This window comes from Enoplosus armatus, chromosome 12, assembly GCF_043641665.1.
Source record: "Enoplosus armatus isolate fEnoArm2 chromosome 12, fEnoArm2.hap1, whole genome shotgun sequence".
Lineage (NCBI taxonomy): Eukaryota > Metazoa > Chordata > Actinopteri > Centrarchiformes > Enoplosidae > Enoplosus > Enoplosus armatus.
In genome coordinates this window covers 18,350,267-18,491,665 of record NC_092191.1, presented here as the reverse complement: position 1 = coordinate 18,491,665, position 141,399 = coordinate 18,350,267, and the positions used below count along the sequence as shown (strand labels likewise).

The 141,399-nt window shown below is 42.4% G+C and overlaps 10 protein-coding genes and 1 long non-coding RNA gene across 21 annotated transcripts; 6 read left to right on the top strand and 5 right to left on the bottom strand.

Moving 5' to 3' along the window:
* Positions 1-3,426: 3,426 nt before the first annotated feature.
* On the top strand, positions 3,427-10,997 carry LOC139293841 (protein SPMIP7). The gene is made up of 9 exons (XM_070915444.1): positions 3,427-3,853; positions 5,128-5,225; positions 6,624-6,706; positions 7,122-7,260; positions 8,310-8,377; positions 8,469-8,510; positions 8,639-8,746; positions 8,927-9,031; positions 10,859-10,997. Exons 1-9 carry the CDS (start codon positions 3,427-3,429, stop codon positions 10,995-10,997), a joined length of 1,209 nt encoding a protein of 402 aa, XP_070771545.1.
* Positions 10,998-15,496: 4,499 nt separating this feature from the next.
* On the top strand, positions 15,497-31,696 carry ikzf1 (IKAROS family zinc finger 1 (Ikaros)). 8 transcript variants are annotated; one of them, XM_070915511.1, is made up of 9 exons: positions 15,691-15,791; positions 20,363-20,416; positions 20,586-20,699; positions 23,895-23,903; positions 26,401-26,670; positions 28,213-28,380; positions 29,511-29,636; positions 30,188-30,322; positions 30,865-31,696. In XM_070915511.1, exons 2-9 carry the CDS (start codon positions 20,377-20,379, stop codon positions 31,566-31,568), a joined length of 1,566 nt encoding a protein of 521 aa, XP_070771612.1. In that variant the 5' UTR covers positions 15,691-15,791; positions 20,363-20,376; the 3' UTR covers positions 31,569-31,696. The 8 variants fall into 8 exon arrangements, with proteins under 8 accessions (XP_070771616.1, XP_070771612.1, XP_070771609.1 ...); XM_070915514.1 differs by lacking the exon at positions 23,895-23,903 and adding an exon at positions 25,034-25,042 and having other exon boundaries at positions 15,715-15,791; XM_070915508.1 differs by lacking the exon at positions 23,895-23,903 and having other exon boundaries at positions 30,191-30,322.
* A 5,680-nt stretch (positions 31,697-37,376) lies between these two features.
* On the bottom strand, positions 37,377-39,317 carry fignl1 (fidgetin-like 1). The gene has a single exon (XM_070916397.1). It carries the CDS (start codon positions 39,315-39,317, stop codon positions 37,377-37,379), a length of 1,941 nt encoding a protein of 646 aa, XP_070772498.1.
* Positions 39,318-41,558: 2,241 nt separating this feature from the next.
* On the top strand, positions 41,559-45,248 carry ttl (tubulin tyrosine ligase). Its single transcript, XM_070916576.1, has 7 exons — positions 41,559-41,773; positions 41,994-42,072; positions 42,199-42,431; positions 42,613-42,748; positions 42,848-43,117; positions 44,030-44,173; positions 44,691-45,248. Exons 1-7 carry the CDS (start codon positions 41,605-41,607, stop codon positions 44,887-44,889), a joined length of 1,230 nt encoding a protein of 409 aa, XP_070772677.1. The 5' UTR covers positions 41,559-41,604; the 3' UTR covers positions 44,890-45,248.
* A 29,329-nt stretch (positions 45,249-74,577) lies between these two features.
* On the top strand, positions 74,578-75,994 carry LOC139294709 (cytochrome c oxidase subunit 5B, mitochondrial-like). The gene is made up of 4 exons (XM_070916642.1): positions 74,578-74,738; positions 75,422-75,492; positions 75,565-75,664; positions 75,747-75,994. Exons 1-4 carry the CDS (start codon positions 74,633-74,635, stop codon positions 75,857-75,859), a joined length of 390 nt encoding a protein of 129 aa, XP_070772743.1. The 5' UTR covers positions 74,578-74,632; the 3' UTR covers positions 75,860-75,994.
* Positions 75,976-87,378, bottom strand: herc4 (HECT and RLD domain containing E3 ubiquitin protein ligase 4). Its single transcript, XM_070916641.1, has 24 exons — positions 87,295-87,378; positions 85,942-86,212; positions 85,685-85,844; positions 85,363-85,439; positions 85,040-85,261; positions 84,865-84,960; positions 83,994-84,120; positions 83,685-83,839; positions 83,197-83,273; positions 82,531-82,655; positions 82,329-82,388; positions 81,904-82,015; positions 80,955-81,144; positions 80,673-80,845; positions 80,433-80,552; positions 80,233-80,331; positions 79,889-80,056; positions 79,081-79,224; positions 78,557-78,723; positions 78,274-78,340; positions 78,074-78,156; positions 77,412-77,595; positions 77,139-77,241; positions 75,976-77,026 (listed from the first exon to the last, which is right to left on the bottom strand). Exons 2-24 carry the CDS (start codon positions 86,165-86,167, stop codon positions 76,818-76,820), a joined length of 3,144 nt encoding a protein of 1,047 aa, XP_070772742.1. The 5' UTR covers positions 86,168-86,212; positions 87,295-87,378; the 3' UTR covers positions 75,976-76,817.
* A 2,064-nt stretch (positions 87,379-89,442) lies between these two features.
* Positions 89,443-92,690, top strand: LOC139294198 (uncharacterized). Its single transcript, XR_011598399.1, has 4 exons — positions 89,443-89,555; positions 89,688-89,741; positions 89,814-89,867; positions 89,949-92,690. It is a non-coding gene; the product is annotated as an uncharacterized lncRNA (long non-coding RNA).
* LOC139294197 (androgen-dependent TFPI-regulating protein) lies at positions 91,067-92,656 on the bottom strand. The gene is made up of 5 exons (XM_070916029.1): positions 92,474-92,656; positions 92,236-92,361; positions 92,043-92,144; positions 91,819-91,934; positions 91,067-91,273 (listed from the first exon to the last, which is right to left on the bottom strand). The coding sequence occupies exons 1-5, from the start codon at positions 92,624-92,626 to the stop codon at positions 91,108-91,110; spliced, it is 663 nt and encodes a 220-aa protein (XP_070772130.1). The 5' UTR covers positions 92,627-92,656; the 3' UTR covers positions 91,067-91,107.
* Positions 92,691-93,915: 1,225 nt separating the features above from the next.
* On the bottom strand, positions 93,916-103,150 carry fam83ha (family with sequence similarity 83 member Ha). The gene is made up of 6 exons (XM_070916418.1): positions 103,131-103,150; positions 101,583-102,034; positions 101,318-101,482; positions 99,594-99,718; positions 95,199-99,435; positions 93,916-95,103 (listed from the first exon to the last, which is right to left on the bottom strand). Exons 2-6 carry the CDS (start codon positions 102,024-102,026, stop codon positions 95,092-95,094), a joined length of 4,983 nt encoding a protein of 1,660 aa, XP_070772519.1. The 5' UTR covers positions 102,027-102,034; positions 103,131-103,150; the 3' UTR covers positions 93,916-95,091.
* Positions 103,151-111,410: 8,260 nt separating this feature from the next.
* On the top strand, positions 111,411-116,870 carry mlh1 (mutL homolog 1, colon cancer, nonpolyposis type 2 (E. coli)). 2 transcript variants are annotated; one of them, XM_070915565.1, is made up of 19 exons: positions 111,411-111,595; positions 111,856-111,946; positions 112,133-112,231; positions 112,325-112,398; positions 112,510-112,582; positions 112,669-112,760; positions 112,864-112,906; positions 113,136-113,224; positions 113,340-113,452; positions 113,556-113,649; positions 113,732-113,885; positions 114,079-114,399; positions 115,331-115,469; positions 115,636-115,744; positions 115,835-115,898; positions 115,977-116,141; positions 116,257-116,349; positions 116,434-116,544; positions 116,642-116,870. In XM_070915565.1, the coding sequence occupies exons 1-19, from the start codon at positions 111,489-111,491 to the stop codon at positions 116,795-116,797; spliced, it is 2,187 nt and encodes a 728-aa protein (XP_070771666.1). In that variant the 5' UTR covers positions 111,411-111,488; the 3' UTR covers positions 116,798-116,870. The 2 variants fall into 2 exon arrangements, with proteins under 2 accessions (XP_070771666.1, XP_070771665.1); XM_070915564.1 differs by having other exon boundaries at positions 114,079-114,407; positions 115,327-115,469.
* A 607-nt stretch (positions 116,871-117,477) lies between these two features.
* On the bottom strand, positions 117,478-135,819 carry lrrfip2 (leucine rich repeat (in FLII) interacting protein 2). 3 transcript variants are annotated; one of them, XM_070915566.1, is made up of 15 exons: positions 135,663-135,819; positions 134,280-134,440; positions 129,982-130,068; positions 124,296-124,337; positions 123,599-123,730; positions 123,068-123,139; positions 121,876-122,046; positions 121,657-121,749; positions 121,170-121,262; positions 120,443-120,544; positions 119,120-119,252; positions 118,808-118,978; positions 118,629-118,708; positions 118,390-118,494; positions 117,478-118,300 (listed from the first exon to the last, which is right to left on the bottom strand). In XM_070915566.1, the coding sequence occupies exons 2-15, from the start codon at positions 134,367-134,369 to the stop codon at positions 118,190-118,192; spliced, it is 1,482 nt and encodes a 493-aa protein (XP_070771667.1). In that variant the 5' UTR covers positions 134,370-134,440; positions 135,663-135,819; the 3' UTR covers positions 117,478-118,189. The 3 variants fall into 3 exon arrangements, with proteins under 3 accessions (XP_070771667.1, XP_070771669.1, XP_070771670.1); XM_070915568.1 differs by lacking the exons at positions 120,443-120,544; positions 121,170-121,262; XM_070915569.1 differs by lacking the exons at positions 120,443-120,544; positions 121,170-121,262; positions 123,068-123,139.
* Between the last annotated feature and the right edge of the window lie 5,580 nt (positions 135,820-141,399).

Genomic DNA, 141,399 nt, shown 5'->3' with positions numbered 1-141,399 from the left:
GCATCTTGATTATTTTTTAACAGTACTTGTGTTCATTTGCATTTATCTTAGGATCGTTATGTCTCCCTTTCATACTTAATAGGCATCCATTTCTGTAAGCTCATGGGAGTGCTTCCTTGTAAACAAATAAATTACTGTAATGATGTGAGACCTGAATATATGACTCAAAGTACCGTAAGAGCTCTTTCTCCCACCAGTTGTTTCCTGTGCGGCCCCTGTCTTCTTTGCAAGGAGGACAGGCACTGTTATCCCAATTTAGGATTTACAGCTGCTTGTATATCTGCTGTAGTCAACATATTCATCACTGAAAGTGACATTGCATTATGCTGACTCTCCCCTGGGGAATGTTAACATTAAACATCATGCTCATGCAGCATCATGATAGCCCGAAGGGTGCTTTGCGGGGGAAGAGTGTGTGTGAAAACTTCCATATTAAAAGCATTATAAAGAGCAGATTTTTCACTCCCACCACCCTCATGAAAAATGTACAGCGGCATATTCATTACTTCATTGAGCTAACTGAGTGTGACAAGCGGAGAGCTGCTGCAACCGAGGGCAGGGAAGCAGCAATACAATAAAGCCTTTGGCCACTCTCTGAGGACATGGCTACCCCCGCTGCTCATGGGAGCTTCATCTCTGCACTCTGTTTGGATTTTTCCAAATGGTTGAGGGTGCCGCACGCAGCATGAGAGTTCACTTCAGCCAATTTGCCCTCTAATCTAATGCATGCATGGTCATCGGGCGGTAATCAATTCACCGCCTTTACAGTGTGATGAATATGACCCATGAGCTATGACTTAGGGCCCTTGTGCTATAAATATGCTCAGGCATTTTCAGCAGTTTACAAGACATACGGATATAATCCCAGAAGTGAATGCATTAAGCATCAGACATGGATGGGGCTCTTTGTCTGAACTGCATTGTATATCATGCATACAAAGAGACAGCTTTACATGAGTATGACTCTCCTGAGATATAGACCCACAGGTATCTGCAGGCAACTAATGCATCACAGCTTTATATAGAAATAACATGAACAATTGCAAACATTAATATCTCTCAGTCATCTGTCCCCATGTATCTGTTTTATTTCTTGAAGCGCCCATTCCCTAGCACTGTTTGGGATGAAGGATGCTGTCTGTCTATATTTTGGAGCGTCCTCTCCGCTCTTGGACGATCCGTTCCCTGCGCCCCATAGCCATATCTCCTCCCGGCCCTGCCTGTCTGATCCTGAGGTGTCATCCTGGGTCACCCTCAGCTCTGATGTCTGATTAACAAAAATAATGCCCTGCCCAGAGCAGCATCAGCCCATATTGTCTTCAGCCACAACACTACAATTGTGACTTTGCTTTGATGACCCTCTGCAGCAGCAGCAGCAGCAGCAGCAGCCACAACAATGCCTCTTAATCCAGAGCAACAGTTTCCCTCAGAAGAATGCAGCGTGTGCAAATTAATGGCTGCTGCACTGTAGCACTGGGCCTGGTACCATGGGCGAAATGTGAGATTTTAATAATTTCTGAGACTGTGGAGGAGTCTAGAGAATGGCAGACAAGCTGACTAATAACACAGGATTCAGTAACAAGGGCTGCTCCGATGGTAATGACTCCTCACTCCAGAAATATCTGATTTCCTGCAAAAAAAAATGCAGTCATCTCAGTCTGAGGTTGGTATATAAATTACTGCAACAACAGAAAAACTCCTGAAATAATTGGAATACAAAGCATTGGGGGAATATAATATGGTGTACGGAGGAAATTCTGATATGGGAATAATTAATGGACTCCAAATGCAATACATCATGTGGACCTCTGGACCTATATAACCTCATTCATCAGAAATGTATGAATATACAATCAGCACAGCTCTCATGAGATTTAAGATTGATGCAACAAATGGTATGTTTTTTATCAGGAGAACGACTTGAAGAGGAGCCCACATCAGATCTCACAAGTGTCATTTGTGCTCTCCTTTTGTGGAGGAACATTGTGTGGGAGTCGGGCATATTCACCACTCAGTTATCAGAATAACTCTAATTAGGCTATTTTTAACACATCCTTTTCAACAGCTCTTGGGTGTTTACATTTGCTAATGACAGCCTGAGTAAAAATCATCTATCAGCAAGCATCACCATCATCGCCACTGACACATTAACATGGATCCTCTCCCAAGGAAAATGCCACCTAGCCAGGGTGCTTTCACTATTTATATAAAACATGAATATGTAGCTTCAGTCTGTGTGCCTGTATATTTATGTGCCATATTTACATTTGCACATTACATTTCAGACAACCCAAGCAAACTAATTAATAGGCACTGAGGCACATAGTATTTGGTGTTTTTTTGCTCCAGTGAATATAATACAGCTCTTTCATGCCAGCGTATTCACCACATTACACCCTTTGTAAAAATACTTTTTACACCCATGTGATTCACATAATTTTCACTTATTTTACTGTCAACTTTAAAAACACAGCTTAAATTTGAAGTTTCTCTGCCAACTAACACCACTTCTGGTTGAGAAAATGCCCTGTTTAGGCTGCTTGTACAAAGAAAAATCATTTTAATATTTCTTCAGGGACTGTAAGTGTGTCGGAAGTATTCAGGATTGGGTTTATGGTCACCTTGTTGTCCTATAATGATATTTTTAATGTTATAATGTATCATCTTAATATTACAACTGGGACTTATATTTTTTGCTGTGATATTTGTGTACTGTCATTTTATTCACAAGAGGACAGGGCAGCATCCACAGGCCTGTTTCCAGTGTCACCGTTTGGCAATACAGGCTCGATTTCTCCATCTAGTGGTCACTTGGAGGAAAAGCAGGCATCCACTATCTTCTGTAGAGAAGAAAATGCATATTTTAAAGAAAATAAACAATTCTTAACCCATCACAAGAAGTAATGTAGCATTCTCTCGGGAGGGTCAGTTCACCAAACCCTGAGGCGGGGCCAGGGCTTCTCATTATTATTTGGCACCAAAACACATTTGTGTGGAGTAATTTTCCAGGGACAACAGCTGCCCCACCACAACAAAACATTTTTATTTGGTCAGCGTGATAAATTCGTAGTTGTAGGTTGCCAAGGCATTGCAGCTCAGAGGAACCATTACTGCTTGTGAATGCTCCCCTGAGGTGAATTATTGGTGTGTGGCATCCAAAATAGATACCAGGGGATGTTATTTTGTATATCTTTGTTCTCCATTCTCCACACACAAATGTTGTGCTAAGGTATGCAGAGCTATACACCTCCACAGCCAGCAGGTCATGTTGCCTCTCTGCATGTCAGTAATTTGATCCGAGCAGCAAACAAAGACAGTCTCTGGGCAACCATCGTTCACTGCATCATTATGCCTGACAGCAGATCTATGACCTGCTCTGTGAACCACACACACACACACACTCTGTGAGTTTCTCCCGTGGCAATAATGGCTGGATTTTTGGATTCCTTTAAGCCATTATCTGCAGAGCTGCATGTCATCAGACGGCTGAACTCCAGTCTGTACAGGGCTGGTGGTGGAGATGGACTGGAACCTGGACGTGCAAACTCACCTTTTGCTAGATTTCACCCCCCTGCTGAGCACGTCACCCTGGCTCCTTTACGAGACGACGTCCCCCTGCTGGATCCTTGCTGCGGCCAGCTGAGCGCCGGAGCGGAGGTGGACCTGGGGGTCGAAGGTCGACCGAATTTCATAGATTTCCATCATGTGGCCTCTGCTCTGTGGGTCCCTCCAGGTTTCAAGGAAAGGCCACAAACAACCCCAAACCCCTCTGATATCTGTGTAGACCTGAGCCAAGACAAGGCCTGGAACTCCAAGAGGATCCCTGATGCAGTCTTGAGAGCGAGACTCAGTGGTAAAATGACCAGAGATTATATTTACATTTGCTCCAAATAACACCAATGATATTAATACTAATAACTAGCGCCTATCACAATTTATATTTTTCAGACGCAGAGCAGGTCAGAGTTATGAAGCGGGACAGTGTATCTATTGTAGAGTAGTCAAGGCTAGCTTACAGGGCAGCTGCCTCAGGGACCCAAAGACTGAAACTAGACTAGAGCTGATATAATTAGTCAATTGATTGATCAGCTGTTCTACAAAAAATGTCAAATGCTCACATTTCCTACTTTCCTTTATCTTATATGTTGTATGTTGTTGACTGTTAGTTTGGACAAAACAAGCAGTGTGAATAGGCGTTGTTTCACAGTTTTTGGAGATTTTATAGACCAAACGATTAATCAAGAAAGTAACTGGCAGATTCAGAAATATTGTCTCAATCAATCACTTTGACCCCAAAGGGCAATTTGTTGTGCAGCAGTGAAACACAAAAGACAAGATAAAAGTACATGACACCGTCAAATGCCACAAACTCCACGCCACTGCTGCTGTCGCTGTGTGCACATACACCCCTACATATCTAATAATGAAAAGAATCGTTAGTTGCAGCCTTAATAGGGGCCTTAAGGTGGCTCCTGTACTTCCACCTATATATTGTTTATAGAGGCGCCTTGTGTCATATTCTGTTTCTGTTACCTTTATTGCCCTGTCCTCTGTTTGAGTCCATTTTTATCTGTTATAAATAAGATGCTGGGAGCTCCCATTTTCTGTTGCCAGTATGGTGTCAGGGTGTCAGTATAATGTATATTGGTTTTATTTGATTTCTGTTTGCCATTTGTGCTTTTATTGCAGTTTTACAGATGTGAGTCTTTGTTAAACATCCAAGAAAAGTTAGGCCTTGTGTTTATTGGAGGACAGAATAGTTTACTATTCCAGTTGATACTGTGCACACATGTTGCATACATTTCTGTTTAATCAAATTATCACAAACAAACTGAAACACAACAAACCTGGGGCAGGTACTAAACAAGAACAGGAGTTGCTATCTGCGTCTCTAGGCAAAATACTGTATTATTAAGCTTTTATTAAACATTTGCCGTCTGCTGTGTGCTCTTTACCTGATGGGTACTTAAAGGCAACATGCTTCCTACACAATTCACACAGAGACGGAGGACTGGGGGGGGGGGGGACCCCCTCGCAGGGTAATCTGGCCTTGAGTTACTACTGCATAGTTAGAGTTCACAATTAGCCTGCATCCCAGAGACTTTATTGTTGTTGTGTCATCCTAAGGTTCGACCGATCCTGTTAAAGTTCAACCACACTCACTGAGGACATCAACTAAAGCAACTCCGCACAGCACTTTCTCTGATAAACACACTGGACATCAGGTGGGTGATGAATGAATTGGTTTTCCTACTGAAGTGCTTTGCTTAACAGCATTTATTTACTTACTTACTAGTATTCATATCCCATATATTTATATGGAGCCCAACATATTTTTGTTTTCATTTTTCCTGTTTAACTCTCTGAGCACATAAGCACTCATTGATTTATGCACTCAACCCACTGCAGTGCAGACACCGCACTGGTTTGGTTGAATTAAAGCTGTCTTGGTTTCTGGACAAATGAGTTGTTATTACATATCATCAGATCACTGGTGAATTAATCACTTCAATATCATAACACAAACACATTACATATGAAAGAGTGATCCATAGACACATAACCCCCCCTCCGTTTGGGTCTCACCACACATGTTAAGGCATCACATTAGCCTGCTGTTATGTTCACCTAGAGAACATAACCATGCTTTATTATGTTGTTTCTGAGTCTGCTAATTGAAGTAATGATAATTTCCTTGGCGTACATTATGATGGTTTAGGAGAGGCTTTACAGTGCTCAGATGTAGTGAATAGTTTAAAGTGTTGTCTAGTGAATGGAGGCGTGGAGGAAAGTGATGAACACAATGCTGCTTGTTATTGCCTACAATCATCAAATTGTATGATTGACTTTTTTTAGATTCACTTAAGAGAGAGATTTCTGTCTTTACTTTTGTTTTTCCATTAATCATTTAAACAACATCCTGGCATTGTGTGTTTTTAGGCATGCTGGCACTGTGGCTCTAGGGACAGTAATGTTGGTCAGTTGGTCCACCAATTGGGTCCAGACTAAAATATTTCAACAAGTATTTGATGGATTGCCATGAAATTAAGTACAGACATTCATGGTTCCCTGAAGATGAATCCTGATGGCTTTAGTGATCACTGATGTCAGCATTTAGCTCAAAGCCCCACTGTGCCAAAGTACAGCCTCACAGAGCTGCTAGCATGGCTGTGGACTCTTGGCCTTGTTTTATTTTATGTATGATATTTGTAATTTTCTATCTTTCTGTCCTGTTATCCATTTAAAGTTACTGCAGGGATTTTAACTAAGATAAGTTTGTGCAGACTGGTGGCAGATTTGGAGTCATTACAGACCTACAAGTATCAGCGGTCATTTGTAAGATCATTAGGCATGATGCTGTTTATATTAAAAACAAATTATCTGCTTGTATGAGACGCTGGTTAAGAAATATACACATGTGAATAAACATTCAAAAAACATAATCTTTATGTTGAATAATAAAGTATTTATGTAAGCCATAAAGAAAAGACAGAAAGACAGAAAAATATCAGTACTAATTAGTGACTAAGAATGAATAACAATTTAGCATCTTGCGTCCTAATATCCTACTTTAAAAGAAAACCACTGGCAATATAATAAAACTAGGAATATGTTTTTTTAAGGATGGCTTCTCTTCTGATCTGAGACTGTGGACCGACAACTCAGCAGCAGTTCAACGCTCCAGATACACTTCTGCTACACAGAGGTCAGAACACAGTGACCTTTAATTGTCTTCTTTCAATAATAAAGCTAAACAAAGCTCACCTCCCACAGAATTCATTATGTACAGTCCACACACACTGTGTCATTTTGCTTTGAGGGTTATGGAGAGTGAATAGGTTTGATTTTGTGCTCCAGTGATGTCATCCGGGAACAGCGCGTCCTCTTGTTGTGTTAATTGCTGCTCAATGAAATCATGTCGATGGACTGTAGCCTTGCTTAAAGCCTCGGGGAAGAATTAGCTCCCCAGTTAATAAGATGTCTAATACACTTTGTGCAACGAAGAGGGCTGTTTAAGAATTCAAATTAGAGCAAATAACTTTTGGGAATCAACTTAATCAATTACACTCAAGGCGCTTGGTTCTTATGTTTAACAACCGCAATTTCCCATCTGTGTGCAGGAGTTATGAGGAAGTTGGTTGGGATACAAAGTTACCCCGGCGCTTGAAGGCACCAGACACAACCCTGGAGAAAATGGCAGACCCAGTGAGTGAGCGTCCCTCATCGAGGCGCTACAGTAGTCGCCCTCAGCTGTGGCAGGTGAGCCACGGCGAGCAAACAGTGACAAGTCAAGTCAAGACTGGTCAAGACTTTTTCTCAGCTGTGGGCTCCTGGAGGTTTACACTGCAGTAGCTGATTACCAGCTAATTACTCTGGAAAGAGGAGCAAATTTACTGCTGTGCTGAAGTAATTACTCAATGGTGGTTTTCAAGGAAGACATTTACTATCCAGAAAAATCGAATTATGTTACCTGAATGTAATTAATGCAAAAACAAAAAACAAACTGTTATTGTTTCTCAAAATGAAAACCACTCCTCCTGTTTGTTTTATATTTGGTTTTAGTGAAAGGAATAAATGTGTCGGAGGCACATTTACATTCTCTCATTCCACCATGTTCAGAAACTCCAGCTCAGTTTGTGCTGTTTGTGCTATACAACAATGTGCCCCCTGTGCCTTAAAACATTGCAGCACATTTCCCGTCAGTTTTCACCTGTTGGCACACGATGTAAAATGCAGCATAGAGACTGGAGGAGCCAGATAAGGGACACGTCTGGTGATAGTCTATATTTTTCTTACTGCTGTTAAATCCCATGAAAAGACCAAACACGGGTCCCTCATGACGATAAACATGGGTACTGCAGTTTATTTTGAGCCAATCCCACTTATACATACTGCTGCCGTCACTCACGGGCGCACACTATTTACTTATGTTGTGAGTAATGTTGCTTAAAACCGCAGTGCCCAGCATGAAACAATATATTTGTGACTATATATTAGTTTTGAAAGATTTACATCTTCAGTAGGAGCAATGGGCTTGTGGCTGAGAGCCTCAGACGGGCCGGGGAAGGGGGAAAGTGTTGAGAGACGGACTAACACATTGTTGGTTTTGTTCTGTTGTCAGACTTATTCTTTCATGTCTTCAAATCAATGTGGTAATTACAGTATGTGCTGATGATAAAACACTGCATGCAGCATTGAAACAAAACTCTGGCTGAAAGGGTTTATTTTTCTGCATTCGTCACATGTCTACCTATGTGTGTGTTTATGTAGTCGGTGCTAAAAGATCTGTTGTCATTGTCCTTTCCAAGGCTGTTGGCGCTGAGTGGAACAGACAGCAGCTTCGATCGAGGAAGGATGCCAAGAAACCCATTTCATTGTGAGTTCCCAACAACCAATGACCTCTTTATTAAGAGCAGTTACGTTATGATCACCAGCTTTAAAGCAACATCTCTTTCTCCTCTTTCCAGCTGCAGTGGCTGTCCAAGGTCAGGTCAGATCCCTTTGTACAGGTGAGTACTTCATGGTTAAGACCAGACCACAAATGTCTTAACATATACGTTAGCGTGAATTCATGACTCCGATTCCCAGGCATGTCTGCTTAGAGCTAACCTTGCTTCATGCGTGTATTTTTTTGCAGTGGTACAATCGGCTCTGAGAACATGGACAACATTGACAACATGGATGAAGACTTTCACCCACTGACCCTTAAGAGGAGCATAATGCCCCCGTATGTTCCTACAGCGCGGTAAGACGCACCTTTATCACACACAAACACATACATTCACTGTTAATTCAGCATGACATTTATTTTGCAAATTATTTTTTTAATCACACATTTGTGTTACTAAAACAGATTCTTAAACAGCTGTTACCTTTGAAATTCCTCTCACATGGTGATGTTAAGCCTCCTTGTGATTTGTGCCAGCCGGAGCACCATCCCTGGATATACAGGCAAGGCTGTCTATGCTAACCCAGCTGCTGATGCTGCAGTCTCTGTCCAAGCTGTCCACAGGCCTGCACACTCCTCTGGGTGAGTGTTTGCCACTCAGTGGGCCAATCTCTGAATGAAGTGTGTGATCAGTCATTGCAAGCAATTATGTATTAAATCTGTCATCTTCATCAACTTTCTATTCTTTCTCTGTTCTCTTAATATTCTGTTGTATACACAGAGCTTGTTTTCTCACACCACAGCTCACATTGTTTTTATACGGGTTTAAGACATAGGACAAGCGTTATCATGAATGTCCACTGGAGGGCGTTCTAATTCACTCCACTGACATTCATGCCTCAGGTTATTATTCTGACTTCACCATACAGATGTGCACATATATTACAGCTATCCCTTTCAAAATTAAATACAACCCAGAGTACTCATGAATACCTAGCCTACAGTGAGTTACACTGTGTAGAAGAATCATTTAAAATGTTTGATATGTTTTTCAGTATTTAATTTTTCAGGAATATTAAGCTTATTTACTAAATTGTGCTTTTTCCAAAGAAAAGGGAAGCCAAGTCGTCCTTTTTAGTTTAAAACCGTCATGACAGTTACTGCACAAGATGAGGCAGCTGTCTGATGTCAGTCCAGCAGGCTTTGAGTCCTACCACTTTGAATCACAGGCAACCCCCCGCACAGAGCTTTACCATTCATTCACAATTTACCTTGCAAAGAAAAACACTTTCAAGCCTAAATCAGTTCTGCTGAATTCCCATCCAACGAAAGGCACATATTACAAAACAAATTCATATCGTCACATAGAAAAATACATGGAGTCTGTTTTTTAAAGAGAAATCAAAGAGCATAAAATGAGAAAGATTAGTAAAGCCTGTGCACCAGTGTTATTGGCAAATGTCAAAAACAATTACTATAATTACATAAAAAAATAATGCTTTTTTTTGCATTTTATTTGGAATTGTATTTTGCCTTTTCTGTCGTTCTTCGCACGCAGAAAGACAGAGTGAGTGGCATCACTTTAAGCTTTAGGTATTTGCATCAGCAATATGTGTATCGTATTTTTTTGGATGAGTGGGCTGGTGACATACAAGTTAATGGTCAGTCTGTAAAGGCTACAGTAATTGGAAATGTTAAGACAGAGATTAAAAAACAATGGATGTCATTCCTGAGGACAGACAGGAAGGAGAATGGCAGTCTTGGAAAACTGGGGAAAAAAAGACATGAAGGTTAATTTGAGGGCAAAAAAAACATCCTCGCATAGGGGAGATTTCACAGCAGATTTCTGTCTTTCTCAAAAGCGGCATCAAAAGCAATGGATGATATTTAATTTCAGAAGATTTAACGGCTTAAAAAAGTGTTTTAACAGTCAGCGTAACTGTAATAATGTCAGTTTACATGAATGAAAATGATTCACTTCAACACATCTCACTGTGTGGAGCAAACATCCCTCTGCTCCGGGAGTTTTGGCTGTCTGTTAAGGAGGTGTAAACCTGTTTCCTAGTTGGGCCCCAGTTGAGTGAACTTTACCGGCTTTTGGAGCCGGCAACTCCAGATGGTTGAATCCAGAGCAGCTCGTGGTAATCGTGGTTTTTCACAACCTAGATCCATTTTCCTGGTGCCCGACACCCCCTGAGATCTGTTTCCTCTGCTGATTAGGCTGGCCTCCCATATTTTTTCCCCAAAACAGAAAAAAAGACAAGCCCTTGGATTGATTAACTGTCTGTTGCAACGGTCAGACGTCCTCTGGATTTTTGCTTGCCAAAGCTCACTCATTACACAAGTGCCTATGGGTATTTTCTAAGTAGCAGTCTGTAGCAGTCTTAGTTGGTGTTTCACTATGAAGATTACTGTCCTGACCCAAAATAATGTGTGATTTACTGACTCAAAATCATGATATTTTCACAGGACAATCAAAGAATTGGGGGGTCCTACTTTTGGCCACGCAGCCCCCCTGTCCCGAATGGTGACCACCATGACCCCCTGCAACCCCTTCCTGAGACCTGCGCTTCCTGTCTCTCACATAAACAGGCGAGGAAACATTTAGACAAAGCAGATGAGAAAGTTTTGAAGGTGTCAGCTTCCTCTTTACGCCATCCAATCTGTTTATATGAATACGTCTATAATGATGTGATGTCAGTGACTGATTCGCAGTGAGTTGGAGAATAATGAGATGCCCCATTATCATAATTTCCCTGATTTAGATGAGTGGTTTTCTAACTCTGGGTAGTGAGCTCTTGCATTGTCCTCTTAAACATTCGCTCTCTCACTGACTCACTCACTCCCTCGCTCACTGTGTGTGAGTGTGTGTGTGTTTAAGCCCACACACTCTGTGTTTCTGTCATGAAGGGCAAAGAAAAGGACCAAACAGAAAATATTTAGGAAAGTAAGGAGTTTCTGCACAAATGTTACATATTTAACAGTATAAATAATGGTACAATAGAACCATCATGAGCAACATTTTGATATTAACCCGAGCTAATTTGCTCAGGAAGTACATATTAAATACATTCTGCAGTCTACAATGCACACGCCATTTAGAGGTGTTAGTTTTCGGTAGATGTGACTGTAATGCAAATCAACATTATTAAGTGTATGCCAGCTATAGCTTTATGTTTGTGGTTTGTGCAGCTTCACGCTTAGACAGGAAATAGGGATGAGCTGGTTTTCCTGTTTCTCTTCATCTATATTTTGTTTAGATTTACATTTCGCAAGGAGATTTACTTGAACACACAGTAGATTTTGTGAGGAGTTGTGTGATCATAAATGCATCACAATTCTAATCCACATCTCAATAACTTTGTCTTATATGTATTATTGTCATTAAAGGGGCACTTCAGTGATGAAGTGTTGCACTTTCATAAAATCGGGAGACTCACAAGAGACAGATTTAAAAAAAAAAAAAAAAAAAAGAATGGTCAGAATTCAATCAGCAGAGGCCGAGATATCCTGAGTTTTAGTCTCTAGTATGGGTCAAACTCCAAAAGTGCTAGAAATCCTGCATTTCCCATAATGCAGCTGAAGAGCATCATCAGGATTATTTTATCAAACTTTGGAAAGCTGCCTTCAGAGCCACAGGAGACACGGTACACCTGTTTTCACAGACTGCACTGTACTCCTTGTGGAGAGCCGTGTTGGGCCAGTTACTTTACTAATTACTCAACATCAAAAGTCAGTTGTAGCATTACTTGTTACTTTACAAAGGTGACTTTTAGCAACTCCAAAATCCTCTAAACCTACACTTCACATATTCTGTAGTTAACATGTAGAAAACAAAAACCTACACTGTAGAAGTGGAAGTTGACACTAAGCGAGCCATCTGAGAACACACATTTAAATAAAACTCTGGAGTTACAGGGAGTCACATTTTTGTGGAGGTGAGAGGTGAGCACACAAGCTGACCCCCAAATTGTCGAAGTAATGGAGCATTCAGTACCTGTAATGTAATAACTGGATTTCAAATTGCAAACCCTTATACTGAAAAAAGCAATCACATGACTATTACATGTTATTAAGTAATGCCTTACATGAGTTATTAATCATACCGACATACACTGCAGATTCGTTAAGAGTCATCTTCGCCTCTGCATAGTGAATCCAGTGAGTGCACTCTTCCTTTTGGCTTGATATCAGCTTACAGCTAACTGTTGGTGACTGACGTCTAGTAACCACCAGTTAATGTGCAGGACAACCTTAACTTTAAGCCTAATTTCAGAAGGCCAGCATCACATATTAACCACATTATTAGATGATGAAGGGACCAGACTTGGCTACTATTAACTAAAGCATTTACAAACTAACCAGTGCTCATTGTTTCACCTGTTTAGGGCGTTGGGAGAGGTTTTATACACTTGAAGATATAGTTGGACATTATGGAAGATTATTTGTTTGCAGAGAGCCGGATGAGAAGATTGGTGCCACTCTCACACTCTCACACGTGAAAGTGGTATCAATCTTCTCCTCTGACTCGCAGCAAAAAACTGAATACATGTGTGTCCCAAAAAGTGCCTCTTTAAAATTGGTATTGTAAAGTTTGTATGTTGGCTGTTTAAAACCAATAAAACTGCGTAAAACCTTCTCATAGCAATCATAACTCTATTTGCTAAAAAAGCAACCCCCCTCCCCCTCCCCCTCCTCCTCCTCAGATTTTCCAGCCTGTGGTCTGAATCTCATCACCGGCTCCTTTTCAAAACAGGCTCACAAACATCATGATTGATTCAGCCGCTATCCTCCAGGATCTCTCAATGCCTGCCTGAGCTGGAGATTAATTTCCTTTCCCTCATCTTAATTTTTACTCATCGCCTCTCCATAAAAAGGCTAAATGTCAAGCATGCCTGACTCCTTCTAGTGACACGTCTATTCCAGCAGATAATTACCATAAGGAAATAGATGCTTTAGTGTGCAGAGGGGAATTTAATTTACTCTGACACCCTCACAGCATAATGCATTCCTAAAGAAAGAGAGTTTTTCAGTTTGCAATTGACTTTTTAGATAAATTGGACTATTTAATGTGATTATCAGTCTTGAACGTCTTTGACTTATTAAGGTGTTGAAACCAATTAAGGGTTACACGCTGCTCATGCTTCCAAATGTGAAACAGTGAATACTGCTTAAAGATCCATGAAATAAGAACCAGCCGGAGCCTATTGTTCGGCAGTCGACCGGCTACATTGCCTGATGATGTTTTGAGACTTGCCAGGTAATGATATTAATTACAGCAACACGGCTCGCTTCAGGTTGTGGATTAACCCGAAGGAGCAAAGGGTTATGTTCAGTTTGATTTGCAGCCGTGGATCACAGCCCGTACATGTATATCATCTTAAATGCTGCAGAATTAACTTACAAAACCGTGAAGCCCTCTGCAGAAATCTGCTTCAATTTGTACACATTTCCATCTGACCAATAACAATTTACACATGTTTTGTAGAAGTCAGATGCTACGATGGTGATCCCACCTCTGCAGCGACTTCTCTAAAGCCTTGGCTGAATTATTGTCCTTATGGTGTTTTGCCTCTCAGACCCGCAGTGAGTGAAGCTGCTGTGTCACTGAGACGGGACGGTGTCTCCGGGTCATGGAGGACCACTGTCATGATTGGCAAAGCAGCGCCGGCCGGGCGGCTTTGAGGAAGTCGGCGAGTGTTGCTGCAATCCGTATGATGGCCGTGAAGACACAGCAGGCCGCAGTGCTCCTATAGCCCAAAGTTCCTCCTTTTGCAACCAACTGCCTGAATGTTGTGCTTCTTAGGAGATAAGGGCAGCCTCCCATGAAAGGTGACTCAGCAATCCTGCGGCACACGCAGCCTCTCCTGAGATAAGAGCTGCTCTGCGGGGCCTGAGGACAGCGGGACACTGGGAAAAACAGTCACAGTCACAAGCAGAGACTGCAGTGGAACAGTGGAAGGTAAATCCACAGCATAACCACCACTTATTCTGGAGGACAAACTCTTGTAACTTAATCAGCTGTGAATACACATACACAGGAAAAACCTCTACTTTAATACTATAAGCTTTGAGTACATCAGCCATTTGAAATACAGTAATTGCAGCAAAGATCCACTCCACCAGCTAATAATGACATCTGATATGTGGAAATGAGAGGCGAGTTATTTTAGCCAAAAGCAGAGGTGTAACTCATTATTTATTTAGGATTTCCATCAATATTAATCCACAATTTAAATGTCTTGTAATTATTTCAGATAGGCTCCCATCACTCTGTGGCTTTAACTACACGAGCAGACCGGCAGGATAAGAAAATGAGAGCAGTTATTAAACATTTTAAAAGGGTCTGTATGTAGTGATACGTGGCTGCTGCTGTGCTGTGTGTCCGTCTATGTTGTGCTCATACTATCAGCATGGATGATGGCAGAAGGGAGGGACATGATTGCACCCTATCCAGTTCTAGGTGCCGTGGACAGGAGTGTGGTGACGGTTTGCTCATTGACATTCAATGTTGTGTGTCTCAGTTTCAAGTCACTTCCAAGCAGTTTTGAATGTAGCTGGTTGGCCTCTGCAGCAGAATATCTAAAGTTCTGATGGGTTTGGACTCACAGGGTCGGCTTGTTAGACCACTGCGCACAAAACCACAAAAGGGAAAAGCAGATTTCAGTGAATGCAATGCATATCTGCCTGATGATCTTTGGCGAGGATGCATCTCAGAACAGAAAGTAAACTGAGTCAAAGTTTGAAAAAAGAAACTCTTTGCTCAGGTCCAGACATAATCTGGATTGTGGACACTTGCTGGTGTGATGCAGTAGGACAGGAGGCTCTGACACTAAGGGGACAATCACTGGTGAGATAGAGCAAAGTCAGATGAACGAAACATTAAAGAGGGGGGGAAACTCATTATATGGAAAAGAAAACAGTTGTGTTAATTTCATGGACTGCTTCAGCGTGCCAGAACAGGTGACAGAAGGGGAGCTGTCCAATATGCAAGTAAGGAGCCCCCCCCCCCCACACACACACACACACATCAGCTTCCTCGGTGAGAATGAAATAAATAAACAATGAATGGTCCACTCTCCTCGCGCGCCTCATCCCATCTCATGCATGGCTGCCAGTAATGGTCTACTGGGTGTCAGCTTTTATTGGCACGGCACAAAGCAAGTGCCAAGGGCTCGGTGGCTCGACTCCCCGCTGCAGACTCGGCCTGTGGATAAAAGCGAGCAAAATGCCCCAGTCGAGCTCAGAGACATAGTCATGTTGGGCTGGAACGAGGAAGTGCAGTGGAGAGGGGAGGGACTCAGGGCGCAGCTCCATGGGGCCGCCGCGGCGCTGCGACCTTCTGCACATGGAGCCGGGGAGAGTTGGAAGAACTTCATACTGCAAACTCAAGGAATAGCAGGTAAAGTAACTTCCACCGCGTCTTTTTCAGCTCGACACTCATCTCAAAGCCTAGGTCAGGACCTGTAAAATGAGCTCGCTTCTTCTCGAGGTTTCTCAGGGAACATTTGCACCTGACTGGAAAAGACTCTCCTCATAGTGTCGGTGCAGGTGCGCCGCAGCATCTGATCCCGTTTGCTGCGTGTAATTCTCTGCTGGTGCAAGACATGTAACGGATTCACAAACCAGAGTAGCTTTTAAAGTTAAATACAGGAAAATGGATTACATTTTTTTTTTTTTTATACCGCGTCGTTTGTCACTAAATAGCCTGCAATTTAATGGAAATAGTGGAATGTTCCCCATTTCCCATGTGTCTTTTTCTTTTGGGAACATATGGATAAATCATTTCACAATCACTCAGATTTATATCAAAAATACTATTCTGATTTCTAACATTTCCTACTAATTATCAACGCATTTCGTTGTCATTTTTACCCCGTTTGGTGCGTTTTTACCCTTCTGTCACAGCACCTGTTGCAACAGAAGCGCGCACTCAGTGAACTTCAGATAGTCCCTCTGCGTCTGAAGTTTTATTAAATATTAAAAAGGCACATTTTCAAGAAAAAGAAAAAAACCCAAACAAAAAACCTTTTGAGTCAGACGCAAATGTGTCGGAGCTAAAACCGTAAGTGAAAACATTTCGGCGCTGCTTAAACAGGATACCAGGACTCAGAGACGGAGGCTGAAAGCGACGTTTCCTATAAATGAATAAATCGATAAATCTTTGCGTCCACCTGTCGGAACCGCCGGCTCAGTTGGTTGTTAAACGTCTGTGCGAGGGGAAGAACAAAAACACACACTGCTGAAACTTTCTGCAGTGCTGACTCTGAGGTGGAATGTTGCTCATCAACGCCCAGAAGATTCACTCTCAAACTGCTGAGCAAATAAAGTGTTTTCATCTCTCTTAACACGTTGCAAAACCTGCTGTTCCTGGTCTGCAAAAACTAATAGTTTGCGCGCCACTGGCCTTTGATCAAATTAAGAATGAATTCAGCCTTTCATAATTGTGTAACTGAAGTGGCGTTTGTGCGACGTACAGCACTTTGCGTTTGTTCCAGTGTTAAACTGTGAGAGTGCATTTTGTTTTTATGTAATCTGTATTTATTTTTATTTTTATAGTATCGACCTGGATATAAGTATACATGCATTTGAAGTTCACTTTCCATTAAAATGTTCCCCCTCTATGAGTTTGAAACATCAGGGAAGTTAATAATTCTGTAAATAGAATAAATAAACTCAAATCAGACTTAAATGCAAACATTCAACAGACACTAACTTAACACCGGTAAAAGTAGTAGAACAATAAGTTTGATTTCTGTTAGCTCTATTGAAAACTTGGAAAGGAAGCCCAGTACCTGCACAAATAGGACTTTTTTCATAGCTCGGTTGGAAAGAGAAGTGCTGAAAGTGCTGCAAATCTGTCTGCAGATACATCATCTTTCTTGTCAGTAGAAACAGAAGTAGGAGGGGGGGGGGGGGGGGGGGGGGGCAGAGGAAGGCAGACAGTTATTAAAATGATTGTACTGTCTGAATAGCAGAGTAGTGAAGTGTGTCAGATGCAAATGAAGGAAACTTCTCTTCAGCGCACCTTTGCTCTCCCCCTCACCCCCTCGATGGGCTCCCAGAACACATCCGCTAACACTATCTACCCACTTACACCCATACATTTCATGAATTACTGATGAGAATCTCCATGTGCATATGAACAAAGGTGACCATGCACCACATTGCTTGGCAGTGTAGGATAATCTCCTCTCCTAATGCTTGATAAGAAAGCGCCCACAGCTTCATTACTTCTCGTGAAACCCATGAGATTGAGAATTATGAATTCAAATATTTTCATTAATCGTCAGGAGGTCTGCTCAGTAACTTAGTAAAGTGGAAACTTTTAGTTGTGTGTGAGTCTAACTCATTTGAAATGTGATTCATATTGTTTGTGCATTCATTCAGAGTGAGGTCAGCATCAATGCGCTTTGAAACTGGGTTCATATAGTGAAGATACAGCACTGTTATTCATACAGTCGTGTCTTTAAATGCTATAACGTGTTTTATTGCAGCCATAAATCGAATTGTCATAAGCAGAAACATATAACAATGTATAACACAAACCTCCTTGGCCTTAAATCACACTTTTATCTTGTTTTTTTATGTTTAATCATTTCATTAAGGCTAATAGATTTTATCATATTATGCAATATTGTTGGATTATTATTTAAAAAATTACAGTTTATGAATTTTGATGACATGAAACGTAATTTAATTCTAACTGAAACACTCAAGAAATGTCTTTTTTTGTGACATATTTTTTCAAATTTCTATACTTGAGTGTTGCTTCATGAATTCCAGCATTTACTGCTCATTTTAAAAGTGCATTATGTATCTCATTTGTACATACACACCAGTGTCTAAGCTTCCTCCTGGGTATCCAAACTTTGCTGGTGTGGTCCTCAGTATCTGTTAACGGTTTCGTTGTTTCTCATCTCCACCCTGCTCCCTGGTGTAGCTCTTGCATCTCACTATGAGCAGACGCCTTTAACCCCCACCCCCACCCCCCAACACAGCACCGCCATCCACCAAACACACACACACACACACACACACACACACACACACACACAGGAGGAGGACCGAGAATTCTGTCAACCCACAAGCCTCTTCCTGCCTCTCCTCACTTGACGTACTCAGACCAAAACTTTTCCAGTCCCCCTGCGCTGTGTGTCAAAAGTATTTTCTGTGACTTCCATTTCACTGGCTGAAAGATTCCACCTGCCCCCAGTTCACACACACACACACACACACACACACACACATCGCCTCCTCTGGTTACAACCAGGACATGAGCAATAAGGGGTAATAATCCTGCTACTTCATCATTTCAGTTTGGTTTGATTAAAAGTTAAAAGATTAAAAGTTCTGACTGGCTGGTTGGATGGAAACATTTTACTTGCACAGCACCTGCTCTTATCAAAAACTATGTTTTTGTTTGTAGGAATTTGGCAAAGGAAAATTAAGGCACAGTATCTAACAAATTGAGGCTCAACTAAAATAAATACGGGAAAAGGTTTTAAAATAAAAACAATAATGTCCGTAACATGTAGAAAATAAGAACAGCATGAAAATAGCATCACGTTGTGCTCAAACCAAATAGCTACTTCCTGAATATTCTACGTGCACCTTAATTTCCACATGCCTACGCAAGTGGGTTGTGGCTGAATGTAGGAACTCTCTTTTTTATTTTTGTCGAAGCCCCCCCACCAACACATCCGCGTTTCCCCTAGCACCATCTGCCCAGAAAAAAAGGGCACATGAGAATATACCTCCCTCTGCCCCCGACCTCCAAGCTCCAGATGCTGAAGAACGGCGCTGCAGAGTCGACTCTCAGCAGAGTTAACACGCAACACCCCCGTGTTGTGCTGAACAAATCATCTGCACCAGTGACCTTTGCCCCCCTCCTCCCCTCACACTTGCATCCTGGACGTCTTCAGGCCGCCGAGCTCCTGACTTGACTCCGCAGAATAGTCTGCGTTGCGACAGAGCGGCCTGGTCGCTTCCCACTATTTGTTCCAAATTTGTGGAGCCATCTGTCAGTAAAACAGGAAGGCCTAGGTTCCCCTTCTCCCTTGGGCTCATTTCGCTATTTTCGGGAGCTTCACTTCTCCCTGAGTGGCTGCTTGGACTGGGCAGCGGCCCCACCAAGGGCTTCTTGAAGTGGCGGTGCTGGGGCTGAGGCTGTCGGGCCCATCTGCTGCAGGCTTGAGGGCCATCCATTATTAATGGGGCCACGATCACTGGTGACTCCTCAGATATTCAGCCCTGGCCGGAGGATCGCTTCTAAAAAATAAATAAAGAGAACTTCTCTGTCCTTCGGCCTGCTTTTCAGCCTCTCTTCTTTTCTCTGCACCTTCCTGTTGCTTTTGCTCCTCTGACTTCTTGCCCTCCCGTACCCCCCACTCCTCTGCCTCTACATCTATCTGCTTCTCTGTCTTCTCCTCTCTCCTTCCTCCCCTCTCTTCGTTTCTCATTGTGGCTTGCATGCGTCTGCGCTCAGGCCGAGGGCTCAGCGATGCATGCTCAGTAAATTAGAGAGAACATGAGCGCCGATCAGCTGGGCACGGCAAACACCCGCATCCCCGTGACCCGGGGCCAGTTAATTTTCTGCTTAATTTTGCGGCAGTCAGTTTGCATTTTTGGATGATTACGTGGCAGGAAATTAACAATAAATAACAAATGTGGTCTGAAAGCCCATTCCCAGCAGCCCCCGCGCTACCAGCGGGCCCCGTCAGCCGGAGCCAAGCCACCCTCCAAGCTCAGTCTCTCTGTCAGACTTGTAATGAAAATGTCTGTAATTCTTTGTAATGTAATGTGGGGGACAGCGGTGCGTCTGCGGCTGTGACAAGAGTGATCTCACGGAGGTGACAAAGTCACACCGAGAAGTACACCCTTTACTCCATGCTAGCTTTTTATAATGTTGTTTCTTACGCCTGCACTTGATTAAACTTACACACATCTACGTCTCCATCTCTCTCCCATTAGAGTACTTGCACCGCATGGAGACGGAGGAGGCCCAGGAAATGGCCCAGATGCCAGGTAAAAGACTACCTACTGCATGATTGAGCCGTAGAGTGCAAAAGGTAGATACAATAGGCCCACAGACAGGCTCTTACACCACTCGGAGGCAATTTTGCTTCACCTGAATGAGACACGTCGAGGGGTTGTGTGGTGAGTGATGGGTGTTTGCTGGTGTGTGTCTCCCCAGGCAGGGACAGCCCCCCTGCCAACGATGCGTCGGAGGAGGCAGAGGAGCCCATGGCCGTCCCTGAGGACCTGTCAGCCAGCTCCACCCACCAGCAGAACAACAGAGGGGACAAAGGTACGAGGCAACATCTCACCAAACGCACCCACAGCCAGTCAGAACACCCCCCACCGCCCACCACCCCCCCCACCCTTGTGTACATTCAGAATACATTCATGTAAGTGTGTGATTGCTTCGTTACGTTGAGTGTATCCCATGAAGCAGCAATCAAAATGAGTCAAAACCACTGCAGAGCCATTTCCCAACAGTAATGTAGTCATTCCCAAAGCATCCAAATCAGCATAATATATATAAAGCATAAAAATGTTTTTGTAACTTAATCCGATGCACATCCAGTGGGAGATATTTGCCATTCCAAATCCCTTGGAAAAATTAATTTAAAGCTGCAAAGAGACACATTTAGGTCATTGGCAGAAAAAAAAAAAAAATACTGTGATCCATGGCATGTCATTAATAAGCCGAATCTTAAGGAATAGCTAATGTGGCCTTGATTTGAGTTTGTAAACATCAAGCCAGGGAATATCATGGTGAAAATAAGAATAAAGCATGCAAAGGGGGATTCACATCGGAGGTGTATATTTATCTCAAGTCTCCTAACATGGGTGGTTGGTGAGAAAACAGGAAATGTTCGAAGTGATATCATTTAATCGCTAATCGGTTTTACATGACAGCAAGATGAATCAGACATAATATACGTTTTTCATAGGATGAATTATATTTAGTACTCTCTTGCTTATTATTATTGTTTATTCATGAAATGTATCACTTTTAGGCACATTAATATGTCTTTCAAGATGCACTCAGATGAGGTGAATCCACATGAGGGCCATTGTCATTTATTGAATTCATTTATTTAATCTTTACCGATCACAGAGATAGGAGATGTAGGAGATCGAGATATAAAGAATCAGACAAGTTTGAGGACATTTTTTCAGATAGTTTAAGATATGAAATGTGCGAAAAGAGTTGCAACTCAGGATCACGAAAATGTGGGCTATGTATTTTGTTTTCATCATGACAAATAATTTTACTTGATGGCAACAAGAAAAACAAACAAGCGTGACAGCTGACCATCCTATCAGTATTTTTCCACTTATCCAGATAACGGCAAAGATTAGCGGCACACAGTCAAAAATAAAATGTGAGAGGAAACTGAAATAGGATGTGTAAGAGTTTCCTAAGAAGAACTTGCCATCAGACAGTTTCAACACACTCCTGGAGATAAAGAGTTCAGGAACAGGGCCAAGCTCAGAGAGATCAGCGGATCACGACACCACATAGGTCACACACCTGCACAGACACACACACACACACACACACACACACACACACACACACACACACACACACGCTTACTCACAAAGGCTCTCTGTTTGACTTTACAACTGTTGAGCTGTCAGACACCCAGCTCAACACCGGCAGCACTCTGTACACACTTCTGAACAAGTGCTGCGATGGCAGCTAAACAATTAAAATGTGTTAAGTCGAGTTAGGGAGCGTTTGTAGACTCGTGTTTTATATGACACACATGTACACCTCATCTCAGTCGACTGACAGACGTTTAGTACAATCTGGGGGAAAAAATGGGAAATAGGTGATTTAAATGTTTGACTTTCATCGGTGGCATGTAAAGAGAGTGAAGAGGGCACAGCTGGTGGCGTGGACGGATGACTTTATGTACTCTGTGTGAGTTTCTGTTCATTCCCTACGCAGTACGATCGCTTCGCATGTGTCTATATAGGGACAGAGAGAAAGAGCCCAAAGAGAGAAAGAAGGGAAGTGCAAGTATCTGGTACATCTATGCATCGCTGCCTCTGTGATAAAAGCCCGAATGAGTTATAATTATCACCCAGGATCATGTGCTGCTCAGTTCTCTGAAGTGAAAAAAGGCAAAAAGCTAGGGGACTGTATGTGGGACACGGGACCTCACAGTATTGAAAGCTCAAAACCTCAAAACCCAGGTTGTTTCCTGTTGCAAACAAGTCTTTGCAGCCTGGGATCATCATTGTTGCTGCGCATTCACAATGCTGCGATCCACACATATGTGTGACTGCAAGCATAAGGGGGCTCTATAGGTCTGAGGGAACCCTATTTTGTCGTCCGTATTATTCAACACAGTGTGTTTTGTAAAGTGTCACAAACTAAATTCATTTTATTGTCTTTTGTGGCTTCAACTGAAAATAAGCATGGAGATATATTTGGTTAAAGTCACAAGGCGGTAAGATGACCTTCTCAACATCGCAGTGAAATGATTTCTCTTTCGCTTTCAGTGATTCAGACGGAGCCTTTGCTATTTCAGAGACATGAGACTAAAAGGGAGACTGAGGTGTCTAGTTCCCGAAAACATGGAGACAAGTTTTTTTTTAAAAAGTGTGAGGGGAAAAGCAGGCTGTTTTTGGTGTTCCTGCAAGTCGTATTGAGTGTGTTGCTGGGTTTCACACATGTGGTTCCACTATCTTGCACACAGGGTTATTTTCAGGCAGTGAGAGCAGCACAAGTCAGTAACAGGAACCTCCAGCAGGCTCCCTGTGTTTTCATGCTGCAGAACTAACACACTTGCTAAGTTGCTTCCTATATGCTATTGACCTCTGTCAAGATAGCTTGATTATGTCTTGTTTTTACGCCAAAAACATTTCTTTTACACTAATGCTATAGCTTTTTTTGTATTTGTCACTTCTCCCAGTATTCAGTAGTCATTGTTTGGTTCTCTGCCACAGTATGTGTTACCCCTTTATCTGTTATCCGAGGTCACATCAGACTATAAACATTTTATTGCGACCTGTTTTGTGATCTGAAACTTGCTTCCCAAAACGAGCGAATCAGGATGTGTGACTGTGACAAGCATGATATGAAGTAAAAGGCCTTCTTCCTACTCCCAATTCAGTCACAACTTCCCCATATCCATGAGAAGTGGGTGGTAGCCGAGCGTTAATGGTTCCCTTCTGTCTGCTTTGGCCGACTGATAACCTTGCCCGTGTATTAGATGTCTCAGGAACTGACAACTACAGAGAAACATGAAGGTTTTTTAGAGCATTGTTCCGACACATTTGAAATAAGTGAGAATATACAAAAAGCCTTATGTGCAGTATACACCTGCTTTAGGGTTACGAGTTAATCCTGGATCAGTGGCAACATTTCCATAGCCTGACTGAAACTCCCAGCTGACATTAGAAAAGTACTTAAGTCACCCAGAAAATTGTGGCAATCAGAGGTTTTGTGGCTAAGCCCATAAATTAAATTAGGATGGTTGAGGTGATGTAGGTGAGTTTTGCTTTCGAACTCTGTTATATGCAAATGGAACTAAAAAAAATCCCCCAGCTTAATTTACGTCACCATTAAAGTGCTTATGCCTGACTGAAAAACCTTGGTGATTAAGTGAGAAATTCATACTCATGTTTTACAACATGTGCATCGTAAAAGGTAAGGTAAGGTTAAGTTCATCTGACATAGTGTAGGGAGTTAGTTAGGCTACAACTGTCAAAAACTGGGAACCTCTGTCTTAAGTTATATCTGATAAAGCCCAAAAAACTCCGTAGTGAAACTAAAAGCAGAATGGCGTAATAAGAGAGTTCTTTAAGAGTTTTGTGTTAACATACAGTAGATCCCACTTACATGCATCAGTATCCTCCTTGCATTGTAATTTTGGATGCACATGTAGTATGTTTGGGAACTGATTCAGACATAATTCTGCACCATAACTCATCATCAGCTTTTGCACTTTAATACAATTTAAGCACCATTTTGTTTTGTAAACAGTGAAGCCTTTCCTTCCCTTTGCGTGCACGGCTGGTGTCTCGCTTATCTCATCTGCTCAGCAAAAAGACAAGAGAGTTAGTCCAAAAATATTCAACAGTCAAAGAGATGAGCAGATTGTTTTTCATGCAACAGCAAATAAAAAAATAAATGTTGTGCAGAGATGGCGATCAGGTTATGTGACTTAAATCGGAAAAGCGATCATAAACATCTGATGATCCTATGCTGTTAGTTCTCAAATTTCACTCCACCTCCTGTTCTCTATGGGAAACATTTTGTGCATTAGGGGACTTATGTTCCCTTGGTGGCTCTCGATGAAAACAAAACTCCTGCAAAAAACAACAAAAAACGTTTCAGTTACAGGCTGTTTTACAATTCCTTTCCCGTGCTTCCCTTTCTGTCACTTCTCCATAATTCTTGGTATTTCAGTTAGACAGGCCCTCTTTCTGAAGCTTCCCCTTTTCCATAGATTCCTATATTTCATGATTTCCACTTCTTCCTCTTCAGTTGTACAAACAGAGGTAGAGGCATGGGGAAATCAGGCAGCCACTGTGACATGCAAACCACAGGCTAGCTGTGGGACTTGCATGATCTGTCAGTTCTCTTAAATGTTTCTAAAGTTCTCTGGTGGGAAAAAGAAGGAGCTGGTAGCTCAACGCAGATGGCACTTCCCTTTTCTGATCACTTTGGGAACACCAGACAATTAAATACATATTACAAATACAACGTTCTAATTGTTCCACAAATAATAATTGGCGTTGATCAACCATGCAGCATTTACTCTCTGTACTCTGAAAAGCAGCTCAAGACCCTTCTAAATGGTGAAAAGGCCAAATGCAAGTGTGTCTCGCGTGTGCCTGTGTGTGTTCATTGCACTCTGTTGCTCTGATAGACACCGCTGTCGTCCCTAGTTTCACACTGCTTCCTGTGTCTCTGTTTCCTGTTTATCTTGCTGTCATTTGTTTCACCAAAGTGTGATGGTGTGAGATGATCTGCGTGTTTCTTCATCTCATCACTGACATCTTCAAGCAGTAGACATGCTATCCACCTGTGTTTCCTTATGAAATATATAAGAAAAATAAGCAGCAGAGTCTACAGTTTAAATGAGTGGGCTGTGGGTTGATCTTATCTGGTGTTTGTTGACTTTTCTCAGGCTGAATTCACAAAAGGGAAATAAGGGGATGATTTTGAAGTTTTGATGCAGCATCCCGGTAAACATGAAAATGTTGTGTTGTGCACTAAAGGAGGTTTGTCATTACAAAGCCATTGTTGCCCCAGTCATATTATAGTGCAGTTGCAGTGCTATTACATACATTGTCTGTCCCGACGGAAGAAAGAGAGAATGAACAGAACCATATTGACTACAGGACCATACTGAAGGAATCCAAATAAAGTTCTGTTTCATGGCTGCGAGAAACCCAGTTTGAGCTCAACAACAAAGTCTTCATAAAATGAGTATGTAACATAGTAACAAAAACAATGTAACATAATATGACGTGTCTCATTCATAGAAAAACAATGGAATTGTGCTGGTGAAATAAAAAAAAAAACAAGTTAATCAGAGCATCTTACCAAAATAAAAGGCCAAACAATAAGACAAGGAAGAATTAACAATGACAACTGGTCAGGTAAATTATAACAGTAAAGTATAAAATTAACAATTAAATTAAAGAGATTAAAAAAAGTTAATTAAATGAAATTGAAATAATGATGACAGATGTCATGTTTTTATGTTATGAATTAAGAAAAGTCATACCACTGAAAAAGAAAAAGATCAGTTAGGTAAAATGACCACACAGCTATTAGAAACATTCATTCATTCATGCAGTGAGGACAAAACCGTTTCACTTTCTTATTATGAACCAGAACAAAGGCAACTTTAAGGTTACATCACAATGTGACAATAAGCAGCTCTATCTATCATCTTCAGCATATAACATCATGAAAGAACCATGCTCGTATTCTAAACCGTGGCCCCCCCCCCCCCCCCTGCCCTCTTTTCCAGCCTGTAACATTAAAGTTGAGGCTCGCAGTGATGAGGAGAATGGGCTGGCCTGTGACATGAATGGCGTGGAGGAGGAGGAGTGCGCGGAAGACTTGCGCGTGGTCGATGCCTCGGGGGCCAAGGTGAACGGCTCACAGCCGAGCCCCGAAGCCAAGGCCTTCTCCTCGGCCGGCGGTATCCGGCTGCCCAACGGGAAGCTCAAGTGCGATATCTGTGGGATAGTTTGCATTGGCCCCAATGTGTTGATGGTGCACAAGCGAAGCCACACTGGTAAGCCACCCGCAATACTTCTTGCCCTTCCTTTGCACCCATGTTCACTGTTAGTATGAGAGGATGGATGAGGGGTAGAAAGGTGTCCGTTAGACTTTAAATGGCAAAAATTGAGGTCTCAGAGTAGCTGTCTCCTTCTATTTTTTGGCATTAACACAAGCAGTATCACAGCGTATGTACTGTAGCTTTGTGTTGTCTTTGCCCACACACAAACATTAGTGATATTAGAAAAAAACTCTCGAGCCTGCTCTTATGTTTGCAGACACCCTGATACCCTGAGTAGTTGGCTGTATGCATGTAGACCTTCCTGTCGTGCGTGAAATAGGCTTTGAGCATACCATTAGCATTCATTATTGTTTGTCTAAATGACTCTGAATTACCACATAACAACCAACAGTAACTGATCAAATTACTGTGCGATAAAGTAGCAGAGACGAACTTGGTCCGAAAAAAAAACATGCCTTCAGCTGAGAAACAGGATATCTGCAGCAATTAAATGGAATCTGTATGAAGTGACAATTATCTGGCTATTAAAAGTTTTTCAAATTTCAAAATTGATATTCTATTGTAATGAAGCCAAACCAGTGGTGGGGAACATTTTTGAAAAAGGCACTTAACTGTCAAGCTTTAGAAACTAATGAAACTCAAAATGGAAGAAAGGAACACTAGACTAATGTAAATGCAAAAGAAAGTACAATAAAAGATATAATGAAGTGGCTCCTATTTAAATAGAAAATATTCTGTGGTGAGTCTTTGCTCCTGAAATGCATTTTTAATGAATTTCCTTTTTTATATATTTTTGCTGCTTCACTGGTGACTCTTATTTTATGGGGGGCCTTTGAAAAAAAAAGCCATATTAAAAACGTTCTCACAGAATGCCACAACACTCGGAGAGGCTGGATATTGGTTTATTCCAGAAGCGCTGATCAGGAAGACTGGCTCTCAACACAAAGTGTTTCCTTCGCTTTATTCAAATGAGGCTGAATTTGCATTGTGATGTGCCGCTCTTATTTTAGAGACGAAGAAGAGGAAAAAATGAGATTTTCAGATCAAATTGACCTAGGCAATGGTGCATTACGGAACTGGCAGGCTGAGTCTGAAAGGCTCTTGTTCGATCAGAGCGCCAGAAGTCGGTGGGGCAGGGGGAGCATGGAGAGATGGAGTGTCACTCTGCTCCGAAACCCTCCCACAGCCTGCTGGATCGCTCTCTGCCCCGGAGACGCTCCATCATCCGGCTTGTTCTGGCACTCGGGATGCTTGTAGTGCAGTGACCCCGCATTCCCACAGCCGCGACGCGCTTTTTCATCCATATAAAAAAGACTTTGTGCTTTTATTGTTGTTGGTGGGGGGGATCAAACATAGTGAGATCAGGGAGAGTAGTGCAATCATTAAACATTAAAACTGCCTGGTAGGGTACATAAAAAACACGTAATATTGGGTGCCAGTAAAACATACAAGTTATTCTTTTTCCTGTTTTTTTTTCTGTGTGTGTGTCATCTGCCTCCTTACTGTAATGAGCGTCTGTTGTGTTCTTGTTCTCAGGAGAACGTCCTTTCCAGTGCAGCCAGTGCGGTGCCTCTTTCACCCAGAAGGGCAACCTGCTGCGTCACATCAAGCTCCATTCAGGGGAGAAACCCTTCAAGTGTCACCTGTGCAGCTACGCCTGTCGCAGGAGGGACGCCCTCACCGGCCATTTACGCACCCACTCGGGTGAGTATGCAAAGCTCACACACACTGAAAAGTGCTGCACTTGTGGTAATTGTAGGCCCGCTGGGTGGAAGCCTTTACAAAAGGCATGACATGTTCTGCACTGCATACAGTGAGAGCTCCGGGCTATAGAAGGGGAAGTTGACAGGGTGTAGATGTGGTGTCACTTTTTTTTGCAAATGCTTTGCAGAAGTATGTGTTAATGAAATTTTTGGGTGTAAACAGTACACTTACAAAGCCTGCTCTGAATAGTAACAGAACAGTGAAGGGATAACCAGCAAAAAGATTTTTACACGCCAGTTTCAACTTAAATCAGTTTACACAAAAACAAGGGAGCATTATGAACACCGTGATGGGTTATCCATCTGAAGCACTTTCTTTCCTACAGTGGTGGAAGAAGTAATCGGATCCTTTCAGTGTTATATTATTATAGAATATTATATTATTCTGTTTTTATCACTGGCAAATCCACGTAAGAGCATTTTGATGTTGTAGGTTGTCAATGTGGAGCCAATTTCAGAGTGGCTCATTTATGTGTCATTCTATAGTTTTTGGTCTATACCGGAGAGGAATAAGCTGAAGTAGTGGCCAGAAGTTTAGAAATACTGAGGTCATGGGGGCTAGTTCCCCACTGATCCCCTTTTTTTTTTTTTACTATTTCTATTTTTACTACTTTATTTATTTAACTGTTCATTTATATTTTCAGTAGATTATATTCAACAGCTCTGGGTCTAGTGGTGCCCAAAATGCAGAGGACATGACCTCAGTCACCTCAGTAATGGCTACAACCATGCTCATGCCATACCAAGAAATGTGAAGTTTTTGCACTGGACTTCCCAAAGATCATCTGCCAATCAAACAGTGTGGGCAGTACTTCCAGGCCTTTAACTTGGGTTTTCTGTAGATGAAGTTTTTGTAGGCTATGCTCTTTTCTTTGTCTCTGTTTTTTCATGCGAAATACCGAGTTTCAAAACTGGGAATGTACAGTCCATCCCTTTCCCAGAAAGACCAAAAAGGCCATTTAGAACAGTAGATTAACTTCAGTATAGGTTGAGTCATTATAATGTCAGCCATCACAGAGTATTACACTGCTCTGTTATGTTCACTGACACAATGTTGTTGTTTTTTTGCAGTTGGAAAACCCCACAAGTGTGCTTACTGTGGGCGGAGCTACAAGCAGCGCAGCTCTCTCGAGGAGCACAAGGAGCGGTGTCACAACTACCTCCAGTGCATGGGGCTGCAGAGCAGCATCTACACAGGTTGGTGCCTCATGAGATCGCGCACTTCACTTCCACCCAAATCTGATGACCCACTTTACCCTGAGTGCAGGACCTGCTATGCATGCAGCAGCAGTGTACCATGCCGACAATGTCGCTGTTACTAAACACTCCGACAGGTCAGGTTAAATTACTGTCATTTCCATTTCAATGTAGGCTCATGCAGAAGTCATTTAGCTATTCAAAATAACTGCAGGGCTAATTAAGTCCATTGCATCATGTTGTCAGTATAAAGTTGTGTATTTGTCCATGTAAACTCAGCAGTCATAAACTGAATGAACACACTATAAGATTCTTGAGATACTAGAAGCCTAGAAACACATCTACACTTCATCTGTGGGCATGAACAAATACTACATTTATAGACCAAGTGCTTCATATGTGTCAGAATAGTCCGCTCTGTGCTCTGTGAGAAAAATACCATCAGACCAGAAAATACCATCATGTGTTATCCAGCGCCAGTTCATCACTTTAAACAGGACAAACTCAAATTACTTTGACTCTGAAATCTACTTCTCTGTCTTGCTTTCCAGTAGTAAAGGAAGAAAGCAACCAGAATGAGCAGAGGGAAGACTTAAGCCAGATGGGATCTGACAGAGCCTTGGTGCTAGACAGACTAGCTAATAATGTAGCTAAACGTAAGAGCACTATGCCACAGAAGTTTGTGGGTAAGGGCTAAAATCTGCTTCCTTGTTGTGTAAATATAATGTCGCTACTTTTGCTACAAAATAACTGTGACTGCTACACCTATGAAAGCTGCATAGGTGCAGCTGCAATGTGTTTTGTGTTCTTTGCCACCCTGCCTCTGCAGAATGCATGAATTGTAACAGAGAAAAGAGTCTATTTCTGCAGTTTAGCCTGATCAGGAATTGTGCCTTTAATTTGTTTAATTGCTAGAAATTGTTAGAAAAGACTGTTTAACCTTGTATATTAATTTTACATTAACATGTAATAATCTTCATCGTCTTCATAACAAAAGAGGGAGAAAAATAAAATATTTAGAGGCTGAGGAAAATGCTAGTATCAGACGAGAACTACCAATATCATGAGACCAGACAAAACAGTGAGTCATTTTCAAAGTCTAGTCAAAGGCTAGAGAGGAGCAGGCTCAGTATTACAATGGTGAAATCACAGGTTGCAGGTGAAAGTTCAAGTGTGTCAGTAAAGTAAAACCTTCACGTTGCTCCTCTGTCTCTCTCTGGCCCCTCAGGTGACAAACGTCTGTCAGACCTCTCCTACGACGGAGGAGCAGGTGAGCTGATTCAGCCCCACGTCATCGACCAGGCCATCAACAGCGCCATCAGCTACCTGGGGGCAGAGTCGCTCCGGCCTCTGGTTCAGACCTCCCCGGCCTCCTCTTCTGACGTGGGCCTCGGCTCCTTGTACCCCCTCCACAAGCAGGCGAACGAGGGCCACGCGGGGACGGGCCACAGCCTGTCGGCCAAAGACAGCGCAGCTGAGAACCTGCTGCTGCTCTCCAACTCCAAGTCCGCCTCCAGCGAGAAGGACGGCTCGCCCAGCCACAGCGGCCAGGACTCCACAGACACCGAGAGCAACAACGAGGACCGTCCAGGAGGGGCGGCCCCCGGCCTCATCTACCTGACCAACCACATCACCTCGGGGGTGAGGAACGGCGTGCTGGTGAAGGAGGAGCAGCAGAGGCAGTACGAGGCCATCCGGGCCAGCATGGAGATGGCCTCCGAGGGCTTCAAGGTGGTTACGGCAGACGGGGAGCAGGTGAGGGCGTACCGGTGCGAACACTGCCGTGTTCTCTTCCTGGACCACGTCATGTACACCATTCACATGGGCTGCCATGGCTTCAGAGACCCCTTCGAGTGCAACCTCTGCGGTCACCAGAGCCAAGACCGATACGAGTTCTCCTCTCACATAACGCGAGGGGAGCACCGCTACTGAGCCCCCATCGACCAGAGAACCACACACACTTTCACACAGACAAACAGGTGTACATGTGGACAACGTGCCACACACACACTCACTCATTGGCATGCACCTGAAATAAATGCAATGAAATACAAAACAAATACACTGTTCATGTCTGAAAGTTGTGTTTTTTTATACAAAGTATGCATGTTTGTTGAACACAGATAAATGTATATTAAAAATCCATTTATTTTCATTTCAAATACCATGCTGAAAAGGAAGACTAATTCGTGTTCATGCAATGTTCTGTGACGACAGCACAGCAGAGTTCCTGTGCCACATCCTACATAGGTTTTAAATCTTGTATTTACAATGTGTCTTTTCATTTTAGAAAACCAGGCAGCAACTTTTTTTCTAGATTTAAAATAGAAGATTTCCACATTACATCAGTCATACCAATTCATCTCTGTACTGAGGCGTCTGAAAAGTCAACGAAAGATTCTGTTCTATTGTTTTCAGTGAAAGGAAAAACCCATTTTAATATCGGTATTACATACAATCCCTAAAAAAGTAACAATTGATGTAGATAACCCCACATTTCCTTCCAAGGTTTCAACTTGTTCTTGTATTTGTAACAACCTACATATTATTTATATCACATTTACACGCCTGTCTGTTTTTGTATTTATTACGGTGATCGGTGTTTGTCTGTAGAGTAGATAATAAAAGCTGCATCTCTTTCTGTCCAACTGTACTAAATGTGTTAGAGGTGACAACATGACTGCTGCTGGAAGCTATTTTTAGTTTGATCGGAAGAAAGTGTTATCCTGGCCTTTTGTTTTGTACCTGATGGCGAAGAATTGTTTCACTCACAAAATGAAAAGGAGCCATTTGAGGTTTTGAATTAGCTTTATGCTTGCAAAAATATCAATAAAGGATATTTTATATATGCACAAAGAGTGGGGAAGTGTTTTTTTTTTTCAGTGAATGAGTGTAGTAATAGTAAGAGCAGAATTTACACTTGAGGAAATTGTTTTATGAATAGAGGCTTACGTGTAGCTATCATGTTTACATCTATATAGTCATATGGATATTTTATGGCCAATGCATGTATTTTAATAGGATAGTTTTCCCTTTCTGTAACATACTAACCACTTGTCAAAGAATATGCAAATGTCCACATTAAACCGTTCGAAGTCTTCAGTAAATTAGGGCCAGGCTCTGGAAAATGATTCATGGAGTCGATGCAAACTTTCTCTGAGTTCTACTGTGTCGTTTTACCTTCGTAAGAAATATGGAGATTTCATTTCACACTCTCGAACCTTCCGAAATAATTAAGTTAAGATGTCATTCAGGATGCTGCTCACTGCTGCCTGTCAAGGAAGAGCCAAGACAGAGTGAATGACTGGCATTTGAGTACAAATTAGAAAAAACACTGAAAGAACATTTACAGTGAGAGGTGAATAAATAAACACTTTTTCTCCACATGCTGCACGCTGTGGTTACAGTTTAAAAAGCTAATTTCCTTCAAATATTGATCTTCTTCGTTTTTGTAATCTAAACCATTATTTCTTTAATTCCCAACTACAAGCATTTTTTCACATCACCTTATAATTTACAGGGATGCTGATCAGACAGAGAACACAAGGCTAACACATCACGGTGGCATTTGTCTGCTCAGAGACCCTCGTGTTAAAATTGTGACCTCAAGGGAGTACTGGTAGCATAAGCAGCCCTCTCACATTATGAGAGTGGAGACCCTCCATGCACACACACACACACACACACACACACACACACACACACACACACCAGCATGTTGACATGTGCCGTGTCCAGGACCTGAAGAGTCCCGCTGGTCCTCGGCAGCAGCAGAGAGCTGGGACAGAGAGGATCAGGCACTGGAGCAGAAGGCAGGGGCCGGGGCTCTGAGGGCCAGGCCTGTCTGGAGAGGCTCAGCCGAGGCCGGCAGAGGAGCTCGGCGGGCGTTGTGCGGCGACAACCTCGTCCAGATGGCTGCTGTGTGATTTAGCAGAAACGGGAAGCAGCTGTGGCCAGCGCTGAGCCCCCCCACGCTCGACTGGGACCCAACAGGGGAGGGAGGGCATTTGCATGAGAGGGATAATCTGGCCAACCAACTCTGGCCCCGCCAGAATCCCAAATCTCACTTCCCCTCTCAGCCAGCTGACTGAAATACTCCTCTAAGAGTCAGACTTAACCACTTCCAGTCATGTTATTAACAGGATCCAACAAGATGTTAGTGCTTTTTCACACTTTACATGACTGTGTCCCATTAATGCACTGCCATGACAGAATATTCACTGGAAAACTTACTTAGGTCACTGTTAGTGTTTCTCAACATGAGGGGGCGACTGCACAGTGAATATCACCTTTGATTGCCTCTCTCGACTTTTCTTCACATCGTTGTGTGTAATATGTAATATATTATATAATATTATCATATATTATAGTATGTTTACTTTTTTTATACTTTAGCTGTGTGCAAGTGCAAAAGTTTACGTAAATATACATTTGCTTACATATGATGTTCATACTTATAGCATTCATACAATATGTATATATTACATAGTGAAAAAATCATAATAGCTAAAATAAAAAATAAAATGACATGTATATAATAATAATTATAATAATAATAATAATAATAAAGTAAAATTAAAAGAAGTAGGTTAGTATGATGGTGCACATACATATACAGTATACATATACATGCATAAATAAACATATATACATGCACACCTGTACATACCTCTACACATACCCAAGGAAAACAATGAACTCTTTATATTCTTCAAGGCTGCGTCCTTCAATGTTGTGTAATTGTGATCCACATATTTAATCCATTTAATCCACCGTTTTAGATATTCCAAATCTGGATTTCTGATTCTATAAATTATTCTTTCCATTTCCAACATTTGACTTTCAGGTGGTAAATGAAGGTGGAGTAGGTTTTAACCAGTATAGGTATCTGTCTATTTCCAATGTGAGTTCAGATGGTGATATACCTAAAATAATACATTTTGGTTCTCGTTTAATTTGGAAATCTTTCATGATAGAAGTTATAATAAGTTGCCAGAACATTTTTATTAATGGGCAGAAAAAGATCATATGTGAGCGATTTGCATTCTTTTCGCCACAGCTTCTCCAACAGTCTGGTTCTTGTGTATATTTTGGTACTCCCTCCAACTGCTTTATACGTGTTTTCCCAGTCGTCCTCTTTTAACTGACCACCTAGTTCTAAGTTCTACTTTGACCTGATTGTATTTTGTGTTTTAATATTATCCTCTAGTATTTTATATATTTTTGGGTAGTAGTCTTGATGTCCATATTATAGTTTTTAAAATAAAAAATAAAAAAAAATAAAATAATAATAATAATAATAATAATAATAATAATAATAATAATAATAAATAATCATAAATCTTGTTAACGGGTGCTGCTCTTGGTTGCTTTCTCTTCTTTGAATATTGTGGATATATTTTCTAAGTTGTAAATATTTATAAAACGTTGACTGGGCTATTTGATATGGCTGCTAAGGAAATAACATCAGTCTTAATTAGTATTTGTGAACATGTTTACTTTTGATTCTTTAAAGTTATAAACCTTCAGTCAGGATTGGTTTGGTGACAACTGTGGTGGTAACAACAAGTGTGGTATAAAACTACTGAAAACTTTAAGTGGCCACTTTGTCCGAAATGTAACTGAGGAGCAACAGGTGTATCAATTTGCAGTGCAGCCAAACACACTCATGTTGTTTTAATAATAACACAATCTGATTTCATACTGCACACGCCTCGAGTAGTTTTCTGAAATAAAATACAGACAACACTGGATTACATGCTGCATTGTTTCCCTATGAATCCCTCGTGCGCATGAAGGCAATTTGAATCCAGTTTGGAAATGGCAGACCCCGCCACCAACACTGAACTACCATTACAACTACGATAAAGAGAAGTAAGTACAGAATGTAAATGCATTGGGTTGTTATTGCTGAAAAAAACATAAATGATATCAAAACCCAGATTTGATTTCATGAAAATCTTGAGGATTACATTTTGCAGAAAAATAATCCCACTTGACTTTTATTCGTAACGGTGTATTTTCACATTGTTCTTCCTCCGCCTCTTTCTATACCTGATCTCCAGGTTACTTCAATTCTCAGGTGATTCATTTCAACCTCAATTTCAAATGCCAGTGTTCCAAATTTAAATAACAAGCATATAGGCAGTAAAATGACATTACTTGTTTAGTGTAATAAATAAATGTACTGTGTAATGTGTGTGTTTGTGACCACACGAGCCCAGATGTGACCACTGCTGCACAGCCACAGTCAAATTGAGCTACAAGCTTACACCATATGGCACCATTTTCAGTCCATACTCTATGGATCCCGCCAGCACCAGAGGAATTCTGTGCATCTGTCCCGGTCCAGCTGTGAGGAGTCGGTGATGCCCGAGGGGGGGTTGTGTGACTACTTTTGCTGCTGGCTAATTCAACAAAGTTTCAATACAGTGGCCAACCACACGCGTCTGAAATATTTATCAGGGCCTTGACAAAAAGATGAAAAATAAATGAAAGTCTTTTTTCAAGGTCTTCCAGATTTTCAAAGATTGTTTCATTAAATTTACATGAGAATTTCATTTCATGTGTGCACAATCTATAATGGTCCTCTCAATAGCACAGCATATGTATGACCAGTGAGGCATTTGACTCAAAGAACATCAACAATGTTAAGAAACTGTTGACCAGAACTACCAGTTGGCGAAGGATTAACCAAGTTTCTGCTGTGTGGAGGAGAGCAAGTGGCCGTTTTATTTATTAATACTGATCGCTGGACACATAGTTTGAACTATATACATCTACACCAGCCATGAACCCTGTGGACAAGTGTCAGTACTAAAATTACAATCATGGAGCCCATGCTTATTGTCTAATAAAAAAGGAATGTATTGCAGTAACAGATTTTCCTGTTGAGGCCGCTGGTGTCTTAATCACAGGAACAGGAAGGGAGGTGAAGCAAATGCAAAGGTTTCAGGGGCTTTTTACACGACACCCTGGAAAGTCTCTGTCTCTTCCACAGATATGATTAGCACATCCAGTCCCAGGAACATTTCAGGACCAGACTTCAGGCAAAATGTTGTACAAATAAAGCTCTCAACAAAGTGATCACACTGCCCTCTGTGGATTAGATGGGGAGGAGGATCAAGAAGGGAAATGCCACAAAACACTGGAGATACACTTTCTATTGATTTGTTTCAGTTATCAGACATATACAAGTAGATCAGGGCAAAATTTCATTTTATTAGGAAAAAAAAATACAATCTCAGAAATGCAATTAAATGAAACAAACTAAAACAAGTTAAGTCTTGGCATACTGTATATGATATAGGTGAGACTATCTCTGGGATGAATGTTCACCCTCCAAGTATTTCAAGAAGATGCTAATTGCTATAAAAGGAATTCAAACAAAGATCCTTGTTTCACCTGGAACACAGTTGATGTACACAGCATGGGGCCTAATGCTCACACCAAACCACAAAGCAACAGTAAAATGAATATCTAAACAAAACAGCCTGCCCATTACAAACTCCAGAAAATAACTGGAACGCATAAAGCAAACTGCTGGGAACAATTTGCAGAGCAATTTCTCCAAATGGAAAAGTCATTTTTTAGGCAATAGTGTAAAATGTTCCTGCTATTTTGAAAACACAAAGAAAACATGGAAGATCTATATATTTCACCAGAGCTGTACTGTTCATCTCAACTCAGTAACTTCATATATCATTTTAACAGAGGTAGAGGATAATCAGGATGAGGAGTTTAACGTCCACATCCAAAAGTCTTATTCCACTCTTCATACAGCTCCAAGTCTTTTGATGAGACACTAGGTCGTACCGTCTTCAGGGCCTCCTGGAAGTCAATGTAGAGGATTGGTCGCACCTGATCTGCAGTGATAGTGGCGATGTCACTGAGCTGGATGCTGCGGATGGGCCCCAAAGCTGCATCTCTACATAGCTGAGTCATATCCGCCCCTGAAAAGCCCTCGGTGGCTGTTACCACGCTGTCCAGCTCTTGCTCCCTCAGCTGGTTCTTCTCTTGAGCCATGAGGTTAGTCACTATCTGCCATCGGGCGGTTGCTTCGGGCAGGGGGATGTATAACCTCTTTGCCAGGCGTCGTCGGGCAGCCTCGTCTATCTCTTGAGGCCGGTTGGTGGCGCCCACCACCAGGATGCGGTCCTCGGCTGCCGTGGCCGCCCCGTCCAGCTGGACCAAGAACTCTGTCTTTATCCTACGGGATGAGTCGTGCTCCCCGTCTGTCCGCTGGGACAACAGTGAGTCAATTTCATCGATGAAAATGACAGCAGGCTGGTGGCAGCGGGCAATGGCAAACAGGGCTCGCACCATTTTTTCTCCTTCACCCACCCACTTGGATGTGAGCGATGAAGCACTGATGCTAAAGAAGGTGGCACCTGACTGGCAAGCTATGCATTTTCCTATCAGAGTTTTTCCAGTCCCGGGGGGTCCAAACAACAGGATGCCTTTGGGTGGACCACGGAGGCCAGTAAAGATGTCAGGTCGCAGCATGGGCCAAACCACAATCTCCTTTATGGTGGTCTTGGCAAACTCCAGACCTGCTATGTCATCCCAGGCAACAGGGGGCCCGTGGTCCATGATCTCACTCATGATCAGCTCGATTATCTTTGGCTCAAAGTTTTTCAGACGCTCATCCAGGATCTGAGGTTCCTGATTGGAATTACTGGCCACCCCGCCTTCTTCCTCCTCCTGTCGTGGAATAGGTGACACAAATTTAGAAAATGCCCCTCGAGGCCTGTTGGCACCCAGAGATTTCTTCACAGTTGCTGCCAACCCAGTGGTCTGACCTCTCTGTGGCTGATGGGAATGTTTTTTCTGCTGATCAACAATAAACTGCTCACGAGCCGTTTTAAAGTTTCTTCCAGCTCGCGGGTCAGCTTGACCTCCGTGTTGCCCTCTGCCACCATCCCCTCCGTCTGGGTTATAAAAATTCTTCCGTTTACATGGGTTAGAGGTGGGGAACAAGGAGGACTGATAGTTTTGAGTGCCCCCAGCAGGACCAGGGTTTCCCTGTGGAAGAACTGAAGGAGGATGACTAAACACAGACTGTGGTCGGGCTGGAGGTCGGGAGAATGAGTTTGAATTACCTGAGATCTCCTCAGAGCCTCTTGGCCTGTCTGACGTAATATTAGTAACAGGATGACTGGAAGTTTTGTTAACCTCTGTTTTAGGCTGTGGTGGTCCTACAGGTTTGAACAATGCAGCCTCTGGCCTGACTCCGGCAAAGGGAGCAGACAGTGAGCTGCCTCTGCTCTCTTGCCCCACAGATATGTTAACATCTCCTGGTGCCACAAGGGAGCCCCCGCCCCCTGTCCCTGCCTGAATCATCTTCTGCACGCAGGGCAGCTCCAGCACACTCTCCACGGTCAGGGACGACTCCCATTTGTCACTGTAGTTCCTCTGACTGCGGGCCAGATGCAGCGCGCTCTCTGCATAGTTGTTAAGCCCTGTGCTGGGGTCATCTGAGTCCAGCACTGCGGCGTAGCGCTCCGAGTAGGTCCTGAGCAGGCTGGCCATGCCGGCCTGAGAGAGCTGGGAGCTTGCCCATGCATACTGAATGGAGAGGATGTGGGCCCGGTAGGCATCGGCCGTCTGTTCAGGTGTACAGTTGCCAGATGAAATGTCAAAGGACCTCCTCTGCCATTCGTCCAGGTGTGCGCCACTCATGCCTGGCCTGCTCCAGTCTGGTGAAGGAGAGGGGACAAAAGTTATTAAAAATACATGACCTCAGTGAAAGCCAAGGCACACATCACCCCAAAAACACATACACACACAAAAAGTTACATCTCATTACACTGCATTCTGGGATATGTATGGGCATATGATACAGGCACCCATTGGTTTAGTATTGCACTTTCATAAAGTTCAGGGACTAAAAAGGTCAGATTAAAAAAGTATGGTCTAAATTGAAGCAGCAGAGGCTGAGGTATCCTGACATTTAGTCAATAGTATGGCTCAAGCTTCAAAAGGCTGGATCCCACTCATTTTAACACCCTCCCTATCTGGTGGAGGTCCATGTCGTTGAAATACCTCAATTTTTTAAAGCAGGCGTTGTTAGTCTCCGTGCCCCAGCTGACATAACCTCTAAACATGAAGGGTTAAAGGTTAAGTCATGACAAAGCTCCTTCAGAGCCACAGGGAACCATAACGTAACACAACTGTTTCCCCGGGATGAGCAGTACTAACCATAACTAGTGCATTTGTGTAATATTGATAGAACGCCCCTTTCATTATATGCAACTAGGCTACATATCTGATCTAATGTGATGAATATGCAGCTGTACTAGAGGGAAGTTCACTGACACAGCTGCTGCAGTGTCCTTTAACTTCATCTTATTATTCATTCGACTGACAGGGAAATCCAGCACAGCCTCCATGACATGCAGTTAAACACAGACTATGGACGGGACCTAAGTTACTTGTATGAGGTGTCCACTGAAAACATCCCGCACCACAATACTGAGGATGAGGGAGGTCACTTACTATTTGTGATATCTTCTTAAGATAGTATGACAAAAATAAATAGGTGCTGCACTACAAACACAGGTTTTATAACTTGTTGAAAGCTGCTGTACTTTAACTAGCTGTGTAACTACTTGTTCCCGCCACCTGTTTCTTCTTCAACAGTACAACTTCCTGCCACGTTCCAATTCGTTCTTCGGAAAGCTAAATTTGTCTCTAAGCATCGCTTTCACCTAATGCACAAACCCAGTCAAAAGTGGACCTAGCGGTGCCCTCATTCAGTTGACAAAACGTCGACTTAAAATGAAAATATGTTGATAATAAAGAGCTAAGCTGTAGCAAATAACCTATATGAAAATATCGGAACGGGACCCATAACTTGTCACGACTAGGGAGTGCTCCATTTATCCTCCTGGTTCTCCCAGAGACTGGTCACTATCTGTTAATGTGCCATTATGCCGCTCTATCAATGTCCATGTAAAGCTTCTTGATTTCTGATTATTAATTAGAACAACGACAGGCAGTCTTACCCAGAGTGAGTTTTAAAACTTTTCTCCGGACTATGATTTCAACACTTGGGTCCTATCTGCTAACTTGTACCGAGGTCTACGACGCCATCTTGTGGACATATTGCGCTAAACAAATGTAACGAGTTAATGTCGCTTCATCGTGTTGCATTCTGGGAAATGTGGTACCAACGTTGTTGAAATTCAAGTCGGGCACTGGATTCCGACATAAATTATTTTTAAAGAAATTACACTTGTACGTAAATTACCTTCCAAGTTGTGTCCATTCGCTTTTATTATGTATAACAAACAGTTAGATGTCAACTACCCGTGATATCAGTGTCCGCGTAAACTACACTAACCACAACCGTGGAGCTTTTTGTTTATGCTGTCGACAGTGGATGACAGCGGCTGCAGAGCTTCAGAGAATAAAGCGTTCACCGCCGTTGGGAAATGGTCTGCGTTTGTGATATTGTCTAGCTAACTAGCTTGTTAGTTAACATTTCGCACTGTGTATTCTGTCTAAGGTCCTTGTGTTTGAGGAGTGTTGCCGGAAAAGTTTCCCAGATAACTGTTCACAGGGACCGCAGTCCGTCTGCTATAGCTAAACCGGAGACGGGATGTAAATTAATCCAGACGGGACCAGCCCCAGGAGCCGGTAGCAGCAGTCAGTCACACCCTTGTCTGGGTTTACTGAGGGAAGCCTGTCTGCAGAGCAACATTAATTGCTATCCTTCACATGTTATGATGTTTTATATAAATACATGGTAGCCCTAGACTTTTGAATTGGAGCTTCAGAGCAATAGTTAACTGGGAAGTGTGGACTATGACTGACTCATCATTATGGCACGGACAGAGGAGATAACCCTGATCGGTCTGTCTGCTGCAGCGCCAACCAGATAGCCTCATAACTAGCTAGACAGCTAAGTTATTTACACATTCAGTCGCTTCTATTATATACTTCCCCTCGTAGTCAACGTGGCATTATGAATTCCCCGATGTACACCTTTGTCACCCGTGACGACAACAGCACTGTTTATGCAGAAGTTTCCAAAATCCTCCTCTCAACTGGACAATGGAAGAGGCTGAAAAGAGACAATCCCAGATTCAACTTAATGCTTGGTGAACGGAACAGACTGCCCTTCGGACGTCTAGGTAAATGATGTATTTTCTTATTTCATATGATGTTTGTGTGTGTGTGCTATATCTGGTGCACACCCACTCACGATGAGAGAGCTGCTGTGACTGCAGGGCTGCTTGCTCCAGCATCCTGTGGAAAGATAGTGTCTCTCATTTAGATGTGCAGTCACGGCTCTGAGTGCACACACGTGGGTATTTTTATGCTTTTTAAAATGTCTTCACTTTGACTTTACAGGTCATGAACCAGGACTGGTGCAGCTGGTGAATTACTACAGAGGAGCAGACAAGCTTTGCCGAAAAGCCTCCTTGGTCAAGTGTGTATTCGTCTTTTTAAGTTAAAGATACATTTACTTGCCTTTGTGTTACTAATGTACTTTTCTGCAGATAAATTATTCAAGTGGGGGTTACATTAGCTGACCATTTCCCTTTTCTACCATTAGGCTAATAAAGACGAGCCCAGAGCTGTCAGACTCCTGTAACTGGTTCCCAGAATCCTACATCATCTATCCTACTAACCTCAACACCCCCGTTGCTCCAGCTACAAATGGCATTAGCCATCTGAAGAACAATCCCAAGACTGATGAGCGGGAAGTTTTCTTGGCCTCCTATCACTCTAAGAAAGAAAGTGGGGAGGGTACAGTGTGGATAGCCAAGTCTTCTGCTGGAGCTAAAGGTAAAAAATGACATACTCTTTCTGAGCTATTTTGAAAAGTTTTTCTCTGCTCAAGGCAACCACTGTCCCTTGATAAATACCCTTTTCTGTGATCTACTGTTTGCATCGTTTACAGTTTTTAACTGAGGGTGTGGTAGATTGCATCAGTGGCAGCTTAAGATATTTGTTTTTATTGCAACAGGTGCTGGTATTTTAATATCCCATGATGCTAATCAGCTGCTGGAGTACATTGATAATCAGGGACAGGTTCATGTTATTCAGAAGTACTTGGAGAAACCTCTGCTTCTGGAGCCGGGACATCGGAAGTTTGACATCAGGCAAGTGTTTTATGTTTGACACAAACCAACAGAGAATGTGCTAGTCTGTCTTGACTTTGTAACTGAGGCTCATGTGGGGGTATTCTATGCTATTGCTAGGAGCTGGGTGCTAGTGGACCATCAATACAACATCTATTTATACCGGGAGGGTGTGCTGCGGACTTCCTCAGAGCCCTACAACAGCTCCGACCTCCAGGACATGACCAGCCACCTGACCAACCACTGCATCCAGAAGGAGCACTCCCAGAACTACGGACGATACGAGGAGGGGAACGAGATGTTCTTTGATGAGTTCAGGCTGTACCTGCTGAACACTCACAATGTCACCCTGGAGACCACCATATTACCTCAGATCAAGCAGATCATAAAGTAAGTCCTTCTGGTTTTTGATTTTGAATCTCGTCTAATAGATAGCTTTCACATATCACGTTAAAAGCTGAAATACATGTTTTTTTTTAAATTCATACATCAAGCTTATGCTGTGCCCCACCCCAAACACAAAAACTAGCATATTTGTGTGGTTGGAGACATTCTCCAAATGCTGCTACTTAAAAATGCTGAGTTGTCAAGTCAAATCTGTCCTAGTTGACAGTGTAAGTAAATAACATATTCTTGTTCATGTTGGTTGGTTTTAGTCATTTTACAAACAAGACAGATGAGACACCTTTGTTGTACTTTGAGGACGTGGCAAATGTGACAGCCACTGGTTTCAGCTTGTAAATAAGTGAGATCTTTACTGCTCCATGCCATAAAATCATATTATCTTTGTGGAACTTTGATTGCATTGTTGAATAAGTATCAGTAGCGATTAGTTTTCCAGGTGCTTTGGCTTTCACATTCACCCTTTAGGCATATACAGGCAGATGGTGGTCCCCTGACTTTCCTCTAACACCACCATGAGTTTGACATTTGTGATTCATATGTCACATCTCTGTTAGATGGATTGCCATGAAAATTTCAGATGAATTACCAGTGACATTACCACCAGCCTCATATGTACTTTGCGTCGATTGCTATTTAGCAAATATTAGCTAAACTAACACGCTAAGGCCGTGAACATGGTAAACATCAACATGCTAAACAGCAACATGCTAGCATTGTCATTGTGAGTGTGCAGGCATGCCGATGTGAGCGTTTAGCTCAAGCACAGAGCTGTTGGCAGCAGAGGTCAGTGAGGGTCAGATTACTTAATGGCAGAAATGTTCCTAATGAATTGTATCACATGTGATTTGTTATCAACAGCCAGATGATTGGAAATGTTTTTGCTGTCTGCTTTCACAGAAGCTGTCTGACATGTATTGAGCCGGCAATCAGCACCAAGCACCTGTCCTACCAGAGCTTCCAGCTCTTTGGATTTGATTTCATGGTGGACGAGAACTTCAAAGTGTGGCTCATTGAGATCAACGGAGCTCCAGCCTGTGCACAGTCAGTAACATTCAGCTGATCATTCATGTTAAAAATGTTTCTCTCTTAGCAGCCCTTTCAGTTTTACCCTTGGTTTACCACTTTCTTTTCCATCTGGCAATCTTGTACTGTGTCTCCTATTCACATCTATTCCTCCAGTCTACTTTTAGACTTTTTTGGCTTCTGTTTACAATGTAGGGAAAACAAACTTTGAATCTCTTTAATCTAAAAATATCTTTGGTGAAATGCTGGAATATTTGTTGTTTTTCTTCCATGGAGGGAGAAATAGGAAAGCTTTGACAATGTTTTAAAGCTAAACATCTGAATTTAGTTCACTCATGATTTTTTTATTTTTGTAACTTCGACTCTTTTTTCAATGCAAATGTCAAATTCCATGTAAATGCGTTTCCTATGCTAGATATTAAAACGGTCACAGCTAGCTGTGGTTTCCTAGAGACTTTATTTAAACTCATTATGTCAGTAACACAAGTGTGAGGGCACGTTGACACTTCTATTCTATTATCCCTTCCCAAACCAGGAAACTATATCCAGAGCTATGTCAGGGTATCGTGGATGTGGCCGTTTCCAGTGTCTTCACCCTGAACAGCAGCGGTGACTCTTCATCTGCTTCCTCTTCACCTTATTCCTCCTCCCCATCCTCCATGTTCACCACCAACTCCTGCTCCTCTCCCAAACTGAGAGCACCTCTTCACATGGGCCCTTTCACTCGACTGTAAGCACACACAAATATTCTCCTTGTCTCCTTTGTACTAGAAGCTTCTTCATGCTCTGTCCTCACTCCTAAACTCTACCTGAGATGTAGCACATGCCAGCGAGCCGAGCCTTTACTTGTACCTTGCCTGTCGCACCTGGAGGGAATCTTTCTTTCTATGGAAGTCACTGAACTGCAAAAATGACCTCTGCTCTCCTGATTATGCATATTATGAATGTGAGGGTGGTTATGAACTGATCAGCAAATGTTGTGGGAGTTTCTGAATGAGGACAGACGCTCTTCCATCTCAGTTCCACCACCAGTTTCTCCCCAAGTAGATCAATGGAGGTCTGAAGGATGCAGAGACGCTCCAACTGAGACTGTAGTGCCTTACATTTCCAGCCATGCTCCCTTAAAAAGACTGCCAGTTAGCTTGCTCCGTTACTGTGACTTGTACTTGTTCTATAAGCCTTTGCACTGTTGCTCAATAAAGTCAATGCGGTCATGATCAGTCCACAAGAATTAGCATATATTCCAGATTCCTTGATATTTGACATCTTGTTGAATTTATGTAATTTTGAATGCTGTTTTTCTCATCAGACACATTTCTCATTTGTTTTGTTTTTTTATTGCAGCTTGCCTGCAGAGATCTGTACCCATTAGTTTCAGTGAGAAATGCCAACAGTGATCAAAGAAGCTACAGAGATGGATATGTTTAAACTTAAGACTTGTATACTAACCCAATGTGTCTGATGAGCTAAACAACATCGTCAACATTCCTGTTAACTTTACCGTGTGGACACAACATATTATTTGCATTCAGGGCAGCTGGGTGGCATAACTGAACAGGGGGGGGCGTTCTTCATCTGTTAAACCCAGGTTTAAGTCCGTCCCAACAAGTTCTGCTGCAGTGTCCCTGACCTCTGACCTCTGTATGGCAGAGAGGAAAGAGAACTCTCATAAGGGGTATCAATTAAGTATTAGCCTACATGATTCTGTTCTCAACAAAGTCTTTACAAAAGAGTCCAGCTGAAGACACTTTGATGTTTTCTTTGTCATTTGAAGAGAGCATGTTTGTGTGAAAGCATGTAGTAGTATGCATCCTCATCCGAGCCCCCACAGTACCTTTTGCCCCAGTTTGTAAAGAGCTGCCCTAATCTCTGTTTTATTTCTGATGGATGAAAAGCTAGACTGTCATTGTAAAGTGTTGTCAACAAGTGTGTGGATTATGTTTGCGAACTGTTGAAATGAAAGTAGAGTAGATTGTACAGACTGTATTATTGAAAACATTTAAAGACCCCATGAAGTGAAGCCGACACCATAAACATTTGTTTGCATAAGATAACTGAGCTGATGGAGACCAAAAACATGCAACCCTACTTCTTACTTCTTACACTGATCTTGCCAAACATATTGAGTCTAATGTGTTATTACTAAAGACAGCTCAGTTGACGGCCAGCAGCTGCAAGGAAGTCAGTATACAGACGCAGGTCTTCATCTTGTCACTGCCTCTTCTTCAGTTACTGCTGGTGTTCGGTCATGTCATGTCTCACACGCTTTCTACACTCTTGTTTTTTAGTTGCATTTCATGAACAACTGATGTTTTTTTTGTTTCATGGGGTCCTTAAATTATTTTCACTTTTCTTTTGACTAAATCTCTTTGTGAATAGATGAGACCTTAAAGGTGTAACTGTCCAGGATGATTTGTGTTAAATATATTTTATGTTACTGGTTGGACTGTTTGTTAGAAAGGAAGGTTGAGTTTTTAATTTAGTCATGAAACTTTAAATTAGCTCAAACTTTTGTGATGGCTGCACGTTGGGTAGTTGATTCAACTGTTGTGTTTCCAGGGGCTCATTTTAAACACAGAATAAGTCATTTTAGTAGGTATGTCCTTCATAATGTTACCGTCCCTGCTGTTCCTCTCTTTTAATTTCAGTTAAGGTTTTACTTTATTGTGAGTGGAATAAGTTAAGGGACACCATCTTAGCATTTATTTGTGTTTTTATTCGCCGTGTATTTGTGTTTACAAGATGACTCTGGAGAATGAAGGATATGTGAGTGGCTGAAGGTCAGATAGAAGGAAATCGTTACAGAGCAGGTTACACAGACAAAATTCCAAAACCCTTTTTCTTTTAAAGGGTTATTATAAAGATGAATCCCAGTAACTAAGAACATATAATGAATCAATTTCTGTGCTGTATTACAGCCCTGCTGTAGCCGAAATGATGTTTGAAAGTTTGGAAAGATATTCATGTAAGTAGAAAATGGATATTTATGTCATGATTGTGTTGCTGATTTGTGAAGTATCAAAAGCAAACTATCAGTATTTGTTTTTATTAAGGGAAATGTCTTTCCATCAAAGGGAAGGGTGCCTTAGAGGGAATTGCATATTGATAAAAAAGAAGCAATGGACCTCCAGTATTTAAATGCACCTTCATTTGTTTGTATCTAAGTGACTTTGCCTCATCCATTATGAGACCTCTTTTCAATTCAATGATGTCATTTCCTCTTATTCAGAGTTTCTTTGCACATCTGACTCAGTTAATCATGTTTTTCTCACGTGTGTTGATATTTTTCCTGGATTTCCTCATCTTTACCAAAGATACAATTCATGCTGTATTTTCAGTGTAGTTGCTATAATCTGGACATCATCAGCTGGCCAACATGATCCAAAAGCAAATATCATATTCAGAGGGATGTCTGTGCTGTGTTTTTGTCAGGTGATGTTTTATCCGAAATCTTGCATGAACATTTGTCTTTATCAGAAACAATATTACTAGAATAAAAAATATTGCTATTATCAAGCTTCTGTCAGGTGTCTTACATGCTCCATTTGATTGCATTTGTGCAAAATTCGGCTAAACATGACCCAGGCCAACTCTAAAGTAAGTAAGATGTAAACAAATGTATTTCACAAAATGATGGAGTGTTTCTCTGAAAGGTATAGTTCTCAATATGAAGCACCATTAAAAAGACACCTTCCTTCTCTTGTTCTTCTGATTCTGATTCTCTTCCTGACATGTTTTGTCATACTGCGCCCTCAGGTGGTGGAAGACTGCTATGAAACCATGAAGGAGTACAGCTTCCCCAAATAGGGACCATAATTGTCAAAAGGGATTTTACCAGTTGAAGTGTGTCATCAACACGGGGACAGATGAAGACAGGAAGTCCACTTTGCCCCTTTTCTCTCAGATAAATACAATTTATTTAACTAGATCTTTTTCATATTGTATAAAGCGCATGCAGTCACGGTCACATTAACCTGTTGGGGGCTCCGCTTGATGACCTCCACCTCCTGACCTCTCTGCATGTTTATACCTGCTGCCTCCAAGTTGCCATCAAGTACAGTGGAATATACATGGTAGCTTCATCATTTGTCCTCACACTCGCTCACAGCTGAGCAATGTGGAAATGTGGATAAAACACATTTTCCCACATGTGATACATTTAAATGATTGATTATTAAGGAAAAATATAATATTTCTAACACTGTTAAAACTGTGCGACCACACCAACAGATGATAAACCATTGTAAAAACTGCAAATGCAGATCTTATACCTTTTCTCCAACACTTTCTGTGTCATGAGGTCTTTAATGTTGAAAATATAGTGTTAACAGTAGAGAAACTTGCATTCAGATACAGACAAATTGATTGTTATTATTATTTTTTTAATTTTTTTTAAGTATTTGGAATAAAGGGAAGGAAAGGTTATGGTTTAGGTAAATTTGAGGGAAATTGAAAGAGTTATTGCTCAAAGGTTACATACAATGTGAGGCTTTACAGGCCCTCTGAGACATTATATGTCCAGCCCACGCTCTCTAAGAAGACAAGGCAAAACTCCCCAAAAGGGAAGAAACCTTGGAAGAGGCAATTCAAAGAGAGATCTCCTCTCCACAGATGGCTGGAATGGGAAAATAGGGGATAGGTAGAAAGAGTAGGGGGGTAGAGAGAGAAAGGGGTAGAAAGAGTAGGGGGGTAGAGAGAGAGAGGGGTAGAAAGAGTAGGGGGTAGAGAGAGAAAGGGGTAGAAAGAGTAGGGGGGTAGAGAGAGAGAGGGGTAGAAAGAGTAGGGGGTAGAGAGAGAAAGGGGTAGAAAGAGTAGGGGGGTAGAGAGAGAAAGGGGTAGAAAGAGTAGGGGGGTAAAGAGAGAGAGAGAGAGGGGTAGAAAGAGTAGGGGGGTAGAGAGAGAAAGGGGTAGAAAGAGTTGGGGGGTAGAGAGAGAGAGGGGTAGAAAGAGTTGGGGGGTAGAGAGAGAGAGGGGTAGAGAGAGTTAGGTAATCAGGGACAGGTAGACAGAGTTCGGGGGTAGAGAGAGTGAGGGGTAGACAGAGTTGGGGGGTAGAGAGAGTGAGGGGTATGGAGTCGGGTGGGTGTTAGCTTGTAGGATGAGTAGGACGGCAGGTTCTCCTCCAGTTCACTTGAATAACTGGAGGAATCTTTTCCTCAGAGAGGGTTTTTTAGGTTTTTTGTCGACCCTATTCAGCTGTTGTTCGAGGTCAACAATCCTGTCCGCCATCCCTTCCCATCTCGTGTCCAGAGCTTTCTTCTCCTGCAGGGTGTGGTGGATGTCGCTGAGGGACTGGAGGAGACAGGATCTCTCCTCCTGCCACTGCAGCTGTTGTCTGTCCAGCTCACTCTGTGTCAGGGTCAGTGCAGCCTTGAGTTTGTTGTTGTCCTCAGTCTGCTGGGCCAGGCACGCGTCTAATTCTTTCTGGATCTCCTTTTGCCCCTGAAGATCTTTCTCCATCTGAGTCAGCTTCTGGAGAGCCTCAGCTTCAGTGTTCTTCTTGTCTAAAAGCTGAAGCTCCAGGTCTGTGATCTTGCTCACCCTCTCCAGCATAGCCTCTTCATAGAGAGCATTGCTTGTTTGGAGCGTTGTCTTTAACTGCTCCACCTCAGCAGCTAAAGCCTCATTCTCTCTCCTGAGCTTTGTGGTCTGCTCTGTTCTTCTGTCTCTGAGCTGCTGAAGCTCGAGCTCAGAGACGTAAATCGTGGCCTGCCGGGGGGAAGCCTCTACACCGTCACAGGCCTTGGCTGGTGTTTCCTTTAACTGCTCCACCAGAGCTGCTAAAGCCTCGTTCTCCCCCTTGAGTCCGGTGGTCTGTTCAGTCTCTCTGTTCTCGAGCTGCTGAAGCTGGAGATCAGGGACGTGAATCGTTGCCTGCCGGGGCGAAGTCTCAACCCCATCACAGGCCTTGACCCTGGCGGCCTGCTGTGGTTTGGCAGGTGCACGCTGAGGGGTGTGGTGGCGTGGTGCTGTCCAAAGCCCTTTCTGTTTGGCAGGTCCCCGTTTAAAGACGCTGTCCTCTGCGGCACCTGAATGTCCTCTCAGAGGAGTACGGTACGGAGGTGGTGGTGTCCAAAGGTTTGTCCTGTGGACAGGGCCCCTTGTCAGTTCAACGGCAGCAGCCTGCTGTGGAGCCTCTTTGGGCGCAGGAGCGTGCTGTGGTTTATCCTCAGGTTTCCTTTGGAGGATGTGAATGTTGGGCACTGTCTCTGACTGAGTGCCCTGACGGGCTGGGGCCTTGACAGACTGCCGATGTTTAGCAGTCTGTGGAAGATATGTATGTCGAGACATAGCTATCTGGTTCTGCCTGCCGAGAGCGGAAATCCTTTCGTTCCAGGAACCAAAGTTGATTGACATCTCCTCTGTTGGCTGGATAAAGTTTTTCTTCTCCTTGTTCTTGCCTTTTTTTCTCAGTTTGTCTTTGATTTCCTCCATCGAGAAAACTTGATGCTTTCTGTTCGCTCTGTCGATCTCTGTGTGTTTGTATTTGTGAGCGCTCTGACTGAGCCTTGTAGGAGTCTTACAGACTGAAGATTCTAGAATGTGTCGGTATCACAGGAATAGAATGCAAGGTTTGTCCTTTGATGCTTTTTGTTTATTTTCAAATGTTTACCATGGCAACCACGTGCTTCAGTATGCTCTGAGAATCAATGCACAGAGACTCAAAACCTATTAGAGGTATTTCATTGAATCTTTTTATTTGCACACACATGAGATAAAATCCAGATAATAAAAAAATAAGAAGCCACAGCTTATACAACGGACATGGTGGAGCAGTGAAGAGTGAAGAGTATATAAGTGAAGTCCATTTACCTTTTACCTCCCCTCACCTAAAGGAGAAAAACAAACAATAAAAAATCTATGCTGACATAATTTCATAAAATACAATTTAAAAAATAACAAGCACACAAAACGAGCCAAAAAAACAAACCAATCAGCCGACAACAATCCAATAAAAACAGAAAGATACATGAAATACATACACTCACCAAACATAAATTTATATATGTGTATAATATTAAATAAGAAATAAAAAGGGTCCTAAAACATATCCTTGTGGAGCAGCACGTTATTTGAACTGTGTTTGAAGCACAACCATTTATCAGAGAGCCTTTTGTTGAGATCACCTACATCCTCCTGTGAGAATTGTAAACTGATCTTAATATCCTGCACATCCTTCATGATATTGTCCCTCCTTTGGTTAGTAGAGTCCATAAATCACTGAACAAACATCTTGAAGTTTCTTTCCCGTTGCTCAGTCAAGTCTTTGAAAACTGAAAAGTCTCATGGATCATAGACAGTGTATCCTCCTCCTGGTTGGCTTTTTTCGGCCCCAAGGTGACAAAAGTAAAGCAGCAAAAACTTACAAGCTGATGCACTTGAACATGTCAGGAGAGAGAATCCACAAGCAATCACATCAATGTGAATGTTATCCACAACTAGACAGTAAATCTGATCAGTTGTCAGTCAAAGCAGAGTCATTAGTTTCGAGTATGTGCAGAAAATACAGCAGTATATTTTTCTTAGTTCAGGCGGCTTGTTGAGGCTCCATAATGCACATTGTCACAGTATTATACTGCAATATATTGTGCCACGTTATGTTGTTAGTATCAGAGTACAATGTATAAAGGTAGTCACGTGTTTAGGTCTTACTGATGTAAACAAACCTTGTACAGCTACATGAATGACTGAGATTTAGTGTTGTCTGCAGCACTGGCCCAGCTGCTGTACAGAGCTGTCATGAACTCTGGGAGTGATAGTAGACTCCACTGCTGTGTTTTGACTTTTGCTGGTGGAGTTATATTTTACTGAGCACACAGCTTTTTAAAGACACGTGATGAAAAGATAATTCTCTGTATTGAAATAAGGTTTGTTGAAGTTAAAAAAGAAAAGAGTGCTTTGTACTATAAAGTAATAAAATGTATTCAGCATATCAAATAAATCTGATATCCATATCTGATATTAGCGTTTTCACAAGTACGAAAAAACTGTGTGTGATGAAACATGTAACCTGACAGTTATTAAACTCTTAAAAAACGTGGTCTAGAAAGACAGAAAACATGAGGAGGTAGAGAGAAGAGACGAGGGCATGAGCAGTAGGCAGTAAAATCTAAAAAATAGGACCACTGAGGATCACACAAAGGGGGGGGGGGGGCAAGGACTGAACATCACACACAGCAGGGGGAGCCATTTACTGAACATCACGCACAGCAGGCGAGGCCGACCACTGACGATAACATCAGGGAAGGCCCGAGGACACCGGCGGTTGTGGTCGGCCACCGATGCCAACATCAACTGAGGGCTGTTATGCGAGTATCAGCAACAGGTCATAAATTCTAAATTGTACAGTACTGGTGCTCCCATTCAAGAGTAGAAAGTAGCAAAAATTTAGAACTAAAAGTATGTACAAAATATAAAAATAAGAAATATTTGAAAAATTGTCCAAGATGACCTGCAGCTTGGACAGCATCCTCCTCTCTGACACCACCGTCAGAGAGTCCAGCTCCACCCCAACAACGTCACTGGCCTTGCGGATCAGTTTATTGAGTCTGTTGGAGTCCGCCACCCTCAGCCTGCTGCCCCAGCATGCAACTGCATAGAGGATAGCACTGGTCACCACAGACTCATAAAACATCCTCAGCATAGTCCGGCAGATGTTAAAGGACCTCAGCCGCCTCAGAAAATAGAGACGGCTCTGGCCCTTCCTGTAGAGGGCATTAGTGTTCACCACCCAGTCCAGTTTATTGTCAATGTGGACTCCCAGGTACTTGTAATCCTCTATCACAGGGGTGCACACACTTTTTCAGCATGCGAGCTACTTATAAAATGACCAAGTCAAAATGATCTACCTACTATAAAAAAGCAAAACATATATTTATTTATAAATATATTGAGTATTCTTTGTATGTACAATGTATGTTGGTGTACCTTGCATAACTGCATGAACCCATATTGCACAATATAACTCTGCACATTTTTTGTCATTACCTTACTGACAATGACTTCCGCTGAATGGAATCAGCCAGGGATGCATAGTCCGGACAGTAGCTGCTGATAGCCAGCCTCGAGCTCACTTCCAAATGATCATCAGTCAAGGTGGAACGGTATTTGGACTTAATAATCTTCATGTGGGAAAAGGCTGACTCGCATAAATAAGTGGAGCCAAATAATGCAGTCAAGGAAGTAGCACATTTCCTCATGTTGGGGTACTTTTCCTCTGTGAGTAAGTTCCAGAACTGCCAGAACTCGGTAGCTTGCTAGAGTTTTGCCGTCCTTGGCGCACTTCTACGCGCATGCGTGGTGACCCATGTGTCAGAGAAGATCAGATGTCAGACTGGCTGCCCTGTAGGTCAATCAAGTGACACATTTCATAGTGAGGATGGATGATAGGCTGACGTCTATTTTTTTAATGCCATGCGATCTACCCACGCTACCTTTCCGATTGACCGGTAGATCGCGATCGACGTATTGGGCACCCCTGCTCTACAGTGTCCACACTGACCCCCTGGATGGAAACAGGGGTCATCGGCGCCTTGGTCCTCCTCAGATCCACAGTCAGCTCCTTTGTCTTTGTCACGTTGAGCTGCAGGTGGTTCTGCTCGCACCATGTGACAAAGTAGTCCACAGCAGCCCTGTACTCCTCCTCATCACCCTTACTGATACATCCAACTATTGCTGAGTCATCAGAAAACTTCTGAAGGTGGCAGGTCTCTGTGCAGTAGCTGAAGTCCGTGGTGTAGACGGTGAAGAGGAAGGGAGAGAGGACAGTCCCCTGCGGGGCCCCGGTGTTGCTGACCACTCTGTCTGACACACAGTGTTGTAAGCGCACATACTGTGGTCTGCCAGTCAGGTAGTTGACAATCCAGGACACGAGGGGGGCGTCCACCTGCAGCTCCGTCAGCTTCTCACCCAGTAGAGCCGGACGGATGGTGTTGAACGCACTGGAGAAGTCAAAAAACATGACTCTCACAGTGCTCGCCGGCTTATCCAGGTGGGCGTAGACGCGGTTGAGCAGGTAGATGATGGCATCCTCCACTACAAGTCGGGGCTGAATTGAAGGGGGTCCAAGTGTGGCTTGACCAAGGGCCGGAGCTGCTCCAGGACTCTCCAGGATCATGATGTGGGAGGTCAGTGCCACGGGTCTGTAGTCCTTGGAGCCGCTGGGACGCGGCGTCTTCGGCACAGGAACGAGGCAGGACGTCTTCCACAGCACGGGACCCTCTGAAGACTCAGGCTCATGAAGTTGGGTATAACATGTTTAGTTAGTCAGGTTCCGGGACTGGCTCGGGTTTTATCTCTGTTAAAGAATAAAACTCTATTGCATCAAACTTTGATCGTCTCCGGTGAATTTTTTTGAACCTGTTTGTGACTCCAAGAGATACGAAAACCTACAGAAGAAAAAGTGCTGAAGGAGAGATCCAGACTTTAACACTGACCCTGAAGAGGACTTTTTATCTTCGACAGGTTTTATCAGTGAGGGACTTCAGCACTGCAGCTGCAGGTTTTATTTTCGTCACTAGATGCCGCCTGAGGGCGCTCCCTGATGGCGTCACGTTTGTAAAACCCCAAAACCTCTATGAATGAAGAGCTCTCTCGCCGGGTGCGGTGGCGCGCGCCTGTAATCCAAGCTACCGGGAGGCTGAGGCTGGCGGACCGTTTGAGCTCAGGAGCTCTGAGCTGCAGCGGACTATGCCGATCGGGTGTCCGCACTAAGTTCGGTATCGATATGGTGCTCCTGGGGGAGCCCGGGACCACCAGGTCGTCTAAGGAGGGGTGCACCGGCCCAGGTCGGAAACGGAGCAGGTCAAAGCCCCCGTGCCGCTCAGTAGTGGGGTCGCGCCTGTGAATAGACGCTGTAGTGCAGCCTGAGTAATACAGCGGGACCCAGTCTTTTGACACTCTTCCTACTGTTCAACCAACAGCTGTGACAACACACACGGTCAACAACAACGTCTTTATGAGTTACAACTGCTTCTTCATCTTCTTGTTTCCATGAAAACCTGCAGAAAGCAGCTGCGTTTCTTTGTCCTACAGCGCCTCCACCTGGAGGAGAGGAGTAATGACTTTCAATCGCAGCAGTCAGTGCAACACACACACACACACATCAGGACTGCAGACATTTAACACTGTCTTTCTGTCAGGTTGTAAGGTTGTTGTGGTCCACTAAAATAATTCATCATGTCAGATATGCATGATTTTACCAGGTGAAGTGTCATTAACACGAGGACAGATGGAGACAGGAAGTCCACTTTGCTCCTTTTCTCTCAGATAAATACAATTTATTTAACTAGATCTTTTTCATATTGTATAAAGCACATGCAGTCACGGTCACATTAACCTGTTGGGGGCTCCGCTTGATGACCTCCACCTCCTGACCTCTCTGCATGTTTATACCTGCTGCCTCCAAGTTCCCATCAAGTACAGTGGAATATACATGGTAGCTTCATCATTTGTCCTCACACTCGCTCACAGCTGAGCAATGTGGAAATGTGGATAAAACACATGTCGAGCACATGTTTCAATATGCTCTGAGAATCAATTCACAGAGAATTAAATCCTTTTAGAGTTATTTTATTTAATTGTTTTATTTGCACACAAATGAGTCTGCAATATGTCTCCAAATAATGAAAAAATAAGACATTTGTCAAGAGAGGATAAGAAGCCACAGACCTCCCTTCCCTTAAGGAAGAAAAACAAACAATAAAATAAAAACTATGCTAATTTTAGATAATACAACAAAAACAAACAATAACAAGAAGCACACAAAATGAGCCCAAAAACCACCAACAACAACTAACCAATCTATAGACAACAATCCAATGAAAACAGAAAAATACATGAAAAATGACAGCCAGTGAAGACTTTGTGGTATGTGATCATGGTCACAGGTCACCACATCACCCTATGCTCCCATGCTGGTGGTTGAGCAGGTTATTAAAGGCCTGCATGATGGCCGTATTAGATCGAACAGACATGTTTACACTAACAGTACCCACACATTAGATGATTTTCTCCTGAAAGGAAACAGCAAGTAACTGATATTACACCCGTCAATCAAAACAAAGTCACTTGTTTGATCATTAACATGACTCCATTTAAAGTCTTATCAAGTACTTAGAGGACATTTGCAAGTGAACATCAGGCCAAACTGTTTGTCAGGAGGCGACATCAGGACTGCAAACATCTAACACTGTCTTTCTGTCAGGTTGTAAGGTTGTTGTGGTCCACTAACATAATTCATCATGTCAGATATGCATGATTTTACCAGGTGAAGTGTCATTAACACGAGGACAGATGGAGACAGGAAGTCCACTTTGCTCCTTTTCTCTCAGATAAATACAATTTATTTAACTAGATCTTTTTCATATTGTATAAAGCACATGCAGTCACGGTCACATTAACCTGTTGGGGGCTCCGCTTGATGACCTCCACCTCCTGACCTCTCTGCATGTTTATACCTGCTGCCTCCAAGTTCCCATCAAGTACAGTGGAATATACATGGTAGCTTCATCATTTGTCCTCACACTCGCTCACAGCTGAGCAATGTGGAAATGTGGATAAAACACATTTTCCCACATGTGATACTGTGAGGAAGCACCAACTCCCTCACCAACTATTTGCTAAACCCCCTCTTTGGTTAAAGGTGGAAAGAATTCTCATACAATTTTCTTTCTCTTCTTTATTTAATTTATGGCTTCAACATTCATTTAGAAATACAAACAATTGAACTCAGTATTAAAATCTCAATCATTAAGATTTTTCTTAAGAATATATTAAGGCATGCTGGCAAAGCCATAACCTGTTTGAGTCCTTTGTGGAGGCCATCTTGTGCTGGTGCTTAAAGAGGAAGCACGCCTCAACTATAGCCCTTTTATGTGGTGTATGAAGTGGGCGGGTTCTCCAATTTAATTGGTCAAAGGATGTGTGATAAATGACCTTTGAACTGGCAAGGCAGGCCTCATACTATAAATGTGAGTGCAATGAGAGAGAGAGGGACTGGTTGAGGAAGAGCAGCACCAGAATTGTTTGAGCAGTGAATGAGTAAGAAGTGTTTTTCTTTCTAACTCTGTTTTGTGTCATTTTTGGGGTTTTTTGGAGACTGAGAATAAAAGTCTACCTAATTTTTTCAGCATAACTCCCTGCCTGTGTGATGTTTTTTTGTCCTCCATGAGTCTCACCATGCTTCCCTGCACCTCACCTTGCAACAATTGGTGTCAGAAGTGGGATATGATACGCCTGTGAAGAGTTGGTGTCGGAATACTGGCTAAATGAGAGGTGTAGGACGTGGAAGAGGTCGTTTGCCAAGAAAAACCACCATGGCAGAAATGGAGGAAAGAGACGCTGAAAGTATAGTGGAGTTTGAGCCACCACCTGAGGGAGCCAAGGTGAAGAAGAGCCGATGGTAAGGCCAAAAGTGGTTACAGACTGTGTGGCAAGTCCAGAACCCTCTGCACCAGATTTATTTGAAGAAATGAGAGTTTATGCGCCGGTCTAAACAAGCTGAAGCTGTACTTTTTGAAGAGATTAAACAGCTCAGAAGGGATATGGGACCAAAGTTAAGGCAGAACTGGACATCCGAAGAACTTTATCAACCTGTCTCCTCATCTCATCAGCTGCCAGCACAGCATCAACAGTATGCTGCTCCACCAACCCGGATTGCGGGGCCCCGTGTTGGTGAACCCAGAATACCTGACTTCAAAGAAGGTGAAGATCCAGAGAGCTTCTTTGTTCGGTTTGAGCGGATAGCCAGAACATGGGGGTGGCAGCCAGTGGAGTGGGCAGCCAGAGTGGTCACCTTGAGGCCTATGCTGGAATGGATGAGGAACAGTCAGAATCCTATGAGGCTATTAAAGCGGCAGTATTGATGAAGTTCAATGTTACAGAAGAGACGTGCAGACAACGCTTCCGGACCACTATGGTGCCGATGGGAGAGACTGTCCGAGAAAACTACAACCGGATAAAGGGACTTTACAAACGATGGATGCGACCTGACAGCCGCACTAAGGAGCAGATTGGAGAAACCATCATCTTGGAACAATATCTTCGTGTGCTCTCTCCAGACATCCGCACCTGGGTAAAGGAGCACAATCCCCAGACAGGAGTGGAAGCAGCGGACTTGGCAGAACGCTATGCAGCCGCCCACCGGGACCCTTTGAAGAAACAGGTGACTGCTGGGAAGCCAAGGTTTGGGGAGGGCAAACCTTACAGTTTGCCTGCGATGGACAGTAAGGACATGGGGGGTGGTAAGAAACCTGTATATTCAAACCTAAAACCCAATTTTGTGTGTTACTACTGTCAGCAGCCTGGTGGCAAAGCTTCCTTATGTCCTTTAAGAAAATCAAAGTCAGTTGAGTTGTGTTCTGTGCCTCGTGCAGAAAGTGATGACCATGATGATGTTAATGATAATGGATTAAGTCCACACAAACATGTAGTGGATGTCACAGTTAATGGTCATGTGGCAAAGGCTCTGGCTGACACTGGTAGTTCACAAACATTGGTAAAGTCCAGCTTACTCAGCAATGCACTAACTAACTTTGATCGAAGTGTAAATATCACATGTGTACATGGATGTAAGAAAGATTACCCAACTGCAGATATTATCACTGAGGTTGAAGGGCAAGCCTTTATGTTAACTGTTGGAGTGCTAGATAACCTAGCCTATGATGTAATCCTTGGAGAAGATTTGCCCACCCTTGATAATTTGGTCCAGCAAAACTCTGTAGCATACTCTTGTGCTGTAGTTACCCGCTCTGTGACCAAGGGGTTAGAACCCCTACCAGATGTACATGACAGTTTGTTTGAAGGGGAAAATAAGGTTAAGAAAACCAAACGGCATCGCCGTCAGGAGAAAAACAGAAATCATGATAAAGCTAAAAGCCCTGAACCTACTCTCCCTGTGTCCTCCCTCATTGAACCCCAATGGCAAATCCCTGAAAATTTCAGACAGAGTCAGGAGAATGATTTATCTCTAAAACCTCTCTTTGCGAAAGCGTGTGAAATTGATGGGGTCCATGAAGCAGGCACAGTGGGGCTGAAAAGAGCAATTGGGGATCCCTTCATCATAAAAGACAACCTTTTGTATTTGGCAGACATTGAGAAACCTAGGCTTGTTATTCCAAAAGAGTATTGTCAAGTAATCCTGCATTTGGGTCATACTGTTCCGTGGGCTGGGCATCTAGGACAGGCTAAGACCTATAACCGCATTGCTCAGCGCTTCTATTGGCCAGGATTATACACAGAAGTACTGGAATATTGTAAAACATGCCATGACTGTCAGGTTGTAGCTCATACCAAAGTTTCAGACCGAGGCCAATTACAACCATTGCCTATCATGAGTGTGCCTTATGAGAGAATAGCTATGGATATCATTGGTCCTCTGCCAAAAAGTAGCAATGGACACAAATTTGCCCTGGTCATATGTGACTACGCAACCAGATACCCAGATGTCTATCCACTACGCTCTATTCAGGTCAAACATATAGTTCGGTGTTTAGTGGAGTTATTCTCTAGAGTTGGCATCCCTAAAGAGATCTTGACAGATCAAGGTACAAGCTTTATGTCACACCTGATGAAGTCACTGTATTCTGAACTTGGTGTAAAAGGGATAAGAACAACACCATACCACCCAGAAACAGATGGTCTTGTTGAAAGATTTAATGGCACACTGAAACAAATGTTGGAAAAGAACACCTGCAGGATGCTCAACATAAACAAAAGGTATGGTACGACAAGCATGCTCGTGAAAGAGAACTGAAAGCTGGCCAGAAAGTGTTGGTACTACTTCCTACTGGGCCAAGCAAGTTACTAGCTAGTTAAAAGAATACCATCAAAGACATGACCAGGAACCAGGAGGTGAGCATGTTCTGATGATCCAGGATGTTCAGCCTGAAGAGGATGATGCAGTGGAGGCTGAAGAAGCTGACATGGTCCCCTTCAGAGAGAAGTGTAAACCACAGCCCCCTCCAGAGCACCTGAGTGTGGACCAGTGGTATCAACTGGGTGAGCTGAAACAATCTTTCCCATCCTTGTTCTCAGAGAGACCTGGCCGAACTGATGTGATAAACCATAAAATTGTTCTGAAAGACACCAAACCTGTTCGCCTGAAGCCTTACCGGATTCCAGAACGAATGGTGGAACCACTGAGGAAGGAGGTCCAGATGATGTTGGACATGGGTGTCATTGAACCGTCAAGAAGTGAGTGGTCAAATCCTATAGTGCTGGTTCCTAAGAAAAACTCTGCTCAACCTCGGTTCTGCCCTGACATGAGGAAATTGAATAGCATATCATGTTTTGATTCTTATCCCATGCCACGCATTGATGAGCTGTTGGAGAGATTGGGAAAAGCCAAGTATATTACAGCCTTGGACCTTTGTAAAGGTTACTGGCAAGTGCCCCTCGACCCAGGTTGCAAAGAATACACGGCTTTCCAGATTCCAGGAATGGGTTTGTTCCATTACACTTTGTTACCTTTTGGTCTTCATGGAGCGCCTGCAACCTTTCAAAGATTAATGGACATTGGTCTTAATGATTGTTCAAGGTTTGCAGCTGCCTATCTTGATGATGTTGTAATCTACAGTGAGTCCTGGGAAGAACACATGCAGCATCTCAAAGTTGTCCTGGGCAAGATACAGGATGCTGGACTGACCCTGAATGCAAACAAGTGTTCTTGGGCTCAAGAGGAGGTGAAATACCTTGGATACCTGGTTGGCCGAGGGCAAATAAGGCCACAAATAGAAAAGATAAAGGCCATACAGATGATTCCCAGACCCCTGACCAAGAAGCAAGTGAGATCTTTTCTAGGGCTGGTGGGGTGGTACAGGAGATTTGTTCCCCATTTTGCTACGGTGGCGGCACCACTCACCGAACTAACAAAAAAATCAGCCACTAAAGTGATTTGGAATGATGAATGTGAACATGCTTTCCAGATGTTAAAGAGGCAGATCTGTCAAGCCCCTGTATTGCAGAGCCCTGACTTCACAAAACCATTCCTGGTGCAGGTTGATGCCTCTGGTGTTGGACTAGGAGCCGTGCTGGCCCAGGGAGAGCCTGGCGAGGAGAAGCCTGTCCTATTCCTGAGTAAGAAACTGTTTGACCGGGAGAAAAAGTACTCTACTGTGGAAAAAGAGGGACTGGCTATAAAGTGGGCTATTGATTCATTGAAGTATTATCTTTTGGGAAGACAGTTTGTGTTGCAGACTGACCACAGGCCTTTGATGTGGATGCACTCAAAGCAGCATCAGAATGCAAGGATCCTGCGTTAGTGCCTAGCCCTCCAGCCATACCAGTTCACCATACAGCATTGTCCTGGTAAGAAAAACCTCATCGCTGACTATCTTTCCCGTTTGCCGGACCTGTGTAAGCCAGAGGGGGAGGAGGTGTGAAATGTGAGGAAGCACCAACTCCCCCACCAACTATTTGCTAAACCCCCTCTTTGGTTAAAGGTGGAAAGAATTCTCATACAATTTTCTTTCTCTTCTTTATTTAATTTATGGCTTCAACATTCATTTAGAAATACAAACAATTGAACTCAGTATTAAAATCTCAATCATTAAGATTTTTCTTAAGAATATATTAAGGCATGCTGGCAAAGCCATAACCTGTTTGAGTCCTTTGTGGAGGCCATCTTGTGCTGGTGCTTAAAGAGGAAGCACACCTCAACTATAGCCCTTTTATGTGGTGTGAATGTAAGTGGGCGGGTTCTCCAATTTAATTGGTCAAAGGATGTGTGATAAATGACAGTGCTGACCTGATAGGCCAGTTTGAACTGGCAAGGCAGGCCTCATACTATAAATGTGAGTGCAATGAGAGAGAGAGGGACTGGTTGAGGAAGAGCAGCACCAGAATTGTTTGAGCAGTGAATGAGTAAGAAGTGTTTTTCTTTCTAACTCTGTTTTGTGTCATTTTTGGGGTTTTTTGGAGACTGAGAATAAAAGTCTACCTAATTTTTTCAGCATAACTCCCTGCCTGTGTGACGTTTTTTTGTCCTCCATGAGTCTCACCATGCTTCCCTGCACCTCACCTTGCAACAGATACATTTAAATAATTGATTATTAAGGAAAAATATAATATTTCTAACACTGTTTAAACTGTGCGACCACACCAACAGATGAAAAACCATTGTAAAAACTGTAAATACAGATCTTATACCTTTTCTCCAACACTTTGTGTCATGAGGTCTTTAATGTTGAAAATATAGTGTTAACAGTAGAGAAACTTGCATTCAGATACAGACACAATTATATTAATTATTATTATTTATTTATTTTTTTAAGTATTTGGAATAAAGGAAAGGTTGTGGTTTAGGTAAATTTGAGGGAAATTGAAAGAGTTATTGCTCAAAGGCTACATACAATGTGAGGCTTTACAGGCCCTCTGAGACATTATATGTCCAGCCCACGCTCTCTAAGAAGACAAGGCAAAACTCCCCAAAAGGGAAGAAACCTTGGAAGAGGCAATTCAAAGAGAGATCTCCTCTCCACAGATGGCTGGAATGGGAAAATAGGGGATAGGTAGAAAGAGTAGGGGGGTAGAGAGAGAGAGGGGTAGAAAGAGTAGGGGGGTAGAGAGAGTTAGGGGTAGAAAGAGTTGGGGGGTAGAGAGAGAGAGAGGGGTAGAAAGAGTAGGGGGTAGAGAGAGAGAGGGGTAGAAAGAGTTGGGGGGTAGAGAGAGTGAGGGGTAGAAAGAGTTGGGGGGTAGACAGAGTTGGGGGGTAGAGAGAGAGAGGGGTAGAAAGAGTTGGGGGGTAGAGAGAGAGAGGTAATCAGGGACAGGTAGACAGAGTTGGGGGGTAGAGAGAGTGAGGGGTATGGAGTTGGGTGGGTGTTAGCTTGTAGGATGAGTAGGACGGCAGGTTCTCCTCCAGTTCACTTGAATAACTGGAGGAATCTTTTCCTCAGAGAGGGTCTTTTAGGTTTTTTGTCGACCCTATTCAGCTGTTGTTCGAGGTCAACAATCCTGTCCGCCATCCCTTCCCATCTCGTGTCCAGAGCTTTCTTCTCCTGCAGGGTGTGGTGGATGTCGCTGAGGGACTGGAGGAGACAGGATCTCTCCTCCTGCCACTGCAGCTGTTGTCTGTCCAGCTCACTCTGTGTCAGGGTCAGTGCAGCCTTGAGTTTGTTGTTGTCCTCAGTCTGCTGGGCCAGGCACGCGTCTAATTCTTTCTGGATCTCCTTTTGCCCCTGAAGATCTTTCTCCATCTGAGTCAGCTTCTGGAGAGCCTCAGCTTCAGTGTTCTTCTTGTCTAAAAGCTGAAGCTCCAGGTCTGTGATCTTGCTCACCCTCTCCAGCATAGCCTCTTCATAGAGAGCATTGCTTGTTTGGAGCGTTGTCTTTAACTGCTCCACCTCAGCAGCTAAAGCCTCATTCTCTCTCCTGAGCTTTGTGGTCTGCTCTGTTCTTCTGTCTCTGAGCTGCTGAAGCTCGAGCTCAGAGACGTAAATCGTGGCCTGCCGGGGGGAAGCCTCTACACCGTCACAGGCCTTGGCTGGTGTTTCCTTTAACTGCTCCACCAGAGCTGCTAAAGCCTCGTTCTCCCTCTTGAGTCCGGTGGTCTGTTCAGTCTCTCTGTTCCCGAGCTGCTGAAGCTGGAGATCAGGAACGTGAATCGTTGCCTGCTGGGGCGAAGTCTCTACCCCATCACAGGCCTTGACCCTGGTGGCCTGCTGTGGTTTGGCAGGTGCACGCTGAGGGGTGTGGTGGCGTGGTGCTGTCCAAAGCCCTTTCTGTTTGGCAGGTCCCCGTTTAAAGACACTGTCCTCTGCGGCACCTGAATGTCCTCTCAGAGGAGTACGGTACGGAGGTGGTGGTGTCCAAAGGTTTTTCCTGTGGACAGGGCCCCTTGTCAGTTCAACGGCAGCAGCCTGCTGTGGAGCCTCTTTGGGCGCAGGAGCGTGCTGTGGTTTATCCTCAGGTTTCCTTTGGAGGATGTGAATGTTGGGCACTGTCTCTGACTGAGTGCCCTGACGGGCTGGGGCCTTGACAGACTGCCGATGTTTAGCAGTCTGTGGAAGATATGTATGTCGAGACATAGCTATCTGGTTCTGCCTGCGGAGAGCGGAAATCCTTTCGTTCCAGGAACCAAAGTTGACTGACATCTCCTCTGTTGGCTGGACAAAGTTTTTCTTCTCCTTGTTCTTGCCTTTTTTTCTCAGTTTGTCTTTGATTTCCTCCATCGAGAAAACTTGATGCTTTCTGTTCGCTCTGTCGATCTGTGTGTGTTTGTATTTGTGAGCGCTCTGACTGAGCCTTGTAGGAGTCTTACAGACTGAAGATTCTAGAATGTGTCGGTATCACAGGAATAGAATGCAAGGTTTGTCCTTTGATGCTTTTTGTTTATTTTCAAATGTTTACCATGGCAACCATGTGCTTCAGTATGCTCTGAGAATCAATGCACAGAGACTCAAAACCTATTAGAGGTATTTAATTGAATCTTTTTATTTGCACACACATGAGTCTGCAATGAAATCCAGATAATGAAAAAATAAGAAGCCACAGCTTAGACAACGGACATGGTGGAGCAGTGAAGAGTGAAGAGTATATAAGTGAAGTCCATTTACCTTTTACCTCCCCTCCCCTAAAGGAGAAAAACATATCCTTGTGGAGCAGCACGTTATGTGAACTGTGTTTGAAGCACAACCATTTATCAGAGAGCCTTTTGTTGAGATCACCTACATCCTCCTGTGAGAATTGTAAACTGATCTTAATTTCCTGCACATCCTTCATGATATTGTCCATCCTTTGGTTAGTAGAGTCCATAAATCACTGAACAAACATCTTGAAGTTTCTTTCCCGTTGCTCAGTCAAGTCTTTGAAAACTGAAAAGTCTCATGGATCATAGACAGTGTATCCTCCTCCTGGTTGGCTTTTTTCGGCCCCACGGTGACAAAAGTAAAGCAGCAAAAACTTACAAGCTGATGCACTTGAACGTGTCAGGAGAGAGAATCCACAAGCAATCACATCAATGTGAATGTTATCCACAACTTTAGACAGTAAATCTGATCAGTTGTCAGTCAAAGCAGAGTCATTAGTTTCGAGTATGTGCAGAAAATACAGCAGTATATTTTTCTTAGTTCAGGCGGCTTGCTGAGGCTCCATAATGCACATTGTCACAGTATTATACTGCAATATATTGTGCCACGTTATGTTGTTAGTATCAGAGTACAATGTATAAAGGTAGTCACGTGTTTAGGTCTTACTGATGTAAACAAACCTTGTACAGCTACATGAATGACTGAGATTTAGTGTTGTCTGCAGCACTGGCCCAGCTGCTGTACAGAGCTGTCATGAACTCTGGGAGTGATAGTAGACTCCACTGCTGTGTTTTGACTTTTGCTGGTGGAGTTATATTTTACTGAGCACACAGCTTTTTAAAGACACGTGATGAAAAGATAATTCTCTGTATTGAAATAAGGTTTGTTGAGGTTAAAAAGGAAAAGAGTGCTTTGTACTATAAAGTAATAAAATGTATTCAGCATATCAAATAAATCAGATATTCATATCTGATATTAACGTTTTCACAAGTACGAAAAAACTGTGTGTGATGAAACATGTAACCTGACAGTTATTAAACTCTTAAAAAACGTGGTCTAGAAAGACAGAAAACATGAGGAGGTAGAGAGAAGAGACGCGGGCATGAGCAGTAGGCAGTAAAACCTAAAAAATAGGACCACTGAGGATCACACAAAGAGGGGGGGGGGGCAAGGACTGAACATCACACACAGCAGGGGGAGCCATTTACTGAACATCACGCACAGCAGGCGAGGCCGACCACTGACGATAACATCAGGGAAGGTCCGAGGACACCGGCGGTTGTGGTCGGCCACTGATGCCAACATCAACTGAGGGCCGTTATGCGAGTATCAGCAACAGGTCATAAATTCTAAATTGTACAGTACTGGTGCTCCCATTCAAGAGTAGAAAGTAGCAAAAATTTAGAACTAAAAGTATGTACAAAATATAAAAATAAGAAATAGAAAATAAAAAATATGCACATTTACAATATTTAAGTGAAAAATAAAGTAAAAATATATATATTGTTATATGTATATATTTATGTATGTATTGCACTGTTGTGTGTGACTATATATGTATTGCACTGAAAATTTCAAGAATAAATAATAATAAGGTAGTATGTGTAGGAGCAGGTCCAGATTTTCAGTCTGACACTCAGAGGGAGGAGTTGAACAGTCTGATGGTCACAGGCAGGAATGATTTCCTGTGGCGCTCCGTTGTGAATTTGGGAGCAATGAGTCTCCCACTGGAGCTGCTCTTGTGTCCGACCAGTACGTCACGGAGAGGATGTCAGACATTGTCCAAGATGACCCGCAGCTTGGACAGCGTCCTCCTCTCTGACACCACCGTCAGAGAGTCCAGCTCCACCCCAACAGTCTGTTTGTTCAGTCTGTTGGAGTCCGCCACCCTCAGCCTGCTGCCCCAGCATGCAACAGCATAGAGGATAGCACTGGCCACCACAGACTCATAAAACATCCTCAGCATAGTCCGGCAGATGTTGAAGGACCTCAGCCGCCTCAGAAAATAGAGACGGCTCTGGCCCTTCCTGTAGAGGGCATTAGTGTTCACCACCCAGTCCAGTTTATTGTCAATGTGGACTCCCAGGTACTTGTAATCCTCTATCACAGGGGTGCACACACTTTTTCAGCATGCGAGCTACTTATAAAATGACCAAGTCAAAATGATCTACCTACTATAAAAAAGCAAAACATATATTTATTTATAAATATATTGAGTATTCTTTGTATGTACAATGTATGTTGGTGTACCTTGCATAACTGCATGAACCCATATTGCACAATATAACTCTGTACATTTTTTGTCATTACCTTACTGACAATGACTTCCGCTGAATGGAATCAGCCAGGGATGCATAGTCCGGACAGTAGCTGCTGATAGCCAGCCTCGAGCTCACTTCCAAATGATCATCAGTCAAGGTGGAACGGTATTTGGACTTAATAATCTTCATGTGGGAAAAGGCTGACTCGCATAAATAAGTGGAGCCGAATAATGCAGTCAAGGAAGTAGCACATTTCCTCATGTTGGGGTACTTTTCCTCTGTGAGCAAGTTCCAGAACTGCCAGAACTCGGTAGCTTGCTAGAGTTTTGCCGTCCTTGGCGCACTTCTACGCGCATGCGTGGTGACCCATGTGTCAGAGAAGATCAGATTTCAGACTGGCTGCCCTGTAGGTCAATCAAGTGACACATTTCATAGTGAGGATGGATGATAGGCTGACGTCTATTTTTTTAATGCCATGCGATCTACCCACACTACCTTTCCGATCGACCGGTAGATCGCGATCGACGTATTGGGCACCCCTGCTCTACAGTGTCCACACTGACCCCCTGGATGGAAACAGGGGTCATCGGCGCCTTGGTCCTCCTCAGATCCACAGTCAGCTCCTTTGTCTTTGTCACGTTGAGCTGCAGGTGGTTCTGCTCGCACCATGTGACAAAGTAGTCCACAGCAGCCCTGTACTCCTCCTCATCACCCTTACTGATACATCCAACTATTGCTGAGTCATCAGAAAACTTCTGAAGGTGGCAGGTCTCTGTGCAGTAGCTGAAGTCCGTGGTGTAGACGGTGAAGAGGAAGGGAGAGAGGACAGTCCCCTGCGGGGCCCCGGTGTTGCTGACCACTCTGTCTGACACACAGTGTTGTAAGCGCACATACTGTGGTCTGCCAGTCAGGTAGTTGACAATCCAGGACACGAGGGGGGCGTCCACCTGCAGCTCCGTCAGCTTCTCACCCAGTAGAGCCGGACGGATGGTGTTGAACGCACTGGAGAAGTCAAAAAACATGACTCTCACAGTGCTCGCCGGCTTATCCAGGTGGGCGTAGACGCGGTTGAGCAGGTAGATGATGGCATCCTCCACTACAAGTCGGGGCTGACAGGCGAACTGAAGGGGGTCCAAGTGTGGCTTGACCAAGGGCCGGAGCTGCTCCAGGACTCTCCAGGATCATGATGTGGGAGGTCAGTGCCACGGGTCTGTAGGCCTTGGAGCCGCTGGGACGCGGCGTCTTCGGCACAGGAACGAGGCAGGACGTCTTCCACAGCACGGGACACTCTGAAGACTCAGGCTCATGAAGTTGGGTATAACATGTTTAGTTTGTCAGGTTCCGGGACTGGCTCGGGTTTTATCTCTGTTAAAGAATAAAACTCTATTGCATCAAACTTTGATCGTCTCCGGTGAATTTTTTTGAACCTGTTTGTGACTCCAAGAGATACGAAAACCTACAGAAGAAAAAGTGCTGAAGGAGAGATCCAGACTTTAACACTGACCCTGAAGAGGACTTTTTATCTTCGACAGGTTTTATCAGTGAGGGACTTCAGCACTGCAGCTGCAGGTTTTATTTTCGTCACTAGATGCCGCCTGAGGGCGCTCCCTGATGGCGTCACGTTTGTAAAACCCCAAAACCTCTATGAATGAAGAGCTCTCTCGCCGGGTGCGGTGGCGCGCGCCTGTAATCCAAGCTACCGGGAGGCTGAGGCTGGCGGACCGTTTGAGCTCAGGAGCTCTGAGCTGCAGCGGACTATGCCGATCGGGTGTCCGCACTAAGTTCGGTATCGATATGGTGCTCCTGGGGGAGCCCGGGACCACCAGGTCGTCTAAGGAGGGGTGCACCGGCCCAGGTCGGAAACGGAGCAGGTCAAAGCCCCCGTGCCGCTCAGTAGTGGGGTCGCGCCTGTGAATAGACGCTGTAGTGCAGCCTGAGTAATACAGCGGGACCCAGTCTTTTGACACTCTTCCTACTGTTCAACCAACAGCTGTGACAACACACACGGTCAACAACAACGTCTTTATGAGTTACAACTGCTTCTTCATCTTCTTGTTTCCATGAAAACCTGCAGAAAGCAGCTGCGTTTCTTTGTCCTACAGCGCCTCCATCTGGAGGAGAGGAGTAATGACTTTCAATCGCAGCAGTCAGTGCAACACCACAGAGGCTGAACTAACAGGGTTTTCACACACACACACACACACACACACATCAGGACTGCAAACATCTAACACTGTCTTTCTGTCAGGTTGTAAGGTTGTTGTGGTCCACTAACATAATTCATCATGTCAGATATGCATGATTTTACCAGGTGAAGTGTCATTAACACGAAGACAGATGGAGACAGGAAGTCCACTTTGCTCCTTTTCTCTCAGATAAATACAATTTATTTAACTAGATCTTTTTCATATTGTATAAAGCACATGCAGTCACGGTCACATTAACCTGTTGGGGGCTCCGCTTGATGACCTCCACCTCCTGACCTCTCTGCATGTTTATACCTGCTGCCTCCAAGTTCCCATCAAGTACAGTGGAATATACATGGTAGCTTCATCATTTGTCCTCACACTCGCTCACAGCTGAGCAATGTGGAAATGTGGATAAAACACATTTTCCCACATGTGATACATTTAAATAATTGATTATTAAGGAAAAATATAATATTTCTAACACTATTTAAACTGTGCGACCACACCAACAGATGAAAAACCATTGTAAAAATTGCAAATACAGATCTTATACCTTTTCTCCAACACTTTCTGTGTCATGAGGTCTTTAATGTTGAAAATATAGTGTTAACAGTAGAGAAACTTGCATTCAGATACAGACACAATTATATTAATTGTTATTATTATTTATTTATATTTTTTTAAGTATTTGGAATAAAGGGAAAGAAAGGTTATGGTTTAGGTAAATTTGAGGGAAATTGAAAGAGTTATTGCTCAAAGGTTACATACAATGTGAGGCTTTACAGGCCCTCTGAGACATTATATGTCCAGCCCACGCTCTCTAAGAAGACAAGGCAAAACTCCCCAAAAGGGAAGAAACCTTGGAAGAGGCAATTCAAAGAGAGATCTCCTCTCCACAGATGGCTGGAATGGGAAAATAGGGGATAGGTAGAAAGAGTAGGGGGGTAGAGAGAGAAAGGGGTAGAAAGAGTAGGGGGGTAGAGAGAGTGAGGGGTAGAAAGAGTTGGGGGGTAGAGAGAGAGAGGGGTAGAAAGAGTAGGGGGGTAGAGAGAGAGAGGGGTAGAAAGAGTAGGGGGGTAGAGAGAGAGAGAGGGGTAGACAGAGTTGGGGGGTAGAGAGAGTGAGGGGTATGGAGTTGGGTGGGTGTTAGCTTGTAGGATGAGTAGGACGGCAGGTTCTCCTCCAGTTCACTTGAATAACTGGAGGAATCTTTTCCTCAGAGAGGGTCTTTTAGGTTTTTTGTCGACCCTATTCAGCTGTTGTTCGAGGTCAACAATCCTGTCCGCCATCCCTTCCCATCTCGTGTCCAGAGCTTTCTTCTCCTGCAGGGTGTGGTGGATGTCGCTGAGGGACTGGAGGAGACAGGATCTCTCCTCCTGCCACTGCAGCTGTTGTCTGTCCAGCTCACTTTGTGTCAGGGTCAGTGCAGCCTTGAGTTTGTTGTTGTCCTCAGTCTGCTGGGCCAGGCACGCGTCTAATTCTTTCTGGATCTCCTTTTGCCCCTGAAGATCTTTCTCCATCTGAGTCAGCTTCTGGAGAGCCTCAGCTTCAGTGTTCTTCTTGTCTAAAAGCTGAAGCTCCAGGTCTGTGATCTTGCTCACCCTCTCCAGCATAGCCTCTTCATAGAGAGCATTGCTTGTTTGGAGCGTTGTCTTTAACTGCTCCACCTCAGCAGCTAAAGCCTCATTCTCTCTCTTGAGCTTTGTGGTCTGCTCTGTTCTTCTGTCTCTGAGCTGCTGAAGCTCGAGCTCAGAGACGTAAATCGTGGCCTGCCGGGGGGAAGCCTCTACACCGTCACAGGCCTTGGCTGGTGTTTCCTTTAACTGCTCCACCAGAGCTGCTAAAGCCTCGTTCTCCCTCTTGAGTCCGGGGGTCTGTTCAGTCTCTCTGTTCCCGAGCTGCTGAAGCTGGAGATCAGGGACGTGAATCGTTGCCTGCTGGGGCGAAGTCTCAACCCCATCACAGGCCTTGACCCTGGCGGCCTGCTGTGGTTTGGCAGGTGCACGCTGAGGGGTGTGGTGGCGTGGTGCTGTCCAAAGCCCTTTCTGTTTGGCAGGTCCCCGTTTAAAGACACTGTCCTCTGCGGCACCTGAATGTCCTCTCAGAGGAGTACGGTACGGAGGTGGTGGTGTCCAAAGGTTTTTCCTGTGGACAGGGCCCCTTGTCAGTTCAACGGCAGCAGCCTGCTGTGGAGCCTCTTTGGGCGCAGGAGCGTGCTGTGGTTTATCCTCAGGTTTCCTTTGGAGGATGTGAATGTTGGGCACTGTCTCTGACTGAGTGCCCTGACGGGCTGGGGCCTTGACAGACTGCCGATGTTTAGCAGTCTGTGGAAGATATGTATGTCGAGACATAGCTATCTGGTTCTGCCTGCGGAGAGCGGAAATCCTTTCGTTCCAGGAACCAAAGTTGACTGACATCTCCTCTGTTGGCTGGATAAAGTTTTTCTTCTCCTTGTTCTTGCCTTTTTTTCTCAGTTTGTCTTTGATTTCCTCCATCGAGAAAACTTGATGCTTTCTGTTCGCTCTGTCGATCTCTGTGTGTTTGTATTTGTGAGCGCTCTGACTGAGCCTTGTAGGAGTCTTACAGACTGAAGATTCTAGAATGTGTCGGTATCACAGGAATAGAATGCAAGGTTTGTCCTTTGATGCTTTTTGTTTATTTTCAAATGTTTACCATGGCAACCACGTGCTTCAGTATGCTCTGAGAATCAATGCACAGAGACTCAAAACCTATTAGAGGTATTTCATTGAATCTTTTTATTTGCACACACATGAGATAAAATCCAGATAATAAAAAAATAAGAAGCCACAGCTTAGACAACGGACATGGTGGAGCAGTGAAGAGTATATAAGTGAAGTCCATTTACCTTTTACCTCCCCTCCCCTAAAGGAGAAAAACAAACAATAAAAAATCTATGCTGACATAATTTCATAAAATACAATTTAAAAAATAACCTTAACAACAAGCACACAAAACGAGCCAAAAAAACAAACCAATCAGTCGACAACAATCCAATAAAAACATAAAAATACATGAAATATAAACACTCACCAAACATAAATTTATATATGTGTATAATATTAAATAAGAAATAAAAAGGGTCCTAAAACATATCCTTGTGGAGCAGCACGTTATTTGAACTGTGTTTGAAGCACAACCATTTATCAGAGAGCCTTTTGTTGAGATCACCTACATCCTCCTGTGAGAATTGTAAACTGATCTTAATATCCTGCACATCCTTCATGATATTGTCCATCCTTTGGTTAGTAGAGTCCATAAATCACTGAACAAACATCTTGAAGTTTCTTTCCCGTTGCTCAGTCAAGTCTTTGAAAACTGAAAAGTCTCATGGATCATAGACAGTGTATCCTCCTCCTGGTTGGCTTTTTTCGGCCCCACGGTGACAAAAGTAAAGCAGCAAAAACTTACAAGCTGATGCACTTGAACGCGTCAGGAGAGAGAATCCACAAGCAATCACATCAATGTGAATGTTATCCACAACTTTAGACAGTAAATCTGATCAGTTGTCAGTCAAAGCAGAGTCGTTAGTTTAGAGTATGTGCAGAAAATACAGCAGTATATTTTTCTTAGTTCAGGCGGCTTGTTGAGGCTCCATAATGCACATTGTCACAGTATTATACTGCAATATATTGTGCCACGTTATGTTGTTAGTATCAGAGTACAATGTATAAAGGTAGTCACGTGTTTAGGTCTTACTGATGTAAACAAACCTTGTACAGCTACATGAATGACTGAGGTTTAGTGTTGTCTGCAGCACTGGCCCAGCTGCTGTACAGAGCTGTCATGAACTCTGGGAGTGATAGTAGACTCCACTGCTGTGTTTTGACTTTTGCTGGTGGAGTTATATTTTACTGAGCACACAGCTTTTTAAAGACACGTGATGAAAAGATAATTCTCTGTATTGAAATAAGGTTTTATCAGTGAGGGACTTCAGCACTGCAGCTGCAGCTTTTCTTTTTCGTCACTAGATGCCGCCTGAGGGCGCTCCCTGATGGCGTCACGTTTGTAAAACCCCAAAACCTCTATGAATGAAGAGCTCTCTCGCCGGGTGCGGTGGCGCGCGCCTGTAATCCAAGCTACCGGGAGGCTGAGGCTGGCGGACCGTTTGAGCTCAGGAGCTCTGAGCTGCAGCGGACTATGCCGATCGGGTGTCCGCACTAAGTTCGGTATCGATATGGTGCTCCTGGGGGAGCCCGGGACCACCAGGTCGTCTAAGGAGGGGTGCATCGGCCCAGGTCGGAAACGGAGCAGGTCAAAGCCCCCGTGCCGCTCAGTAGTGGGGTCGCGCCTGTGAATAGACGCTGTAGTGCAGCCTGAGTAATACAGCGGGACCCAGTCTTTTGACACTCTTCCTACTGTTCAACCAACAGCTGTGACAACACACACGGTCAACAACAACGTCTTTATGAGTTACAACTGCTTCTTCATCTTCTTGTTTCCATGAAAACCTGCAGAAAGCAGCTGCGTTTCTTTGTCCTACAGCGCCTCCACCTGGAGGAGAGGAGTAATGAAATATTCATTGTTTTCATTGCTCCTTTATAATTTATATAAATGTGCAGTGATTTCTGCTTTGCGATTTATTGTGATATGTCCTAATCCAGAAGTAGGGGTGTCAGGAAGTGGACAGCAATATCTTATTCAAAATGATTTTAACCCTTTCATGCATGAATTATGACAGCCTCAGTCAGGATTTTGACGAAGTGTTTTTATTTCTCTTTAGGCATGAAAAAAAAATTTTAACTTAATTTTTTTCAAATGTTCATTTCACACAAAGTTCTTCACATGCATGGACAGCATGCGTTTGAGTTTTCAACTGAAGAAATATGTATTTAACACACCAATGAATAAAATGGAAATTTTAACAATTGTATTACTCCTTAGTTGTTACTTGATGTTACCAAATTTTATTTACTATTTATTATAAATTATAAATTTATTTAGGGTCTCCTACTATAGAAGGATTGGCAAGGTATTCCTGAGCTGCTCAGCGTTTCTGGCCTTCCGTTGGCCATCTTGGTTTTGAGACATTTGTGTTGCGCTTACAATGGCTGGCCAGTGGGTGGCAGTGTATGGGATGACGCACTAGCGTCCACTGTGGTGGTTGATGTGCAACTACACCATTAAAACCCATGCATATACAAGAAAACAGCTTTTGAATAGCTGTCCACTGTAGTGACCACTATGCGTGAAAGGGTTAAAGAAAGAAATAGTTACACAATTTGATCTCTCAAAATGTAGGTTTCAAATTAAGCAGTTTTAATTATAGGAAAATTATTTTCATCATTTGACTGTATTCGATTTTACCAGAATTTATCGCCTGTTCCTCGTGCCCACTCAGCTCAATTTCATTGGCTAGCGTAGCCACATTTCCGCTCTTATTGGTCCGACCACCTGTCACTCAGACGACTGTCGGGGGTCATTTCAGTCCAACTGTTGTTGTGTGTCAGGTCACTCTCACTACCTGAAAGTGAGACCAGAATGGCGGGACGTCTTCTTCTTCTTCGAGCCTGTACAACAACAACATTGCAGCTGAGGAGCAATGTGGTGGTCAGACCGTTTCACCGTGCCATGACCACTGTGAAAGGTAAGAGCCTGTGTTTGTTATAACTTGCGAAAGTAATGAAGATAGGCCTGCAGACCAGGGTAAACCAGCAACTGTCATCGGTCAGAAATGTAACTTAGCAGTTAGTTAAATTGAGAAAGCAAGACTGCTAGTCAAATAGTTTCAAAGCGATATTTTTTTGTTTATTGCCCAGTTTGGTTGCTAAAACGCTAACGTCATATTATACATCATATCATCGTATGTAATGTGACATTAGCTAACTACCACTGGTGTTTTATTCTGTAGAGAGGATAAATAACATTGACTTTTGACACGTAGTGTTTATTCGCAGTAATGAAACGTCTGTTTGTGGTCACTCTATGTGCTGTGTACCACCGACATGTCACTGTTCCGCCTAATTGTGACAACAACTTTTGAATCAAATAATGAAGGTCATTTGGACTTTAACTCGTGGAAAGGCCTGTGATAGACCCACCTCCTCTGGCAGGCGTCTGTTGGTTTGATGCCAGCATCCTGATATGGAGACAGCAGCAGGTTGGTGTGGGCGGCGTCCAGTGCCGACGTGCAGTCTCACTGGCATTCAAGTAGAGCGACAGCCCCACTGTAATGTGCATACAGCACAACCTGGCCAGGCGACTTTGCAGTCTTCTAACTTCAGATGAATCATTTGTTTGAACGAAAGCCTCTGCCATATACATTTTCAGGTGTACCAACAGATGAAGAACAGGCCACTGGACTGGAGCGACGTGCCCTGCAGGCCCTCAAACATGGAAAGGTAGGCTATAAGACACTCAAGTATAGTGCTTAAACTTCACATGTGCTCATTTTCTTTAAATTCACATTACAGGATCCCTACAGTATGCTGAAGCCCAAGGAGTATGCAGGCACCAGGGAGGACCCTCACATTGTGCCATGCATTGGAACCAAGAGGCTGGTGGGCTGTCTTTGTAAGTGATGTACATTAATAGGCGAAGATTGTATGAATGTGGACATTACATGGCAAGTTCATCATAATATAATTATCTGCAGGTGAGGAAGACAACACTGCTATCGTGTGGTTCTGGCTTCATGAGGGAGGTGCCCAGCGCTGTCCTTCCTGTGGTTCCCACTATAAGCTGGTCCACCATGAGCTGCCCCATTGAAACTAATGCAAGCTCTGTACAAACGGGACAACACAGACATCCACATTTGCCTCCTTCATGGCCATATACTGCAATGTGTGCATATCATTTAACATGTACAGTTTGTCATTAAAATGTTTGAGTAATGCACATTTATTTCAGTGGCTGTACTTTGTTTTTATTTGTGGATTGTTTAAGGCTTACAGCCAAGAAAATCCACTCCAGGATCTAAAGCAAACGCTTCACACGGCTCTCGGTCAAATGTTACATCAGAACTTATGTCAAACATAAAGAGAGTTAGCTTACATTGTCTGGGTTCAAATGGTTAATGCACAGGGGGTGAACACAACATCATTAACTCCTGTAAAGTACACTATGCAGTAGCCATGCAGCAACTACTACCACAGTGGAGCTTAAAATGTCATTTTGTTGAGATCATGTCGGAGAGGTTTTGATTAAAATATGGTAATTTTGAGGCCAGTGTTTGGATTAATTATATTTTGAATTTTCTGAGTAAATCTTTCCACCAATATAGACACAAGACAGATACATCTCACTATTGCATTACATTACATTATAAGCTTCAGAAAGGTAGTGCTACTGCATTTCATTATATTTTACAGATGTTTATGTTGCTGTGTGCATGCCCTGTGTTGTATATACCAGTAGTTTGCTTCATCACACTTGTCATATCCAAACATGAATAAAAGCATATCTACAAGAGCAATATCAAATGTGAATGGACTTGTAATAGGGCGTTAAACATTGTGATGGCATGGAAAAAAGCTGTAAAATCAAAGTCAAGATTAATGTGAAAGTCTAGACATCCAACTCTTAATCATTTCTAGTGTCATGTCGCCTCCTCCTCTTTATACCCAGTGTTCAATTCTTACAGCAGGATTCAATTCTGCGAAGCAAAACATTTGGGAATGTGGTTGCCACAGTCTGGACATGGAGTTGTAGGCATTTCTGTGTACTATCAGGCAAGATTAAAGCCTTGATTGTGATCTATAGCCTGTAGAAGCTTCTCACGAAGTGTTTCTAGACTTGTGTACTTGGGCAGGTCCAGCAGGTTGAAGCAGGTGTGGGCCACAGGTAAGTAATGCTCCCCTCCACCGGTGGGCTGGATCACAAGCTTCAGGCTTTTCATGCCCAAGATGGGTATGCGGTCACTTCCTGTGAGGAACACTGTAGAGACAAGAGACATTGTTTCACTCACCAAACATAAAACATGAGTAAAAAACAACAACAGCTTCTCTGATTTTTTGAAAACAAGTCATGCATGGTGGGCAGCACCTACACAGAAACTGTTTTTTCTTCTCTAAAGGAAGGGCGTGGAACACTTCCCAGAAGAGCTTGATGGTGGGATGGTCTGTCCAGTACTCCCCTTTGTATTCAGTGCTCTGAAGAGTGGACACAAAAGTTATTTGTTTATCCACTTCATTTTGTCATCATTTTCTATAATGCTGTTTTCATACAAAACCTATGACCTCTTTCATAAGATTACATTACAAAGTACTGAAATGAGTTGGCGAGATGACATATTTCCATTAATCACTACTTGAAACAAGACCTTTTGGAGCTCCGTCCAGTCGTAGTTGGTGTTGCCAATGACCATGGCTTGCAGTTCGTTTGGCTGGAACAGCTCTAGAACTTTTCCACCGCACACCTTGTGGAAGCCTGCATAGAAGCACTCAAACAGAGGCGCCACTGATGTGTTGAAAACGTAGTCCACGTATGCACTGACAAAGTCCTGCCTAGAGGAAGAAAAAACAAATTAATAAAAAAGTGACATGTTGCATGTAAAATACAATGGGAAGACAGCAATATGGCCAGATTTCTAAAACTGAAAGAGTTAAGCAAACAAAAGAGGCTGATTTTGAAACTTGAGTTTTTCAGGATGAGTTAAAATGATTTACTGGTTAAAGGTTCGGAACACTTAAGCAGAGAGACTTAACTAAACACTGAGTCTTAAGGGAATAGTTTGACCTTTTGGGAAATGTCCAGATTTCTGAAAGTGTGTTTTTGTCTTTGAGCAAACGACATAGAAAAGCTAAGCTAAGCTAAGCTAAGCTAACTGACTGATGGCGCAAGCTACATGTTTACTGTGGAGTGGTATTGATCTTCTCGTCTAACTCACGGCAGGAAAGTGAATAAGCATATTTCCAAAAATGTCAAACTACTCCTTTAACCAACATCTGCTATAGGTTAACAGAACGGCCGAGAAAATGGTACCTGTTTGATTTATTGACGTTGATGTCTTCGCCATTAGGTACTAGCTCCAAGACTTCTGTGGCACCATAGTTTTCCTCTGTGATCTGAAAAAAATAGTGTTACGTTTTTCTTTAGTTTTTCTTTTTTTTTTTTACAGATATTACAACCATTTATTTTACATGTCATGCACAACAGAGACTGTCATTTGACAATCATCTTACGGTGAAGTTCAAGCAGAAGGTTTCCTCAAGATCATCTTCTGTGTAGTCCAGTAACTGCTGCAGACTCCTAGTTTAAGAGGAGACAGAAATATTTTACAATATTATTTTCTTAACACAGACACTCGTTGAACATGTATGACATCTTCAATTTAACATTCTGTGTGGTCATACAACTGCAACATTAAAAGATTCAATTTTAGATGCAGTTAAGAAAATACCAAGGCAAACTGACATTCATAAACATGTTAAATGGGAACCTCAGATGACTGTTCCTTGATCTGACCTTCCCACATCTGGCATTAGCTCTTTCAGGTCATCTAGTGTCGGCTTCCTCTTCAGAAGCTTCTTGTAAAGGGCCACCGGGAAGTGGAGCTCCACTATAGTGAGATTGTAGATGGCCAGACCACAGATGATACCAATGAGGTTGAACAAGTCAATGTCCTCAAATGTCTGCAAGGGACAGTCATTGATTGTCATCAGATATTTTATAGAAGGCAGACTCAATGTGTCTCATACATTCATTTATCTACAAGAACAAAAAGAGGCACATATAAAGAATGCATGTATGAGTCCCTCCAATTATTTAGCTACATAAAATAGGAAAATACCATACTTTTTTTTTCATAGGGTACAGTTCAGATACAGACCGTACCTGGTTAACTGTAAACAGGAGATTGCATTAACACGTACCGATTCATAATACGACCACTTCAGTGTTCACATTATGAGTGTTTTAGAGTGCACTTAAACATAGCCAGTGATATTCCAGCAGCGTGAGCGTACAAAGGTGAATTATACAGCAAGTACCTTGTTTGAAAACCAGATGAGCCTGGACTCCTCGTGGTAACGAAACATCCCATATTTTGGATCCAGCAGCTCCTTCATGATCAGGAGGAAGAACTCCTTTCTCACACCTCCCGCGTCGACTGCCTCCTCTCCCACGAAGATCACCTGCCACGAGTGTCGCAAACATTAGAACAATAGCAGTACCTTTTCTGTCTTAATCTAAATGGCAACACAGATGCTGTTTGTATTTTAGTAGCAGAAAGATGAACCAATCCATCTATCCATGACAGACAATGCATTATCTAATTAATGAGCCCATAAATTAGACGAGCTGTTTATAATCATTACAATTATTTTCAACTTTAGCATGAGTCACTTTTATGAAATAGCTTGGTCACTTGGGGGCAGTGGAAACAGGCTGTTAACACAACACTGACATATTATCACCATATAAACTAAATAAAGTTAAGGTTGTCGAGTTGTTAGTTTTCTCCTGAGGGTAATGTCTGTCTCTTTAGGAGCTAAATGCTCCACTATATTCACCAGCTTGTCACTAACTTTCTCTGTGTGCTGGATGTTGCTGGGCAGGTAGAATGTGGGTTTTTAAAGCTAGTTTGGTAGAAACAGCTGCGTGCTGCAGTAAGACCAAACCAAAACAGTAAAGTCTGGTGCCGTAAACCAAAGCAAGCTGAAAGATGCTAAACAGCCCCATAGAGCTGAGGGGAACTGCTGAGTCACAGCCATTTTCTGTGAGATCGTCATTATGAGCAACACCTTTCACATACACTTTAGTCATTTGATCCAAAATATTGATTACAGCAGCTTTTACCTTGAGTGGTTTCTTGTAGTCAACATTCTTGGATTTCCTGAGGACCTCCATGGTGTCTCCAACAATATTTTCTCTCCGAACGATGAGGATGAGGCACGGGTTGACGGATTCCACCGCTGGCAGGAACATAGAGCTAAAGTTTTGCATCTGTGCCTGATCCACTGCCATCTATCAATATAACAAGGAAAGGTGAATGATGACACGTTTATACATTTCAGAGATACAACAGTGCACGTGGTCTGGTCCCAAATCATTTGACAGCGCTAGAATCAGCTCCTTTATGTGGAGTGAAACCAAGCAAACAGAGAAAAAAAACCTTCATTAAGTGATTTAGTGTATATTACCTGCATCTGTATGACAGCATCCGTTTGAAGCAGTGTGGTCTTCGCTTGGGCATCAAATACAAAGGGATACCTGCACAGAGTCACCACACCATCATGACCCTGAGGACACAAAGGCATAAACAAATGGTTCATACCAATGCCTAAACATAGACAAATGTAATGAAGTGAATCATGGAACTGTCCATCAACAGTAAACTCACCATTGGGTACATCTGCCTCTGAATCCATGTGACATAGTCATTTCTGATGTCTATCAGGTCATCCAACTCATGGATGTAGAATTTATCGTACTGAATGATGTGTCCTGCCCTCTCACTCACCTGAAGCGACAGGAAAATGGATGTTACCAGCAGTTCTTCAAAGTACTGTATGATGTACTGTATGTATTTGACATGCGACAGCTGTCGTAGCACAAATCCATGGTTGTTTCCATTTCTCACCGTGTGCAGGATCTCCAGGAGTCGGAGGGACGTGTCCAGGAAACAGGTGAAAATCCTCTGTTCTACTGAAGGAATTCCCACCTTGTGCATCTGAAGCAGATACACCACCACTTCCTTGTACAACTCAACCAGCCGCTGGAAGACTAGGGGCTCAAACGTAGACCACCAGTTTCCTGATGCAAATACAACAGCAAACATTTTGTGAAAAAAAAAAAAAAAGTAGCAAAAGTTGTCAGAGAAATAGTTGCATCATGTGCGGCATAAAAACACTCTTCATCCTACCTAGCACCTTCAGTGGAGCCTCTTTCTGGCTGATGAGTGATTTGGCAAACGGGATAGCGATGGTCACATAATTATTTCGGTCACTGAAGAGAGGGCATTCTGGAAGAGTGAGGTAGAGTCTCAGGGCTTCAATGTCTGGAGGAGAGGTGGTTAGTCTGGGAATTAGGTTCTTCTCCAGACTGGCAGCAATCTGAAGGACACAGAAGAAAATATATACGTCTGTTATGATTAATGTATTAATCCCTAATTGATGCATCTCCTGACTCAGTGCTTGTTTCATAAACACTGTGGTGGGGCAAAGACCAATAATGACAGATTAGGATGTCAGACAAGGTGAGCTCACAAAGTGGCTACTAAAAGTCATTCCAAGCGGTAATTTGCAGCTAGGAGATGTGCAACATTAACATCAAGTTGTCGTGATTTATTTATTGTATTGTATTATACTATATTATACAATTTTAGATGCTTGTAATGTACAGTGTTTCTCAATAATAATAACCTTTGAAATATGATTAGTTAAATATATTATAGGATTTGAGGTTGAACTCTGCTGTCAAAACATAATACAGGATTTAACTAAAGCTGCAATAATCAATATTTCTGTATTAACAATGGAAAAAAAGGAGTCATTCACAATGACACACCCACAGAGAATTATCACAAAAACTCTACAGTCATTGTTTTGGTTCACTCTCAACCCTCTCATCAGCACAGTTTCCAGACGCAGCAGGCAGCTGTTTCCTGAGAAAATGCTCTGATAAACCTACTGTATGCTACATCCCAAACATGACAGGGTAGGCAGACAAAGTTAAAGACTAGCTGGTGAAAACAGATGGATATATAGATGGAGCATTGCTATTGCAATTGTTGCAATAACATAGTGGGAAAACAGCAACATAATAAATGGATTTGGTGCTCCAACAACAGGATTATTTTTGTGACCACTGACCTGCTGAGCGATCTCAGGGTGATTTTGGTGGACCACTCTGTGTAACAGGAGGCGAGCCAAGTTCATATCCACCCCTGAACATTTGCTGCTGGTACTGTAGTGATCTGGATGACTGTGTAAAAAAGATAATAGAGAGTTAATATGAGATTGTATAGGTAGCATTCCAAAAAGTCAAGCCACAAAGTCAAACACAACGTGTACACGTACATATATACGTACAATATTAGAAACTCCTCTAAACCTGGGAGTAGGTCTGATCTTCTGGGTTAATAACACGTTTTAATAGTTTCTCTATTTTGACATACATAAGTTGTAAATAGTGTGTGAATAAGACGGATCAAATCAGTGACGAAAATGCCTTGGGTTTGATAATAATGAATTAAGATGTTTGTCAGGAAAATAGACTTAATCTAAAATGTGATTACCTTGTTGACAGAAAAGATCCATTGAGGCAGCTTGCTGTGGAGAACACGAGGTCAATCTCACTAAAGGAATCATAAAAGGCAAGTAATTAGTGTGACTACTTTTCACAAGCAACGCTCCTTACAGAACTTGTATGTGAACTTAAACAAGCAACAACACCAATAACATGTGTTAGCCAAGGTTTTTGTGAAGAGAGGACTTTACTTGGAGATTTCTAGTGGGACTCTTCCTGGTGAGTGGTTCAACCATTTTTGTATGAGATCCTCATTCAAGGTGCAAATCTTTCTGTGGGGATCTTGTATCCTCACGTCATCTATGTTCTGGAGGTTCTATAACATCAAAAAGAACTCAATGAAAAGTATGAACTTCTGTAAACTAAAGTTAGGCCAAAGCTTAGAAATAACGGGTTTAAATGGTAAAAATCTAAGTGGTATTCACTTCAACCATGTAGCATCTTGAGAAATTTCAGGTCTGCCATGTTTAAAATAAAATAGAAGAAGCACTACTTGAATCCAACCAAAATGGTTGCTGACCCAAAGACGAACAGTATCATTCTAGAGAGAGAGTACAATCATGCAAAAAACATACCGCTTCAGAGTAGTACAAAAATGTTATAAAGGCTTTATGCATTTGACTACACGATTAAACACAAGACCGACATGTATCGACCGTGCAGGACTGGGTGAAGCAGTCTCCCTTAATTTATATGGGGAATTACGTTCCCTCTCCAGTATGATACAGTTCTGCCATGTTGAAAATGTCCTAGTATGGTTGTTAAAGAAGTTCCATGCAGGATTTGTAATTATCTCTAAGACACCTCAATGACTTAGGCCCCAAAATGTAAGATGCCCTTTATTTAAGAAAACTTACATTGGCAGTGCAATAGTGAGCAAAACTCTGGTCTCCTCCAGCATAAATCCTCTTGACACAACAGCCCTGCCCGGAGTCTGCAATGTAATGTAATGAAAGCAAGAAATAAATATACATGAAGAGGTTGAGTTAAGTAAGTATATATAGAGTAGAAGTACAACATGTCATCTCAAAGCTTCATCATGACTCCCTGTAATGTGAACGTGTAACTACTTTAGATTCCACTGAGAATCAACAACCAACCTGGGGCTTTCTGCAGCTCTCAGCTCATTGTTTTGGTTGACCAGTCTGTATGGTTCAATCCTTATGTTACATTATCTGCCATGGCTAAATGAGTGGCTGAGGAAGAAAGCCAACATCTAGCAAACCAAAGAAACTGTTCTGAGACAAAACATAAATAAAAGAGATGCAATGTTTTGTTTTGTTGTTTTGTTCTGCCTTCTAGTCCTCAGACAGTACTTGATACAGCTTTATCTACTGTGTCTCACCCATTTCCGTTGGAGCATTGGAGGCTACCCAGGGGCCTTTGACGGGGGCGGGGCTTTTCCTGTTGCAAGTGGAGCGAGTGCCAAGCTGCCCGTTACCACCGAGCCCAAATGAGTCCATCTTTCCAGAGGAGGGTGTGAAAGCCAATGTGTGCTGTCTTATAATTGCACAGTAATTTGAAAATATTTTATTTGTTTTATGACATTTCAATAAAATTCAGCTATACTGGATGTACATTGATGTCAATAGACACAAAATAAATTGTAGTATGTATTCTATATGAATGAGATCAAATGTGTATTTTATTTTACCTTCCACATGAAATCTGCGTAACTACATTTCCCATGAGCTCGAACACTTTCCTAGGGTTGATTTCATGGTTTGTAGAGTTATGTCCAAGTTGTCCATATCCTCCTGCTCCAAATGTAAACACACCTCCTTCCTGTGAAATTCAGCAACACCAGTTATTCTGACCTTCCCAAGGACAAGAGTACTGCAAGGCCAAAATGTTAGCAGACACCAGAGAAAACAGGACTGGGACAGACTGAGAAAGCATGCAGAAAGCTGTCATGTTAGTGATATCAATCCAGTTACTTATTAATAGGAAACAGCCAGCTCCGTGACGGTGTATACTTTAACCTGTAAGTCTTAAGGAATGGATCCTCCTCTACAACTACACTATCAAATAAAAGGGATTGTTTGTTTTTGTACAACTGGGGTTTTACTTTTTAAAATGATGTCCATCAGTCATATTAATTATTACAGGATTACTCACCAGCTTAATTGCTGAGATATGGGTCATTTGTAAAATAAGATTAAGCTGGATGTATAGATGATTACCTAAATTACCTATTGATTAATTATATCATTAATTAGTAATTAATAAAGATAGACAATTATCTAAAAAGTGACTATTACATTTTGAAGGGCTACTTCTTGGTTCAACATACTACTGCACTTTGCATAATTATTCCATACAAAGTTTAACAATGCATCTGATGAGACATCTACCTTCATCTTCACGTACGATAAAATACAATCAGAACAATCAGGAATGATGGTCAAAACTAAAACAGCCAAGGATGTAAAAAAACAGTTAATTCACCACCACCACCAATCACAGACTACGTTGATTCCACACATAACACTGCAGATTTATCAAATAACCAAAAAGTATATAACTTAACTTTGTCAGTGCTGCTGTGTGATCTTCTCCACAGGAGATGTAAATCACCCTCTGCGATCTAAGGGACTTCAGCAGGGCTGGGAAAGGCCGATCTGAAAAAGGCCTTCTGACAATTAGTATGAGATGAGGGCTTGAAATGCTCACAAGTTGTTTAGGGTTTTGACCACCCACCATTGCTGTCATTGAGACCCAGCTGACCAAATTTGTTGCGCCCCCAACCAAACACCGCTCCTGAGAGAGTGAGGGCAAAGCTGTGAGCACCACCTACTGATATCTGAGCAAAAGGAATGCCCTGCAGAGACTGAATGATTTGGGGTGTCGAAATGCTCTGTCCGTTCATTCCTATCCCGAGTTGTCCATATCGATTCTGGCCCCAGGAGAAGACTTGGCCCCCTATGCAAAGAAATACACATGACCTGGAATGTCTTAACATGTGGAAAACATAATAAACTGAATGAATAAATGTGAATAATGTGGATACAAACCATCCTCACCTCTCGAAAGTGCATGGGAATGCCAATACCCACAGGCTACCTGAGCAATTTGTACATCTGACAAACTCTTGATGTTTCTGCCATTTTTACATTGAGAAAGAAATTAACATTGTTTGAGTTTCTTGAAAGAGATTAACATGTCTAAAGAAGTCCCATCATGAATTTAACTAAGAAAGTTACTTTGATATTTCGATAAACATATGCTGATATATTTAAATGTTTTAATAACATGTCTTTACATATGAAAGCATGAGCGAATAATGTGTTGTGCAGAATGAACAAAAAAGGTTTCATGCAAATCAGTAAATATTGCTGAATTTACCTAGGCACACGAACACATTCTTCAAAGTTATTTAGGCCCAACTGCCCATCTGAGCCCTGACCCCATGAGAAAACCTGCCCTTTGTCATTCAAGGCGAGTGTATGGGACTCTCCACATGACACCGCCACTATTATCTGTGCATCCAGGGCCACAACCTGCTCTAATAGAAGACAAAGAGAAATGTTTATGTGATGATAATGACAATTTCTCAAAGTGTAATCATAAAACAAAATAAATCAATAAAAAAAATCACCAACCTGGTTTCTTTCTAGACTTCTCATGTCCCAGCTGCCCCAGGTCATTACAGCCACAGGTGTATACTGTCCCATCCTCCAGCAGGAAGGCTGTGTGTCTGTGGCCACACCCCACATCACACACTTGCTTCCCGTGAAAGAACTCACATTTACGTGGCTCAACCACAATCTCTTCATCAATCCCACCCAAGCCTAACTGTCCGTAGGAAGCATTTCCCCAGCACAGCATTGTAGATCTCCCCTTTGGCTATACGCGCCAGCAGGATCCCCGTCTCTGTGGAGACGAGAGAGACACCTCGGCTAATGTAACCTTACAGAGCACATTCAGATCTCCATAGTTTTGGTTGTAGAATACACTTCAGCTGGTATCACCTAGCAAGGTAGCCAAAAGACGTTATGGCTAAATAACATTACTACATAAAATAGACGCCTATATGTGGTTAGCTTAATTACTGTATTTAGGATTTAATGATCTATATAGCCTAATAAAAATACAATGAACTCGTAGCTGGCCAGGTAATATGTAAACAGATTAGCCAAGTAAGCTACAGTAAAATTAACGGGGGTAAATGGGATATGTTAGCTAGAATCATCAAATAGCACGACTTCCGTTTTGGGCGTCTGGAATTCCAAATTAAAGCATAAATCTAAAACGTGCTTAAATAGATGTATTGCTAATATTTGTATTCAACTACATTTAACCCACAACTAAGAGCTCAAAGCAATGACCGCGGTCATAAAAATAATAACTGCCATGTTTCCTCTAAGGTTTATATGAATAATTCAAAACGGAAATATTATTCTTGTTCTGACTGGAAGACCGCGGATAAAGGCAGCTAGCATGCCCCTTGACGTTCCTTTACCGTGATGATTACAAGCGAGGCAGATCAGTCATGACTGATACAACTTTACTAAGTCTATTTAGCACTACTTAATAGTATTACAGTCAGCAATTACGGTTAACGACTTAGGGAAACAATTTTCAAAACAACGTTCGACACGTGTGGACATTATTATAACGTTAGCACACCGTTAGTCTTTCTCTAGAAGGTGCTGTAATGTTAGCAAGCTAACGTTGGTCTGAACATAATATAGTTAGCAAAGAGTGAATTTAGTAAGGTGACTGCATAGCTAAGTATTACAATTTAAAGAGCTCTCATTCCTTTTTTGCGAAAGCAGTTAACTAACGTTAACGTTAACAAGACAACGTAACGTTACAACCAAATAGCAAATCTTACCAAACCCGCCAGACCTGACAATGTTTCTGTCAGATAGTGTTTTGCTCGCTAGCTGGTCCGACTGTTAAAAACGCACATACTAGCACATTTTCAGTAATTAATATCAAATGCCAACTACCAGCTAGTTGTAGAAATTCCTATCCAATCCCTCCACTCCAGTGTGCTCTGTCAACAACTGCCGTACAGCGCTGCCGAAGAAAGCCGTCAAGTCACCTACGCTACACTCAAAATATCCGGTTTTCTTTTAGAAATATGTCATTTTGTAGTAGCATAGCGGCAAGGTGTAGAAGACCGTGTAGCTATGCATTCCAGTTTCACTACAGAAAGTACTGGACACGTTATTTACAAAGTGTAGTGTAAATGTAGAGTAGGTTAAGTGTAAATACGGTGAGCCTTAATTTGAAGGCACACTCATTTAACCGGAAGTGGTACTGCTTTTGCATATAGTTTACTTTACGGAGGTGAAGAAATGTCGCGACGCATCCACAATGTTCTAGATGGGGCACACGTGCGCATGCGTCTCCCTGCAGCTATATATGTACACATACTGTAAGCAAAAAACACTTGCCCCCCCAAACACACACACACACACACACAATTAATGTATTTATGTGAATGTATAGCCTAGACATTATACACGCACACATTGTTTTGTATATGGCTGTGTGTAACTACAAGGAAAAAAGAAAGTGCGAGAGATGATACAACTATAGTTTACCATAGTTGTACGTACATAAACTTGGTAAGGTTCTCACTACTTATATTATCAACCATTTTTAATTAAAAGACATTAAATATAAATACCCACAAAACACTGAAATTCAAATATATGAGATGAGATTAATGTTGTGCAATATACTCCGTATATCACAATCAATATTATATGAAATATACATTTTGTTCACCTTATGCAATTATGGGTTTACTGGAAGGATCTGGAATTCATTTTATGAACCTTATTTGCCTTTTACAAATAAGGTAATGTAGTCTTTGAAGCATTTGGCTCCCTCTGGTGGCATTTATACACAAACTCACTCACCAATGCACTTATTTTTATGAAAAAAGACTAAGGAAATCATAATGTTTACTCACATTTCAGACCAACTATACTAGCTACCTCGGCTACCAAAGAATATCTCGAAGAGTATATCTTTGGTGATGCCAAGGGACAACATCTTTGCCCCCCTCTGGTGGGGGTGACAGACTAACTAAACCAACCAGTGTAGCATACCATTGCCACAATATCACCAGGTGCTTCACAGTGGTGGAAAAAGCTATTCTCATCCTTTAGTTAAGTAAAAGTAGCAATACAATAATTCATAGAAACTCCGTTACAAGTAAAAGTTGTAACAATCTTACTTAACTTTTACTTAAGTAAATGTACAGATCATAACCAAAATTGTATTAAAAGTTAAAGTATTTGTAATGCTGAAATATGGCCCCAGAGAATGTTACAGTATCATTGAATATATTATTGGATTTTTTATTTACAGTATGTAGGCAGCATTTTAATGTTGTAGCAGGTCAAGGTGGAGCTAGATTGAACTACTTTTTATACCGCTGGGTAGTTTTATAGTCTCTTATATTGACTTGTCATGTTTTGTGTAAAAAAAGTACTCAGGTAAAGTACAAGAACCTAAAAACTGTATTCAAGTACTGTATGAGTAACTCTAGAGCTTCATAACACTTGACATTAAAATTTGAGCTGCCATACGAAGGGCATTACTGGCGTCAATTTTATGAATAAATTAGTAAAAAAAATCTATCACAACACAGATTTTTGGTTACACAGTATGCCACAGAACATTGTCCTCTGTAGTGCTACATAAAGCCTTTTAACCCCAATAAATCATTGCCTTATTGTAGTATTGTATGTCCATAGGTCAGAACCAGATTTTCTGCAAACAACAGCAATACACTTTCAAAGTATATCAGGTGTAAATGGAATTCAAATGGACAGGCGAGAGTTTATCTTATCTTTTACAAGTGTCGTGAAACCACAGATCATGGGCCAGACGTAACTCTTCTCTTTCATTGTAATGTCCAGGTGACAGTCAGATACATTCTAAACTGGAAACTGCGTTAACACTGAAAGGCACTGATAGCCCTCTTTCCATAACAACATCCCATTTTACGCAGACATTTGCGTAACAGAACATTTGTCTGATGATTAACATCTTTCAGGCGTAAGAGTAGGTGCTTCTTGAAATGCAGCGTATCCTGTTCTGCTGGTTCTTCATGGGTGTTTTCCCCTTGTGACTTATGCACTGAGGTCTGAAGTCTCAGAGCAGGAGGAACTTATTTTACTCACAGTAAGTTACAAATCAGGGCGCACACAGGACAGAACCAAGAGAAACACACATGTTGCACTTGGTGGGAGTAAGTAAAAACCTCTTTATACATTAATTTATTTTATTTTAGCTGTCAGAAAACATCAGTGTCAACTAATCAAAGTTTTTGTCTAATGAGGACTGTGGCATACATAATATTGACTGGTGTTTTCTTTCTCAGATCGTTGCAGGCCTTCTCTTCATCATAATGTGCTTTTCAAAAGGACTCAAAGAGGTGAGTAAACCTTTACAGTGTTTCTCTTGTGCATGGTGGAAGATTTTCTGAAATGATCATTATCTTTGACAGGGAAGTAAACCTCAAAAACTACAACTACCTGAATCATCTGCCAACGGCAAGAAGGTGAGTAATTATCCAAAGTTAAATTCTCTAATTATTCACAATGATTATATAATACATATTTTACATTCACATCTTCAACAGAAGGATCTGAGAGAAGAAGATGTATATTTATTGGCCAGGATCCTTTCTGTTGGATTGGTGGATGCAGACCCAAACTATCTCCACCATCTTAAAGGCTACAGAGACCTGCATGGTGGATGACTTCCTTTAAGAAATTCAACCCACTTACAGTAACAAAACAAAGCTGTTCCTGGTTATATCGATAGATTTGTGATGACGTCAAATCAAGACTCTTCAGCATTGTGTTTTGGATTACCACAAGTCAAGTTCTTCTTTCTGCCCCTCCGGATGTTCCATGATTAATGGAAAAATATGCACTTTATTCAGGTTAAACACGACATTGGTAATGAAGAACAACGTCCACCTTCCATGGAGGGGAAGCCAATGGTGCTTAATATGGATGTGATCATTTTGATGGTGGATCCTGACTGCTTCATCAATTGCCTATCTGTACAATTTGAAATCTCCGAATATGTGAAAAAAGAGCCTCTGATATATTATATTCAACATGTGAAGTGCATAAAATGAAAATATAGAAACAGGAGGATTGCTTGTGCTGTTGTTGTCTGTGCTACTTGCTTTATTAGGCTTGCTTTGATGTTTGAATTGCATTATTCAAGTGCTTTGCAATGTTAAATACCACTTTGTTGAACTGTAAAACTAAACTTTAACATTTACATCTGAGGTGTAAGTTTCATAGGCGGTTTCAGTAGAAAGAACAATGAATCCCTTTAAAGTTAGACTATAACTGTTAATTAACAGTGGCTACAATTGATTGTTAATGGAATAATAACAGTACTGTACTCATACAGTATGTTTACCTAAGGGTCGCTAACTTTAGCTAACATTACCTTAAACTACTGCCATAAGCTGCTGGTCATACCAGACCAACAAAGGCTGTAGCAGGCAAAACCTGAGTGTATTTAATTGAGCAATTGAGCAAGTTATTGCTTAGAAATTCAACTTTTCATTTGAAAGAGGAAGAATGTGTGAGTTCTCCTTTTCAAAAGTTACAGTCTTGCTTTAAGGGATTACAGTTTGACCATTTTTGTGCTGAATTACTTTGCTTCTGCTGTCATTTTGTTCATGTCCTGACCCAGAGGAGTAAAGGAGACAAAGAGAGAGAGAGGTAGACAGACAAAATGAACATGTGATCCTTTGCTTTTCTCCAGTGGTAAACTTAATGTCTCTTACTCCAGACACAGCTGTTGATCTTGTCTCCTACCACGTAGAGCAAGGTCACCACTGACATGTTAAAAAAGAAGAAGACCACCAGACCAGCAGTGCTGAAGTGCCCAAGAAGGGGATACACCCAAATCCCAACTGACAAGTACACCCATATAATCCTGCAGAACATGTTTAGAGAGAAGAAAAGAAAAGAAACTGTCACTGTATCTGTCAGATCATCTTGTACTGTCTTGTCTCAAAGTACATCTTGTGCAAATATTCACTGGCACAGTTGTTTGATTGTAAAATTGTAGCAGCAACACACTCGCATAATAAAAAAAACCTCATTCACAACATACAGAATATTTGTACCATCAGAAAAATGAGGATCTGTAGGCAGCATTACAGTATGTGAGCCATAACTATTGAAGGTTCAAAGGAAGCATTTACCCCTCAAGCCGTTTGCATTATTAACTGATAAACGCTGCTGCACTGGACGAGTCTAGGCTTGTTGCGGTAGGAACATAGACACATTTAGACTGCTGTGCTTTTAGCCACATTAAGATGTAAGAAAGATTCAGTCAGGATATTAAATCAAGAAGTGTTTTGTTGTTTTAAAATGCTGTGAAAATGCTGATGATATTTGTGTGTTTTAGCTGTATGCCTACTAAAGGTTGGAAATGTTTTGTCATGATTCTACTGTGTATGCCGACTCAACACTTACCAAAATAAGTAAGCCAAGCCCACAACTCCTAATGCCGCCAGCGCATGTTTAGTTTGCGGGTAGATGTGAGGCTGCACCAGCAGTTCTCCAAGTAAAACAGGAAGGACAAATGTGTGCTGAGAACACAGTGTAAGAATAAGTCATTATGTGTGATGGTTTATGACAGGAGAATCAGGATTATGTAAATTTTGGCATAAGGTTGTTGAAAATGCAAATTTACAGACCATAGCATGGTTTATCCAGGGGGGGAAGAAGGTGTCAATAGTAGCTGGGTAGACTAATTCTCTGTCGTAGGCAAAGATCGTCCAGAAAAGTAGAACAACAAACTGAACAAAAAGCATGGAACATGGAGTTAATGTGTAGCAGAATTCTTAATTTATGATAAAAGAAAAGAGTAGGCTCTTGAATGTTTCTCACCATGCCCACAGGGAAGGCAAAGACAGAGAAGAGAAGGTCTTTACATCTGTTCAGAGCACTCTCTGACTTTTCCCCAGGTTGTAAATCATTCACTGCCGCCAGTCCAAAGAATGACATCTGTAACAGCTGAAACATTAAAAGCATTATTTTTCTCCATTATCCTTTTTTTCATATCAATAGATATTATTGTACACATTGATGTATTACTACTATTAGGTAATGTGGGCAATGTACTCACCAAATTCAAAAACGTAAGGTACTTCCAAGGTCCCCCATAAACAAAGATTCCTGGTGGTAAATCCTCTCCATCCTTAGCAACGAGACACTTAACAACAAAAGCATACCAGCTGAATGCTGTGATGTGGTACACTCTCCTCAGGGTTGAAGTCATGCTAATGTAAGCCTATACTGATCCCCAACAAACAACAAAAATAAATCAAACACTGGCAAAACTGCTCTTCAGACTGTGAGTTTTCCCTCCGAACTTGAGGTACTTCGGGCACTGAAGGGTCTTTAAAGATTAGTGTAATTCAGCATGAGCCTATCAAGACAGTGGAGGCAAAGCGGCAACTGCAAGACAAGAGGCCCACTGTTTCTTATGAAGCACAGGAGTCCTTCTTTCATAACCGACACACTATAGCATGTGACTATGTGGTAATTTCATTCACAGCGAGAGCTTAATCGGTTTCGTACTGTTTTGCAAGAGAAGTAAGAAATATAATTTGAAAAATAGTTGATTCTGTGTTCTCATAAAGGGTCCTGAAATCTGACAAGCGTCCTTGAGCAACACACAAAATCCCAGCCAGCATCAGGTATGCTGTTTAGTAGTTGACCTTGACCGCTGACCTTTCTGTGGAGTGGCACACATTTTTGTTGTCACATTTTGGAAATTAAATAAATGACACTGCTACATTTTGTTCCTTGTAATATAAATTACTCACATGAGCAAGTTAAAAATTATAACTTAACCACTGTGTGATGGTCAAAATAGCCCTAAATGCCTAAATGTAACCAAACAGGACCAGAAGTCCAGCATGCTAGCAGCCTTGTCATGCTCATTTCACATCAGAAAACAAAGTTCTTTGACAGATAGAAAATAGGTACAATTTTGCTTTTCTTGGGTTCTTACCAGTAGCAAGCCATAAAATGTTAAGTTTGGTTTTTGATTTTGTGTTCTGGTTAAGATGAATGTCTTCAGGGATTTGCATGATGGTAGTAGCTGACACTTTTGACCTGAGGGTGGTGCCAGAGGAAAGGACATTGTGGTGAGACACTCATGAGATTTTGGGATGTCTTGTGTAGGGTTGGGAATCATGACATGGTTCAAGTTGGTCACATTTGCTGTTCTATAGATCATCTCATTAAGCTGAAGAAATGAAAGACATGTTCATTAATTTACATTGAGCAACTGACTTTCAATAATATCATAAATCAAGAATTGTTAAAAATGTCATTAATGTCTTATTTCAGCAGGTATTTAAGACTGACTACCCATGAAACTGATGTTTCTATGAAGTGCTGTCTTTTGCAGGACATAAGTTATATATTTTAGGGACAGATAAAAAAAGCCTTTTTTACGGAAGACATTTTAACAAGTCACGGTAGGAAAAGCACGGTCTAAGTAATAAGGCCACGCACACAGAAGTCAGAAACACACAACATTTTATTTACAAGGTGTCGCTGAAGACAGGTATCATACATCCATTATAAAAAGTATAACTTTCAGAGCACAATTCTACATACTGTTAAGTCAATTCTTTGCAGTTTCAGAATTTTTTGTTTCAATATACAGGTATGACAAATTTTCATTTAAAAAGGCACATTTTCAGAGAGAATTACAGGGTCAGGAAAATTTTCAGAAACAATTAAAGGGCTGGTTCCAGCAAATTACAAAAAATAACCCCATATTTTGTCACCATGTAGGTAGGTTTGGCTTTACATGGCCAAAATTGTAGTAAACAAGCAACGTATCTTTCCTTATGTTTGTTTGTTTCACAAATCATTTAAATTAAAATAATTTGGGTGATTTGGGTAATTACGGTGAACTGACCCTTTAAAGCAACCAGGTACAGCTTGGAAAATTGACATTTAACCTCAATGACTCCTACTGGATCACGTTCAATAGAAATAAACAAACAAAAAAACGTACATACTGTATGGTGCGCAATGAGTCACGCATTAATATTGTAGGTACATCATGTCTGAGCTGCAATTCTGTTTCAAACTCAAACATTTTTCAATTCCATATTTGATCCATATTACAAAGAATTAAAGTTACAATTGATTTACACCAGAACAATAACAGTCCTGCCTGGATATGAATTTATATATCCACTTGTTTCACAAACATGTCATTATAAACACCTTTGTTTAACATGACTACTTTTACAGACTACTGTAACATCACATTTTGTCTTAAAACCAGCTAACATTAATGTAATGGCTGTCAGTGCTGTAAAAAAGACGGGGACATGCCTCATCACAGAAACAACCTGTTGCAAACATTGCACTTAACCCACGCAGTCAGTAAAAACATATTTGATCACACACGTAGTCTCAGTCCGTGTACTTTTCACACTTGTAGCAACTTTGTAAGTAAGTCCTTTGTTGGTCGTGGCACATGTAATACGGACATCAGATTTGTATTACTGCTACTTTTACCCTTTAAAATTCAGTGCCACTGACACAGGTCCCCTGCCTCTGCTTCGAATTATACGCCTTGTTTGCAGAGAACCCACAGTCAAATCACATTTCTAGTAAATGTCTTCATCATCATTTTAGCTTTTTATTTGATTTCGCTTCTATCTACACATAATGTATGCACTGTTTATCCTCTCAACTTTCTTTGGATCCCATTTAAGGTGCCATCTGTGAAAGTAACAGAGACATTAAATTATTTACTACAGGGGCAACCAAGCGTGCAGTTAAATAGGCAATAGTGGCAATGGTGTTAATGTACATACCTCAAATCGACTGTAAACTTTCCTCTCCTTCCTCATGCTCTGAATCTTCTCCAGCAGCTTCTCACGCTCCTGATCTGATTTAGGCTGCCCTCTGCTGAGCGCCCTGATCCCTCTGTCTTTCTCACTTTTGGCATTTTTGTCGGCTTCGTCTTCTTTCTCGTCATCAGTGACGGGAGACTCTTTGGTAGCCTCGTTTCTGCTTTGGCAATTAGCAGAAATTTGCTCTAGAAGCAGCTTTGTATCGTCTCTGAGGTTGCTGCTTGAGAGCACATTGGCTGTTGATGAATGGTAGCGAGACTGGCTTGATTTTGGCTGCTTGGACTGTGGTGATGGAGCAACAACTTCATCTGATGTGATCTCTGCAATGACTTCATCTGATGTGATCTCTGACAGCTTGGAGCAGTTATTTTGCCTTACTTGGTCATTTGTATTCTCACTGATCGATTCCTGTGTAGTAGTTTTATTAGCCTTATTTGTGGCCTCTGTATCATCTGTTTTTTTCTCACCATGGTCAGGCATTTCAGGCTCTTTGCTTCCTTCATTCTGACTGTCCATCTTACTTTTTTCAGCAGGTACATTTGGCTCTGAAGGGTGGGGTTCAGAAGTCACAGATTCAGGTGTTTTGCATGGCAGATCAGGTTCTGTTGGGACTTTTGAGGTAGACTCAGTTGGGCTGGAAGTTTCTGTTGATGGAAGCATTGGAGTTTCGTTTGAGTCTGTTGTAACCTGCTTGAGAAGAGAGTTAGTATCTGAGGGGCTGTGCAATGCAGACAATGTTTTTTCAGCCTCAGGGGACAAAACTGATCCAACTGACTCAGTTAGAGGAGAGAAACATGATACTGTTTGAGCAGGACTGGGAGTGACAGATCCTGTCAGGTTGAGTTTGGAAGGAGGGGTCGCTTGTATTGGTTCATTTTGAGTAGATGCAGTTGTTTCTGATTGGGCATTAGGAGTAAAGTCCGGATTGACAGGAGAACTTGTTTCAGCTGGAGAATGCTCAGGTGGAGGGTCTGCTGGGGAGGGGCTAGGAGTAATAGTCTCATTTTGATCAGATCTGGATTTCTTTTCCAGATCGGATACATTAGGTAAACATGACTCTGGTGATGAAGGACTAAGGGTAGGAGGTGTGATATCAGCTTTGACATCCCTTGATGATCCAAAAAACCCAGATTCCTCTCCCACACCCTTTGGAACAGTGTTGTTTTCTGATTCAGGAACATATTTTTCTGTGGGAGTTGGAGCACAAGATTCTTCAGAATCTGTCTTTGTAGTGGACTGTAATGAGGATGTGTTTGGCTCTAAACCAGCAGCATATGTCTTAGGAGAAATATCAGTTTCCACATGTGCGGTCAATTGGGAAACAGAATCTAGATGAGCTTGGGTAGATTCTGTCTGACTGATAGAAGAAGCTGTAGAAATTTCCTCAACTGATTGGGACTGTTCTGGTGGTGGGGGGCTGACAGATTCCTGTGCATTTGGGGACAATATGCTGGAAGTTGAGGTTGGGCTCAAGTCTTTTGGGGTAACAATAGAAGATATGGTCTCTGCTGGAGTGGAAAGAGGAGCAGAGCTAGAGGGGGAAGGACTTGGACTGATCTGCGAACCAGAATCTGGCAGAATGTGATCAGAGGAAGAGCTTTGTACTGATGGGTTAGAAGAACTGAAATATGATCCAGTGTGTTCTTCAGATATCTGTGGAGAAGAGGAAATGCTGGTTTCCAACTGAACTGATTCAGGATTTTGGGTGTTAGAATCCAATGTAGCAAATACAGAAGATGGTGCTACCTCCACTGAACTGGGAGTGAGTGAGCTAGAGTGCTTTGAGGTAGAATCAAGGCATGGGCTTTCACGTTCATCAGTACCTTGTGCAAGAGAAGGAACATTAGCAGGAGTAGCATTTGTTGGTGTAGGTGGATGACTGGGGCTACTATTTTCTACAGTAGGATTTGACAGCTGTGGTTCTTCTGGGGGTTCGCTCTGAGGTGCTTCTGTTTCTGCAGGAACAGGCAGAGTTGCTGCTGATTGGCTGTCCTTCAGCTGTATCTTCTCTGAATCAGTTGAAACTCTGGTTTCTTCTTCCTTACAGCTTTGGGAGATATTGGGATCATTCTTGACCTGACTGTCCTCCTTGTTAGTCTTATCACTGCCATCTACTGATAGATTGACTGATTTGCATGCTTCTGTAGATACTGTTTTCCCTGCATCCTCTGCATTAGCATTTTTTTCTGATAAACCCTCAGATGTTGAAGTACCAGCCATCTTTTCTGAGGTTTCTTTTGGTACATCTTCCTCCTTTTTAACCGTAGTATTGTTTTTTAGTTCAGTTGTTTTTTTCATTGGGGCCTTCTCTTTGCTCTTTTCAGCTTCTGCAGCCTTAGCGGATTTGCGTTTTGCTGCTAACTCTTTGAAAAACATGAGCCTCATATCAGGATCACTCATATCTACATACAATGGACTGGTGAACAAAGCTTTGGGTGGTTGTGCTGCTTGATCAGTTTTGGGCAGCTCAGCTTCAGAAGGCTTGGATCGAGGCATTGATGGTGAAGAATTTGCTTGCTCTACATCTGGTTGTTTTAATGAGTCTTGTACCTCTGAAAGATCCTTTGAATTTTCGTCCTTTGAAGAATCTTTATCATCTGCTTTACTGTTTCCTTCATCTGGTTTGGATGAGTCAGTGGCAGAGTTATCAAAAGTGGCTGACTTTATGTAACGGCTCCATTCAAAAGGTTCTCTTGCCATAGATCTCCTTTGTCCCAAAACTTGAGAAACAAAAGGTAGTTTTGTCTGTTCGGCCTCATTTTTGTCATTTTCCTCATCCTGTTGGCCTGGAGCAGTTTTGGTATCTTGAGAAGTATGCTGCTGCTCCAGAGAGCTGAATATCAGAGAGGACCTTAACCTTGAGCTCCTCTGTACTGCTGCATTGTATTTCCTACGGAACGACTCCTCCCTTTGAAGAACAGCAGGTTTTGGTTCCTTCTGCTCTGCCTCCTCTGTCTTTTCTCCTTCAGTTGTGGATGATGATTCTGAAGGCGATCGTGTAGTTTTGGTTTCTGCTGCCACTGCAATAGGTTCATCAGGCAATTTCTTTGTCTGCTCTCGTGCAGTGGTTTTGACATAACTTGGCATCTGACTTGCCCTGGGTATTGCAGGAACCTTAAACTCTCTGACATTAGGGATTTTAGGGAATGATAAATCTATGCCCGATGCTGTTTGCTGCATGAGGTTAGAGGGCTCTTCAAAAGGATCTGGTGCATTAGGTGGTGCCGATTGCAGGCCTTCATCTCCTGGATTATCATATGCACTGAGGTATGAGCTAATCCTCCAGTTTCTTAGGCCCTGTTTCACCATAGGATCCTTGCGGTCAGTTTTAGGCTCCTGGAAAAACTGCTTCTGATCAGTTGGATTTGAGGGGGTGGGAGACGTTTGACAGGCATATGACTGGCCTAAACTTAATCTTCTAGGGTGAGATGAACTAAACGGTACATCTGCAGTAGGTGGTAATTTCTCTGAGCCCTGGTCAAAGTCTACATTTCTGGTAGATGATAAATAGTTAAGCACGGGGTCAAAGTTATCAGGTGGTTCCATCTCTTGTAGTAAACCATGTTCAGAATACTGATCTGTTGAAAGATAGTCTTGGTTCCAGAACTTGTCATATCCACTGAAATCTGCTTCTTTTCCTGGTCCTGGATAAGGCTGCTGCCCCTTATGAAACGGCCATCCCTGGTTCTCACGCTCTGGCATTCCCTGTTGCTGCAGGAATGGGTAAGAGTATCTACCATGAACGCCTTCAGCATAACTGTGACGTTTGGAGGCAGGATTTTCCATCATGAGCATCCTGGAGGGGCCCTGATCCAAAGACGGATCCATGCGTGATTGCCGGGATGGGAACCTGCTGTACACATCTGCAGGGCCGTGCATGGATTCCTGCCTATTAAGGGGCATCATTCTCCTATCCATATCCATATGTTCATCATAGGAATGTCTTGCCCATTCCTCTGGATGAGTGGTGTCCACTGATAGAAACTTTCTTGGCTCTCTGTACAGTGAAGTTATTTCACTTGGGTAGTGCCTCTTTTGTAAAAGGCTAACATCTTCCATTGGAGCGAGCATATTTTCAATCATCAGCGGTTGGGACTGAGCAAACAGAATGCGAAACTCTTCATCAAAGGTCGATACAAGCTGTCCAAGAAAAAGGTGTGCCATACAGCGGTTGAGCTTCTCAAAAGACCACATGAAGCTGCACAAAAGACATGACAATAGGTAGGAATTAATAAATTGCGTGTCAGTTTTTTATTCAGATGCTAACGGAAAACATCAAGGAAAAAATAAATTATTCACTCAAATCTTTGAGTGGTATGAGCTGTGACTTTCTGTGGCAGTTTTGAACGGGCTCACCTGTAGTTTCCACTCAGCACAGCCCTGCAGTCTGTCAACAAGAAGCGATCCATCATCTGACCTTGGAAGGACTTCCCTGAGCGGCAGTGATACGTGATGCCAGACACTGTTCTCACACGTAGAAACTGCAAGACACGCATCAAGTCACCCAAAATGAATATTAAGCTGAAGCAGTACATATAGTGGTGTTTTAATTTCAACCCAAGCTAGGTGGCAGCATTGCATTAGCACTACCACTTCCAAAATAGGGAGACAGAAAATGGCTGCATTTCAAGTTCCCTTTTACTGTAATATGCAGTTACTGCATTTTCTACCAATGGAAAAATACTATCTATACTTACCGTGCATATTAGGGACACTACATATGAATTAACATCAATGTGATGTAAACGTGCCAGATTAGTTCAAATGGCTAAATTTCATCTCAGCAAGCACGTAAAAAACCATGACAGAAAAAGATTTACATTACAAAGGACAACATAGCATAGTTTTACAGGCATACGAGAGGCACAAGCACACATACAGTAAAAGCAAACATGTAAAATACAGCATATAAAGTAAATGACAAACAAGATAATGCAATACACAAGAAAAAAACATCATAGGCAGCCTAGAGGCTTGACAATATTACTCATGATACTCATATAGCATGTAAGATTCACATTGCTGGACAAAGCCAGATGAATATGTTATTAAATGTCTTGTTTGCTCAATAACCTTCTAATAATAGTATATAATACATTTCTAATAATAGTTGTCTCAAGTCAGTTGGAAGTGCATGCCAGCCACGTGATGTTCGGAAAGAAAAGGCAGCTAAAAAAATCGTCTTTATTTGTATTATGGAGTCACCTCTAGCAACAGCTGTAGTGTGCCCATTGTGCTTGTGCTTTTCTTCACAAGTTCCGTTAATATGGATGGAGCAAGGCGATAAGTCTGCCGATACTCTATATTTTTGTAAATGTCAACTACTCCAATGAAAAAGACCAAATCCAGTCTGTGGTTCTCAGCCCCAACCCCATTTGTTCCTACTGAAGATGTAAATCTTTAAAAATGGGTCACAAATACAGTATATAGCTGGCCGCTGACGTTTTTATCAAATGTGTCTCAATCAGGAGTAAATAATGCATTTGTTGGCTTCTGTGACTCAAAATAAACTACAGTGCCCATGTTCTTAGTAATAAAGGAGAGCATGACACCCAGTGCAACACTGTGGCTCAATAATATGTTTTCAATAGTTTTTCGAGCTCCATGGCACAGAGGAAAAAGCTATATCAAACTTTAGATATACCAACACTGTCTGTTAGTCGGATCAATTCATTGTTGCTTTTGATCTTTTTGTTGCCAATAAGATTTTGCAGAATATCAGCAGATTTATCCTTTAAATATTTTAAAACCTACAGTAACACTGCAAACCTACTGTAGTATATTTCGTGTTTTTCAGCTTCTGTAGTCGAACTGTTTTCAAAGTGAATAAATATTATATTGAAGTAGTTAAATGCTACTGCTTTCATAACTTCCTTTATTTGTTTTTTTTAAAAGACAGAGATCATTAAGCATTCCTGCTATGGTGGGTGGGCTGTGCTGATTGGGAGTATGTGAAGAAAAAGGAAAGTAAGATCATTTAAATGTGTAAGTGGCCTTTTCTGTTTTGTTTATTGAACTGAAAATTATAATACAGTGCCTGTACCTAAATGTAATATTCTTTTAAAGGAACATGTACTCACTTGAATGCTCTGGAGATTGACTCTGCAGTTGGACACCATGTTGACGAAGTGATGTGCGTTCTGCTGGTCTAGAAGGATGTAGACGGCAACGTTCCTCATGGCAGCATTGAGAATATCCGCAAACATGTCAACATCAGTAAACATGTCCATCACTATAGCAACCACCTGAGGAGGTAAAACGCCAATGTGAAAGCAACACAGTCAGGTGAATGACATTTCAAAGACAGGTTTGGCATGGCATCCGTAAAGAAATTGAAAGATCAACCTGCTGAGCATTCTTAATAAGTCGTCGGGCCTGCTCCTTGATACTCGGCATGTCAGGCTCAGAGGGGTTGACCAGAGTGGTGACCTCTGTGGGCCCAATGAAGTGATGCTGCTGAGGCCAGCCAAGGTCCAAACCTGGGGCGTCCAGGTCAGAGTGAATCGGCCAGTAAGTGTCTGAGGAGCCATCTTCTCCAGTATCCAGAAAATGTTGTTCAGGGTGGTTGCTCTGCTGAGGGACCTGAACAGAGCTCTGAATATACTGAATCTCAGGTGACGACAGGAAGTCCACCACATCTGCTTTTTGAAGGAACTGATAGTATCCCTCCAAGTCCTCCTCAACCAGTGCGTCAATCGCCAAGCGATACTCTTCCCGATAGTGAGGAGGGAGGTAGTTGGGGTCCAGGGGGTTATCCCCAGCAGAGGAACACTGAGAGCGACGCGCCATACTGTAGTCTATAGAGAGGGCGAGGGGAAAAGGAGACATGTGGTGAATTTACTGTATTGATTGATCCCAATGATTCAATCAGAGCTGCAGCAATTTTGATAATCGATTAATCATTATTCAAACACAAACGCCAATAATTCGCTGGTTCAAGCTTCTCAAATGTGAATATTTGCTGTTTTCCTAGCTCTTATATGATAGTACATTGAATATCTTTAGGTTTTGGATAGTTTGTCCAACAAAACAAGACAGTTCCAAGACATTTCCCAGACCTTGGGCTCTGGGAACTTGTGATTTTTCAATATTTTGTGACATCTTACGGACCAAATGATATATCGTAGAGAAAATAATCATTAGTTGCAGGCCATAAATTCATGATCATAGTTTATGGAATTATAATGTGATATGATCACATCCTGTTGTCATCATTTTACACACATTTGTTGTCCATATGAATGATTACATGCGATAAGTGATTAAAAACTAATACAAAAGTTTTTGTTTTGTCAGATGTAGTGCACAATAGTGGTACAACGTTCATTGAGCCTCATTTGGACTATTTCATGTGATTTTGCATCCATTTGCCATACTGTGATATATATTAATATCAGAAACAACTCTTACTTATATGATATTTATTCCAGCTCTACAGCTAATTTTACCCTAAAAGTCTTGAATCAGAGGGTTCAACTCCTTCGGCTCAGATCTGGATCCTCTCAGTTTTAAACTAGCAGCAGCACAATGAATGAGGGAAGACGGAGTCTAACCACAGGATAGATGAGTTAAGGGTGTGGCTCCTCCCTCTGGCCAAAAAGTCTCCATTTGCAAGTTCATGTAAGTCAAAACCACAAATATGAGAAGTGCCGTCGGGGGACAACACAGTCCAAACAAAACACCGACAAACTCTACAGACAAGTCAGAACTTCAGAGAATAACTCACACATTAAGCGGATGTTGGTCACCGTTAAGTGCTGAAAGTCCAGGCCAGAATTGATCTACAGACTTTTAGTTTGACATGTCCGAAAGCACGCCAGCCATATGTTTAACTTCCAATCCTGAACTGCGTGTCCTTCTGAAAACCGTACGGGTCTACTTAGGTCAACTTACCCCCCGATGATATTTGCTCGTCAAGCTTTTCGTCGGTTGAACTTTAAGCCAGTCATCTTGCCTTCTTCACCATGTTTTTCTTCACAACTGCGTCGCGCCTTCCTGTCCAGGTGGGACTCGTCGAAAGTGTTACTGTTACATTACTTTTCCCCCCGTCACCCAGCTAAACCAGTTTATTGCCACGCTTGAGGCATGTTGGCGAGAATGTTTGAGACAGAGAGCACACAGAGAAAAATGTGCCGTCGACAACTCGCCCCGCCTCGGCTGTAGCTGCACAGTCTGCTCACTTCTGCTCCTGACAGCTCTGTGTCCATGCTTGTCCTGGGCAAGCTGAGCTCTGAGTAGCTGCTGCTGCTATCACCGTGACGAAACCGCTGATGAACGTGACACCAGGTAACGCTGGCTGCTCCGTAGACCCCCTACTCATATTCATCAATGCCATTCCCACTCGCCCCCCTCCTTTAAATGTATAACCTCATGTATAGACAGATAGGAATAGAGAGCTACTGTCATACAAAGTGTCTAATTAAGCTTTATTAATGGTTAATACATACTTTACAAATACGTTTTAGATCAGTTATTAGCTATTAATGAGAATATTAATATCATTATTATTAAAATATTAATAATAAACTTGGGTTGCCAGGTTATGAAAAAACATTAGTAAAGCCACTACTGGATTGCCAACAGGTTATAGCAGGCTAATGCTCAGGGGCCCCTAACCCTTATGGGGCCCGACGGCTTCAAGTTAATCAAACTACCACAAAGTTATTGCCACATAGTTTAATTACAAATGTTTGGTAATATCCACCACTAAAGAATAATATAAATATAATTATTTTAGGCCTCTATAAGTTTCAGTTTATATATTGTGTACATGGTGCATATGCCTAAATACATTTTTGCTTAGTCAAATTACTGCAAACTAATAACAAACGTTTGCGAATACAAAAACAAAAAATGCTAGTCATTAGGGGCCCATGGCTAATTTTGGGGCCCCAAAGCAAATGAATCCAGTCCTGTGACTAATAGGACAATATTTTCAAAAAGGGTGGTGTGTAATTATAGGCATTAAGAAGCAATACCTGATCATAATTACATTTGGCATAGGGAGTTGAATAACAACAGGTAATTAAATGTAATTCATAATTTATTATAGGATTTACCTTAGTAGTTGTAGCACTAGAGATGAAATTGTAACTGGAGTTACAGGGAAAAGTAAAAAACAGGCTACATGTTAGCTCTTAAATTGTCCTCTTAAAGAGTTTAGTTTTGCTTTTGCTTATTTCTTATTTATTAAACAGCCATTAACTGATGACAGCATAGACTGTCCCATTTACCTATACAAGTAACAGGACGGCACTTAAAATGTGAATTGTGTCAGACAAATCAAAGAATGTAGTGTGGCATTTGTGTGACATTAAAGCTTACATGCCTGCACGGATAATGTGTTAACCTCAAACCTCTTAATGTGACAAGGTTATCAACAAACAATGGAGGTACTGGATGATTATTATAAAGACTACACTGCCATCCTTTGATGAAGGTGTACTCTAATAACACAAACAAAAGAGCGGAGCAGCAGAAGGTGATAAGAAGAAAGCCTGAAAAGCCTGCGGGAAAGGTTTCTGCTGCCAACATGGTGCCAACATGCATTCTTTTGTTTCTTTTCACGGTTCATTAACAATCTCTTTTGCACCATTACTAATGCTCACAGACTGAAATGATATTATCTCACCAGACAGGCTGTGGTGTGTCTTTTACTCTGTGGTTTAGTGAGGGTACTTAAGTGGAAACCTGGAAGAAGACCATCTGTATTACCAAGATAGGACCTTGTAGCACATATTTTATTAAACCATGAAAGGAGAGAGAGAGAGGGAGCGCGAGCCTGAGTACACTGATTTTCCTTTAATGGTTGCTCCACACTTAGACCTAAAATAGTCTTGTCAGGATGAAATCTGATGTAACTGAAGTAAAGGAAGTGATGCAACGCAGCTGCTCAAGTAAAGACAAGAGGACAATCCCTCATTGTTCCCTCCAGGCACCACCCAAGGCACACAGAGGAGCAGTTGGAATAGAAACATCAAAATGAATGTTCGCAGAGTTCATAGATAGTTGCTACACTACATGCCACAGGGCAGCATTCACCGCTGCATTGTTTTAACCCCCGTAGCTCTCAGAAAAACACACATTTGGTGTCCTGCCTTTTGGTTTCGTGAGTGACAGCTTTGATTTCGAAACATGAACTTGGCCAAACACTGAATCAGAGCTGGAACCCTCCCCCGTCATAAAACATCTCCAGGAATGTATGAATCAAACACACAAAGTGTAACTGATATGATTTACGTGATAACACAATGTCCTTCAAAATTAGCAATGAACAAAAACACAGTATCCCTTGTGGTAAACACATAGTAGACAACAGTGTAGATTAGATTATACTGATATCCGTATCCACATGGAGGCCAGTAAGTATTAAGAGACACAGTTCATAATGCCTGTTGGAGACTTGTACACCTGGGGTCAGATTTGTGATATTATATTGTAAACAGTACATTTTATCAAACTGAGGGCTGTGCTTCCATTATGCCACATGTCCTGTCATAAAGATCCTGCCGAATAACTGTCGACATCTTTCGCACCAATGCAGATGTGACAGATGCTAACCCGACAGGCTTGGGCTTCAACGAGCATCCAGTGTGCCAAGTGTCAGTCCCCGTGAAATGAAAGCAAAACACAACCATGAAGCTCCCATGGTTCTGCTGGAAAGAGGTCGGCAGATAACACAACAAAAATGAAATATGAAATACTATACTTGTAGCTGGTATAGTACAGCTGCTGTGATTTAATTCAGAGCAGGAGAGGAAACACAAGGACAACTGTATGACTTCCAAGCCATTGTTGACCACAAAATACTTTAAGGTGAACCTAAAAGCATGTTGTGCGGCGGGTGTGGTTGGACAGGTGTCGGCAGGTCTTTCTTAATGTGGGCGCTCGCATGCCCATACAGGTGGCAAAAAAGATGTTTTTTAGCCACACTAGCTGCATGCCTCTAGGGAACTGAACTGTAATAATTTTGTTGATCCCCTGACTTTTCATCTGGCACCATCATCAGGCCGAAGTTTGAATTCATCCAATACTTGGATTATGACCAAATACCTGCAAAACAAATGACATTCTCATCAGCTTCAACTGTACTTTGTGTTTTGTGCTAATTAGCAAATGTTAGCATGCTAACACTCTAAACTGAGATGATGAACATGGTAAATGTATAAAACATCAGCATTTTAGTCTTGCACAGAGACATGTGCAAGTTTTAAACATAGTAATCTGTATCTTGAGTCAGTAGAACTACTGAACAGCTGCTGTTAGGTATTCTACCACCGTTGTTTTGTTTACCTAGGAAAGTACGAGTTCATCTTTTGTTTATAACATGTCTCAAGGCTTTTGTCGTGCTGATAAGGAGAGAGCAGGACGAGGAGAATTGTCACAAGAGAAGGAAGAGGATGGAAAAACAAAGGAAAAAGGAAGAGCGGCAGCTGCAGAATCCATTTGTAGATGCATCATTAGATGGAGCAAACAGGAAGTCTTAGCAGTTCTCAAGGAGGTGAGATCATGCTTATCTAGAGAGATGATGAAGATGGAATTAAGAGGATGATGAATTAGCACAGTTACAAATGAGTGCAGGTCACTACACTTGGACTACTACTTGTAGTGTGGTGATGATACATAGTCCATAAGTACAGAATCTACCAGTCCTTGGACATGATTTTATTTTAGATTAGTAGTGAATGTGTGAGGGACCACCCCTATCATTAGAGGACAGACAGGCTCCTCTATATTTGACACTTGGAGAGGGCATGGCACATTCCTCAGATGATTGTATTCCCACAACATTTTGTGTCTCTAAGAGATACTGTTCACCTTTCTGCCCTCCTGTCGTGGGGTTTGACGGCAGTGATCACTCTGCAGCCTTTTGTCAGAGGAGGATGGGGGTGTCCAATCAGATATCATCACCTCACTGGTGGAGAAAGGAGCAGACATAAACACACAGGTGAGACAAAACCACAGCAGCAGAAACAACAGGCTCTTGTCAGTGTGGAATGTAGAGACACACAGCAGCATGGAGGTGTGGAATGGTTTCAGGTTGTGTTTAAACTAAGGTCCCTTTGGATGGGCACCTCTGTTTCAAGCTGTGGAGGCCATGTTGGGGCGACTGGGTGCTGACCTTGTTGCACACAATGCTGTAACAGCGCTGCAGCAGCAGGTGTGCATTTGTGTCTGATTTGACTGTAGTTACCAGCCGCGATGGCGTGTGGCTGGTATTGTTTTCACCTCGTGAGTCTGTGTGTGTGTGTCATCACGGCAAAATGTGGTCCAGGAGAGACCGACTGCAGTGGGAACTACCACAGAGGAGGTTTCGAGTACTTTGCCAGGTGTTTTTATGACTTTCTGTGGACAGATTTTGTCAACACGATAGAGTCTCAACTGTGCAACATGCAGTCACGAAACTTTACAGGTGTGTAGTTGAGATCAGTAGGAAATAGGGAAGGGGCCCCACTTTACACCCCTAGCCTACATTCGTTTTCAGTCACCCGTAACTGAGTACTGATGTAATAATGTAGTAATGACTGCTGAATACTCGTGTAATAATGTAGTAATGGCTATTGAGTACCCATGGGTCGGAACATCAACATGTTGACAGGCATCGTGGCTGGTCTCTAGTTTTGCTTGTTGACAGCGTTTGTGCATGTAAGAGTGCACTCTGCTCGGTGTATCTGTAGGTTATTACAAGATTTCTAATCTCTTTTTTAAGAATCCTCGTCAGACACATTTAGGGTTTTTTTTCCTGTTCAATGTGTGTGCATGAGTGTGTGCGCACTCACATTAGCATGCATGCTTCTGTGTGCCTGTCATTGCATGTGGCAGGCCGCTACAGGACTGGCTGCTCTTTGTAATCTTTCTAATCTTTGTACGAGTTGTAATCTGAGTTTAAGTAAAAAAAATAAAAAGGAGGCAGAAAATGCAAGGAGAAGAGTCGGAGCAAAAGGAAAATGAGGCCTTTAGTGACCTGTGAGAGACACAACCAGTTCTGACCCCACCCAGACTCGTGTTGGTTGAAGCATTCCATTGTTTACAGTTTCATCCTTTCAAAGAGTAAATTTACACAGACTAGATGGAGAATAGCTGCCTACAATGACGTCATAATTGCTGCCTGGCAGCAGAAAAGATGAAGAACAGGGATCAGCAACTGTGCTTTACATTTTACAATGTACATGTAGTCTTCCTTCCATCCGTTTTTTTTATTTGCCTGATTTCTTTCCAGTTCTATTGTATTGCATCCTGTGACACAATGTCCTGCACTGAGTCAGGGACACGTGTCTCAGAATAGGCATCATATCCTCCCCAATACATCTTAGATGCAAAGACAACACAATGGCCGGCCTTTTTCCCCTGGCCTAAAGGGAGAGTTGGAGAAACTTAAAGGAGAACGTCATCGATGCCAGAGTAATATAGCACACATCTGGATTTAATGATAGCATAGTTAATATAGGGAAATATGCTTGACATCATAGTGATGTCACTCCTATCTTTGTGGGTGAACCATGTGATTTTGCTGCAGAAAGAGCCTACACAGAGCTGAATGAGACCACTGAATGCAACAACTGTACAAAGCAGGACATGGATTTATCAGAGAGTCACATTTCTGCCACTTGTTTGTCAGTTCCAAGCTGACTTTCTTTCATAAATCTAGTGACCTTTCAAGTTGTCTTTTGCTTTTGTCTGCCTGTGGTTAGCTGATGCGTGGCACTGAAGTTGTGTTGGCAAAGGCTCAAAGAGCTGCACAACAAGCTGCTGAACTACTAAACCGTGCCAAGTTTGCTCTCAGGGCTGCCAGCTATACACTTATACCTTTGTATAAAATGTGGTGTAGATTGCACAGAAACACCCAGTTTTATAGCTGAGTTTCCTGTGTTCATATGCTGTCATGAAATGTGGTCGGACTTTATCCAAAAAGATCCAGGTCAGAAGTATGCTACTGCATGAGAGAGTGGGCTTTCTCTCCTTGAGTTTCAAAGACAAACATCAAAATAGGCTCTATAAGGCTGAAATAAAGTTGTATTTTGTTCGACGGCTGCATTTAATCCACATATGGTGGTAGATTGCATTGTCTGGTGGAGTCTTCTTCTCTCTGCTACAGGGACCCTAACTACAGATATGGAGCCCAAAAATCTAATCTCCATGGTTTTCTCAAATATGCTTATTAAATGTCTATTATCTTTTCTGTTCCATTCTTAAATCCAACCCAAATATCGAATTGAAATTTTGGGATTGAGTTTTAAATACAGTCTGGAAGAAACTCCAGACGTATTTTTCACCACCTGTCCAGGTTATTTGTTTATTTCTTTATGCAGGTACAGTGATTTAAGGATAGTGTGTTCCTCTGATGACGCTCATTAAGCCAGAACTACGTTCAGGTTGGACTGCATTGAGAAGCTCAGCCTGGTCATGACATCCAAACAGCGCCACTCCCCGGACAGCCTACTCACATCATTTCATTCTGTTGAGGTCATCCAGCCTGAGGCCAGAGTTTAGCCGCCTAGCAACATTATTTTAGCAATTGCCACTGTAGCAATCACAGACGATAAGTATAGCATAGATTAATTTTCATTTAAAAAATATCCCCATAAAATATCTCTGAGAACATTTGTATTTTTGCAGATTTTGGACCACCACAGTTCTGCTGCCAGAAAATCCCCCCAAAAAGACACATGGCTCTGTGAGGAATGCAGACACATATGTGGTCTGGCCAGCTATGTGCAAGGTTGAAGATTACAGTGAATCCATAATAAGTGAATGTGCTGAGGAAGGCAATGCAGAAAAACTGTGTAACAGTTTAACCAATAACATCTACTTTTTCATGTTTTTCCCACATTTTTAAAATAGTTTTTCAGCTTTTTTTCCCTGCACATACTTAAGATAGTAAACAATGGAGATTAGCCATTATGGATTACATTTTCTGATGGCAGTGAATCCACTTTACATACAAAAGGTTTGGTTGGAATGTCGTACTTATAGATCTATGGACCTGGAATTTGGACTTTTCATTGTGTTAATGTTTTACACTAAATTCTTCAATAGCTCACAATTGAAAGAGACAGTAAAACATTGATAATACGTGAACAAACAACTGTGCAACAGTTTGTTGCAAATTGCAAGGTATGTCTACTGGTACCTATGTGATGTTGTGATGAAATGCCTTGTGATTGTGCTGCAAGCTAATTTAGTAAAGTATCTATCTATCAAAGATTCATTTAATATTTTTTTCAAGACCTGAACTTAAAAATACAGTATAAACACACACATAACAATTTTGTAAGTACTGGCAAGCATTTTTGTCATGATAAGTGTTGATGTGTAACTGAATCTGACCTCTGACCTTTCCGCAGATCAAGCAAAAGATACCTTCCCCAGGGGGGACAATTGACTTTATCTCATTACTTTGCATTGTGGCCAAAACAGCCACTTTAAAATGATACATTCCAGAGTTGGACATGCCAGAGACACACACTTATCAGAGTATTATCAGTACTAAGAGATCAAAAAGAAGAAACTTCAGTGGTAAAATAACGTGTGTGATGAAACATATTATTAAATAATTCATTTGTTTATTATTACAACAGAAATTGCAAGGCTATGATTATAATATATATATAATCAATAGAAGATACTGATGCTCTTTTGTTCTTGCTTTTTGGCAAAAGGTGTGGTATGTGGAAAGATGATGTAAACGTGTCTCAGAGAAAACGCATGGTTAATCAATAGTTTTGAGGCGCTGTGTATATTTCGAAGCTACAATGTTCCACAATATTTACCAGAGAAGAAGACTTTCAGCGAATGACGTCTGCAGGACACAGGCCCCGCCCCTACGTTTCTCCCCGCGCAGAATCGTCAAAGATTGTGTATCCCTGAGAAGATGAATCACTTGATTGCGAGAAAAGGGTGAAACAACATTGTTTTATCAGCACACACGCATTATATATGGCGTTATAAACTTTGTGGGATTTCAGCTTTTATGTGGGGAAGTGAAGTAACTTTCTCACTAACACCCATGCAGCGGTTATTGGGAAAGTAGAGCGAATGGCATGATGATTTTCGCTGCGCTCTGACACATTGGTCGAGAGTGAGACCTCCTCCTACTTTCTCCTCTCTGGACCCATACACGCTCTGTTTCTTGTAGAAGTTCTGATGCTACGTTCAAGCCCAAATATACACAAATTTATGCATGTATGTGTGTATTCACAGCTATCACCTGCCGTGTGAGTACTCTGAAACCAAGTCAGCAGCGCTGTAAACATGGCAGGAGTTATCCGGAGGCTCGACGAGACTGTTGTCAACCGCATAGCTGCAGGAGAAGTTATCCAGCGTCCTGCCAACGGCGTCAAAGAGCTGATTGAAAACTGGTAACGGCTTAGCAACGCGACACAGTTCATTTTGATAACGTGAGCTCATGTTGTGTATCTGACTTGTGGCTTAAATAATCAGCAGTGGGGCCAATAAAGGTGACAATATATGGCAGGAGCCATCATTGTTTACATCACGTGTGGTTCAAAGCCGCTTATCGACACCTGTATAATACTGACAGTTCTGTGATACTGCGAGCTGACTGGATAATGTAACAGGACTGTGTATTAACTGTCATTTGTATTTGAAAATATTACAGTTTGGATGCCAAGTCCACCAACATTCAGGTGACGGTGAAAGACGGCGGACTGAAGCTCCTTCAGATTCAGGACAACGGCACTGGCATCAGGGTAGGTGACAGGGCGGGTCCACGGGGGGAGACCCGCCCCTGTAAAAGTGTGTTTTCCAAATTGAAACTCATGAATACCCTTTGTGACAACTAACTAAACTAAAAGTTAAGATATCACAGAAAGGACCTCCCTAGTATCCAGTCTAACAGGTCTCTGACCAAGCTGTGTGTTTCATGTCTGAGGCAGAAAGAAGATATGGAGATTGTGTGTGAAAGGTTCACCACCAGCAAACTGCAGACTTTTGAGGACCTCTCGGGTATTGCAACCTATGGATTCAGAGGAGAGGTGAGCTCTGGAGTAGTGTCAGCCTTCAGCTTATTAAGCGTTGTCATACGTTTTGTTGCTCATCACATTTGTTGTCTGTGTCCCTGTTTGCAGGCCCTTGCCAGTATAAGCCATGTTGCCCATGTGACCATAACGACTAAGACAGCTGATGCCAAGTGCGCCTACAGGTATGCTATCCTTTTAAATCATCTCCTCTCTTGCTTCCTTGAATACATGTACACTATAATAGACACAGAGCAACCAGGATGGCAGAGCTCTCTTGTTCTGTTATCATGCAGAGCTAGCTACAGCGATGGCAAACTAAAAGGCCCTCCCAAACCATGCGCTGGCAACCAGGGAACCCAGATTCTTGTGAGTTCGTGAAGCATATAAACTATTGCAGAATGAAGTTTACGGAAGCTCAGAAACCAACACTAGCTGGCTCTCCCTGTGTGCAGGTGGAGGACCTCTTCTATAACGTGTCCACCAGGAGGAAAGCTTTGAAGAGCCCCGGGGATGAGTACTCCAGGATTGTAGATGTGGTCAGCAGGTCTGTCGTCTGGGCTTCACTGCTTGTGTCTCGTGATCGCTGCTCTTTTTAATGAGCATCATTGTGTTTGGATAACTCACATATTAACATGTTGTTTTTGAAGGTACGCCATACACAATTCAGGAAAAAGCTTTTCTGTCAAAAAGGTGAGATGTGTTTTTTTTTTTCTTTTTCAAACACCCGACTCAAGAACGAAGCTATTGCAGGATATTTTTGGAAGAAAGTTGACCATGATAGGCTCCACAAAACCAGTCAACAAAGATTAATCACTGCATTACTACATGTCTTTGTATGCTTCCCGTGTGTGTGTGTGTGTGCGTGTGTGTGTGTGCGTGTGTGTGACAAAAACACTCAGATAAGGCTCTGTTTTTCCAGCAAGGAGAGACTGTGGCAGATGTGAGGACTCTACCCAACGCAACTGTAGTGGATAATATTCGAGGAGTTTTTGGAAATGCAGTCAGCAGGTATTAATCAACCAAGAAAGAAAAAAAAAAATGATGCTTTGATGTTCTCTGCAGTTGCGTGACCTCTCATCACCTTAACGCTGGCTGCATGGCTGGCTCTGTGGTATGTTCCCAGGGAGCTGATCGAAGTTGGCTGCGAGGATCAGAAGCTCGCGTACAAGATGAAAGGCTACATCTCCAACGCAAATTACTCCGTCAAGAAATGCATCCTGATCCTCTTCATCAACCGTACGTATCGCGGAAAAGTGACAGAAAATGTGGCCCGCTGGTGTGGATGATTTAATCTCGCCAGCTCTTTGTTGAATGGAGATTGTGATCTGTGTCGTCTCAGATCGTCTGGTGGAGTCGAGCGCTTTGAAGAAAGCAATCGAGACAGTTTATGCCGCATACCTTCCCAAGAACACACACCCTTTTCTGTACCTCAGGTAACTTAACGTGCATGTGTGTGTTTTCTGCTATAATGTTTGTATTAATTTGATATTCACTGGTGCGTTCTGATCACCACAGCTTGGAGATAGCGCCGCAGAATGTAGATGTGAATGTCCATCCCACAAAACATGAGGTGCATTTCTTGCATGAAGACAGCGTCATCGAGAGCGTTCAGAAGCATGTTGAGAGCAAACTTCTGGGCTCCAACTCGTCACGCACATATTTCACTCAGGTGTGATATGACTGGATCGCTATCTCTGTAAATATGCTGGCATTGTCCCAGCAGTGATTGATCTGATCGCTTTATTTTCTTACAGTAACTTTTTTACTGAACATCCACTCCTCCCAGAGATCACCTGTCAGTTTCACACTGTGTCCATTTGTGTGAGGGTGTATAACGACACATACGCTGTGTGTTTGTGCAGACGTTGCTGCCAGGGCTGTCTGGCTCAGGTGGCAGTGAGGTCAAGTCCTCCAGCGTCGCAGCGGAGCCCAGTGAGCGAGTCTACGCACATCAGATGGTGAGGACCGACTGCCGCGCACAGAAGCTGGACGCCTTCCTCCAGCCGAAAGAGAGGCCGTCTGCTGATCCTGAACCAGCCGGTCCCAGCAGCAGGGAGGCTGTGACCAAAACTGCCCAGCCAGACATAGTAGAGATGGATGAGATGGACGATGAAGACATGATGGAGGCGCTGGTCGAGCAGGAAGCAGGGGTGCCTAAAGGCGACGAAGACAATGCTAATGGCGTTCAGAGGTGAGGCATGCCAGTTTTACACTGGGTGGGTCAGTACGTGCCTTCAGCAGAGGATTAAGGACTCAGTAAACCAGCATGATTAATCCGGACACAATGTTGGCAAGTCAGATCAGGACAGGTTTTGACGTATGATTGATCCTGTAGCGTGAGCCAGTCTGAACATTGACGAGGGCAGGAAGAAGAATGCAAAAGTAAACGTGTATCAATCAGTAACAAATGTCGTTGTTTACCTTGAGCAAATTTACTCTCCGGCTCAGTCTCACTGCTCTCATTGATCCAGTTGTTTTCTGGAAAAAGGTTTTGATAAATCCAGTGAACACTACCTGCAAACAGCAGTGACAAAGCTAGAGACCAGCAGGTGAAGAAAAGTCTAACATCCAGCAGCTTAAGACCCAGGTATTTCTCTCAGTAGTTGGTACAAACCAAAAAACGGCTACAGAGAGGGTGAATATAGGAGTTACGTTCATCAGATGGCAAGAAACAGAACTCCAAATGAATGCCAATGTTGCTCTGTGTCTGCTGGATGTGGAAATCACTACAACTTTATAAAATGATGGTATGGCAAGGTCATAGTCATCAAACTGTGGCTTTCCTCTGCCCCCATGTGGCAGAAAAAGTAATTCCTGCAGCCTTAACTTGTGAAGTACGCAAGTACACGTTGCTTTTATTATGGAAAGACAAAGACTATCTGCCACCCAGATAGAGAGAGTGTGTGTGTGTGTGTGTGTGTGTGTGATGAAAGGTGTGAACATTTTCACAGCCTGTTAAGTCATCGTGTGTCCGCTGTAAGCTGCTGTGAGTTATTGTCTGAAGAATACAAGTGTCTGTAAACATGCAGTGTAGTGTATGCTGGAGTTGCTGGAGTTGTGACAGCTGTGTGTGTGTGTGTGTGTGTGTGTGTGTGGTTATTGTGAGCCAGGAAGCGACCCAGGAAAGAGCAGCAGCTGCAGCACGAGGAAAAAGACGAGGACCTGAGGGCTGGAGCCACGCCCGAGAGACGAGTCATAAAACTGAACAGCATCAAAGAGCTCAGAGCGGAGATCACTGAGAACACACACACTGGTAAACAAAACACGCATCACCATCTTAACAGTGTCTCTTTTCATGAGTAACTTCACCAACAAACCCTCTGTCTTCCTGTACCACCACTTCATGTTGTCTACAACTCCATAGGCCACCCTTGTCAACACAACTTTCCTCTTTTGGGTTTGTACATATTTTCTCCCAGGTCTTCAAGAAATGCTGCAGAACCACTCGTTTGTGGGCTGCGTCAATCCCCAGTGGACTCTGATCCAACATCACACCAAACTGTACCTGCTCAACACCACCAAACTCAGGTTGGAGCCACAGGAAACACACTGTTCCTCACACTCGGATGTCTCAGCCTGCTGCCTTATATCTCGTCTCACTCTTTGTTTCTGTTGCAGCCAGGAGCTCTTCTACCAAATACTCATCTACGACTTCGGGAACTTCGGTGTGCTAAGACTATCTGTAAGTAAAGTCTAGATTGTGAATGATCAGAATATGCTGTACAGCTTGTGATCTTTATGGCTGATTGTGTGAATTCAGACACCGGCTCCACTTTATGAGTTGGCCATGTTGGCTCTGGACTCCGAGGAAAGCGGGTGGACAGAAGAGGACGGTCCTAAAGAAGGCCTGGCTCAGTACATAGTGGACTTCCTGAAGAAGAAAGCAGACATGCTGGAGGACTACTTCTCAGTGGAGATAGATCAGGTCAGTTGGAACAGCTCTGAAGTTTCCAAGTTTAGTTTTGCTGCCAGTTTCTTCCGTCGTTTTAGCAAAACATCAGTCTGTTATTACTCAAGCTGTTAAACTTTGTGCATTGTAGGAAGGAAATCTAACAGGGCTGCCATTACTGCTTGACAAGTACACCCCCGTCATGGAGGGTCTCCCCATGTTCATCCTGCGCCTGGCCACCGAGGTGAACTTCTTGCAGGTGTCTCCTCATTTATGACGAGATTCTGGACACACAAACGGTATCTACAGGCTTTTTCTTGTTGTGCAGGTGAACTGGGACAGCGAGAAGGAGTGCTTCAGAGACTTCAGCAAGGAGTGCAGTGTGTTCTGCTCCATCAGGAAGCAGTACATTCTGGAGGCCGAGCCGGGAGAGGAGCAGGTAAGAAGAAGACTTCCTTTGCTTTACATTAACATGAATGTCAAAGAACTGAACTGTGTGACTCTGACTCAAGTTTGATGCGTGATGGCTGTTTCAGGACGCTGAGGTGAACTCGTGGCGTTGGAAAGTTGAGCACGTTATCTTCAAAGCGTTCCGATCCCTCTTCAGTCCTCCGAAGAACTTGAGTGAGGACGGCACCGTGCTGCAGATTGCTAACTTACCTGATCTCTATAAAGTGTTTGAGAGGTGCTAAATCTGACTGAAAAATCAACCATATACTGTACATGCTGCTCTTTTATACTTGATTTGTGCTGTGAATAAATTCTTTGGATGACACAAGACTTTACGAGTGAAAAACCATGTTCCATGATGTATGAAAGGGTGTCTGTCGCAGGAAACACTTGTTCTAAATAGCTTATTTCAATGTGCCAAGCCTCCACATGGTTTTCTAAAAGTAAGACTTGGGACATGCAGCCAGGAAAAATAGAATCAGGTCACGAGTCCCATAACCATACCTGAAATGTGCCAGCACACGAGCTTGATTTTTATTACAGCTACATTTCCCCCCGTCAGTCTGAGATACATGTGCAGTGTGGAGCAATCAGAGCTCAGTGTGAAGGCAACCAACACCACCCCTACTGTTTCCAATTACAAGTTTGTAACACCTGTATGTATGAGCCTGGAAATTTGAGTGAGTGAAGGAAACCTGCAAAACTGTATTTCCATGATTTATGCTATAGCATATAAACTCCTGACTGTGCTTCCATCTTTATTCCAGTCAGAATAACTGATCTGGAAACCAGAGTTGAGAATAAAAATCCATAAAATCCATATCCACGCCTCACATTTTGACGATACTGATTTGAAAAAGTAGAAAATACCAGAGCTGCATCATGAAAAAGCAAAGAAAAGATTCATATGTAACCACAGATCTGTAAATTACACATTTATTTTCAAGAAATCTTTTAAATATTTGAAAAATTTCAATGAAACCGCAGCAGACACAGTTGGTTGTACATATTTTCAAATAATGACTGCACCATTTTAAATACATCATTCTGTACCTGTTAAAAACGATTATTGTCTCATTGAGCGGTGCAGACCCCCAGTCTCCTAGTGTGAGAAGGCACTTCACTGTGTGAGGGGAAGCTGGGAAGGAGCGGGGCCGGAGCAGCCGTGAGGGTTGAATAGTTGAAAAGCAACATTATACTCATTCATGCAACTTATCAAAAAAACAAAAACAAAACAAAGTACAGCCAAGCACCCAGGCCAGAGAGAAATAAAATCTTGTGGATAACATGATGTAGTACAAAGCTCTGAAAAATTAAGTAGTGACTAGAGAAATGTCCTCAGATGTATCTCCCGGCAACTTTGTAGTTTTATTAGTTAAGTTTCTGAGTCATTCCTCCAAAAACACTGGCGGCTTGCCAGACGAAGCAATGCTTCTGGTTTAAAAAAAAACAAAAAACCAGACACAGTTCAGTTTTTTCGCCTGTGCTACAAGTTTTTTTTTTAAAGTGTTTTTGGTAAGCTACAAATCTTATAGTGTTAACAGCTAAAAATGGAAATGTGCTCTAGACGCAAATATGGCAGTCAGAGGTCTGAGGTGCGAGTTTAAGGGCTTCTGTGGTGACGCTGCGCTGCCTCACTGCTGTGACAGGAGGGCGTTCCTGTTGGCCTTCATCTTCTCAAGGCGCTTCACTAGGTGGTTGTTGGTCATCTCCATCTCCTCGATCTTATCTAGAGCTGTGCGCAGCTGTGGGGGAACAGACATTACATTCATTACATTACATTGCATTCAGCCTAACTGCCGTTTCATGCTATAAAATGAAAGTCTGTCTTTACCTCTCTTTGGAGTTTCCGTTTTTCTACTTTGAGTTCGTCTTCTACTTTCTCTGAGTTGTCTGCTGATGCCTTGTACCTGGACACTTGCCCTTCAAGTCTGGTAATCTGGGAAACAGAAAACACAAAAAAGAGTGAAATTTGCTCTAAACCACACAACTTTTTCATATCTCTGTGTATCATGTCTCTATAATCTAATGTGAACTATTATTTATTCGACAAGACATTTCGTTTTCACTCACATTTTGTTCCATTGTACCCATTTCCTGTTCTGCCTTAGAAAGCTTGAATTTGTATTCACTAATCTGTCTGTTGGCATCTCCTACAGAGAAAAACAGAAACCGGTGAGTTAGAACATACAACAAATGTCCCAAAGATCATTTCATGTGTGTGCCGATACATAACTATAAGGCCAACTTACTCTGCATCTCAATAATGTGTAGGTCTGTACCATTCTCCATCCTCTCCCCGTCTGTGTATGTACTGTCCATCTTTGAGTGTTTCTGTCTCTCCTCCTCTAGCTGGTTCTTCAGCTTCCTGATCTGAGCCAGCAGTTCATCTTTCTCCTCTGCCAGCTTCCGTAGCCTGACATCTGCAAAACAGAAGAAAAATACATTCAACTGATGGAGGACATGCACATGAACATGAACACGCAGGAGAGCTTTGTGTGTTACAATTGCAGAAGGAATATATTTTCAGTTCTCTATGGACAGAAATAATATCCCCGACTCACCCAGCGGGCCCTCTCCTGCAGACTCCAGCACCTGGGCGGCCTCCTGGGAGACCACAGTGATCCCTGAGGACTGAGGCTCATGGTTGACATCTCCATTTGGTGTGCCGTCTGGGATGATGACCAGCCCATGTTTCTGTGGTGAGAGAACACACATTACTGAGGACTGGCTCCACTCGGGCAAAAGCTTCACAGTACAGAGGGTATGCACCACTGATGTCACTTTTTCACATGATACCACCCCTGTTCGCCACCGAGTGACCAAACAAACCAAGAGTTGGCCGCTATGAATGGACAGAGCTTCGATACCAAAAGTAAAGGCCATTGTAAATGAGAATGATCTGTGCGACACACTGAAGAGTCAGCGGTGTGTGGATGTTGAAATGTAGCGATCCGTCCGTAGACTTTGAGACTGAGAGCTCTCCTCTCTACCTGCAGTGAGTGTCTGCACATCAGCAGCAGAGGGAGGAGGACAGAGTGGAGTCCAAGGGCTTCAGATAACTATTGATTTATCCCAACAGTATGTGAAGTTATTCTAATGCTTTTTGTTGCTTGTCATTAAGAAAATATGGTCCGGCATTAAGTCTACATATAAAAGAGATAAACTAAGGTTATCACAAACAGGTTTACTAGGGATGGTGAAGGCTCTCTAAATATTGGTGTTGTATTAGAAAAATAAACCTGTCAATCTAAAATATATAATAAAATAAGATTAATATTATCAGTTATTGTGATCTGCTCTGAAATTCCCTACTGGTGCATCTCTATTAAAATGTAGCCAAAATTGACGGTTCCTGATGCTCATGTATATATGCAGCCTGTAGCGTAACACTGGGGGCCTAATGTTGCATTGCCTTGTCCTATTTTAAAGCAGGATGTGTCAGGATTTACCTTATCAAAAATAAAATAATAACTTAGCTAAAAAAACTTTGGCAGTCTATTCAAACTGAAATTCTTTCGGGATCTGTTGTGCAGTCATTTGCACAGTAGCTCTTGTGAACGCACAATAGCAGATGCTGACTGTTGTGTGTTTTGCCACTGTGATAAGTTACCGTGGTAAAGTCTATGTACAGTGACCTTAGGTGCATGCCCTCTATAAACAACAAATCCACCAGTACACTGTAGTCATGGTCAAGTACAGATTAACATGTACCAGATGAGTAATGCAAAACAAAGAGGCAGAAGTGAAAAGTCCAACACAGTAACAGGTTTGATAGCATTAACTGGCTTAGTTCCAACCAAAAGGAAAAGTCTCAACAGCAGTTTTGGGCCAGAAACGCATTCCTCTGACCTTGGTGTTTCCTCTGAGACTTTAGGAAGACCTACCTCTCCTGCTTTGGCCTTCCCCTTGATGTCAGCGAGCTCATCTCTGAGCTCATCCCTCTCATTCCTAATGCAATCAAAGTACTCTTTCTGCCTCTCTAGGGCCTGGCCACACATGAGAGAAGACAAGAGAGAGGAGAAGAGGCAGAGGAGAAGTTGGATAGACTCTGGACAGACATGCAACACCACAAGACATCTCCCATGCACACACATGCACTGTGCATATCAAGGACATAGAAACAAACAATACACACAGATGAGGACAGGGCTTCATGCTAACAGAAGATGTTACTGGGAAAAGAGCACAGGGACTGGTAATACAGAGTCAGTAAGGAGGGTCTACCTTTTGACTTGAGTCTGACTTCATGACCTAACAAACTAACTGATCCACAGGTGGAACCATGCATGTCATGCTAAAATATACATGGATAACATTTCTCTTTAAGTTTACATGACAATCCAAAACAAAACTATTTTTATTCCACAGGCTGTCCACTGCAGGCGTTAACACAGTGCACTTGCATTGTTAGCTGAGGTTGCAGGATCCAAACTGAAAACCCTGTTATTTCAACATGCAAAAATCCAAACTGTGAATAGGTCCAAGTGTGTGCTAATGCCTAAGGGGCACAAGAGGCAAAAGAAGTGGATGGACATTATGTCTAAAGGCTGAAAAGCACAACCATCCATTGCCTCTCGTGTTCTGTCAGAGCACCCGCCTGGGACCTCCTACCCCGATCTTTTTGTCCTTCCAGTTTATCGTTTCCTGCAGGTCAAACACTTCTCTGGTGAGGGCATCTAACTTAGTCTGCATTCGCTGGCTCTCCTGGAGCGGAGTTGAGCAGTAACAAGATGACACAGCACAGGATAAGAACAGAATAGGAAAAATTGAATGGAACAATGACAAAAGAAGTGAAAATGCACATAAATACATACAGACACAAAAGTGAGAGATAGAAACAGGTGAAACTGGGCGAGAAGAGCATAATTTGAGGAGATAATGCTGAGAAAGGAATGAATGATTGTGTTCAGAGTCAGATAGGACCATGAAACAGAGCTAAACGTCAAAAGGGACAGAGCAACAGACTGGGAGAGAACCTAGAGGCAGGCCAGTGCCAATCAATCCTTATCAAGTTCCTGCAGAACAGAGGCAGAATAGCGGTCTGATGTGGTCACGCTGGCAGAAACAGTTTGTTCTTCTAATGCGAGGGCAGCCTTACCTCTATAAGCTCGTCTCTCTGGCGGATTCCCTCTTTCAGTTCTTCTTGTTTATGCTGCAGGACCGTACATGTGTGCTTTTGTCTTTCTAGTTCCTGAAGCCAGAGACAAAACATTTTAGCCACAATCCTTCCATATAAATATTTAGTAACTTGACCTACATGAAATTGATTTCTGACATGATAATAAGCTTCAAAACTTGTATTTGACTGATATTTCACCTTTGACTTTTCTTCCAGCTCCCTCTTCATCTCAGCTGTTTGTTCCTCCATCTCCTCTATGACGTCCTTTAGTGTGTCCACTTGATAGATGAGGTTGCCTTTGTCGTTGTCCAGCTGTGCGTTCGATACCATGGCCTTCTTATACTTCTCCTCCACCTCTGCAAGTGACTCCTGATGGGGGTGGGAGCAAGTTAATAAACAGAGTAAGCGGATGTAACGCACAGCTCACCTAAGGGCTTTTTGCACTGCACTTAGACCCAGGCTAAGGGATATCCCACTGCAGGGTTATCCCCTGAGAATCGATTAAACATGGCAGGTGCCAGTGTGAAATGGGGCTAAGTTATGATAGCCCTGGGCTAAGAATATGCAGTGTGAAAAGCCTATTACATGCACCAGGTGGGCTCACTGGTATAAACATTATTTAAAATTTAACACACATGGGCCAAAAATAATCCACGTATTTTCTGTGTACGTTTGAGGCATAATTCTGTACCATCTTTTGTGGTATTTTTCCATTTTAAACTGGTAATTTGGGACTAACATGTGATGTTGCTGATATTGATCACACAATAATGAGAATGCGTTGAATCACTTTCAGGAGTGAAACAAGGCCATAGTGTGAAAAGAGGATCTGAAAGAGAGATCTACAAGTGGACCAGGAAACAAGATGATGTAAGCTAGCTAAAGTGCATCAGCTGTATAAAACTACCAAGAACAAGCCAGGAGTCAGGTTAGTTAGGAAACTACTCTTATCAATAAAACATACAGCATCCTTTCAAAGAGAACAGGAAGCTGCTGAAGGACAGCCAGAAGGCCATCCAACACCGTGGCAATGAAAGCCAGAAGGGCAGAAGAAGAGCCTTTAAAATTGAAAGCATGACTGTTGTCTGTCAGCAGGTGGAGCATTTTAACTCTTCTTCTTCTTACAACTTTGAACCCAGCTGAATTGTGGGAGTGTCTTCATTTTAGGCCACAACCAGTGAGTCGGATCACAACAGGAAGTGAGGGAAGATCATGCAAAAGAAGGATCATTACGCAATTCACACTGGGAGCACGCAAAGACACGGCTGTGGTGTTAGGAGCTACAGGAGGGGTACACAGGGTATGAGTGGGGAGGCAAGGGGGGGGTTAGTGACGCCATACTGCTCCCGGAGAACAAGAGAAGGCATGCTGCGAGCTCAAGCCCCTCTACCTTCAGCTCTTTAAGCCCTTGCATGTACCGCCCTTCTACATCCTGAATCTGGTCCTTTAGTTCATAGATATCCTGTAGAGCAGATGGGAGGAATGGTTGGGGTGAACTGGAGCGTCAGAGAGGGTGGGGAGTATCAAGGAGAGATAACAAAGCACCCGCACTGCCATCTCAAATACAGTCCAGCTGGCATACACATGACCGGTGCACCCAGATTACATAAAGGAACAGCTTCACAGGACACATGTCTCATCCAGTCCTTCCGTGCATACATCAAGAAAAATGGTTTAAGCAGACACTTAGAACAGCGGGGAGGGCACAACAGAGGAAATGCTGTGGGAGGTTCATATGCAGAAGGAACAGATGTATATATAAATTGCTCAGACATGTGGATTAGCTTTTAAACTCTATGATAATGTGATGATGAACATCTGGAGCTAAAACAAGCACAATTGAAGTCATATGCTCGTCAGTTTATTCAGTTACATGTACATGTGTATAGAAGGGCGACACTGTGTGCTTTGTGCACCTTACCCTAAGTTCAGTCAGGCTGGTGTCGGGGTCATACACACTACCCGTGTCTGCGCTGCCCCGTCGTGACGAGGTGCCACCCAGCGATGCCAATGTTGCTGCTGAGAGGCCTGGGGTGGCACAGCGGGAAGATGGCTGAGAACACAAAGTGCCACAGAACTCCAGTCAAGAAAAACACAGAAAACAGCACAGCACAATGCAACACCACTCCGACATGTTATTCAACACCATCATGTGATACCGCAGGGCTCTTAAGTGATTCTGCCCAATTCAAATACTGTCACTGTCGTGTGCTGAAGTGTACAAACTTGACAAACTGGCCCACAGTCTCCACAGGTCGTGTCTACAAAAGCCTGATAATTGCTGATGTGTTGTGGTTACATGGCAGCTGCCTAATACAAATCAGTTCATAGCTCAGTGTGAGATTTACGTCACAGACTACTGCACTGCCAAATATTATTTTGCATTCATCATATTTCTTTTTTCTTATTCACTATGTTCAAGAGTCAAAGTTCAGGAGAACAGGAGGTTTGCACAAGAAATATCTATGCTAGACCACAAAATACAAACTTGTCTAGCGTGACTGTGGTCTCCACGTAGCCCTGGTGTGTAGTTACATTCTTGAGGAAATCTGTGGTCCCTATATGCAGCTGAAGATTTTGAATGAACGAAGTAAAATGCAAAATAACAGTGCACTCACCCGACTATAATCTGAATACTGCTTGTCACATTTTTCATCCAGCTGAAAGAAAGAGAGGAAATATTATAAAATGAGATGCAGACTATTCTGAGAACTCGTATCCTATGTGGTCATGCTCTGAGCCGTTTCCTCATCTGTAAATCAGGGAGTTAGTGCGGGAGTTAATATGAGTTTGGGATAAGTGCTGCATGTTCACAGGTCATTAAGAGTCGACAACCAAACAAGCAAATGAAACACTGAGTGAATCACAACACACTTTAAAGAAGACACCAGAAGTCCATGCTGCTGCTGCACGCTGCAGCCATATCCTTCAGCTAACCTCACACCACTCTACTCATTTACAGGGTTGTCAATAAAAAACACAGACTGTGGGATGAGTTTTGAAAACCAAATGTTATTCTTACTCATGCATCGATTATAAAACAATTCATCCATCACTGGTGTTGCACTGCATTTCTCAGCCCACTGCTGTGAACTTAGCTTAGCCACTTACAGCGTCCAGATCTGGAATGCTCAAATCATCAAGGTCAGACACAATACTGCCTCTTCGATTGGAGCGGCTGAAATAATCAGCAGCCGACTCACTAATGTCCGAGAAGTCAGACGACTACACACACACACACACACACAGGATGAAGAGGACAGAGGCAGAGAAATAAAGAATAACAGAGGGCCAAAGAGAAAAAAATCATTAGAGAGGAAAAGGACAGAAGAAAAACAAATACATATACAGCCAGAGGAGATCCCTCTTCAAGATCAAGGCACTTCAAATGTATGATAGGTATTAAACTGATACTCTTATGCAGTATAATACAAGAAAAGAAACAGTTAAAAAAAGCTTTTAATGAAACTTATTAGATCATCAGCCCAGTCCCTACAGCTCACCGCACTGTCCCTGCGGCCTCTGCTGAAGCGCTCCTGGGACACGCTGCTGACAGTGTCATCATCTGAGGAAGACTGAGAGGAAGACGCACACATACAAACACACACATGCACATGATGAGGAGCCAAAGTAATGTAGGATGGCTGCATGCCCAAGGCTTTCTCTGACACACACACACACACACACACACACACACACACACACACACACACACACACACACACACACACACACACACACACACACACACACACACACACACACACACACACACACACACTTCTTGTTCAAACAGCATGTCAACATCTGTAGACATCCAGTAGCAGTCTCTGTATTAAACAGATTATTGGATTACCCCAAACACTGTCACCCTATAACTAATGCCAATTCAATTCATTCATGCAATTAGGATAGTTTTGTCAAATGCACCAACTAGAGCTAAGTAAGATTAGACAACCTTGCTACAACACCTTAGCCTGCACAGCACTGCAGAAGAAATTCTCAATTCACACACTTTAATGTCAATCAATGACGGTGTTCCCTGAAGCAAGCTGCAGCTGCAGTTTGGTATGGGTGATCAACATAGTCCCTAGGAGGAGGGAAACCTGGTGCTAATGGGGGCAAGGGGAGGCTTGTTAGTAGCGGGCATCTGTGTGTGGTTTTGGCTAACATCATGCAGGGGGGGCGGTGGTTTTAAGGTGCTCACCGCAGGGCTGGTGCGGGTGGAGCTGGCTCCAGAGGAGTACCAGCTGTATTCAGAGGGCTGCGGATGTGAGGAGGAGGACAGGAGAGGGGATTAACATGAAGACAGACATCAGGCCACAGGCACAACACCAAGCTGCTGTGGTGGTGACATTGCTGAAACGCTGCATGAAAAACATGCAGAAGACTTACAGCTCTTGAAGTGTACCCCGAGCCGTAAAGACCGGCGTCATCGTAAATAGAGGCCTGAGGGCACACGTGGGAGATGATGCACGACTCAGCAAAACACAAGAGGGAGAATAAATCTTTAACGCACTAGCCAAGTAGGTTGAGTAGAATGACTTTCTCGGGGCCATGCAATAAACAGAAGCACTCTGTATTACCAACATCAAGGAGGGTATTTGTTTCAGTGTTCTCCAACAACAGCCCTGGCTTCACACAAACTCCTGCCTTATCTCACTGAAGCACAAATGTCTGGCCACCGCCAAGTGCTCGAGAGTGTCCAGGAGCTAAAAATATAAATGGTCCCAGCCACCCTGGGCATCCTATCAGATATATGTAGCCACAAGAAAGGGGGGAGGGTCTACTTCTAAAGGTAACTAGAGGCATGCAGAGAGATGCTGGCCACTCAGTGAACAGACACTGACCATGCTGCAGCTGCGAGACAGCCCCGTGCCAGTGGTGGAGGACGAGGAGGTGGTGGCCTGTCAGAGAGGGGGGGGAGCAGGGAAATGTCAGTTTTTGAGGGCAGAGGAAAGCTGTCACGGGAATGTGAGGTGGAGGGAGACTAAAGAGCTGCAGCAAGTGGAAACAGGATGAATGCTTTACTGAGCCTGTAACATTTAGGGCCAAAAGTGTTGGAGGAGAAGTGAGGTCAGGGGCCACTGTCCCTGTCGACTGTTTTAATACTTTTAGGTGCGCACCACCTTTGTCAGTCAGTAACTCATTTACATAAATTCAAACGATCACAAGAACTGTTTTACAGTGAAGAGAGATCTTAATCTAAAAGTCAAGCTTTGGATTTCTATGGCACACTCGAGACTATCAGCTAAACTAACTACAAAACCATGACTCTCTCTTTGCTTTGATGCTTTTCTATATATACTGCAGTTATATAACAAGTTTGTTAAGCATATAAATGTCAAATAAACTAGACCATGCAAATATACTGCTTCATCTGGCTCTGGTTTCACTGAGTGTCCTTTAACCACATCAGTGTATAAAAGGGTTGGAAGTTGGACAGCGCTGTCAGGGGGGACCGACCCGAGGCTGATAGGTGGAAGTGGAGGGAAGAGGCGGTGCTTTGGTCTTCGTTAAGCTGGTGTAGTTCCTTTGATCATGATACAGTCCAGTCTGGAAGGGTAGCAAAATAATATGACCTCAAACACCGACATAACAAATGTTATCCTCAAGACAGACTAATATCTGTTTCAGACACATCCAACACGGCTTGGTCAACATCTATGATGCTTCACAAAACAACGAATATTCGATCTTATTATCGGGGTTAAGGCGATCAACAGTAAATCACCACCGCAAGCCACTATGATTAGTCTACACTAAAGGAGTACACTGACCAGCAGGTCCTTCTTCGAGGAGCTGGAAGCCCTTTTATGGCCATGCAGGTCATTGTACACAGAACTCTGTTTGCCCAGAAACAAATGTACAAAAAAAAAGAAGCTAAAATGAGACAAAAAGGACAAGAGGAAAAGCGTAGAAGCAGTGATTAACAGATGATCATCACATAGGTACATACAGTGGAGCGGGAAGTCTTGAGGGTGGAGCTAGTGGAGAGGCCATCAGACTGAAGATAGAACAGGAGTTACAGGAATTACGATCAGAAGAACATCAATTATCTGAGAATCTGGTAGGTAGCTGTTAGATCTGCACTGGCAGCACACGCCTCTTGTGTCTCACTAACACTAGGTTAGTGACCCAACACAACAAATGATCCAGCAATCTATTTACTTTTCTACACCTTGGCTATACGGAAGCCACAGTGATGGAACACAAACATTTGTTAGTGGTCCATTACGATGGTTGTGTGATGTCATTAAGTAAAGACGCTCCCTATGAAATCCTGTTGAAAACAGCTATAACGGCTGTGTCCATACTGTTGTTTGATGGTATATTTCAACAGTTTTTAGCTCGTAACTTCCCAAATGTCTTGTCAAGGTACAAAAAAATCCCTCAGAATCACACAACAACACATGCAAGATTGATACAGGGAGAATGGAAAGTGAAACAGATGTCTCCTGCAGTCGCCTCAATGCTATGTTGATGCAGAAGTTGATGGAACCGACTGAAGGAAAGTGAAGACACCAAGAAAATCTGAAAACAGTTGGTTCGTATTGAGCACATCCTTTGGAATCTAAGTTAGTTCAGCTTGGCACAATAAAATTTGCCACATCTGAACACATCTGGTTACATGCTGAGAATCCAGGTATTCAATCAGTTGCCAGACTCCCACAAATATACATTATGCTCTCGCACACATGCACACACAACGCACCAAGGCATCTTTTCTACGTGAACTGGATCGACTCCCCAAGTCGCGCACAGCTGTCGAGGTTGACTGAAAAAATACAGACAAAACGTCAGGGGAAGGTATTTTATGCTATGACCCAAATGAACACTACCAAATAAAAATGTTTCACCCAAATGTATTAATTTAATTAAGTGCTTTCCTAACAAGAACAATGGCTTTCACACATCAGTGTGCCCCTATGAGAGCACAGACTTAATAAAGCTGGCAGGGATGTATTATGTACGCACCCTGTAGCTGCGGACTGACATGACATCATCATCCAGCCCCTGTTGATGTGGAAACATGGAGTCACAGCAGAAAAGCAGACAGAGAGGAACATGGGTGATGAGAGATTAACTACAGGATTAAAGGAGAAAGACGAAAGGAAATACAGGCGGACAAAGAGGAAGTGTGTGGGGGAGATACAGACCCGGCGATGATGGCTGCTGGATCTACTACTACTAGAGGATCTGGCTTTTTCTGTGTCAGCCTGGAGTAAGGAAGGAAGGAAAGTTGGGAAAGATTATAGAGTGAAAGTAGAGAGGCTCAATCACAGGGGTGAGTAAGGTCACCACAATGCTCAACAGTTGCTATGCAAAGCCCAAACCATGCAAAACAACTTCTGTCAGCATGTTTATAACCAAACGGACATCATAAACATTTGTTATCCTCTTTAAGCACGGCAGCAAGATTAATGATATACAAGAACAGCTAATATATTGCACATTTTTGTCTCATCTGTTCTTTTAAGAAGGCAACATAACAGCACTCAATAAAAATCTCTGCTTCTCTTTACTGTGTCGATACACCAACGCACATACAGATTAATTCCATGCATCCATCATTTCTGAAGTAGCTGAAGGTTGGAGGAGTAACGTCCAAACCACCGTCTTTCATGCAGACTCACCCACCCTAAATAAAGTCAAAGGCCAATGCCTGCTCTACGAATACACACAGCCACAGATTATGGTGTCTCCAAAGCAAATACACTGCTGAGGCATATTTCCACAGTGAGGTACAGTATACTATGTGGATCGAGTGTAGCTAGATGGTCAGGCTTGACTGGGGCTCAGTCCCACACAACAGGCTGTGTTAGTGAAGTGAGAGGCTGCAACACCCGCACTCGCCTACCATCCACTGGTGGATCTGACCCCATTTTCTGTTGCTACCGCTGGATGAGTGGTGAGAAAGCTGGACAGAGGGAGGAAGTGCCAGGAAAAACATACAATCATACTTCACTAAAAACTGCTGAAACGTAAAAACTGGGTGACATTTACTTCAGGAATAGAACTTTTGGTTTCATCTGTGGACATGCAGCACTTTCATTTTTCTTTCTGTGGGTATATTTCTGTGTACGAACTGTCAGATTAATCTAAAAAACACACAGCTCCTCTGCACCAGCGACTATGGATGCAGATGTAAACAAATACAAAAAAATAAACCAAGGCCATGTTCATTCTACAGGTGATCCGAGTTGAGAGCAGCAGTTATGGGGCATTACACCGGCTTGCTTGGTGGGTTGAATAATGGTCTCAGTGCATCTTTGCCAGTCAGGTCCATTTTGTGTTATATACCTCTTTCTGCTGCCGTTCAAGTTCCCGCATTCGAATATCCCTGGCCTCCGCTCGAGCCGCCCTCTTCGCTGCCAGCCTCGCCTCCGCCTGTGAGACACAACATGAACACACTTGTTATCATGAATGGAAACTCGTAAAAAGGTGCCTTTCTCTGAGGACACACCCAACGAGTGCAAAGAACAAACACAAGGAAGGGGACAGCTTCAATCCAAAACCAATCACACAGTAGAGTAGAGTATATTTGGGTACTCATTTTTTTAATGAAAATGAATTTTAAATTTTTTTTAATGATGAAGCTGATTTTATGGTAGCACTTTAAAAAGGTGCAGAACTGCTTTGTTTCTCAGATATACAATCTAATTTAGAGGAAAGTTAAGTGCAGCACCAGGATAATGTGCCAAGTCTATAAGACCTTCTCTGCTGATAAAAATGTATTGCAATAGTTAATACTGCCTTTTAAATGCTTTTCTAAAAACAACTGAATATTCAAAACAATGAACCACATGGTTTTAGAGACTTGGTGGCAGCCAAAAACAAACTAGAGTAAACTAGAGCTGATCTAAAGACGTCATGAGGGACATGGCAATAGTGCACACACAAAGTGACAGAGAAGTACAGTGTCAGAGAAAACAAAGAGAAAACCAAGTGAGTCACAATAGTGTGGTTCTGCTCAGTCTGTAAATATGGAGGTGATTTCACAATACACACACAACTAGCTGAACCCTTTGAAGCACAACAAGTCTGAGTCAAAGCCAAACTGAGCCCAGTAAACTCTCTTCTGGGGGAAAAGCGGGAAGAGTCATCACACAATTTGCCCCCAACTGAGTCAGAATATGAGCAGGAGCTAATTTTACAGAGTACCTCAGCAGAAGCAGCTAATTTAGGCGAGCCCCTACAGGAGCCACACAGGTGACTATGTAGACTATCCTTCCATTACGTCCATAATACCAATTACATACCGCACATATGCTCTGAAACTGAACATCCCACCAACAAAGAATGGCACACTTGCTAATGGAGCCCAGCCCTTTATCTCTAGCTAAAAGATAGTCCATAAATACAGTGCGTGGTGTGTACAGTATCTCACTGCAGACAAACACTGTCAGCATTCCAGCTATTTCTTATCTGCATTGCCAGAATTGTAGGCCCGTGGGTATAGGCTATTCCTGTTTCAATAATAGCCTGGAGCGAACAAACACTGTTTTATAGTGATGCTGAACAACCACCCAATACAGGTTATTTTTTCCTGTATATTCAGTGTTGGTAAAATCAATTGCTAAACCATCATCACTTATAAATGTGAACAAAGGAATATCATAAGATGTGCGATTATTTTTGTGTGTAAATAAGTTTACTATGCAAGATTATTTTCCAAAACTGCATGAAAACCAAGCCAAAGTCCAATATTTACAGTTAAAACGCAACATTTTTGCAACCATTTCCTGTGGCCGCTCTCTGCGATTTTGGAGTCTAAGTGATGGTCATACAATGACACAAGCTTTGTACATGACGGAAAAGGAAGTAAAGTTACAAGTGTATGCGGAGAGAGAGCAAATGAGAGAGCAGGAGAGACGGCTGGCCCCGTGCTCTGCACCTGTTGAGCTGTCTGACAGTGTGACCTGCTCTGCACAGCAGCACAGCTGAGCTCTCTGTCTCTGTCCTATCTATAGCCTGGCCCATCCGGCCCCAGCTCTCTGACAGCCATGGCATGGGGCTGGGAGGGTAACCTGAGTTGAAGAAGTTCACCATCACACACACCTCCAGCACTCTGGGCGATAAGAGTCCAGCAATCGAGCATGAGATCACCTGGAGCACTCCAACACTGAATTGTGTATACACTGAGATTCTGATAAATACCCCAGTTATGGTAGTTCCGAGTGAAATGTGGGGATTTACTGCTTTTCTTATTTCATATTAAACTAAATTAAAACTATAAAACTATAAGTAAACTATTTTGGGGTTTTGGAGTGTCAGACAGAAAAAAGGACTTGAAGACATCTGGGCTCTTGGAAACTGTGACAAACTGCACAATTAATCAAAAATGTAATCAAGAGATGGATAAATAATGAAAATAATCAGCACAATATTCCAATATTAAAACTGAAACAGAATGTGCAGCTCCAAAAGGAAATAAGCCTACAATGGGTATATTAAATGGAAGGTGCTGATATGCAATACAATACTTTAACATCCTCAATAATAAATATGTAAAAATATAAAATGCTTAAATGCTGAAGTTTATTATTATATCAACTTTTAAAAAGCTTGCCTTATAAAGTCAAAGGCCAATGCCTGCTCTACGAATACACACAGTGAAAGTGACAGTCCATCAGTTGGACAGACCCTGTCATTTCTGCTTTGTTCTCTGCAGCCTAAAACAGTCTCCTAACTGTATACAGAAAAAAAAGTGACACTTTCCATTGCAATCATGTCTTCATTTGTGATATCACAGTTGATATCACAAATTAAATCATATGGACTATGAACTACAGCTTCCACATAAACACACACCCTCTGCACACTGAGGAAAGTCAATGATTGCCTTGTTCAAGCACCATTAGCTCCCTTAGATCCTAATCTGAGGGACAACGGATATGAGATGATCTTCTAATTCTAACACTTGGCCACTGTCAGATTCATAAGCAAGCTGCTGGTATTCAAAAGGACTGACTGCCCAGTAATGTAAGAGGCCTCAGAACTGGGCTGGTGACGGTGCAGGCTCAAATTCACAGTCATTCTCAGCAGCGATCCGTGCCAAGCACAGCCAGGCAGGCTGTAACTTTTCTTAATCAGGCACAGACAACACGAGGCAGAAGCTGCAATGTTTTGAAGATTTGTTCGGGAGGGTGGTGATGTGCAACAAGTTCGACACTGACCCCTTGAACTCCCAGCAAAGTTAATCTCTGGTTTGCTCCACAAAGAGATTCAGATTTAGGACCTGACTGGGAGGGTCGGATGACTCATGTTTCTATGATCGGCCTGCATGACTATAAAGAGAGCAAATGGAGCCTTGTGCTTAGTGCCCAAGAATGAGGCACTGCACAGCTTTGATTTTCTTAAAAAGGGCCAATTAAAATATTTATGAAAAGCCGATTTATTCAGTGCTACTTTTCTACCTGTAAAAGCAAGAAGTCCTTTGACTTGAGCAGAAGTCTTCACAGACAATCTGCAGATAATGTGGCTATTTCACCTATATCTACCAAAAAAACCCAACAACCAATAAAAGGCCTTTAAACTCGGAAAGATTTTCTTTACATTTCAGGTTGTTAGCCACTCCACTCTGAAAAAAGAAAAGGCAAAGGAATGGCAGCCCTGCTGTGGAACAAAATGGAATAATCCCAGGGCATGTCGTTACAGGCTAGGCAGCCTGTCTGTTCTGCCCGTATTTTCCCCCCCAAACGAAAATACTACAAGTCAAGTCAATCTCTCTGTGGTCCAAACCAGCTGTCTCTACTCACTTGGCCTGAAACACATCTTAACCAGCAGAACCTGAATATCCACATATAACTATATGCTTCAGAGGCCTATTTGCTGACACAGCTTTGACCACCACATTTCAAATCGACATAATTTATTGCATAATCAATACAGGTTTCTGTCTCGGGTTGACTAAAAACAGAGAGTTTTGACACATGACACATTATCTGCCAGGTTCCACTCTGCAGGAAAAGCAATACCAATATTCAAATAATATATCTGGAGCTCTTGTCAAAACAACAAGCCCTTAAGCCAAATCCTATTAAACTGAGTTATTTTAGTTAACTTGACTATCATCAGAACAGCTTACTTTACTCCATCTGTAAAATCGCTTTCATTTTAGTTCTCTCTGACAGAGACATTTATCAAAGCATTTTCTTTGGTTTAGGTAATGATAATGAAACAATATGGACTATAGATGCAACTGAAAATAGCCTGCATCCGCATTAACGTCTTCAGGCTCTGGCAATATAACTTATTTTAGTTTAAAAGGTCTCTCTTTCAGAAATAGTGCAGTGTCAGCCAATCATACGAGTGCTGATAATGGCTTCAACGGCCTTCTCGTGTTCCCTTTATTTTAAAATGTGATGTTGCTGCTGCCCAAAGTAACAACATCTGAGATTGACAAATCAATCTTCTACCTATGCTTGAAGAGCCCATTATCTGGATGAGGATAAACAAGAACATTTGAGCTGGATAAAACCATATTAGCATTGATTAAGCAATGCATGAATGGAGCAATGTATGGAGAATATAGCCCAGATCCATCCCAGTAAGCTCCAAAATGGAAAGACGGTGTATGTGATGGAGTATGAACTTACCTCCCGGGCAATGCTACTCAAGGCCTCATCCTCTGCTGAGAACCGATCTTTCAGAGGGGCACGCTTTCTACCAGAGCCTTGTGTCCCCATGTTGCCCCCTCAACTGTAGCTCCACCAATGATGTGTAAATCCAGAAAATATACAGAACTGGATTAAAATACCTAGAGGAAAAAGGCAGAGACAAAAAATTCTATTTTAATAGGCCTGTAAACAAAGCCAAGTGTTGAAGTAATCTGACATATGCATTAGGACTGTCTCCAATTTCAACTATATTTCATTCTGTATGGTTTTATGCACTCTAATCTCACTAACAACCCAAACACTCGAGCTATTACTCCCATTCCTGCAAAAACAATCACTCATGTATGGTACCTACAGTGGCTTTGGATAAACAGTTGTGGCTGACATGAACCAGCTTTAATGTGACATGCAGGACCACTGCAACCCCACAAATCAGCATTTGAACATAGCTAACATTCCTATAAACAACAGATAACAGTCTACAGGGGGAATGATATTGTCAAGTTAGACATTTGAATCTGATCTGGTATATTAGTATAAGACGTGTTTGAGGGACATCCAGACAATATCAAAGTTAACAGATCACATAGACAAAGGAGCACTGTGGCTGGCTGGTAAAGACAAGGGGGGAAAACGCCTAGTTTGGGACCCGGCTGAGTCAGAGGACCCAAGCGAAGCATGAGCACTCCTTGAAGACGTTTGATGATCTAAACCCTGTGGATCCGAAATTGAAAAATTACCAGCCCGACCACTTCAGAAACGCTGGCTAACAAATTAATGAATTCGGATAACCCTTGATCAATTGACAACAAGTTACATTTAGCTAACTTTAATCAACCAACTTCAGCTAACTTACTGAAACACTCAGACAGTTTCCCACACATTAACAAAGCTAACATTACTGTCCCTATTCCATGCCCATTTGGGAAAGGGATAGTAACTACCTTAGCTAGGTTAAAGCTGTGTTACCAATGTACCGCCCTGTTAGCGTTAGCTACCTACTTATAACAACGTTAACGTTGACTAACGCTACGGTTAGCCAGCTCATGGATAAGCTAACTAGGAGTGCTAACTAGCATTTCGTCCTCCCGAAATTCTCATTAAAAAGTTAACGTATCGTTTTAGGTTCTTTCTCTGCTCCCGCTGAAGCTAGCGCTTTACAAAAATGTGAACGATCCAGACGTGTCCTTTCCACGGCAATGACCCCCAGCACAGACAACAATCTCTGGGCTAGCTGATCAGTTTAGCTGGTAGTTAGCTTGGATAGCCAGTGGGGCTAACCTCGACTCTCCTGGGAGGCAGACAGGGCAAATTGGCACTGATCCTCCCGTCATATTTCCCACCCAAAAAAGACAACGTTACCTTCGCGACACCTTTAAATAACCCGCAGTACTGCCAAGATGTCCGTCCTTTTCTCCAGGAGGTTAAGGCTGAGCCATTCGGCTTCTCTTCAGAAATTGGTAGTGTTTTTGTCCACACTGACAGCTGTCATCGGTCCTCCTTTCCAGCGCTCTCCACTGCCCTCCTTACCCACTTTCCACACACACTGGTTAGCTCCAGAGGTCCCGGATGTTGGGAAAAATTAGGGTGTGATGCTGCTTTCATGGGCCGTCAGACACATCAAGATGTCAACTGCTGTAACCGCCTGGGAGAGAGTGGTTTTCCATTGAGTGATACTTAATAGTTCTTATATAAGTGCACCCGAAGTAGCTTTCCAGTTTTCAGCTTTTAGCGGCTGACAGCATGGAAGTTGTTTAAATGAGAAATGTCGCAAATTACTGGTATTATTGTTACTACATAAATACCCTACTGTAGTGCACATTTTTTGCTTCTTGCCCTATTCAGACTATACATGGTTCAGAAGCTAACCAATTATAAACGGGCCACCTTTAAAAATGATTGCTTGTGAACATCACTTAGACCGAAATTTGGTTTCACACTATTTGATGCTTTTTCTTTCTTTTTTTTTCAGGTAATATTTCCAATTAAGTTACTTAACCTAATTATAAACTCACCTTGGCCTGATATCGTTCTTGCTTTTTAAGGCTAGCCTAATGTTATACTGTATTTCAAATTATTTTTCGTGTATATATTTATTTTTGTCCCCCATATTTTTTTATATCTGTATTTTTTTATTTGTATATTTTTTTCTTTTAAAAAAAATACTTCTAATTCTTATTGACACAGTGATTGTCTGCTGTGTGTTTCTGCACCTTTCTGTCTTTGCTGCTGTGACTTGTAAATTTCCCCGCTGTGGGATTAATAAAGTCTAAGTCTAAATCTAAGGCCCATTCTATACTTTTACGTTTTTACATCAGAAAGTAGGTAAACAGCATATAATAGACGCATTTCCAGCAGAATTTTGAATAGGATATTTTTGGTTATGTTTCCGCCCCCTGGAGCGCACCTTTTTTACATAATGTTTAATTTAATACAATTACAGTACAGAACCGCACTCCACTTGTTAGTACAGGTCGCAAAAATAGGCCTAGTTAATGAAATATTTTATCACCTATAATATTTACATAAAGCTAGAACATTCGATATAGCTTACTAACATATACAGCGTATAAATAAAAGTACAGATCCTTATTCTTTTGACACTAGCTCACCAGGGGAAGGCAAAAGCTTCTGTAGTCTACTGTATCGGCTATGGACGTTTTGTCCACAAGAGGGCAGTAGCGGATAATGATTTCTTCTTGTGTGAAATGGCCACTGTGTGCTGTATGTAGTTACACCATATGTGAATAGATATGCTCAAAGATAGAATTGCGTTTCAACCATCAAAATAAAGCACCTAATCCAGTATAGACTACTGGTTCCCTGATGATGTGGTTGCAAATCATGTAAAGTAATATGTTATATAGAGTATTGTGGCAAATTAAGAAATTACAGTCTGACATAGCTAAAGACAATGAAAGGGTAAAAAATAGCAAAAAGCCAAAACATTTTTTGTATTTTACATGATACACATGAGCCAACATTTATGCATGAGTGCACCACAGCAGAATAACTTGTTCTATTGCCCACAGTGGAACAACACAAGCAGCACTATGTATGCCTCATCTCTTTTATGTTTTGTTTTTAGGTGGCAGAGCACCTGTAAGGGGGATTTCATTCAGAAGACCTACAGGACCTGCATGGGAATCCCCTGACTGACACCCATAACATAGGTTACATGCAAGAAAATGCACACACAGACACACACACACACACACACACACACACACACACACACACACACACACACTGCTGTATTATTCTCCCCCATTCCAGGAAGCTAATGACTGTTTTGTCTCTGATCACTCTTCCCTGTTTGCTACAGGCAGGGTTTACTGGAGTCTTAACCCAAAGACACCATCAGCCATACAGTCTCCATGCGACCACTCCTGGTAAACTTCCCATGTAGTCATCATTTTAAGCACTAATTAACCATCTTTTACCGTCATAATGATAAAGGATCACTTCTGAATAGACAAAAGATGCATAACATTGGATTCGGTTATGCAGCTGCTGATCATACTGTAATAATAGTAATTACAACTCTGTGGGCTTTTCAGCTGCAGTGCTGACAGAACAGACTGTCTTCACATGAAAATGGAAAATAAATATTCCATTAACATGTGTAACATTATGAAGTCTGCTTTTTGGAAAACTGGCACTGCTGTGTTCAGACCTGTTACAAAGGATTTTGCTGTAACAAGACAAAATGAACAACCATGTGATTTGGGTCTTGAATTTCAGCAGCTGAAAGTCAAATCCATGCCTGTATAAAGAGAACAAGTGTGAATATTGTTGGACAAGCCATGGGTGGAGGTAGTGGAGAAAAACAGAAGGCCTAAAGGCAGCCAGACAGTGCTTAAGTGTGTTTGTCTTCTTTTATGGCCCTTTTAACTCATAAACACTTGGCTTGTTTTCCTGGGATAGACAGGCATAAACTCAGCTGCACCAAAGCTGAAAATGTCTCCCTGTCTTTCTCTGTTAAGAATCTTTTGTCTTTGTAAACACTGTGCTGCAGCATGTGTTTTTGTGTGTGCTTGAGGGTGGATTTGTATAATTTTGGATGGCATGTACCACCAGTCGGTGATCAGCGGTTGGAAGCGCCTCCCACTGCGCTAACAGGACTGGCTGAATTGTTAACGGCTCTGTCTTTAAGACTGACTCTCCACAGAAAAGGAGTAGAAACCATGGAGCCCCAACTTGTAATTACCCCATGGAGGGCAATGCTGCTCCCTCTCTCCATCTCCTCTGGAGCCCTTTGAAGATGCCCCTCAGGGAGTTGGTTGTAATCAGGACACATGACTCATTGATTACTCCTTTGCGGTCTTCCAGGAACACCGCACAAGGAGTGGACGCAGCAGGGGGATGGTAGTGCAGATAGACCAGAGGTGCAGATGTAGGATGGACAGCACGGCCTGGGTCTTGGACACAAATTAGATGCTATAAACAATCGGATGTGCATTGTTTTTCTGGTGGTTAGCTCAGTTGGTCTATTAAAGTGGCTATTCATTACTGTCTGGAGCAAAGATGAGCAACCATATGCCAAGGAAGTCTGCAGGTTTTTCTTCCAGCCCAATTCATTAGTACAGCGATTAGTGTATGTCAGCCAGGGAGAGGGGGAACTAATGAGTAACTGCATCTGGTTCATTGGTGGGTTTAAATAAAACCCATATATCGTCTAATACGAACAAAACCCACCGCATATGAATCATATATAGTGTAAAATATATAATTTCTAACTACTTGCATTATATTTTGGGTATGCCACTTTAATACCACATAATTATACTGTAAACATGTAGAAGGTAGTTTTGCAAATAATCTGTTTGAAACTGGACACAGTACACAGAATGAGTTCTCATAGCTCTTCATGGGAAATGCTCGCCCGTCCCTGAAACTTGTAATTAGTCACATAACCTGCACTTTTGCTCTCCCCTCTCTTTACCACATTTTCCTACAATGTACTCAGTCGAGTGTCCTGAAACAGGGTGGCTGAATATTTTACACATTTTAAAAGGCAAAAACTATTTTAAGCAGAATAAAGAGTTATGGAACATGATGACAACAACACAATTATCTCTAACTGTGTGAAACCAAAGTTACAAAGTTTTTTTATCTGCATAGCTGGACTTGCAACAGATTCTTAGAAGATGCTTCGTTTAGCATTGAGAAAGACATCTTTGGTAAACAGAATGGGCAAAGCTAGTGGACCATAAAAAAGATCATAAAAGATGTCTTTTGATGTTTCTGGGCTTGCACTCTGGACACCTGTGGGGTTGAACTCAGTGACTGGCTGTCCTATGTGAACATGTTGAGCAGAGGTAATTGGGTCATTACTTGTCAAGAAGCTGAATTAAAGCCTGAGGCAATGCAGTGGAAATATGTATTATTTGCACTGTGCAGGGGGGAAAAAGTATAAATATGGATTTTACACATTTTCAAACAACCACCTGTTTTTAGTTCAAATAAAAAAGCTCAGAACAAGTTTGGATTCATTCGAGAATTTGATTGTGCAATTGTGTCTCTCTGGAAACTTTGGCTCTCTCAAATAGAAAGCTGTATTTTGTTAGTTAACTGTGATGAATGATAGGTCACGGTTTCTATTTGTATTAAATTGTTGTTTGGCAGTCAAGCATTGCAGACGTCTTGCTTTTCTCACACAGGTTTGTGGCTGATGCCTTCCCTGGGAGAGCATCGGTGATGTGGGGTGTGTCGTTCAGGCCTGTTCAGATGGCAAAACAAGAATCAGGGGAGCGTGGAGCTGCAGATGAGCGACATACCCACCATGTCATTGTAGGTGACCACACCGGAACAATAGTAGCCTTGGAGTAGCAGAAAAGGCCTGCAGCGGAGAAAGTTCAAAAGCCAATGAAGGAATGCTGTCCACTTACCAGAGGCTTGTAGAGAGGCTCACTGGTCACATTGTGTCTTTATCTTGTCAGAGATGAGGACCTTTCGTACTGCAGATGACATGTTAGCGTATTTCCTCCACTTGTTTGTCTCCATTCATATTGTGATTGCTGTGATGATAACATGTTCAAGCACTCAGAGTCTGTGTGTTTGTGTAAAAAGCCAACCATAAATAAGACAACTGTCATGCAGATAGTGGTTGTGTGTTTGCCCAGTGAATGTGTGTGTCTCTCTGTCTGCATCTGTGTGTTTGGAGGATTTTAAAAGATTAGTATTTTGTAACGCAGCAACCATTTAAAGGTCTATAATTCTTTATTTGCCCACATTTAGCATCTTCTTGCCTCCCGCCCGTCACAAAGAGAATGGTTAGCCTAATCAGGCTTCTCTTGGGGGGGGGGGGGCGGCTGGGCTTATTTGCCAATTGACATTTGGTGAAAGGGTGTTAGATGAAAAAAGCACCTCACACCATGAGGTAGAAGCCTCACACCAAAACTCATTTTAGACATGTTGTGTTTGTGTGTAAAGAGGAGCTTGTGTTTGTGTGCAAAGAGGAACTCGTTTTGCCACTGTCTCCTCAGAGCAGAGCACGCTCTGCCACAGCTGTGTGAAGTGTGTTGATCTGTGGCCATAAACTTTTCTTTAAAAATCATTTTGTGTAAATAAATATAGCTTGGATAAATGTGCCTATTTGCCTCTTTTTCATTGTTTCGACAGCATAATGGATGTAATTACATGTTGATAACCTGTATTTGGGACCCATTATCTTAACATTATCATTAGAATAGCACAGGCTGATTACATTTGCTCACTCTGTAATTACTTTAGTGGGACAACAAGATGGGTGCAATTGTGGAATATTGGTAAGTACAGGTCAGGTAGCTTTAGCATGGAAAACGCATATGAAGTATAATCAATCCAATGTCTTTTCTTCACTATATCTTTCGGCTGATTTAATGCTTCATCGTTGTTCTGAGCTGAGCTTTTCAATACTCTGCACTCAAGCCGACAACCTGTTTTTGGTTCAGTCCAATTGGGATCTGCTGATTTTCTACTTATGCCTGATAAATTTACATTGTGATGAAAAATATCACTCTTTTTTATATCAAAAAAAATATATATCACTTTCCCTTTGTCGCTCATTTTGAGGATAATACATTGAAACAAGGTATAGCCCTCCTAATCCTGCACA

Excerpts from the sequence above, each read along its gene's own strand:
- ikzf1 (XM_070915511.1), top strand. The coding sequence starts at position 20,377 with ATGGAGACGGAGGAGGCCCAGGAAATGGCCCAGATGCCAG. Across the intron at positions 28,381-29,510 it reads CCATTTACGCACCCACTCGG|TTGGAAAACCCCACAAGTGT; the intron begins GTGAGTATGCAA and ends GTTTTTTTGCAG. Across the intron at positions 30,323-30,864 it reads TATGCCACAGAAGTTTGTGG|GTGACAAACGTCTGTCAGAC; the intron begins GTAAGGGCTAAA and ends CTGGCCCCTCAG.
- ttl (XM_070916576.1), top strand. The coding sequence starts at position 41,605 with ATGAATTCCCCGATGTACACCTTTGTCACCCGTGACGACAACAGCACT. Across the intron at positions 43,118-44,029 it reads CAGATCAAGCAGATCATAAA|AAGCTGTCTGACATGTATTG; the intron begins GTAAGTCCTTCT and ends CTGCTTTCACAG. Across the intron at positions 44,174-44,690 it reads GGAGCTCCAGCCTGTGCACA|GAAACTATATCCAGAGCTAT; the intron begins GTCAGTAACATT and ends TTCCCAAACCAG.
- LOC139293841 (XM_070915444.1), top strand. The coding sequence starts at position 3,427 with ATGGCTGGATTTTTGGATTCCTTTAAGCCATTATCTGCAGAGCTGCAT. Across the intron at positions 3,854-5,127 it reads CTTGAGAGCGAGACTCAGTG|GTTCGACCGATCCTGTTAAA; the intron begins GTAAAATGACCA and ends TGTCATCCTAAG. Across the intron at positions 6,707-7,121 it reads TACACTTCTGCTACACAGAG|GAGTTATGAGGAAGTTGGTT; the intron begins GTCAGAACACAG and ends ATCTGTGTGCAG.
- LOC139294197 (XM_070916029.1), bottom strand. The coding sequence starts at position 92,626 with ATGACTTCAACCCTGAGGAGAGTGTACCACATCACAGCATTCAGCTGG. Across the intron at positions 92,362-92,473 it reads ACCTTACGTTTTTGAATTTG|CTGTTACAGATGTCATTCTT; the intron begins GTGAGTACATTG and ends TTAATGTTTCAG. Across the intron at positions 92,145-92,235 it reads TTGCCTTCCCTGTGGGCATG|TTTGTTGTTCTACTTTTCTG; the intron begins GTGAGAAACATT and ends CTTTTTGTTCAG.
- fam83ha (XM_070916418.1), bottom strand. The coding sequence starts at position 102,026 with ATGGCGCGTCGCTCTCAGTGTTCCTCTGCTGGGGATAACCCCCTGGAC. Across the intron at positions 101,483-101,582 it reads TTATTAAGAATGCTCAGCAG|GTGGTTGCTATAGTGATGGA; the intron begins GTTGATCTTTCA and ends TTACCTCCTCAG. Across the intron at positions 99,436-99,593 it reads GTGCTGAGTGGAAACTACAG|CTTCATGTGGTCTTTTGAGA; the intron begins GTGAGCCCGTTC and ends TCTTTTGTGCAG.
- fignl1 (XM_070916397.1), bottom strand. The coding sequence starts at position 39,317 with ATGAGTGGCGCACACCTGGACGAATGGCAGAGGAGGTCCTTTGACATT.
- LOC139294709 (XM_070916642.1), top strand. The coding sequence starts at position 74,633 with ATGGCGGGACGTCTTCTTCTTCTTCGAGCCTGTACAACAACAACATTG. Across the intron at positions 74,739-75,421 it reads TGCCATGACCACTGTGAAAG|GTGTACCAACAGATGAAGAA; the intron begins GTAAGAGCCTGT and ends ATACATTTTCAG. Across the intron at positions 75,493-75,564 it reads AGGCCCTCAAACATGGAAAG|GATCCCTACAGTATGCTGAA; the intron begins GTAGGCTATAAG and ends TTCACATTACAG.
- lrrfip2 (XM_070915566.1), bottom strand. The coding sequence starts at position 134,369 with ATGGGGACACAAGGCTCTGGTAGAAAGCGTGCCCCTCTGAAAGATCGG. Across the intron at positions 130,069-134,279 it reads TGAGTAGCATTGCCCGGGAG|GCGGAGGCGAGGCTGGCAGC; the intron begins GTAAGTTCATAC and ends TGTGTCTCACAG. Across the intron at positions 118,979-119,119 it reads TGCAGGAGAGGGCCCGCTGG|ATGTCAGGCTACGGAAGCTG; the intron begins GTGAGTCGGGGA and ends TCTGTTTTGCAG.
- mlh1 (XM_070915564.1), top strand. The coding sequence starts at position 111,489 with ATGGCAGGAGTTATCCGGAGGCTCGACGAGACTGTTGTCAACCGCATA. Across the intron at positions 114,408-115,326 it reads AATGCTAATGGCGTTCAGAG|GAAGCGACCCAGGAAAGAGC; the intron begins GTGAGGCATGCC and ends ATTGTGAGCCAG. Across the intron at positions 116,545-116,641 it reads CCGAGCCGGGAGAGGAGCAG|GACGCTGAGGTGAACTCGTG; the intron begins GTAAGAAGAAGA and ends TGGCTGTTTCAG.
- herc4 (XM_070916641.1), bottom strand. The coding sequence starts at position 86,167 with ATGCTGTGCTGGGGAAATGCTTCCTACGGACAGTTAGGCTTGGGTGGG. Across the intron at positions 80,846-80,954 it reads GGCTCCACTGAAGGTGCTAG|GAAACTGGTGGTCTACGTTT; the intron begins GTAGGATGAAGA and ends TATTTGCATCAG. Across the intron at positions 79,225-79,888 it reads ACTACAAGAAACCACTCAAG|GTGATCTTCGTGGGAGAGGA; the intron begins GTAAAAGCTGCT and ends CACTCGTGGCAG.